Raw genomic sequence first — 137,358 nt, forward strand, 5'->3', positions numbered from 1 at the left:
GTTAATAGTAAATTAATTCTGGAGTATCTCATAGAATCATTGAGGACTAGGGAGAAAAGAGACTTCATTTAAGGCAATCATGCTTATTTGGGAGATATTTAAGTTATTGAAACTAACATTATTTTTTGACTTTATGAATTTTTTAAATTTATTTATTTATTTTTGAATTTTACAGATTCCCCCCAATCTCGCTTCCCTCCCCCACCCCCACAGAAGGCAGACTGATAATCTTTTCATTGTTTCCATGCTATACATTGATCAAAATTGAATGTGTTGAGAGAGAAAACATATCCTTAAGAAAAAGAATAAAGTATGAGATAGCAAAATCATATAAACTAACCTTAACGATGAAGCAGATATAAAAAAAAATCAGACATATATACTGAGCATCTACTGTGTGCTAAATCTTGAACTAGATACTGTATGATACAAAGAAATAAACAATTTCTGTCTTTTTTGGAGCTTATTGCTTAGTGAGGGAGATCCACAGAGTATAAACAAAATTCAAACTTTAATGTAAGTACACAAAAAAATACTGAAAAAACTTTTGTGAGACACCTCTGGAGAGAGACATTATTTTTGACTAAGAAAGGGGAAGAATCAAAGGAAAGTTTCATAGAGGAATTTTGCATTGAAGAATATCTGGACATTTTGTATCTATCTATCTGTATGTTGTTTTCCTTTCAGATCAGAGACCATTTATTTTTTCTTTATATTCCCACAGTTCCTGATTTATAGTAAGTACTGAATAAATACATATTAAATTGAATTGATTGGAGAAATGGCAATTAAAGGCACCTGAACTGTGCCCATAATGGTAATGGGGACCCTAATCCTTGGGCATTAGGTTGACTGTCATATTTATTCCCATATTTGGAGATGCTATATTTCAGGAAACATGCCTACATCCTATTGATACAAAATTTAGGTGGCAATGAACTGTGTTAGAATGAGGTTCTAGTGTAAGTCCTCAAAGACCTCAAAGTTCTCAAAACAGAATAGTATTCACAATTTTTACTGCTCAATTGACAAAAAGAGTTTTATTTGTTATTATTTAAAATATAATTATGTTAATTAATACCCTTACTATTGTTATTCAGTCTTTTTTCAGTCATGTCTGACTCTTTTTTGTCTTTATATGGAGTTTTCATGGCAAAGATACTGATACTGGAGTGATTTGCCATTTACTTCTTTAATTCATTTTACATATGAAGAAACTGAGGAAAATTAGGTAGATAGGGTCACATTGGGCAGTGTCTGAGACCAAATTTGAACTCAGGAAGATGAGTCTTTTTGACTCTAGACCCACTGCTCTTATTTGCTTCACCCCCTACCTTGCCTGACTACTATTAATATTAGAAATGAAGTCACTATTTTCAGAGTCCACTTATATAGAATTATATCATTTGATCTGGAATTCATGCATAATTTCTTGGGACTAAGCAAAGAATTTGACAGAGACAGAGGCAACAAATGCATTGAAAGTAGTGTGATGTCCTCAAAGGTAGCAGATCTTACTGTCAAACACCTAGATTCAAATTTTTGCCTTGAAAATTCATTGCTATATGATTATAGATGTCACTTCTTTTTCTACCTATAAAATGAGTATAATAATATTTATATTTATCTATTTCTTAGTATTGTTATGGGGAAAGCATATTAATCAACCTAAAACTTGAAAGAAACATAACAGTTAATGAGGCTGATAATTAAAAATGAATGATCAATGTTCTAATTCTTTGGATGAGCATTTATTCCAATTTACACTAGAACCATGCTTGTGTCATGATGATCAAAATCAAATTGGAGTGGGAAGGCTCATAACTACTTTCATGTTATGGACAGAGCAAGGATCTTAGTGTGGCTAGTGATGTACTAGTTAGAACGGGCCTAGGGTTAGGGAAATGAGTCCAAATTTGGCCTCTGAAACTTAGTAGCTATGTCACCTTTTAAATAATAATTTATTTCTGCCAGACTCAGTTTTCTTATTTGTCAAATGAGGATAATAACATCTATTCCCAGTGAGAATCTAATAAGATAATGTTTGGAAAGGGCTTAACACAGTGCCTTGTACATAATAGGCACTTAAATGCTTGCTTCTTTCCATTGTATTATTTAAATACAGACTCAGAGAGAGTGAAAAGACTTTCTGAAGGTGACATAAGACATAAGAAGCAGAGCTAGACTTGAATTTACTTTTTTTGACTCCAAGAGGATTGTTTCTTTCACTATGCATAATCTGATCTAGAAGGTTATTCTGTACTAATTTTTCCTTTTTTAAATTTAAATTTAATTTAATTTTTCCAATTACATGCAAAGATAGTTTTCAACATTCATACCTTTGAGGGACAGCTAGGTAGTACAATGTATAGAGCACTGGCCCTGGAGTTAGGAGGACTTGAGTTCAAATCAGACCTCAGACACTTAATAATTACCTAGCTGTGTGACCTTGGGCAAGCCACTTAACCCCATTCCTTTACCAAAAACTAACCCCCCACCCGAATTTATGTCTTTGCAAATTTATGAGTCCTACATCTTTTCCTGCCACTGACCCCTTCCCATGTGGGGTAAACAATGTGTTAAAAAGTGTACATGTTCAATTGAGTTTAACATATTTCCATATTTCATATGTTGTGAAAGCAGAATTAGAACTAAAGAGAAAAAGCTATGAGATAGAAAAAAATAAAAAGAAGTTTTAAAGCATGAACATAGCATCTTTATTCTGCATTCATTTTCCATAGTTTTTTCCTCTGGATCCGGATGGTATTATCTGTAACAGGTCTCTTGGGATTTTCCTTGATCAATGAATGACTGAGAACAGTTGTATCTATCCTAGTTGATCATCTCATGATGTTGTTGTTAATGTGTACAATGTTGTCTTGTTTCTGTTCATTTCACTCAGCACAGGTCATGCAAGACTTTCCAGGATTCTCTAAAGTCTGGATACTTATGATTTCTTTTCTTTTTTCTTTTTTTGGCCATATTTGGCAGTTTTGGTGTACCACTTTTCTGTCAGGAGAAGGGGAGAATAATTTAATCTCTTGACTTCTGGAATCAGAATTGGTTTTTGCATTAACCAGAGTTGTGATTGGTTTTCAGAGTTGTTTTCCTATATATAATTGGATCATTATGTAAATTGTTCTCTTTTTTTCCCTTAATTCACTTTGTATCATTTCATATAATACTTGTCAGGTTTTTCTGAATTATTTGCTATTTCTTACGGCTCAATATTTCATTACATTTATATGTCACAACTTGTACAACCAGTCTCCATTTTAGGGACACTCGTTTTATTTCTCGTTCTTGTTGTCATAAAAATCCTACTCTGAAGTTTTTTTTTTAATATGTGGGACCTTTTCTCTACCTTCAATTTTTCTGTGTGCCCAGTGGTGTTACTGGACCAAAACTAATTTGATGACTTGAAATAAAATTTTGAATCATTTTCTAGATGGTTAGCTCAATTCACAATTCATCAACAGTGCATCAATGCACCTATCTTTATTCTTTTCATAGCCCTTCAAGATATATTTTAATTGTTTGTCATCCTTATCGTATGTCAGATATGAAGTGAATTCTCAGTTTCTTTTAATTTTTATTCATCTTATTCATGATTTGTGTGGTGTAGTGGTCAGTGAGCTGACCTTGAAACCTGTAAGACCTGGATGTAAGTTCTAACTCTGACAGCCTCTGTAGCCATGGGCAAGTCATTGAACCTCTCAGTTCTCTAGACCAGAGGTATCAAACATGTAGCTCAGATGTCTCTATTTGATTTAATGTGTTGATGGATCAATTAAAAAAAACCCACACATATGTAAGTCAATATGTGACTCATGATGACCATTGGGTATTATTTGCTAGCCTCATTTTCCATTTGAGTTTAACATCACTACTCTAGGCAACTTCTGAAGACTCTTCAAGTTGTAGGCAACATCTTCATTGGTAGAGGATTTTCTCATTTGGGAATTTCCAGTACCAGTAAAATCACTGTTCCAATACTAATGATTTCTTACAGAATAATTTTCATATACAATAACTTTTTCAACCATTAACTAATTGATGGACATCCTCTTAATTTCCAATCCTTTATAACTATGTAGGGAGGTGTTATAAATATTTTTGAACATGTGGAACTTTTGCTGTTTTTATGTGCATAGTTCAATTGCTCTTTGGACATAATGTCAAATTGCTCACCAGATTGGATGGATCATTTCACAACTCCACCAACAGTGCTTAAAGGTACCGATTTTCCTACATCCTCTCTAACATTGATCATTTCCCTTTTTTGTCATTTTAGCCAATCTGATAAGTGTCAGGTGGTAGCATAATACTTGTTTTAGTTTTCATTTCTCAAATAATTAATGATTCAGAACATTTTCCCCTATGGCTGTAAATAGCTTTTATTCTTCATCTGATAACTGCCTGTTCATATCTTTTGACCTTATATCAATTGAAGAATGACTTGGAAATCTATAAATTTGATTCAATTCTCTATACATTTTAGAAACGAGTTCTTTATCAGAAACACTAGCTATGAAAATTGTCTCCCAGTTTTCTGCATTTCTTCTAATCTTGGCTCAATTTGTTTTTAAATTTAATATAGTCAGAATCATCCATTTTGCTCTTTAAAATGTTCTTTGTATCTTGTTTGATCATAAATGTTTTTCTTCTCCATAAATCTGACAGATTGAGTATTCCTTGTTCTCTTAATTGATCCTTGGTATTACCCTTTGTCTAAAATCCTGTACCCATTGACTTTATTTTGATATAGGATGTGAGATATGGGTCTATGTCTAGTTTTTGCCATATTATTTTCCAATTTTCCCAGCAGTTTTTGTCAAAGAGTGAGTTCTTATCCCAGAAGTTAGTGTAGCAGCTAGGCGGCAGTGGATAGAATACTGGTTCTGGAGTCAGGAGGACCTGAGTTCAAATCCTGTTTTAGACACCTAATAGTTACCTAACTGTGTGATCTTGGACAAGTCACTTAACCCCATTTCCATGCAAAACAAAACAAAAGAAACAAAAGGGAGAACTGGTCCTGGAGTCAGGAGGACTTGAGTTCAAATGTGACCTATTGCTTCTTTTGTGCTTACTCTAATCCACTGTACCATTGCTCTATTTCTTAGCCAGTACCAGAAAGTTTTGATGGCTGCCACTTTATAATATAGGTTTATATCTGATATAGCAAGACCACCTTTTTTGCATGTTTTTCATCAATTTACTTGATATTCTTGACTTTTTGTTATTCCAGATGAATTTTATTACTATATTTTATAACTCTCTCTAAAGTAATTTTTGGTAGTTTGACTATCATGGCACTGATTAAATAATTTAAGTAGAATTTTCATTTTACCTACATTAGTTTGGGCTACCCATGAGTAATTGTTATTTTTCCAATTATTTCGATAAGATTTTATTTGTGAGAAAAGTGTTTTTTAATTTTTTTATATAGTTTCTGGGTTTGTTTTGACAGGTTGACTCCAAAGTAGTTTATGTAGTCAAAAGTTACTTTAAATGAAATTTTTCTTTCTATTTCTTGTTGTGCTTGCTGTTGCTAATACATAGAAATACTGATGAGTTATGTGGGTTTATTTGTATCCTGCTACTTTGGTAAAGTTTTAATTGTCTCAAGTAGTTTTTATTCTTTTTTTTTTTGGTTTATTTATTTTATATTATTATAATAACCTTGCTGTGAGAGTAAACATAACCCTTCCTCCCCAAAAGAAGAGAAACTTCAAGCATATTGAGAGAAAAAAATGTACTTCAGTCTGTGTTCAGATTCCAATGGCTCTGTCTCTGGGATGAATTGCCTTTTTTATCATGAGTCCACCAAAGGGATTGCTTCAGTATTTGCCCCACAGTTGCTATTATCAGCTGTACTTCCCTCCACTCTATTCCTTCCCACTCTCATTTATTCTATTCTCTCTCCTTTCACCCTGTCCCTTTTCAAAAGTCTGTTTTGTCAGAATACCCTCTCCTATGATCTTCCCTCTTTTCTATCACCTATTCCCCCTTTCCCTCCCACCCATTCCCCCTTATCTCATCCCTTTCTTCTCATTTTTCTTTAGGGTACGATATATTTCACTACCCTATTGAGTGTGTATGTCATTTCCTCTCTGAGTCATTTCTGATGAGAATGAAAGCTCACTCATTCCCCCTTGTCTTCCCCCATTCCACTTCATTGACTCTTATATTTTAGCCCCTTCTTCCTCTCCTTTCTCTTCCTCTTAGTACTTTCCTTTATCACCCATTGACTCCATCTTTTTACTATATTATGCCATTATATTCAGCTCCTTCCTGTGCCTTGTCTTTATATTCTCCTTATAACAGCTCTTATAAATGAGAAGGTTCATATGGGTTATCAGTATCTCCTTCCCATAGAGGAATACAAATTGATCAACATCATTAAGTTCCTCATAGTTAGTCCTTCTTGTCCAGCCCCTTTATGGTTCACCCGAGTCCTGTACTTGAAGATACAAACTTTCTTTTCAGCTCTGATTGTTTAAATAGGGAAGTTTGAAAGTACCCTGTTTCATTGAAAGTTCATCTTTTCCGCTGGAAGAGGATGTTCAGTTTTGCTGGATAGTTGATTCTGTTATAAACCAACATCTTTTGCCTTCCAGAATATCATGTTCCAATCCTTACGAGCCCCTTAATGTAGATGTTGCCAGATCCTATGTAATCCTGACTATGCAGCCATGGTAGTTGAATTGTTTGTTTCTGGCAGTTTTTAGTATTTTGTCTTTGACTTGGGAGTTTTGGAATTTGGCTATAATATTCCTGGAAGTTTTTCTTTTGGGATCTCTTTTAGGAGGTGATTGGTGAATTCCCTCAATTTTTATTTTACCCTCTACTTCTAGGGTCTCAGGGCAATTTTGCTGTATTAGCTTTTGAAAAATGAAGTCTAGGCTCTTTACCTGGTCATGACTTTCAGGTAATCCAATAATTTTTGAATTATTTCTTCTGGATCTGTTTTCGAGGTCAATTACTTTTCCAATGAGATATTTCACATTTTCTACTAATTTTTGGCTTTTTGAGGGGAAGATTTTTATTTTTTCCTGATTTTTCTTGTAAAGTCATAAGCTTCCTTTAGTTCCATTCTGCATTTGAAGGAGTTATTTTCTTCAGAGAGCTTTTTTATCTCCTTTTCCAGCTGGCCAATTCTGTATTTTAAGGCATCCTTCTCCTCATTTGCCTTTTGTTTTACTTTTTCCATTTGGCCTAAACTTGTTTTTCTTTTTTAGGCTTTTTTTTGAAATGCAAATGAGGTTAAGTGGCTTGCCCAAAGCCACACAGCTAGATAATTATTAAGTGTCTGTGGCCGGATTTGAACTCAGGTACTCCTGACTCCAGGACTGGTGCTCTATCCACTGTGCCATCTAGCTGCCCCCTAAACTTGTTTTTAACATATTACTTTCTTCAGTATTTTTTGTATTCTTTTCACCAAGCTGCTGATTTAGTTTTCATGATTTATTTGCATTGCTCTCATTTCTCCTCCTTTTTCCCCCCTCTATCTTCTTTAATTACTTTTCAAAGTCTTTTTTGAGTTCATCCATGGCCTGAGCCCATTTTCTATTTCTCTTGGAAGTTTTGGGTACAGAAGCTTTGATTTTGTCAACTTGTGAATTTGGGACCATGGGACCAAAGTAATTTTCTATGGTCAGATTCTTCTTTTTCTTTTGTTTGCTCATTTCCTCAGTCTATGACTGATTTACTGCACTGCCAGGACTTTGAGGTTTCTTTTTTTGGGCAGGGGAAACTCACTTGGATCTTAATTCCTCCAAGATCTTATGAGAGGCTTTTTCTGCTTTCTTGCCTGTGCTTTGATATGTGGATGATCACAGCCCTCCCCTCTGCCCTGGAGCTGTGAGGAGGTTCTCTGCTTGGCTATGATAGTGAGGGAGCCCAAACTGCAACCTGGATTTGGGTATGGGGAAACAGCTGAAAGCAACCCCAAGGAGACCAGAGAGATCTCTGCAGTCTCCCCTTACTGTCTGTAGGCTGTGCTCTGGAGGTGCAGGCTGGCTTCTCTGATTCCCACTGCAGGTTCCCAGTGCAGGGATACTCTGAAGCCTGCACTTGTTCCTCACTCACTCTGGTGCAGCAGAGTTCTCTCACCACCCCTTCAAGCCATTCTTGGTGATCCCTCAACCAGGAGGTCTGAAAACTACCCACCTCTGCTCCAGACCCAGGCATCCTCATGGATCTAGATGTTAGGCTGGCTGTGTTGGGACTGTGACTGCAGCTGTGCTCTCAGTGACTTTTTCCAGCCCCTGGTCCTGGTGAAACAGATCTTTCCTGTTGAACTTCTAAGTTGTCTTGGACTGGAAAATTGTATCACTCAGTCTTTCTGAGGATTCTGCCCCTCTAGATTTTGGCTAGAGTCATAATTTGATGGCTTTTGAAATTTTGGGGGGAATGAGTTTCTGGAAATCTCTGCCTTCACGCCACCATCTTGATTCCCTGCTTCTTTTGTTAAAAGGAGTTTTCTTAACAGATAAAAAAATCATAAGTCTGATCACTATCCTTATTTGATGAATAGTAATTTGGTCACACAATTCACATTTTGATAGATATTTTTAACACCTCTGTGAAACAGGTCCATTTTATAAATGAAAAAATCAGAGAGACAAAGTGACATTATGGATAGAGTGCTAGAATTACCTGCATTAAAAGACCACTTCAACTATGTATGAACTAGGGACCAGAGACAAGACATTTGGCTCAGATCTATGAGTGTAATAATGATCATATAATCTAAAATAAGATAAGTTTAGAAGTGTTTTACAACTCTTCAAATGTTATATAGTTTGTAAGTTACTGTTCTTTATAAATAGCTAGTCTGCATCATTATGAGCATGCTCTTTATCATGCAGATTCCAACTCCTTCATTCTCTAGCCAATGATCTCCATGAGTCACTATGGCCATCAAAAAAAAGTTATCTATGGGATAATTTTCTGGTAATAAGCTTTTGCATACTCAGTTTTGTTAGTCCTCAGGTTAGTCCCCTTTCAAGTCACCCAGAGTTTCTTTCCAAACTATATTCAAAGATTTTTTGACTCTGTAGAACCTTCCAGAGATAGCTCTCCATTGGTATGATACAATAGAGGGAGATTTCATTGAAAGACTACTATTATGGCCAAAATATCAATATCAGTATCAATATACATATTGATTTCTGTATCTTTAAAGAGAGTCATACATAAGTCTATAAGCATCACTAAATAAATACAGAAGTAAAAACAAATTGATTTTAGGTACTCCTGTAGCCAAAATGGCTTCTATTAGTTTGAATATCTCATTAGGCATGGCATTTTTTTACCATGGGAAATTTCCAAGTAAAGTTTTTTGAGAATGTTTTGTAAAGCATTTTTTCTCCAGGTGAAGGATTTACTGGATGTCCCCTGAAGCAGCTTAGAATATTGACATTCTGTAAATCTATAATAACTCTCTTTCATTTAACATGTACTTTTAGTTGATGCTGGGTACATCTGTTCCTCATGTTGATAATTTCTCAAATATGCAGACAATAATCCTAAAAGCATTCTTGTTCTGAAGCCATAGCATAGACCTTCCTTCATGCAAAAACAGTGACAGCTGCCTTATGCTAAATCCTGGTACATCAGGAATTGGCTTTTTATTTTAAAAATTACCAATAATTCAAAAATGTTATTTGGAAGTCAAGTAGATGTTACATTTTTTCATCAGGATTGGAGGCTATAGTCAATGCTGATTGCTCTGATTCCTCTGAGTCACTACTTTGGATGCTTGAAGAAATCGACAATATTATCCTAATTAATCACTGTACAATAGTGCTGATTATACTACTTAGGGAAAGACAATATTTAATTATTCTTGCCAACCCAGATGAATGCTGAGTATTTGGTTTTCTGAACTCCTTTAGAAAAAAGTTGAAAGGATTCTGTGACCTCTTAGTTTCAATACTTCTGAGTTTTTACATAATTAGTACTATTGAATTAGATTTCAAGTCCACTATAAGATTTTTTTCAGACCAAGAACAACCTCCTTATTAAAGGCTCAAATCTTTTTTTAAGTGAAATTTACTGAGAGCAACTTGTAGACATCAGTAGAGAGTGAGAAAGTAGGGAACAAAGGTAGGGAAGAAGCAAACATCTCTGGATTTGAAATCTAATTTTGAGTCCAAATTAAGGATTTGGAATCAAAAGATCTAATTAGTCCAGGTTCTGATAGGTGAGTTTTCACCTTTACTTTTTTTTGTTTTTGTTTTTGTATTTGTGGGGGTAATGGGGCTAAATGACTTGCCCAGGGTCACACAGCTAGTCTAGATTAGAACTCAGGCCCTTCCCACTCTAGGACTGGTGTTCTATTCACTGCACCACTTAGCTGTCCCCTCATCTTTACTTTAGACTAGGCTTCCATTTCCCCCACCCCTTTTTCAGCTTCCCTTATGTGTTATCTTTCCTTATTAAAATGTTGACTCTTTCTCTCTCTCTCTCTCTCTCTCTCTCTCTCTCTCTCTCTCTCTCTCTCTCTCTCTCTCTTTCCCTCCCTCTCTCTTTCTCTCCTTCCCCCTCCCTTTCTCTTCCACTTTCTGTCTTTGACTTTTTCCTTCCTTTTCTCTAGTATAGACATAGTGTATGATTTTTATGATAATTGCTATAATCTTTTTTCTAGTATTTTTTTGCATCAATATTCATTAAGGACATTAGTTTATAGCTTTCTTTGACTCTCTCTAGTTCTGTTATCAAAACCATATTTATATCACAGGAGGAATTTGGTAGGTATTTTTTCCCACTTTTTCCTAAAATATTTATGTAGTATTGGAGTTGATTGCTTTATAAATGTTGTATAGAATTCATTTATAAATCCATCTGGTCACATTTTTTCTTTATTAAGAAGTTCATTTATGGCTTATTCATTTTTTTCCGGGATAGGATTTTTAAAGTTTTTTGTTAATAAAAAGTTATATTATATTTTTGTAAATATTCATCAGTTTCATTTAGATTTTCATTTGTATAGTTGGGCAAATTAGGTCCTAGCAATTGCTTTTTTTCTCTTCCTCTTTGTTTATGAATTCATATTTTGTACTTTTCTATATTCACAATTTAATTTTCTTTTCCTTTTAAATAAATTAATCAATAGTTTATATATTTTATTTTAAAAACAGTTCCCGTTTTCTCCTAGTTCAATTTTTTTACTTCAAATTTTTTAAAGTTGCCTTTGATTTTTAGTTGAGAGCATCTAATGACTTATTTTTTTTCAAATTTTTGTTTTGTTCTTGCTCTGTTTGTTGATCAACTTTTTTTCTCTTTTAATGATTAAGTGCCTAGATATATAAAAGTTTTCCTATTACTTTTGCTATGTACTAAAAATTTTGGTAAGTTGTCTCATTGTTGACATTATCTTTAATTAAATTATTATTTCTTTAGTTAATTTACTCACTCATTCTTTCAGATTGGGTTATTTCATTTTTGATATATTTTAATCTATGTTTCAAAGGCTCTTTATTGAATATAATTTTACTCCATTATGGTAAAAAAAGATTCATTTAGCAGTTTTGTCTTTCTGTATTCATTTGTGAAATTTCTGTGCTTTATGGTCAGGTTTTGTGAAGGTGAGAACCTGAGAAATCAGTATTCTCCCTTCTTTTCCCATTTAGTATTCTCTGGATATTTAGCATATATAACTTTTAAAAACATTTACTAATTTTCATAACTTTCTTCTTTCAATAGTTATATTTTTCTAGATTTTAGGTAGTAAATCGAAATCCCCCACTTTGTCCTGTATCTCATTTAACTTATCCTCTAATAAATTGGATAAGCCATTTAATGCATATATCCTCAGTAATGATATTAATTCATTTACTATGTTCTTTTAGGAAAATGGAATTTTTCTTCTTTTTTGTCTAAAAAAAGCAACAACTTATGCTTTACTTGAGATAGTTATTGTCTCTTCTGCTTTTTTTAACTTCAGCTGATGCAAATTAGATTCTGATCTAGTCTCTTATTTTAAGTCTGTGTATATTTCTTTGTCAAGTGTGTTTCTTGTAAACAACATATTGAATTTTGGTGTCTCATTTTGCTCTCTTTTTCCATTTTGTTGGCTATTTAATGCCATTTACATTCATAAATGTGAGTGCTGTGTATTTCCTACATTTATTCTCATATTTATCACTCTTTTTTATTCTGTCCCTCCTTAAGAATGATTTATTGTTGCTTTTTCTGACCACTGTCTAACTTAATCCACCCTCCCTCTTATCATCATTCCCCTCTTAAACTTTCTTTCATGCTTTAATGCTGGGTAAGATGAATTTTTATACTCAACTGTGTGCATATGTATTCATTCAAACTTTATCTAGTTAAGATGAAAGTGAACTTCAAGTGCTACCCACTCCCATTGTTTCATTCATGATAAAGTATTGAATGATTTCATGTGTCATCTCCCCATATAATGGTATAAAGGGTTAACCTTTTTTAGTTTGTGATGTTATGACTTCATGATTTTCCCTTCATGTCTCATTTTTTTTATGCTTCTTGGGTCATGAGTTTGCATGTCAAATTATTTTGCAGCCATGGCCTTTTTATCAAATATCCATCTTTTTTCCTTTAGGATTATTCTCAGTGTTTCTAGATAGGCTATTCTTTTCCATATTCCTTGATTCTTTGCCTTTTGGATTACCACATTCCAAGCTCTCTGCTTCTTTGTAATGGTGGCTGCTAAATCTTGTATGATTCTGTGGTTCTATAGTACTTGAATTCTTTCTTTCTTGCTACCTATAGTATTTTCTCATTGATCTTGGAATTTTGAGTTTCTATAATAGGGAGGAATCATTTTGAGGTTTCTTTCAGATGTGAATTGTATATTCATTCTATTGTTATTTTTCTTTATTCCAAAATTCTAGTCAGTTTAATTTTATATTATATTTTAAATATACTAGATTTCAAAATACTATATATATATATATATATATATATATATATTCTTTTTCCTTTGTTTATGGTTTTCAGGTAATAAAATGGTTCTTAAATTGTCTCTTGGTCAGTTTTTTCTTATGTGATATTTCTCATTTTCTTCTTTTTGCAGTATTTTGACTATTTTTTTTTAGTTTTTGCAAAGCAATAGGGTTAAGTGACTTACCTAAGGTCACACAGCCAGGTAATTATTAAGTGTCTGGGGCTGAATTTGAACTCAGGTCCTCCCTTCTCCAGGGCTGGTACTCTATCCTTTGCACCACCTAGCTGCTCATTATTCTTGATGTTTCAAGTGTCATAATTTCACTTGTGCTATTCTTGTTTTTAAAGAGCTATTTTCTTCAGTGTTGTTTTGTACTGTTTACAAAATTGCTAATTCTCCTTTCATTACTTTCTTAGCTCTTTTCTTTTTCTGTTTTTAAATCTTCTGCTTTTATTTGGCTTTTAAAATCTTTAAAAAATTTTTTAACCCCTTTCTTTAATTCTTCTAAGAACTATTGTTGTGTCCAAAGTGCACTTTTTTCTTTGAAGTTTTGCTTGTTGATGTTTTCACATCATCGTCTTCTTTGTTTGGATCTTGAATGTCCCTATCAGTATTTTATGGTAGAGTTCATTTTTGATTCCTCATTATTCCAACATACTTCTTGATTTGGAACTTTGCATATTGCTTGATTTGGGGGTAGATGTCTGATTTGAGCTTTTACCTTTTTTATGCCTTCTGCTGTTCTCATAGCTGTCTTGAGGTCTGCAAATTTTCAAAACTTTTAAGGTAATATTATCTGGGGAGAGGTTTTTTCACTGCTTATACAAATTCCAGATCAGGATGAGATCTGTTGGGTTGTGTATGATTGAGTTTCAATTGGTTGCTGATGGATACAGTTACTCTTGGCTTGATAGGATGTTCAAGTTCAGTGTAACTAACTCCATAGATCCCAATTTGGTTTTGGTTTTTTGACCCTGGTTATTCCACTGAAGGCATTGTGTCAGGTTAAATGTTAGAATTGAGTCTCTTTTAACTTCCTTCTATTTTTGGGCTCAGATTGATACAACTAAATTTTGGAAATTTATTCCTGCTTCCCACATAGCCAGAACCTCTCTCTAGCTTCACAATCTCTTCTTTTCCCATTTGAACATGAAATTGGGTAATGGGAGGGGTTTTCTGGGATCATTTTCTACTCTGGTTCTTCTAGCCCTAGTGTTCATTTTCAGTTTGTTTTATTATCCTTGGTCACTAGAACGCTTACCACTGTTTCTGCCCTGCGACTACATTGTATTCTGGGCTAGCTGCCTGTTTCCAGTGTTCACAGATTTCTCTATCTATATTTCTAAGTTACTCTGGATTGGAAAAGGACTCATTGTAACTTTTTCTTAGCTTCCTCTCAAAACTTTGTTGAGGAACATTTTCTAGATTTTTTGTGGAGATATATTAAATGAGGTAGCCTTCTACCACCTTGCCCCTGGCTCTATCTGTCCTACACCAAACCAGGTTGACTTCTTGCCAGGAGAATTAATGTATTTTATCAATGAAACTTCCAGTGAACTCTATCTTCTCTATTTCAGATTACGAATAATCTATGGGTTCTATAAAATATCAGTGTGCTAACATGGTTATAAATTATCTGCATTAAAGAAACAAGATCAAACTATTTCATTTCCTTCATATCTTATGGATTCTAGGCTTTATCCACATGTCCAGAGTTACATGTGCATCTCATCACTTAAACAAACTAAAATGTTATAACACTTGGGTTGAAATTCTTTAATGTGTCCAAAAACATCTATCTCTGCCTCAACAATTCTCTGATGGCAAGCTTATTCATTTAGATACACTTTTTTTAAGACAGTGGATACACATGGACACTGACTGAGCCCATCTTCAAAGACTTTCCTGCATTTCTTGAGCACTAACTTTGTGCTGGGACCTATACTATGTAATTTGTTCTTTATAACACACCTTGGTGATAGGTGCTATTATTATCCCCATCTTACAGTTGAGAAAACCACAACAAACAGAGGGCAAATGACTTGCCCATGGTCACACCATTATTTTGTGTCTGGGACCCAATTTGACTTTATCTCCTTGATAGTAAGCCTAGTGCTGTATTCACTGTATTACTATACTGTCTCTTTCCAGCTTGTAAGGAACTGAGGGAAGTTGTGCTTAGTTTGCATAGTAGAGTTATCTTCACATTGTAATGAGGCAACATGGGATGAGGTTTATTTTTTTCTCTCTTTCTTTCTTTCTTTTTTCATTTATTTATTCTTATTTTGTACAATTTTTTTCATTACTAAAATATTCTTGTTTAAGAGTAAACATAATACCCCCTCCCCCAAGAAAATATAGACATGCATAAGCGATAAAGTAAAGGGGAGAGAAAAAAATTAAAATAAAAAAAATAATAGTAGGTATGGCCAGGTTTCACAGTGGATGGAGCACTGGCACTGGAGCCAGGAGCACCCAAACCCAAATCCGGCCCCAGACACCCAACAATCACCCAGCCATGTGACCCCATGCAAGCCACCCCAAACCCATTGCCCTACAAAAACCAAAAAAAGAGACCTAAAATAAAATAAAACAGTAATAATAATGATAGGGGCAACTTGGGTCAGTGGACCTGGGTCCAAATCCGGCCCCAGGCACCCAATAATCACCCAGCTGTGCTTCCCCAGGCGGGCCACCCAGTCCCATTTGCCCTGCAACACACACTATAAAATAATAATAATAAAAAATACGCTTCAGTCTGTGTTCCAACACCACCAGCTCTATTGCAGGTGGATCACATTCTTTATGATAAGTCCATCACAAAAGTTACTTCCATATTTTTCCACCCTTGCCATTGCTGATCACAACTCCTTCCATTCATACTTCTCTACTATCATGAACTATATTTTCTCTCTCCTTTCACTCTGTCTCTGCTGTAGGGTAGTTGAGTGGTGCAGCAGGCAGATCCCCAGCCCTGGGGCCAAGAGGCCCCGAACACACATACCACCCCTTACTCAGTATCCACCCGGCCCTATGGTCCTGGACAGGCCATCCAATCCCAGCCCCTTACAAGAAGTTAAAAAGAAAATGTGTTATATCTGTTAAATTTCCCCCCATGATCCATCCTCTCCTCCATCACTCAAATACCCCCCTTTCCCCATCCCCCTTCTCTTCTTCTTACTACAGATGTCTATACCCCATTGAGTATATATGCTGTTTCCTCTCCTAGCCACCTCTGATGAAGGCAAAGATTCCCTCATTCCCCCTTGCCTTCCCCCCTTCCATATCATTGCAATAGCTCATTGTAATAAAGAAAAATCTTATTATATGAAATATCTTAGCCTATTCCTCCTCTCTGTTTTTCTTTCTCCCATTACATTTCCCTTTTATCTATTGACTCCATTTTTATACCACAATATATCTTCAAATTCAGTTTTCTCCTGTGCTTCATCTATAAAACCTTCTTCTACCTGCTCTCTTAAATGAGAAGGTTCATATGAGTATTATTAGTGTCATTTTTCTATGCAGGAATACATGTAGTTCATCATCATTAAGTCCCTCATATTTTCCTCCTCTCTTCTACTATCTATGCTTCACCTGAGTCCTGTATTTGAAGATCAAACCTTCTGTTCAGCTCTGGCCATTCCAACAGGAACATTTGAAATTCCCCTGGTTTATTAAAAGTCCATCTTTTTCCCTGGAAGAGGACGTTCAGTTTTGCTTGGTAGTTGATTCTCGGTTGCATTCTAAGCTCTTTTGCCTTCCAGAACATTATATTCCAAGCCCTATGAGCTTTTAATGTAGTTGCTGCTAAGTCCTGTTTGATCCTGACTACAGCATCACTATATTTGAATTGTATCCTTCCGGCTGCTTGTAATATTTTCTCTTTGACTTGGGAATTCTGGAATTTTGCTATAATATTCCTGGGGGTTGTTTTTTTGGTATCTCTTTCTCAGGGAGATGGGTGGATTCTCTCCATTTCTATTTTGCCCTCTGCTTCTAGGATATCAGGGCAATTTTCCTGTAATAATTCTTTGAAAATGATGTAAAGGCTCTTTTCCTGGTCATGACTTTCAAGTATTCCAATAATTTTTAAATTATCATTCCTAAATCTGTTTTCCATATCAGTTGTTTTTTTTCAATGAGATGTTTCACATTTTCTTTTAATTTTTCATTCTTTTGGTTTTGAAGTATTGAGTCCTGATTTCTAGTAAAATCAGCAATCTCCCTAAATGATTGTCTGAATGATTTGTTTTCCTCAGAGAGCTTTCTTATCTCCTTTTTCCAGCTGGCCAATTCTGCTTTTTAAAGCATTCTTCTCCCCAATAACTTTTTGAACTGTTTTATCCATTTGACCTATGCTGTTTTTTAACATGTTATTTTCTTCAGCATTTTTTTTGGATCTCCTTGACTTCATTTTTCCTGCATCTCTCTCATTTCTTTTCCCAATTTTTCCTCTGTCTCCCTCACTTGATTTTCAAAGTCTTTTTTGAGCTCGGTCATAGCCTGAGCCCAATTTCTGTTTCTCTTGGAGTCTTTAGATGCAGGAGCTTGTGCCTCCTCATCTTCAGATTGAGTGTTTTGATCCTTCTTGGGGTCACAAGCAAAGTATCTCTCAATCATGTTGCTCTTTTTTCTCTGCTTACTCATTTTCCCAGCCTGAGCCTGGTTTTGGGGTGCTTCCTGAGCTTTTGGGACAACCCTACAAGGATCTCAGTATGTGAGGATCTGTCCTCCCTCCTGGTCTGTGAATGGCCATATGTGCCCCCCCTCTGCCACGGGGCTGAGGTGGGTGGTGCTGCTGTTCTATGGAGGGCCTAGACTGTGATCAGGATCTGAATGTGGTCAGAACCCCAGAGTCCTGTTTCAGGGTCAGAGGACAGAGCTCAGCAGTCTCTCTTCACTCCCCTCCCCCGGCTTGATAGGCTCATGCCCTGGGAGCTCCTGCTTACTGGCTCTGCCAGTTTCTGTTTCCTGGATCTGAGCTGCCTTGGCCAAGCTGCTCACTGTGTGCCCTGAGGGTTGGGCTTCATGTGCTCTCTCTGGCAGAGGTCACCCCGTTGTTCCCCCAAGTTTTCCTGGTGCTCCCTGGGGTGTAGGTCAGAAAACTGCCCCCACTGCAGTGAGCTGTGGCTCCCAGCACCCTGGGGCTGCCTCTGGGAGGCTGATGTTCTTTCTCTCTGGCAGACCACCCCCTTGGACCCCATGGAGCCGAGCCTTTCCACCCTTTTCCAGGTTACCTTGGGTTGGAGAATTGCCTCACTGGATCCCTCTGTGGGTTCTGTCTCTCGAAAATGTAGTTAGAGTCCTTAGTTTATAAGTTTTGCTCCAGAGCAACTGAGAGAATGTCTTCTCCTGTCACTATCTTGGAGGTTTACTTTTTTCACCTGTAATATGAAAGTCCTTTTTGAGGCCAACAAATTCATTCATTTATTTATTTTTTGCATGGAGGAAAGAGAAAGAATAGTTGATTTTGAATCTTTTGATTGATAATGTGATGCCTTTGAAAGGGAATTGGACCTGGAGGTGGAAGACCTAGGTACAAATCTCATCTCTGTCACTTATTCTTTTTTAAGTGATCTTGGGAAACCTTTAGGGCTCTTAGCCCATCCTCTGTTAAATAAAGAAGTTCAACTATGTGAGTTATAAGACCCCTTCTAATTTTAAGTTTGTACTTCTCTGTTATTATTAATCCATTGTTGTGTCATATGTTTTTTGACTTTCATAAATGATTCATTTTTAAGTTGTAAGTAGATTCTTAATGTTGTGTGTTTTCCTTCCAAACATCAAAATATCATAGTCTCATTGGTATGACACTGCATCCATAGATTTTTAACATTTTTACACCCTAATAAATAGGTCTTTGTGAGGTGGTATGTGAAAAAATGAAAGAAAGAAAAAAATAGAAAGAAAGAAAGGGAGAAAGGTAAAAAGAAAAAAAAAGAACAGAAGGAAGGAATGAACATGAATGAATGAATGAATAAAAAGGTGAACACATTTCTAGGAACATGTTTAGTAGCCAAGATATCTAGATGACTATATTTTGGTCATTCATCTTATGTGGTTATATTCACATAATATATTTGCTTTATATGCACACATTTAATCTGAAAACAACCATCTGGCCATTTCAAGTCAATTTGTTTTTTATTAGAACATATCTAGAGCATTTGCCCAAAGTTTTGCCTGCCCATTGTAGATCTAAATCCCTTTAGATATTTTCATTTACTCCAGTGACAAAAATGTGTTCAAATCATTTGAAAGATAATATGTTGTTTTACTTTTTTAAATGTATTTATTCATTTTCACATTACTACTATAATCTTGTGGTGAAAGTAAACATAAACTTCCCTCTCCCCCAAAACACAAAGAATCCTCAAGAGAAATAGTGAGAGAAAAAAGAAAGTATACTTCAATCTGTGTTGTGATACCATCGGCTCTGTCTCTGAGTTGGGCTGCATTCTTTATCACAACAACCCTCCAGACTGTCCCTGGCAATCCCTGGGCCAAGAGGGCTAGAAACTCCTCCTGACGCCATGGACTCAGGCACCCCCCATGAACCTAGGTGCCCTGCAGGCTGTTCTTAGAAGGCTGGAGCTTCTTTGCTCCAGTGAAGCAAGACTGTGACCCAGGCTATGCTACAGCTCTTTCCAACAGTGGTTCTGGTGGAATAGCCCTTTCCAGTAAAGTTGTCTTGGACTGGAAAATTGTTTCACTCTGTCTTTCTGTGGGTTCAAAAACTATTATTATTATGGTTACTGTCAAATTTCAATACCAAAAAAACTTTTATTAAGAAGTACATGAAGTGAAAATAAGTAAAAATAAAATGATGGGGGTAATGAAAGACAAGTATATATAATCACAAAGTTTTTTTAATTGAAAATTCTAAAAGGCAAAAGAAACCACAAATAAAAAGATCTTTAAGCTAATTGCTGCAGGATAGCAACAAACTCAGCCTGATTGTTTCTGTAACTTTTTCTGAACCGTCTTTTTATGTATTTAACAGGGTTTTGTAGTTGTTGGTTTTTGTTGCTATTAGTGTTGGTAAAATGATTAATATATTTTTAAAAAATAGATTTTGAGGTGGCTAGGTGGCACAGTGGATAGAGCACTGGCCCTGGAGTTGGGAGTACCTGACTTCAAATTCGACCTCAGACACTTAATAATTACCTAGCTGTATGGCCTTGGGCAAGTCATTTAACCCTATTGCCTCGCAAAAACTAAGAAAAAAATAGATTTCATTTATGTTACTTTCAGTGACTATGGGAGTCATTACAAAATTCACTATATGAAAACCTGAGAAAAGTGTGGTTTTTGTGCTGGCCCCAATTCAGGTCTCCCATCTACTTCAGCTTGACTATATTTCAGAGTAATTTCATCCTAATTAATTATGCTGATCTCTGACTCTGAAGCTCATATTTCTTAATTAACAGACTGGAGTTGGTTTTTGGAAATAGCATCTGTTCACTTTTTTCAGTTCTATTTTAACTTATAGGTTGTACATTGTCAGAGCTAGAGGGGACATTAAAAATGATCTTGTCATTTCATTAATGAAGAAACTGAGAACCAAAGGGATCACTTGACTTGATTTACCTCTAAATTTTTTAAGTAAAGAACAATATATTTTGACCACGCTAATCTAGAGGAGAGGGGGAAATCCATTTGTATGAGTTGCTAGAAATAATAACAACTCATCTGTCTACATAATTAGGAGAGTACACTCATCTACGTGACTAAAATGATTTACTAGGATATGACTGTATTAAATGTTGCAGATTCTTGGAGTCATAGGTGAGAATTAGGTGGGATCAAGTGGACCCAAAGGTAAAAAGCAGCCCTGAAATGAGTTAGACAGTCTTCACACCAGAAGAACTAGACTTTCCTGAACATAGCCTACACACCTCCATTAGAGATATTATATGCAAATATCAAATGGAAGGAATACAAAGATAGCAATTTGACATTAATTATTTAAATAGGCAAATAGCTATCATAATAAAATCCCAAACCAATGTCTTAAACTAGGATTAGTGTGATTGGGATTATTATGATGCATGTTCAGATGATCACATTTTAATGCTCAAACATGTAGGAACAAACTGGCAATGCAACCAAATTGTGTCTGAGATTAGAGGCAGATAGATGGCACAATGGATAGAGTGATGGACCAATATCAAGTACTCTGGCATGCATCTAGGTCATCTGATAATTCTTCATCAAGTTTTTACTACTCTAATCTTTATGGGCATATTCATCATTTGTGGAAGGTAAGGACAAAGTTCTAATATCTTCCCTACATTCAGTATTCCTTTCAATAACCTTGAGATTAGGAGCTCAAATCTGTTTTCAATTCTTTAGAATATCCACATCAGTTGAGATAACCTTTCATGAAATATATCCTTCTGAAAATTGCTTATTTATTTCCTTTAACTTTATCAATTGGGACTATCTCTTATTTATATAACATTAAATTAGTTTCTATTTATATGGAAAATGAGAACTTTATCAGAGAACTTTAGTATAAATTTATTTTATATTATAATTTTAGCAAAATATAACTTCCTTGATTATATCTTTCATTATTTCTAATTTTTCTTTTGCTTTGTCTGAGCTCATAATTGCCACCCCTGCCTACTTCACTTAACTGAAGTCACAGACTTGCTCCAGCCCTTCATTTCAATTCTGTGCCAATTCTGATGAGAGTGAGGTTCATGTTTTGCCTACCACCTCTCATTTTTCCTTCTACTGTAAAAGTTCTTCCATGCATACCTCTTTTATGTGAGAATATTTCCCCATTCTACTTGTTTTTTCCCTTTCTCCCAATGCATCCCTCTTTCTCAACTCCACCTTTGTTTTGAAGATCATTCTAACATATTTGATGTATGTAAATTCCTTTAACTGTCCCAATAATGTTTTTTTTGTAAGGATTTTGCAAGGCAAATGCAGTTAAGTGGCTTGCTCAAGGCCACACAGATAGGTAATTATTAAGTGTCTGAGGCTGGATTTGAACTCAGGTCCTCCTGACTCCAGGGCTTGTGCTTTATCTACTGTGCCACCTAGCTGCCCCCCCCAATAATGTTCTTAAGAATCATGTATATCTAGGGGCAGCTAGGTGGCACAGTGGATAGAGCACCAACCCTGGAGTCAGAAGGACCTGAGTTCAAATGTGAACTTAACTGTGTGACCCTGGACAAGTTACTTATCCACATTGTCTTGTAAAAGAATAAAGAATCATGTGTATCATCTTCCCACATAGGAATATAAAAGGCTTAATCCTGTTGAATCCCTTATGATTTTCCTCTTATATTTATCTTTTATTTTTCTCTTGAGTCTTCTGTTTAAATAACAAATTTTCTCTTCAATTTTGTTTTTTTCAACATGAATGCTTGAAAGTCTTCTGTTTTATTAAAAGTCAGTTTTTCTTATGAAGGATTTGATTGTTTATACTAGATAATTAGGAGGGTTAAAGAAATTAGCATAGTAAAAATAAAAAGACAGATTATGCTAAGTAAGTTAGTCTTGGTTGGAATCCTAGTTTCTTTGCTTTCTGGAATGTCATAATCCTTGCTCTCTGTTTCTTTAACATGAGACTGCTAAATCTTGTATGATCCTAACTGTGGCTCAATGATATTTAAACTGTTTATTTCTGGCTGCTTGCAGTATTTTCTCCTGATTTGAGAACTCTGAAATTTGTTTATATAATTCCTAGGAGTTTTAATATTGTCATCTCTTTTAATGAGATTGATTGGTAGATGCTTGCAATTTTTTTTCTGGATATAATATAACAAAAAGTTTTTCTTAAAACCTTCTTGAGGGTTCCTAGGTGGTGTAGTAGATAAAGCACTGGCCCTGGAGTCAGGAGTACCTGAGTTCAAATCCAGCCTCATAATTACCTGGCTGTGTGACCTGGGGCAAGCCACTTAACCCCATAGCCTAGCAAAAAAAACCCTAAAAAAAAACCTTCTTGAAATTTGATGTCTATGCTCTTTTTTTTTTTTTCAATCATGACTTTCAAGTAATCCAGTAACTCTCAATATGATCTCTCCTCAATCTATTTCTCAGATCAGTTCTTTTCCATTGGAATATCTCACATTTTTTTCTATTTTTCTTTTTACATTTTTTATTTCTTTTCTTTTTTTTTTGGTTTTTGCAAAGCAATGGGGTAGGAGTGACTTGCCCAAGGGCACAGTTAGATAATTATTAAGTGTCTGAGGTCATATTTGTACTTAGGTCCTTCTGACTCCAGGACTTGTGCTCTATCCTACTTTGCAGATTTTATTTTTTTTACTAAATATTTTATTTATTTTGAGTTTCACAATTCTTCCCCCAATCCTACTTCCATCCCCCCACCCCCATAGAAGGCAATATGTCAGTACTTACATTATTCCCATGGTATACATTGATCCAAATTGAGTGTGATGAGAGAGAAATCAAATCCCCAAGGAAGAAATATAAAGTATAAGAGATAGCAAGATCAGACAATAAGATATCAGTTTTTTTTTCTAAATTTAAGGTAATAGTCCTTGGTCTTTGTTCAAACTCCACAGTTGTTTCTCTGGATACAGATGGTATTCTCCATTGCAGACAGCCCAAAATTGTCCCTGATTGCTGTACTGATGGAATGAGCAAGTCCTTCAGGGTTGATCATCACCCCTATGTTGCTGTTAGGGTGTACAGTGTTTTTCTGGTTCTTCTCATCTCACTCAGCATCAGTTTATGCGAATTCTTCCAGACTTCCCTGAATTCCCATCCCTCCTGGTTTCTAAAGAACAATAATGTTCCATGACATACATATACCACAGTTGGCTAAATAATTCCCCAATTGAAGGACATTTACTTGATTTCCAATTCTTTGCCACCACAAACAGGGATGCTATGAATATTTTTGTACAAGTGATGTTTTTACCCTTTTTCACCATATCTTCAGGGTGTAGGCCCAGTAATGGTATTGCTGGATCAAAGTTGTTGCTCTTTGGGCATAATTCCAAATTTCTCTCTTGTTGCAGTCCACCCTGGGCAGCCGGGTCTCAGTTTAATTCACACAACTCTTCGGGGAGCTCCGCCGGACATGTCCCGCATGTTCAATAATGAAAGTCAGCCAATGAGAGATAAGCAAGGAGTTTATTGCAGGTATATGCTACATCTCTGACTCACATAGTTGAAATAAGGGTAAATATATAAGCCTAGTCCCCTTTTATCAGCATCCCTCATCTCCAGGCCTGTGGAAGTATAATGGGTATGCCACAAAAGGTCTGTATCCTGGAAAAATGTGGAATCTTCAACAAGATAAAGATGAAAGGTAGAGAGATAAGGACCAGAACTCCTTCCTGGGACACTTGAACAAGATGAGGATGAAAGGCAGAGGGATAAGGACAAAAGGTCCTTCCTGAGAATATTCAACAAGATAAGGATGAAAGGCAGGAGAACAAAGAGAGAGAAGGGCCAGAGCTCCTTCCTGAGTTCAGAGCACTCTGGTATGGACATTCCTGTTGTTCCAGGTCTCAGTGACTCTCAGGATGAACTCCTCATGGCCACATACTCTGTCTATTATCCCCTTACAATTCCCCTTTCTTGTTTAAGTGCAAAGCGCCCTATAGATTCCCAGAAAAGGGTTGTCTTGTAGGATCAACAAAAACATCAATCAGAACCTTTCTTATTCATGAGATGAGGACTTGCATCACAAGGGGCACACACAAGCAAAATAATAAAAGTCCAATACCAAACAATATATAAGGTAAAAATATATGCAACAGACCACCAGATTGAGCATGAAAGAACTGATCAGAATCTGCTGCCTGGTCAATATAATCAGCTATTTGGGCTAATTATGACAATTCTAATGTAACATTTTCCATACTCAATTCATGCAACTGGGCTCTAATAACATTCCATTCTACTTGAGATTCATTATATTGCTCTTTGGTCAAACAATATTGATTATATCTATAATCACATTGTAACCTTTGTTGTAATTCCAAATATTGTACTTCTTCTCCTAAAAACATAGTGGCTTTATGCAATTGATATCATGCTTTATAAAATTGCTCATCTACCTGAAGCTGGTGTTTAAATCTCACCGAAACATTCTGCATTAATTCTTGTAATCCCTGTGCTTCAACTATTCAATTCTGAGTATTAGATATTGACATAGCAAGGGCTGTAGAAGCCACAATGGCTTCTACCAGTAATGTAATGCCCAAAATAACACAAAAAATATATCTTCTGTTTCTCTGTTGAAAGGATAATATTTTCTCATTAATTGTCTCAAAAATATGATCACTATGTGTTCTATAACAATTTTTTTTACAATAGTAAATGCATAATGTGGTCATGTTACTTTGAAAACTTTTCTACCTACAGCAAATTTAGGGCCTATGCAGGTTTTTACTAAACAATTCATACAGGTCAAATTGAACACCCCATCAGAATATTTAGTTAATATAATATTAGATCTTCCTTCTACTAAAAATGCATATTCCTTACCCAAGCATACCCTGACACTAATAGCGATATTACTAGTTATATTATTCCTTATATCAATATTAACCAATTCAGGCATTCCTTGCACAGTATGTCCCCCACCCAATGCAACAAATGTTTCCATCCCCTTAACCTCTATTCCAGATACAAATATATATATATATATATATATATATATATATATATATATATATATATATATATATATATTGCAGTTGAGGATCATTTACTGCTCCTCTATCTTGCATATCTCTTGTGGTATTATGACAAGATATTAAATATTCTGTATAATTCATAAAGTCTAAAGGTACTTTGATGCACTGATGAGTATGGCAATATTTAAAGGGCATGAAACCAGGATAATGATACATAAGTGAATAGAATTACAAGAACTTAACCTGTTTCCTTGATATTGCTTAGTTTCATTCAAGGGTATCTCAGTACCATTTAATCTCCATGTATATAAGTGATATTTCCTGGTGTCAATTTGTATAGAATTCTTATTTGTTTTTACAGCAATATCCCACAAATATATCCTTCCATCCACAATCTGAGTACACCATCTATCAGCAGGTACAATACTTTTAGTGTAATTCCATTCAGTACTCAACCAGATTCCTCCCATTTGTTTCTGCAAGTACACAGGAAATCCTATAATCAATCCCATGAAAGTCATTGTTTTGTTAAAGTTCTGTATGGATTCATTACTTGTTATTTCTTCAACACTCCCTTCATCGTACATTCAAGAAAGATTTCCATGTAAAATAAATTCTAGCATAGTATCTGTCCAGGATAGTGTTTTCAACCACAGTGGAGACGGAATGAGAGCCCATCAATGATCAGTCATATTAGCCTTTCCTACAGTTAACAAGTGCATCATCATAAATGTTCTTATGAGTATCTTTGTCTTTTATGAGCATGATTCTTTCTTCCTCTTTTGCCTTGCCTTCTCTTTTGTCGATTCTTCCTCAGTTTCCACATTTCTTATTCTTTTTGCAGAAACCCATTTGTCTCCATGATCTGTGGAAACACAAAGAAAACCTGGACCCCATATTAACATTCTGTAAGGTCCATACCATGAGCCATTGAACTCCTTTACCAATACCATAGATTTTACTTTCAGAATTATTTTTAAAGTATTTTCTTTCCAACTGTTTCTTAATTTGTATAAAATGTCTCATGGCTGGAGACAAGTTGTCCAATTTAGAAATTTGTAAAAAATTATACGTATATATTGCTTTGTCTAGAATTCCTTGTGATAGATGTCCTCTTCCCCTTTCTTGTTTAGTGAGGATCACCTTAATATTTCTGTTAGCATGTTCACTATGGCCTGACATGTAGGATTGTAAGGAATTCCAGTGACATGCTTTATTCCCTAAAACTTTTAAATTACAAAGATTTCTTAAGACCAATTGTTGCTAAAAAATCCCTTCTTATAACTATAAGATTTTCTTCATACTTCTCTTAAATTCCAAAAGTCATATTCAAATTAGTTTTAAATCATCTTCTTTTCAAAAGCCTAAAAACTTTGCAAATTCTTATCTTTATCAGTGCAATACTAACTTCTCAATGCTTTCATTTATAAAAACTTTCTATCCTTATTGACCAACATTTCTTAATATTAAATTCTTATTATTAAAATAAATTCTTAATATTAAAACATTCTATATTCTGGGAATGAGAGATTCCCCACAATTTGAGATAGCAAAGTGATATGTACTAATTCTTTACCTTTATTGTTTATCATTACTCACTCATTCCAGATTCTTCCCAGATACATGATCCACATTCCAATCAGTGTAAAATATTAACTTCCTCTTAGTCATTCTAAAGCTAACTCACAAGTCTGTCCTGACTCCCATAACTCTGGAGGAGCCATAAAACATCAGAATCCAAACTCAAACATATTCTTTACAATCCCCTTAATTCAATTTTCATGTATCTTTAGATAAGCATACTATAGGATCAATAATAACATAATTAACATTTACCTTACAATTGCTTTCATATCAAATGTTTTACTTTATGGGGTTTATTATTTTTCTAATCAATTCATTGCCAAACATTGCAAAAATTACCAATTTAATGCAATTTTAAATCAGCCCAACCTCATATAAACACATATGTCCCTATAGACTTACAGTTCTATACTTTTTTCTTTTCTTATAATGATTTGTACACCATTTTCCAAAGTTCCCAAAATCCATTTTTTGTATACAAAGTCAACCCTGCTCAAACCTTTCCATACTTAACAAATGTTTCAAAAGAAACCCCAATTGTCTCTAAGTCTGGATTTTCTTTCCAGTACTTTCAGAATCTCTTACTCAAAGTATACCACTCACATTTTCCCACCATTCCTTTTCATTAGCTCTTCTTGACTTTAATTCATACTATTCTGAACTAGAGTCACATAGCTTATACAGCTATATAACTACAGATATGATTCCACTTTTCACAATGCATTTTTCCTTCCAAGGTTTTAATATTTAACATTTCTTGATTACAACTGCTAAAATCCTGGAGAAGGCAGTCATTCAAAAATCCCTTAGCCTAATTAGAATATTCCCTGCCCCCCTTCTTCAAATAGAGTAAACTAAATAACTTTTATAGAGAGAGACCATCCTAGATTCTTTCTGGGGGTGGTGGTCTTCTATTCTTCAACCCTTACATGTCCCTTAATTTTCTGTAATAACTAACAATATCTGAATCTATATTGATAAACTCCTGAAGCTCTAATGATGCCATATCATTCTGGAAAAAAAATTAATTATTTAGTTTCCCCTATATGGGCATTTTGGTAACCACATTATACACTTTAGGATTAACCTGACTCTCTTGTCTTTCTGAAATTTATTTTCCCTATTTTCAAATTAAAATAGCATTTCTTTCTATGATTTCTTTGTTTAACATATTTGGCAATATTTGCTGTTTCTTTAACTTCAATGTCCTTTTTAACACTTACTTTTACTAATTCTTCCTGAAGTAGCTCTCCCTCCTGAAAGTGGGAGGGAGGGGGAAACACTCCGGCAGCACAGAATCAAGGAGAATGGGAAAGAGAAGGGAACATAAAAAGGAATGGGGGGGGGTCCTCATAATAGTAAAATAACAGAGTGAGTAGTTTGGCCTCAGTCAATTTAACACCAAAATCCATTCCTTTTTAACAATAAAAACAAAAAATCCTGGAAGAGGAGGGGGATCAGATTACTCACAGAAAGCAGGCTCAAGAGGAGAGCCAGTGAGGGCATTAGATGCCAAAATAATAAAGAGCAGCAATTTAAATGAGGCAACCCAAGGACAATTTCAGGGGAACTTTTCTCCCCATCTAGCAAATCAATAGAAGAACTCGAACACACAAGTAAACAGACAATCTAAACACATAAAGACAGACAAGGCACAAGCACAGTTTACACAAACACAATAGAATTTTCCAAACCTGACAATCTCAACACACATCCACAAACACAGACCAATGGCAAATTCCTGATGTCTCAGGAATGCCGTGAGGGGAGATTCTCTCTTAAACTAGTAAGAAGGAGCTGGTAGGGGAGGAGGGGGCCAAATTTCATCCTCTTGTACAACTTTATTTCTTTTCTTTCTTTTCTTTTCTTTTCTTTTTTTTATATAGTTTTACTGTCTGTTTGGCTTTCTATAGAGAAATATCGCTCCATTCCTTCAAAAGCATTTTTCACTATACTAATTATCAAGAAATCTAGTTCTTTAAGATAATCAGGGCATTCTTGTTCATAGCTAGTCATCTGTTCTCCTGTTACCTGCCATTTATCTTTTGTTATTTCTATATTCTGGGACCATGGTGATATAGTCTGTATTTTTTTTTCAATGGATGTCCATAAATCTTTTAGTTGTATAGTAATCCCTTGTTTCTTGATAACTTTGTATAACTGTCTGGCCCAAATTTCACTTTCCTCTGGCTTAACCATGGGAACCTATTCCCCATCTTCCCTGCCTACTCAAGTAGTGAAGGTACTTTCACTATCATCTTGTCCTACTGACAAGGTCCCGGTTCTCTTTCCTGCCCTTACCTTTAGTCCCTGTTCGGACGCCAATTCTGTTGAGGTCCACCCTGGGCAGCCGGGTCTCAGTTTAATTCACACACCTCTTCGGGGAGCTCCGCTGGACATGTCCCACATGTTCAATAATGAAAGTCAGCCAGTGAGAGATAAGCAAGGAGTTTATTGCAAGTATATGCTACATCTCTGACTCACATAGTTGAAATAAGGGTATATATATATATATATATATATATATATATATATATATATATATATATATATATAAGCCTAGTCCCCTTGTATCAGCATCCCTCATCTCCAGGCCTGTGGAAGTATGAGGGGTATGCCACAAAAGGTCTGTATCCTGGAAAAATGTGGAATCTTCAACAAGATAAAGATGAAAGGTAGAGAGATAAGGACCAGAACTCCTTCCTGGGACACTTGAACAAGATGAGGATGAAAGGCAGAGGGATAAGGACAAAAGGTCCTTCCTGAGAATATTCAACAAGATAAGGATGAAAGGCAGGAGAACAAAGAGAGAGAAGGGCCAGAGCTCCTTCCTGAGTTCAGAGCACTCTGGTATGGACATTCCTGTTGTCCCAGGTCTCAATGACTCTCAGGATGAACTCCTCATGGCCACATACTCTGTCTATTATCCCCTTACACTCTCTAGAAAGATTGGATGAGTTCACAGCTCCACCAACAATGTAATACTGTCCCATATTTCCCAAAACCCTTCCAACAATGATCATTATCCTTCCTGATCATATTGGCCAGTCTGAGAGGTGTGAGATGGTACCTCAGAGAAGCTTTAATTTGCATTTCTCATATAAGTAATGATTCAGAGCAATTTTTTATATGAGTATGGATTGCTTTGATCTCCTCATCTGTAAATTGACTTTGCATATCCTTTGATCATTTGTCAATTGGGGAATTTTTTTTTAAATATGACTCAGTTCTCTGTATAGCAAATTTAATTTTTAAGGAATTATTTTCTTCATTGAGATTTTGTATCTCTCTATTTAGTCAATTCTGATTTTAAAGAAATTATTTCCTTCAGTGAATTTTTTTTCCTTTTTATTATTAGACCAATTTTGTATTTAAGGCATTATATTTCTCAGTTTTTGGGGCCTCTATTGTAACAATTTTCTTTTATCATTTTCATTTCTTTCCCCAATTTTTCCTCTACTATTCTTATCTTTTTCTTTAACTCTTTTAGGGATTCTTGCCAGTCTTGGGAGCAATTATAATTTTTCTTTGAAACTTTTCCTGTAGCTGTTTTCACGTTTCACATCTTCTTCAAAATGTGTTTTGGTCTTTTCTGCATAGTAGTTTTTTTGGGCCAGCTTATTTTGGTTGTTTGCCTTTTTTCCAATCTCTGGTTTTTAACTTTGAAATTTATGTTAAATAAGCTTCAGGATTGTTTATGCTGCTGTTTTCAGAGCTCATTCTGGGATCTGCAATTTTTTGGTGCTACAAAGTATGTTATCCTTGACGAAGTGTGATCATTACTTTTTTGTATGTTTTTACTCAGGAAGCATCCCTATTCCCCTGCAACCAAAAGTTCTCTTAGAATTGCAGCTGTTACTAGGTCTCCTGCGATCCTGCCAGAAAAAGTTCTGGTCCTTTAGGGTACTATGACCAGTCCTGGAGTCAGGAGGACCTGAGTTCAAATCTGTTCTCAGAGACATAATATTTACCTAGTTGTGTGATCTTAGGCAAGTTACTTTTCCCCATTGTCTTGCAAAAAAGAAAAAAAAAGGACATGAAGTTTATTTTTTTTTTTGATATGTTAAAGGAGAGAGATTTTTATTTATTATCAATGGTCATAAGATAGTTCCACTGTTCTGGATGAATATTTAGAAGCTTAAATGAGTAGAAAATAATTTTTATTTCAAGAAATAGCTTTCAGATGGGATTTAGTAGCTTTTTATTTTTTAATTTTTTTACCCCAGCTACAAACAAAAGCAAGTTTCAATATTTATTTCCAAAATCTTGAGTTTCAAAATTTCTCACTCCCTCCAGCCCCACTCCCCCTTGATTTAGAATAAAAACCTGTAGCCATGAAACATTGCTACAACTGTCAGGCTGTAAAAGTAAATATAATTCTCCCACCCCCACAAAGGGAGAGAAACCTCAAGAAAAATAAAGTGAGGGGGAAAAAGTGTGTTTCAGTTTATATTCAGACAGTATCAGCTCTTTCTTTGAGATGGATAGCATTTTTTATCATGCCCAACAGAGAAATTACTTCAATATTTTCCCTCACAGTTGCTTTTGTTAGCTGTATTTTCCTCTATCCTATTCCCCCCACCCCCATTTACTCTATTCTATCTCTCCTCTCACCATGTCCCTTCTCAAAAGTGTATTGTATCTTACTACCCTCTCCCATGATCTTCCCTCTCTTCTACATCTATACCTACTCTTCCCGCCCCCTGTCCCCTTTCTCCCATATTTTTCTTCTCCTATTTTCCTCTAGGGTAAGACAGTTTTTTATACCCAATTGAATGTGTATGTCATTTCCTTTCTGAGTCACTTCTGATGAGAGTAAAGGTTCACTCACTCCCCCCTCACTTTCCCTTGTTCTACTCCATTGCAAAAGCTTTTCCTTGCCTCTTTTATATGAAATAACTTACCCCATTCTACCTCTCTTTCCCCTTTCTCCAAGTACATTCTTTTCTTGCTCATTAACTCCATCATTTTAATATATTATACCTTCACATTCAGCTCTCTCCTGCACCTTGTCTATATATGCTCCTAACTGCCCTAAAAATTGAGAAGGTTCACGTGAGTTTTCAGAATCATCTTCCCATGTAGGAATAAGAAGAGTTCAATATCATTAAACCTCTTATAATTTGCCCTTACTGACCACCCTCTCTATATTTCACCTGAGTCCTGTATTTGAAGAACAAACTTTCTTCAGTTCTGGTCATTTCATCAGGAAAGATTAGTTTCCTATTTCATTGAATGTACATCTTTTCCCCAAAAGAGATCATTTAGCTTCACTGGATAGTTGATTATTTGTTGTAATCCAAGCTCTTTTGTCTTCTAGATTATCATATTCAAAGTCCTGAGAGTTCTTAATGAGGAAGTTACTAAATCTTATGTTATCTTGACTGTTGCTCCATGATATTTGAATTGTTTCTTTCTGACTGCTTGTAATATTTTCTCTTTCACTTGAAAGTTCTTAAATTTGGTTGTATTATTCCTGGCAGTTGTCACCTTGGGATCTCTTTCAGGAGGTGATCAGCAGATTCTTTCAATTTCTATTTTACTCTCTGTTTCAAGGATATCGGGGAATTTTTCCTGGAGAATTTCTTGAAATGAAGTCTAGAGTCTTTTTTTGGTCATGACTTTCAGTTTGTCCAATAATTTTTAAAGTATTTCTACTGGATCTTTTCCAAGTAAATTGTTTTTCAAATGAGATATTTCACATTTTTGTCTAGTTTTTCATCTTTTGATTTAGTTTTATTGTTTCTTGATTTCTCACATCAGCTTCCCCTAGCTCTATTCTACATTTTAAAGAATTTTTTCCTTATCCATCTGCCTAATTCTGCTTTTTACAGCATTCTTTTCATTGACCTTTTAGACTGTTTTTTACATTTAACTCATACTGGTTTTTAAGATGCTATTTTCTTCACTATTTTTTGTAATTCCTTCACCAAGCTGCTGATTTTTTTTGGTAAGACAGTGGAGTTAAGAGCCTTGCCCAAAATCATACAGCTAGGTAATTATTATGTGTCTGAGACCAAATTTGAACTCAGGTCCTCCTGACTCCAGTGCTTTATCCACTGCACCATCTAGTTGCCCCCTGATTTTGTTTTCATGATTTTCTCATATCACTTTTATTTCTCTTACTAATTTTTCTTCTACCTCCTTTCCTTTATTTTCAAAATCTTTTTTTTGAGTTCTTCCATAGCCCAAGACAAATTCATCATTTTTTTGTAGGTTTTGGAAACAGGAGCTTTAACCTTTTTGTTTTTTGAATGTGTATTTTTATCTTTCATAGGACCAAAGTATTTGTCAATGGTTGGATTTTTTCTTCTGTTGTCTGCTCATTTCCCCAGTTTATGAGTTTGATTTTAACTCTTTGTTAATGTGAGGCTCTGCTTTCAGGGTGAAGGACAAGCTGTTCTAAGAGAGTTTTTGCAGCTTTTTTCAGGGATACCCTTCAGGGACCTCAATTCCTCCAAGATCTTATGACTGCTCTCTTGGCCTATGCTCTGGTCTGTGGATGACCAGAAGCACTCCCCTCTGCCCTGGAGCTGTGAGGATTCCTACTGTCCTATGGCATTAAAGCTCTATTTACTGAGACTGTACCTCAGACTGTGACCTGGATCTGAGTGTGGGAAAAGCAAAAGAATCCTGTCTCAGAGATAGCAAAGATACCTTTGAAGTTTCCCCTGACCCCCTTACTGTCTGTGGACTGAGCCCTCTGGAAGAGCTACTGAATGACTCCCCAGGACTCTCCTTGTCCCCTTGGCCCAGTCTTTGCTAAGGCCTGTCCTGGACTGGAGTGCCATCTCACTCTGATGTGGAAATTTTCCAGCTGAGCTTCTCAATTGTTCTTAGCAATCCTTGGACTGAGAGGTCTGGAAATTGCTATTGTGGCCATGGACCCAGGAATTCTCATGGACCCAGGCATATGTGGGCTGTTCCTGGATAATTGGAGCTGGTTCACTCTGGTGTGACCCAGTTAGTGCTGTGGGTCCTTTTTAACTCTTGTGCAACAGACCTTTCCAACAAATCTTCCTTTTGTGCTGAAAAATTGTTTCCTTCACCCTTTTTGTGGGTTCTGCCACACTCTACAATTTGGTTAGAGTTATTATTTAAAGGTATTTGGAGTCATCTGTGGGAGAGTTTGTGAGAATGCCTACCTTTATTCCATAATCTTGGCTCCACCCCTAGATTTTGATAGAAGTGAGGAGTTGGAATTTATGGTTGACAATGTAGAATTGTGCCTAGATTTATTAGAAATATTTTAATGTTATTAAAAAACCACATAAATATTTTATTAAAAACTAGAGAAAAATGATTGAAAAGAAACTTGTTACATCAGCACCAAAAAAAACCAACAATCCACAAACACACTGCCACCATATTGGAATCTTCAGAAAGCTACAGAGTACAACAAATATAAGCTAAGTTGTAAATGCAGGTGTTAAGGGTATAGTACTCCTACAATTAGCAAAATGTGAATAAATTATTTTGGTCTTCCCTTGATACCAGAAAAGAAGTCTGACTTATTATAGCATTACAAGATAAAATATGATGATATTATACAACATTTTTGTATATGATGCTTTTCTAGTTTCTAAACTTTTCCTATATCAACTTCTGGCCTTTAGGTGTCACCTGCAGCTTCTCTAAATTCTCACACAATATCTTTTGCTAAACTATGACATAATGAAACCATGATGGGAAAAGTTGCAATGTAGAAGAGATACCACTTTCATGATTAAAGGGAGTCAAACTAGACAAAATGAGAAATTACATAAATATTTATAGTTTTAGGCATGATTTTAAAAAGTCTGTTAATTTGATAGGAGAAATTGAGTAAATTAAGGCTTTTTAAGTTAAAAAAAGTGAATTAGGAAACTAATTTCAGCTACTGAACATGTTAGAAAGGGCAAGAGGACCATGCTGTTGTTTTTCATCCTTCCTTCTCAAAAAGTATCAATAACATCATAAGGGTGACCTTGACTTGCAGAATTGGATTTAAGTGAGACATAACTGCCAAAGTTATTAGTTCAATTCTATCTGCTAACTTCATCAAAATCTGTTGGTGAGACATATGTCTAGATGATTAGTGATGGTCCAGTATATACTAGGTGACTTTATCTATTCTAAATTTAAGTCTTTTCCAGGCTTTAGTTCATTTAAGAAATCCCTTTTCAATGACTGAGGACTAGATAAGAATTAAGACCAAATATTACCATCACAAAAATATCAGAGTTATGAGTTTTGTTATTTTTTCAATCTTTCAGTCATATCCAATTATTCTTAACCATGTGAGGATTAAAATTGTCCAACTTACAATATAAGAATCTGAGGCAGAGCTCTAAGCCATTGGGAGTTTATTAAAGAGTCCATGGTCCTCTCTAATGAAGTGGATCTTAGATCTTTCAGCATCTTGTTTTTGTAGGGTTTCTGAATATTCAAAAGAGGCATGGCTAAATACAGAATCTTACTGGTTTATAAACCTTGCTCTTGAGGGTCAAAAATGATATTTCAGCAAGAGTGCCACGTCGGGTGAAGCATGGGGCATCTTCACTGACTAAGGGTCATAAGATGTTTACTTACTCTTGTTGACAAGAAAGGCAAATGCAGAGATGCAAAAATAAATTGGGGGACTTTACAAAGCATCAAAGTATCTACATATGCTGAGTTTGGATGCAGAATCAGAGGGAAAGAGAATGGAGATAACTTTATCATTCTTGTGGTTGCATAAAAGAGCCTCATATGTTTATAAACATGACATTTTACATTAAAATTTGAGACTATTAGAAACTATCAAGATATGATTTATGTAGAAGATCAAACTAATTAATACTTTTTTGGAATAGAGTAGGACTCCATGAATTATTTCTCATAATGACAGTCTCTTCTATCTTCCAATACCTCCCCCCTCCCACCTCGCTTTTGTTTTTGTGAGGCAATGGGGTTAGTATCTTGTCCAAGGACACACAGCTAGTAAATATCAAGTGGTCAGATTTGAACTCAGGTCCTCCTGACTCCAAGGTTGGTGTTCTCTCTACTGTGCCACCTAACTGCCCCTTCTACTATCTCTTGAAATCTAAGTTCATAGTCCAAATTTCCATGATTATATTTATCCTTCTCATTCTTTGCCATCCTCTTCTCCCTTTTCCCTTTCTTTTTTTAAAAAAAAATTTAAAATGTATTTATTTTTTTCATTCATATGCACATGTGTATTTTTAAGTTATAAAATTTCCTTCCACCCTCCCTTCCCAACCCCCCCTCCCCTCAGTGACAATCAGTCAGGTAAGCATTGTACATACATATTTTTGATAAAACATGTTTACAGATTAATCATTTTTGGCATGGGGAATTAGGATTAAGGTAAAAAGATACATAAGAGATGATTTTTACAAAGTGCTCAGATTCTAAAGGATTGTATTTTGTTTTGTTTTGCTTTTTTCCCTCTGGATAGTTCCAAAGCTGAACTAATGCAGTTGTCCTTGCTCTCTGAACTGCTGAGAGGAGCTGCTTCCATCAAGGTTGATTATCTCACAATGCTGTTAATGTGTACATTGTTCTCTTGGTTCTGCTCCCTTTGTTTAGCATCAAGTCCTGTAAATCATTCCATGCTTCTCTAGAATCTGACCATTTATAGTTCCTCATAGAACAACACTATTCCATAGTATTCATGTACCATAACTTGTTTAACCATTCCCCAGTTGATGGGAATCCCCTTAATTTTCAATTTATTGCCACTACAAAAAAACACGATTATGAATATTTTGGAACATGTAGGACTTCTCCCATTTTTTGTGATTTATTCTAGAACTGTAATTGCTGGGTCAAAGGGTATGGAATATTTTATTGCTCTCCAGAATGGTTGAATCCATTCACAACTCCACCAGCAATGTATCATTGTCTAAGTTGTCCCACAACCTCTCCATCATTGATCATTTTCCCTTTTTCTAACATCAGGGTCTTTTCCAATGAATCAAATCTTATCAGAGTATTTTAACTTCAGCTTCAGTATTTGACTTTTCAGGAAATAGTCTTAATTTCTTTAAGTGTTAACTGATTTGACCTCCATAGATATCCAGGGGATTCTCAGAAGTTTTCTACAGAACCCCAATTCAAAAATATTGATACTGAAGTGTAAGCTTTCTTTATACTTCAACTCTCATTATATTGTTATTGGAAAGCCCTAACTTTGACTATGTGGACCTTTGCTGATGAGGTGATATATCTTTGCATTTTATTAGTTTGTCCAGATTTGCCATAACTTTCTTTCCAAGGAACTAGCATCTTTTAATTTCATGGCTGCAATTACTCTCTGCAATGATCTGTGAGTGCAAGAATATAAAATCTGCTTCCATTTCTTCTCCTCTATATACTAGAAAGTGATGAGATCAGTAACAAAGATATTATTTTTTAAAGTTAAGCTTCAAGTTAGGTTTTATATATATGCTCGTCTTTCTCCATCATTAAGAGACTTCTCAATTTCTTTTCATTTCTGCCATCAGAGTGGTATCATATGCAAAACTGAAATTATTGATATTTCTCCCAGAAGACTTAATTGCAGTTTTAAATTTGCCCAGTTTTTTTATTTCATATGATATACTCTGCATGTAAGTTAATGAATAAGATGACTATATGAAATATTGTTGTACTCTGTTTTTCAATCTTAAACCCAATGAATCAGTTGATTCATTTTTGCTTCTAACTGTTCCTTTTTGGCCTTCATATAGGTTTTTCAGGATACAAATAAGGAGCTCTCATGTGCTCATCTCTTTGAGGACTTGCCAATTTTATTATGATCCACAACGTCAAAGGTTTTAATGAAGCCAATCAAACAGAAATGGATACTTTTCTGGAACTCCTTTGCTTTCTCCATAATACAGTGAATTTGGTCTATAATTTCTCTGCCCTTTTGAAAACCAGACTGCTTTTCTGTTACTCCTCAAGCCACCTATTGCTGAAGCCTAACTTGCATAAGACTAAGCTTAACTTTGTTGCTATGTGAAATGAGCACAATTGTTTCATAATTTGGCACTGGGAATAAACTAATTTTTTTCAATGGAATGAACACTTGCATTTTACAAATTTGTTGGTCCTCAAAATTTCTGACCAGAACCAAAAACAATTGCTATTTGCACTCATTCTTATAAGATTCAGTAGAAGAGGAGACAAGATAACATAAAGATGAGATGTGGGGAAGAGGGTTAGAAGGAGGTACTGAAAAACTTTCTTCTTAGAGCTCTGGTTGCTTTTTGGTCACAGTCATATTTGAACAAAGGTAAAGCTTTTGATAAGAGCTTCTTGCTGTCTGCTGTCACCTCTGGTTTGAGTAAGAAAAGGACAAGAGCACTAATGACAGTGGTACCCCTGGTAAACTGACTTAAAGAAAGAACTTGAATTGTGTTGCTGTGCACTTCTTATTATTGAAGAGTAGAGCATCCAGGTGAATGAAAAACTGATTAGTTTGGTCTTCATGGACCGGTTTCATGAGTTTAGCACTTATTTAACTTAAAGAGAACTGTTATTCACTTTCAGGGAAATAGTTAATTGAAAGAGCTAAAAGAGCTGTGTTCAACTAGAAAAAAATAATTTACTCAGTCAAAGAGTAGTTAGAATGATCGCTAAGGAGAGAAACAGTTTATGTGAACAAACTAATAGTACTGAAGTCTATAATCTAAAGTTGTAAATTATGCTAAGCTCCATTAATTTTCTTCCCTCATGTGCTCCCAAGCCAGATTCCTCTAAATATGTACCTATTCTTCATAATAGATACTGAGTGAATTAGTTTGAACTGGATTCACATGTATATTGTGGTGTAATTTATTATTTGTGCTTTTGCATTAATATAGTAATATTTATACAATATTCATTTTAACTCATTGCTAAGTAAATGGTTATATTTAAGATCTAAAAGTTTCATTATTGGGAATGATTGGTTATATAAATATCATGGAAAATGAGGATATATTACTTTATGAATACTTGCTTGTATGGATAAAAATATATTGAATTGGAGATTAAGAACTAGAGTGGTAAATAGGCATATATATGCATACATATATATATATATATATATGCATCTATCTATCTATCTTTCTGTCTGTCTGTCTTACTAATCTATCTTCTACCCCTTGGACCCTAAGAGAGTTTAAATGTAACCTTTTGGTAGTACTCTGTTTCTGGTTTCTTAGACCTGTAATTAAGAGAATAGGCTGGAGTTAGCAAATCAATCCCAGAGTAAGGTGGATGTATTTCATATAGCTAAATTTGAGGGGGGCTTCAAATCCTATACTTTGTGGGTGTTCAATCTCTAGATTCCTCCTTTCACTAAAGTACCTCATAAAAAGCATTATAATTGATTATAGTTAGAGGGTAAAATGCATTAAATGCCAAAGAAAGGAATTCATATTTATTCTTAGAGGCATTAGGAGCCATTGGGACTTGTTGAACAAGGCAGTGACATCAAGCTATTTATGTAAGAATTCCACTTTAAGCAGTTGAAGAAAAACTGGAGACAGGAAGATTAATTAAGAGGTTTTTTTTAAAAATGGTCCAATTTAGAAGTGATGAGAGCTTAAACTAGGTGTGAGTAAAGAAAAAGGAAAAGGAAAAGAAAGACAAGAGATGATGTGGAGGTAAAATCTAAAATGTTTGATAATTGACTAGAAATGGAAAGTGAAAAAATAAGGTTGACCCTGAGATTGTGTATTATAGTTTTTGAATGAGTGGAAGAATTTTGTTAATCTCAGGAGTACATTTTAGAGTGTGTGTATATATATATATATATATGTTGAGATTGAGAAATTCTTGAAATATCCAGTTAGACATGTCTGATGGAAAGTTTGTGACTCAGGGCTAGAATCAGGAAAGAGACTAGGATGGTGTGTGTGGATGTGGAAGACATGCACGGAGAGGATAATTGAATGCATTTGAACTAGAGAAATCCCTAGAGACAAATAATAGGAAACTAAGTGAAGAGATCTTTAAACTCTAGTATTCTAAGTGAAAATGACTTGAACATAAATTTAAACTAATCAGTTTTGTTTAGGGTGAATGCTGACTGTGAATGACCCTTTAATTTGAAAGATCACTTGATAGCTTCAAAATGTGTTTGATGACTTATTATCACTGATCCCCAAAGAAATCAAACTGAAACTGTAATTTCTTAATGTTAGAATTTGATGGTTTGTTTTGACATTATCTTTGCTATGGTGTCCCCATGAGTTTGTTTTTCAATATAATTTATGTACTCATTATTCTCTAGAGTGAAGAAAATTCTCTATTTATATGGTATATCTAATTTTTATAAGTTTTATTTTTCTAATTTGTAAGTATATTTTAGTTTGCTGATAAATATATACCTACTGAAAAAATGACATATGCCTGCCCAGATTATATCTTTGAGAAAAAATTAAATATTGGATCAAATTTCCCATTATATCAAATCTAAATTCACTAGTGGACAGAGCTAAGAAAATAGTGACAGGAAGAAAATTTCCTTTGCCTAATCCCCTGCTGGATCTCTCTTCCCGCTCCCCCCCCATAACCAAACAACACAACTCTTCTAAACAGATCTAGAAAATGCACTTGATGGAATCCTGACTGGTAAATCTAAGAAAAACTCATAATGTATTGTTGTCAACCTAAATTGTCATCTGGAGAGAGGAATAGGATCTGGCCAGGAGCATACCTCATGGAGCATTCTGGCTCAGATAGAGGTTGTGCATCTGGGAAAGAAGAGGTTCCATGTCCAGCATGGAAAGGTCTAAACTTATGTAGGGTGCATGAACAGGTGCCAAGTGACCCTCACCACCCAGCTTCATGTCACAAATGCAGGTATAGAGAAGATTTCTATGCCTAAGAGTGGAAATGCAGGGTAAAGAGCCAAGATAGACTCTATCCCGAATACTGAATAAGAAGAATGTTCAGAAGCAAAAAGGCAAGTAAAGATCAGGATTCAGTCCCACCTTTTATCTCAGTCTGAAGCTTGAAGAGGAATAACCAAAGAAGGAAGCTGAAACCAAAGGGAAACTTACTAGTAGTTCTGTCACTGAACCATCAGAACTATCCAGTTGATTTAAAGGGGTTCATTCTGTTAGAAATGTAGGACAGGAACTTGCAGAGCTTAGACCAGTGGGGCAATAGATACCCCTTGATAAGACCACTTTGGGAGCATAGAGAGCTTGTAGATCCCTAGACTGAACTGTCCTTGAGAGCTTGGGGTTAGCACAGTATTCAGTAATTCCAAGAAAACAGCAGCAAAACCAGTCCAAAAGTGTACTGAACCTTGTGCTAAATCAAGTCTGAAATTAGAGTATGATGGAAAAGAGAGCAAACTAAAACTAAATTCACAATAAACAATCTATTATGGTGACAGAGATGCTCAAACTACCAAACAAGGAGAAGAGAATGACTTGAAAACATCTACAAGAAATACCACATCAACCCATCACAGAGACAATTAAGTTAGAATTACCAGAAAGAATAAATCAGAAGTGTTAATTTTTGCAAATAATTGAAATGAGAAAAAAATAACTAAAGAAATGAGAACTATGGAAGAATAGGATTGGAAAGGGAAGGGAAGAGGAATACACTGAGGTTGGGAAAAAGAGGAAGAGGACCATAAAAGAAAATTATATTACATAATTGAGCACATAAAAGTATAAATCTTGGCAAATAATTCTTTTTTTGGGTGGAGAGTGGTTGACATTTCAATCTCACTCTCTTCTGACCTTATCTAAGTAGGGAAAAGCATATACACAGAATTGTTTTTGTTGGTCCTAGAAGGCAGAACTAAAAATAATTTTATGGAAGTTGGTAGAAATGCAAGGGGGAACTTCCTAATAATCAGAATTATCCCATATTTAAGTAGTAATAGGTTCTTCTCACTAAAGGTCTTCAAGTAAAGGCTAGCTGAATGCTTGTTAATAATACTATAGAAGCATTTTTCTACCCAGATAGGTTTTGGGACACATAGCCATTGAGAACTGCCCAATTTTGAAATTTTATGACTCCAAAGCACAACTTAGATTCATATATTATGTATATATATATATATATGTGTGTGTGTGTGTGTGTGTGTGTGTGTGTGTGTGTGTGTGTGTATGTGTGTATGTATGTATGTGTATATATATGTATGTTTATGTGTATGTATATATGTGTGTTTATGGGTATGGATATGAAAATTATTTGTCTTTACCCTTGTTTACTCTATTCCTCATGTTGCTTCTCTGCAAATAAGTATCTATTTATCTTCTCTAAGGTTTTGTTCAAGAATTGTTGACTCCAAAGCATCTTTTCTGGTCAACATCATTTTAGCCTAAAGCAAACTTTGTTAATTTTTCTTGTTTAGTATTCACTTTGCATATAATATGTTTCATTGCTTTCATTTTGAAGTTATCTTCTGTGTTTGAGAATTTTGTAAACTCCTAGAGGTCAGGACATGTTACTTATTTCAATTCAACAAATGTTTCTTATGAATTCATTATGAACTATGTGTTAAGGGATGCAAAAACAATTAACAAAACCATTCTGGCTATCAAATATTTACTTCTTGTTAGAGTGTATACCAAGTACATGGAAAGAATATGATTATTGTGTAAAAGACAGACTGATGTATTAAAAAGAGCACTGGACTAGGAATCAGAAGTTTTGTGTTTGCCACATTTTGCAACTCATTAGTTTTGTGTTTTTATAACAGTTAGCCACTTCTCTTGTTCTCATCTTCATAGATAATAGGGTTGTAATGGAACTTAGAAATCATTTAAACCTCCATATTTGTTTTACACATGAGGAAACTAAGAACTAGAGGAAATGTGATCTCATTAATTCTCAATGTGTTTAAAATAAAGGGATTGAACTAGAGGATTTTAAAGATCACTCCCAATGCTAACATCTTATAGAGATGGAAAGATTGCTTCAATTTTTTTTGTCTACTTGTTTAGCACTCAGCACAGGACAGAACACACATTTCATGATTCATAAAAACTTATTGAATGAACTTGAATTCCCCACCCATGATTTGTCACAATAGTCCTCTTATTAATGAAACATGTATTTAGGAGTCCAGGTATCTTGCAGTCCTAGATTATAGTTCTTGTACAATCAGAATTGCATCTTTTATTCAGTTTTAGAACTTTGGCAGGTTTGTAGAAATGACTTCCATTTGATAATCCTGTATATTTCAAGGTTTGCAAAGCTTTTTACTCACAATAATCCTATGAAGTAGTTATTATAAGTATTATTATTTTCATTTCACAAATGAACAAGCTAAGATTCAGTATCTTGTGCAAGGTCACCTAGCTAGTAATGCATGTTTTGTGGCACTAAGTCCATTGCTTGTCCCATATCATCATCTTGTCTTACTTAGCTTTCAAATTAAAAAAGATTAAAAATCATTAAATATATGGATGCTAGAAATGTCACATGAGGAATACCTGCTTAGACTTTCAGAACTTGTATTGAAAAAGTAGAATCTTGTTCAGGAGAGAATTGGTGATCAAATGGGAAATAATCTCTCTAGGTTACTGGCTTGAATGAACACCTTAGGAAAGCCCAATTAAAAGTCATTCTTGTATATAAGCATATCTATTGAGGATCAAGATGAGAAATTTTGTTTCTACCATTTTTTAAAAAGAGTAGATGTATAATACTATATTTATATAACACATTAGTGGTTAGGAAACTGGGTTGTAGGAAGGTAAAGTGTGTCTGAAAGGGGCACATTTCATAAAGAGCATCTAGAAACAAGGGTATTCACAGAAAGGTAGCCAAGACAATGAGGAGATTGGCAACTATTCAGTACTATGAATTTGGTTCTTGAACACAGTCTTCAGGTAAAGGGAAGTTTATTTTTTTAAAATATTTTAATGATAATAACATTTATTATTATGTGTAAAACAAAATGTTTAATGCTTGCAATTTTTATCTAATTTAGTCCTCATGGCAATCCTGGGAGGTAGATGGTATTATTATTTCTCTTTTACAGATGAGGAAACTGAGGCAAATAGAAGTTAGGTGACTTTTCCAAGGTTTTAAGCTATTAAATGTTTGAGTCTGCATTTGAATGCAGATCTTCCTGACTTCAGATCCAGTACTCTGTCCATGTGCCTGGTAGTTGCCCTTAGAAGGAATGAAGTTGGCTTATTTCTACTAGGCTTTTTTATCATAGATTCTATCCTTACTGAAACACTTACTGAAACAGAGAAGGGACTAAGTATTGTCACAGTTTCTCAATAGTTAGTAGGAAGGAATCATGACCTTATTTGCTATCCTGCATTTACCTCCCAAAGCCCCTGCCTATTTAGGATCCAGTGGGAAGAGACATAGAGATATATAGAGATACATGTAAGAAAAATATCTCTTCAGAAAATAGACAATTCTACAATGCTATTCCCAAGACTGGAGAGTCATTTAAGTCTTATTTTCATTATGTATGGGAACAATCATGAATATGTAAAGCAGGAATTCTTAATATCTTTTGTGTCATGAACTCTAGTGGAAATCTGGCAAAGTCTGTGAATCCTTTCTTGAAATAATATTTTAAATGCATAAAACAAAAGGCACATAATTACAAAGGAAACTCATTGCTTTAACATTTTAAGTTGTTTTTCAATCAATAAAAAGTTCATTTCCCTCTTTGCTACTGTTTCCTAAATGAAAATTAAAGAAAACTGAAGGATTTTAAATGAATATGGACAGTCAAACAAAACAAGTTCAATATTGACCCTGTAAATATATGTGTTTATACACATATATGGATATATATATGCATGCATATATGTATACATACATACATATATATGTATAAAATTCCTCTCTCTGTCCATAATCACTTCATCAAGAGGTAGGCTACATATTTGCTTATGAGTCCTTTGGAATTAAAATTGATCTTTGTAATGATAGGCATTTTTTCAGTCTTTCAATCTTATTTGTTTTTACCATGGGAAACCAATCATATTAAATAATTCTATATACATATAAACAGATATAACTTTGTTATATATGCATAAAGCACATGTATATGCCCATATACACACATATTTGCATATATATGCATGCATGCATACCTGAAAATTCATCGACTCCCAGAGTAGAAACCTCTGTGTTAATAGTGTCAAATTTATTTTGACTAGTTCAATATATTGTCATCAGTATTGATCTTTCCTCTTTAAAAAACACCACTACTGGAGTGGTTAGGTGGTGCAGTGGATAGAGCATGGACCCTAGAGTCAGGAGTACCTGAGTTCAAATTTGCCCTCAGACACCTAATAATTACCTAGCTGTGTGGCCTTGGGCAAGTTGCTTAACCTCTTTGTGTTGCAAACAACAACAACAAAAACCTAAAAAAGAAATACCACTACTATACAGTTTTGTCAATCTCTAAAACATCTGCTGCTGTCTTTCACCTCAGTGCTGAATCAGATTTATGCTCCATGACTACTGACCATGGTGCTGACTGATTTTCTTATGTGTTAGCATATATTATCCATTGAAGAAACTAAGTAGGGAGAAGAAAAAACTTGAATGATGAGAGTGTATTGTGTTGTGGTGTGGTGTGTGGTGTGGTGGTGGTAGTGGTGGTGGTGGTGGTAGTGGTGTGTGTGTGTGTGTGTGTGTGTGTGTGTGTGTGTGTGTGTGTACAGGTAATTGATTAACCTATAATTTCTTTCAAGGACCTGAAAGACTTTCTTATGGAGGAAGGATAGACTTATTCTGCTTTCCCCAAAGGGAAGAGCAAGAGAAATAAAGATAAATTGAAGAAGGAAAGATTTGAGGTCCAAGTTAGGAATTCCCTCCCTAAAATTAAAGTTCTCTACTTTCCTTCTCTCAATGAAATTGATACAAATTGGGCAATTATTCTGTAGTAGTTATTGTTTCTCCCATTAGAATGTAAAGTTTTAGAGGGCAAAGACTGTTTTTGTTTTTCATTTGAACCCCCATTAGTACAGTGTCTGGAACTGTTAGCAGCACCAGAAGTAACACCAACAATAATAACTAATGTATGTAATGCTGTAAGATTTCAAAGCACAGATAAATAAATAGTCTCATAACAATTATATATATAACTATTATTATCCCCCTTTTACAGATTTTCAAATCATAATTTTCCTGGGGACACACAGCTAGTAAGTATCTGAAGTAGGATTCAAACTTAGTTCTTTCAGATTCCAAGGCCCACTTTCTATCCACTGTACTATTTAGTTACCTAGTCATTTCTACAGAAAGTTCTCTAGAAAGGAAAAAGAATACCTTAAGTAGTGCTTTAAGTTTGTGGCTATTCTAAGAGCTGTTCAGCAGATAAATGACTTCAGTGTTGTCAGGGGAACACTTTTCACTAATATTAAACTCAATTTTAAACATTTCAATTTTTCATGGCTTTGAAATTATATAATGTAGTAAACTACCAATAACTTGTATTTTAAGAGCCTACAAATCAGATACTAAGGTATATTGAAAGTTGCATACATCAGAAAAAAGAAAAGAAAAACAATGCTTCCTATTCTTGACTTAGTCATGATTTTAGAGACAGAATTTAATTTGTGTGTATGGACTGATTTTCTATGAATGCAGGGATATAAACAAAACTATGAAATTATTTTTAGTGATGGTCAATTTAAATAATAACAAATAATAACATTCTCATGTCACATTTTAAGATTACAGGTCAGAAAAAATTGACCTAGAGACATAAAATACCAACCTCAAGGTTGCTTGTAAAAGTCAGGATTCAAACAGGAGTTTCTTAAGTCTAAGAGAATGTACTATCATGAGTCCATCCGTCATCTATTCAGTTACCAAAATGATTTTCCTAAAGTACCAATCTGATTATTTTATCCCATATCAATAAACTCCAGTGAGTCCCTATTACTTCTAAGATAAAATATAAAAATAATTGTTAGGTTTTTAAAATATTTCTTAACCTAGTCCTCTTTTTACCTTTTTAAACTTCTTTTAGCTTTTCTCTTCTCCATATTATGAACCAGTGACATTGGCTTCCATCTTTTCTTTTGTCAAGATCCTCCATATCCCAACTCTATACTTTTTTTATTGATTATTTTCCATGTCTGGAATGATCTCCTTTCTTACCTTCACCCCTTAGTATCCCTCAATTCCTTCAAGACTTTGGTAAAAATTAAACCTTTTTCAAGACTTTCTCTGTTCCCCCTTAATGTTTGTGCTTTTTCTCTATAAATACCTCCATTTTGACTTCAATGCATCTTGAATGTATATAGTTATTTTTTGTTGTCTTGCCCATTAGAATATTAATGAACTCTGTGAAAGCTGAGACCATTTTGACCTTTATTTGTGTCCACATGTGTCATGGGAAAAGAACATAAAGGAGGCCCATGTTACTGGATGATAGAGATCATGGAGAAGAGAAATATATAAGAATGTCGACAAGGTAAAAGGGAGGTAGATGTTAAAGACTTTAGAACCCAAACAGTTGATTTTATGTTTTACATTTATATGGAGCACAGATTCTGGCACATAGTGTGCTTAATAAAATGCTTATTGATTAATTGATGAAGTAGTTGGTTGAATGAATAAATAAATGATAAACTAGGTAGCAAGTTCTTATGAAAATTCAACTTGAAGTTCATATTCCATCTTCCATGGTATTGCTTTCTTTTACCAGTATTCTTTCCTCTCTTTCATAAGTGATAATATCATATATAGTATGTATATGTGCATTTGTTTATAAATAAGAAACCCTTTATTAAGTATATCTGGGGTCAGCAAAATTCCTCTCCCTCAGTTCAAATCTGGCCTCAGACATTTTCTAGTTGTATGATCATGAGCACATCACTTAACTCTGCCTGTTTCCTCAACTATAAAATGAACTAGATATATAAATGGTAAAACATGCCAGTTATGGTGAATGTTTGTGCTGTTGTGTATGGTGTGTGTGGTATGTATGTGTGGTATGTGTATGGAATATGTATGGGATGTGATATACATGTGTATACATGTGATGGATGATATATGTGTAGTGTGTGTTTGGTTTGTGTGGTGTGCATAGCTTGTGTAATGTGTGTGTTGTGTATGTTGTGTGTGTTTTATTTGTGTGTGTGTATGTGTATGTGTGCATATGGTGTATTATTCAATAAATTTTTTATTAAGCACTTGTCACTGTTTCTGGAGGTACAAAGAAAGCCAAAATACAATGTTTGCTGTCCAGGTGCTTACAGTATAAGATGGGGTAGGGAGAAACACAACGATACAAATGATTATGTCAAAATAAATTATATGCAATATAAAACAGCAGAGGGAAGAATGCTTGAATGAAAAGGGATTGGACTGGCTTCTTGTAGTGGTGGGAAGGTACTTAGGACTTGAAGGAAAGTCAGGAAGACTGAGAACAAAGACGATTCTATACATTTGGGATACAGTGAAATTGACTGGAGTCAGGAGACAGTGTCTTGAATGAGCAATAGTAAGGGGGACAGTGTCATTGAAAGAGAGACGGGGAGAGAATGGGAGAGAAACAGAGACACACACACAGACAGACAGACAGATAGACACAGGGACAGAGAGATACAGACAGAAAGAGAAAAAGACAAAGAGACAGAAAGAGACAGACAGAAGACAGTGTGTGTGTGAGAGAGAGAGAGAGACAGAAAAAGAGACAGAGATAAAGAGATAGAGACAGAAAAAGAAATAAGAGTTACTGAGGCAGAGATATAGACAGATATTCAGACAGAGAGAAATAGACATACAGAGACACAAAGACAGACAGACACACAGAGAGACATAGAGAAAAAGACAGAGATACTGAGAGACAGAGAGACAGAAACAAAGAGACAGACAGAGATACAAAGAGAAAGAGATAAAGACATACACCTTCCTCCCCAGATTAAAAAGGTGTGTTTGTGTGTGTGTGTGTGTGTGTGTGTGTGTGTGTGTGTGTGTGTGTGTGTGTGTGTATGTGTGTTGGGGGGAGGAATGATGAAGGACTTTGACTGTCAAACAGAGGATTTTATATTTGGTCTTGAAGATGATTCTCAAGCTATTGGAGTTTATTAAGTACAGGAGTAGTGCTGGTGGTGATGGTGGTGATATGGTCAGGCCATATTATCATTCAGGAAGATCCCTCTGGCAGTTGAATGCAGGATGGATTAGGGGAAGGAGGACCTCCCTTGTGGCAAGGAGAGAGTAAAAGTCTTTTTAAAAAATTTATTTATTTATTTTTGAATTTTTCAAATTTCCCCCTAATTTCATTTTCCTCTCCCCAGCCCCCCCAGAAGGCAGTCTGTTAATCTTTATATTGGTATACATTGATATAAATTGAATGTGTTGAGAGAGAAATCATATCCTTAAGGAAAAAAATAAAAGAAAAAAATTACATTAAAAAGATTATGTTTTTTTTAAAATTAAAGGTAATAGTCTTTGGTCTTTGATCAAACTCCACGATTCTTTCTCTGGATACAAATGGTATTTGCCATTGCAGATACAGAGAGAGTATAAGTCTTAAGAGAATGTACTATTATGAGTCCATCCATCCTTTATTAAGGTATCAAAATGATCTTCCTAAAGTACCAGTCTGATTATTTATTATCTTTATTATTTATTATTATCATCCCATATTCAATAAACTCCAGTGAGTCCCTATTACTTCTAAGATCAAATGTAAAAATAATTGTTTGGTTTTTAAAGTCTATCAGTCAATTGCAATAATCCAGGTGTTAGGTGATAAGGACCTGTATTAGGATGATGGTAATATCAGAGAAGAGAAGGAAACATACATAAGAGATGTTACCATTGTAAAATGGACAGATCTTGGCAAAAGATTTTATAAGGATAACACCTAGGTTGTGAGTGGGGATAGTTGCACCCTTGACAATAGTAGTGAAGCCAGGAAGAGGAAAAACTTTAGTGGAAAAGATGAGTTCACTTTGGGGTATGCTGAGTTTGAGATATCTATAGGACATCCAGTTCATGATGTACAATAGTAAATATGAGTCTAAAGGTTAGAAAATAAATCTGAAAGTATTCTGCATAGAGATGATAATAAAAATCATGAGAATTGATAAGACTATTATATGAAATCCATTAGAGGAAGAAAGGTGAAAGGCCTAGGACAGAGTCCCATGGAATACTCATGGTTAGTGGACATGACCTGTATGAATATCCAGCAAAGGAGGTTGAGAAGGGGTTAGATAGATAGGCACAAAACTAAACATAACATAAAAAAAGCATAATATCAAAAACCTAGAGAAGAGAATGTCAAGGAGAAGAGGGCCATCAACCAGTGTCAAAGGCTGTATAAACAAAAAGAAAGGTAAAGTTTGAAAAAAGCCATTAGATACAACATTTAAGAGATTGTTAAATAACTTCAAGGAGTCTAGTTTTAAATAAATAATGAAATTAGAAGTGAAATTATAGAGAATTAAGGGGGGAAACGAGAAGAAAGGAAGTAGAGGGCTTTCAGTGATGCTTCTGCTCTATAAGAAATTATGAAGGGGAAAGCTTCCGAGTAAAAGAAACCCTGGAAATACTTAAATGGATTGATGCTATGTGAAGTAGGCAGAACTAGAAGAGCACATTAACAGCAATATGGTCAGGATGATCAACTCGTAATGACTTAGTTAACTCTGCTCAATACAATGAACCAAGGCAATTCCAAAGGACTCATGATGAAAAATGCTATCCATCTTCAGAGAGAAGGAACTAATGAACACTGAATGTAGATTAAAGGCTATTTTCATCATATGTTTTGTTTTTGCTTTTTATTTTTTTGTGCATCATGGCTAATATGGAAATATATTTTAAATGATTTCATTTGCATATTCAGTATCAAATTGTTTACCTTCTCAAGGTAGGGAGAAAGGATGAAGGAGGAAATTATTAGGAATTGAAATTTTTAACAGAAAATATTAAAAGTAAATGCATTAATTTTTTAAAAGTATGAATATATGGAATAAATTGAACCTTTATGCACAATTTTTTTCCTCATAACTCTGTGAAATGACAATTATTATGAAAGGCAGCCTGGAACAGTGGAAAGAGTGCTGGATTTAAAGTCAAAGGTAATAGACTCAGATTGTACATCAAAAACTTTAGTTCTTTGATCCTTGGAAAACTACCTACCTCTTGGGGTTATTGTTAGGCTAAAATGATACAATACATTATTCTATTTTGAAAACCTTAAACCTTAACGTAAGGTTATTAGTTTCTCAATTGTGACAATAGGAGACACTGAGTCCAAGAGTTAAATGACCTATTGAAGGTCATGAAGCTGCATGTCAGAGTAAGGGTGAAAATCCAAATTTCATGCATCCAAGTCTAACATTTTTCACAATAATAAAAAAATTAAAATAAGTAAAGTTTATTGAGAAGAGAGAGATAGGATAGGATAACTTGATTTGTAACTTGTCCAAATTCAAATGATAGTAAGTTATGCATTTATGAATTTCTATTGTAAATATAATGTAATTCTTATTAGGAATTAGAATTCATCATAGTATTTTTCAGTATTTTAAAGTAATTTACATATATCTATGAGAGATACACATGAATTTTTATAATTTGTCCAAATCAAGTCTCACCTGAAATATACTTAGACATATTTTTTTAGAAATAATAAATGGTAACCAATTGTTTTCATTGTAGATCTCATTCCTGTTCCCCCATATCATTTTAAAATACATATTCGACACTGTAGTTCAATATCAGTAGTTGTCTCTATGTAATTATGCACCCACTTGCAATCATTCTTGTCACAAAATGTCAAGAAGCAGAAACCTTTAATAACAGATTGAACCCAGTCTAATGAAATTTCTTATTTATAGTGATAGTCTGCTAGTGAAATAATGAGATACTCCTGTGAAGTCTGCTATTGCTCCCTCTTGGAGGTCTAAGTGTCTCCTAGCCTGTAACCATATCCATATTTTGTAGAGGGCAAAAGATTTCCAGAGCCCTTGAAATGAAAAGTTCCTTTTTTGATTTAGTCAATTTTTTTTCCCCTGAATTATTTTTCAATCAACCATAGTAGTCAAGTTAAGCACATTTAGGACATAGCCTATCACAGAAGACTGGGTTTTCTTGTATCCTAAAAAAAAAGTGACACTGCCCCCTGTAATGCTGGCTTGTGTTGATTTCAAAGATTCACAGAACATTTGAATTGTTAAGAATATTAGAGAAAATTTATTCCACTTTGAATAGGATTACTATCTATAACATTCTTCACAACTGGTAATCCAGCCTCTGCTTCATGTAAAAGGACTTTGGAATCAGAGAATTGGGGCTTCAAAAGCTTTGGCTCTAATATATACTACTTATGTGACCTCAGACTAGTTTCTTAACCTTGTGGAATTCAGTTTCCTCATATAAAAGGAAAAAAGAATTGGATTCAATGATTTTTAAAACTGTTTCAAGCTTTAAATCCCATGAAAACCATGATATCCTGTGATGAGAAATTCATCCATTCTACTCTTTTCCCATCAATAACCAACATAATTGTCACCATTAAAAATAAAAAAAAGTATATTCCATTTTCTAGACTGGATAGGTAAAGGAAAGAATAAAAATAAATCTAATGATAATTTATCTTTAGAGGTAAAAACCTGGCATTCAGTTTAACTATTCAAGGTCATCTACATTACAAATGAAATGATGAAAAACAAACAAGGTATTTGGATCAGAAAATAACTTTACTAATGCTGAACTACAGTAAATATGTCTAAATATGTCAGTTGTTATCCTTGACAGTTTAGTGTTTTTTTTTTCCTTTAAAGAATTCTACTTTTCATTCCTATTGAGATGCAATACCTGACACATTCACTGACTCCATTAATTTCGAGGATGTTATAAATAAAATTCCCAGGGTGGAAGTATTGTTGTCCTCACATCATATAAACCACAGGAAAACTGAAAAGATTGCCAGCGAAGGAAACAAAGGTGTGTTTGCTTAGCTGATGTTTATGGCATTTTCTAAATCTTTCCTGTTAATTCTTTGTCCTCATTTATATCTTTGTTTTTGCTGGTGAGATTTTTGAGTAAAATGGGTGTTTTTGTTTCACTTTATATTTTCAAAGAAAAAAATGAGCAAAAGGTAACAGACCTAGATTAATTTACTCTGAAATGAATACTGAGGGAAGAAGGGCTGATTGATCTATCACTATTTAATAGCTTCTTTTTAGTCTCTTTCTTATTTCTTCAACTTATTTTTTTAAAAACCACTGACCTATATTTATAAGAAAGGCTCTTTCAGAAGGTATTTAACAAGATATGGGAGTATGACATAAAAAAGAAGACGAAAAACAATTTAAAAAGGGGAAGGAAGAAAAATGAGAGACTTAGAAAATGTTATTTGTTAAACATTGAACTCCTGAAAAATTTCATGTGACCCTCACTGTGAAGTGTTTTGAAGTGATGCATAGTACTGCATATATTCAATTTATAGTCTATGTTTGAGTAATATCTCTCTCTTTCTCTCTCTCTCTCTCTCTCACACACACACACACACAAACCTGTTATATAATCTAGTTTTTAATAGTATGAACCACCCAGAAATATTTCTTCACAGAATTTTCATGTCAAAAACCCTGAAGCTAAGTCCTCTTGTTATATCTCTGAGAACACTTCCCAAACCTTTCTTTTGCTATTATTATGTCCATTGTGGACATAGGAATGAAAGGAAAGTCTTGGTGTATTTGGTGTTTTCATAATATGAATGTTAGGCAAAGAAAGTGAATGAGAAATTCCTAGGCTATGTGGAACACAACATTTGAGAAGGCAGAACAAATCCCTGCCACTCATCTTTGATGCACAATTTACAATTCTGTATCCAAGAACTAGTAGTTGTGGAAAATAAAGTGATTCTTCTTTTGTAATAATAATAATAGTAAAAGAAGGATCATACCATGTGAGGTAGCTAGCCAAGAATCTATTAGGAAATACGGTTTGGTGACAAATGAACTGAATTAAGCTTAAAGAGTCTGGAATCCAATCCCAAATACTGTTATTTACTTTCTTTGTGGTTTAGCATGAGATATTTTACCTTTGTGAGTCTTAGACTTTTAATATGTAAACCATAAAAGTTGGAAGAGATTATTTCTAAAGTCCCTTCCCCAACAAAATCCCCAGATGCTAAAATAGATTTGGTTGTGTCATGAAGTGATGAGTCCCCCATCAATGGACGTATTCAAGTAGAGGATGGAAGAATAAATATGTCGTAAGGTATAGGATGGGGATTCTGGTTTTTGGTAACAGTTGGACTAAATTATTTTTGAAATTCTTTCAAACTCTGACGTTCTGAGTTCTTGTGATTTTGTGACCTTACTTCCCCTCTCCCACGCGCCCGCAGCCAAGCTAGAGTGAAAGTCTCTTCTTACCCCCAAGCTTCCTCAGTCCCCTAACCTGTCAATAGCCTAGAAAACTGAACCACACCATTAGTCGCCAGAGGGCGCCACGTGCTTACGTACCAAGGCAGACACTTGGAAGTTAAGAAGCTAGATGGCAAAGGCAGTGCCCGCGTGTACTGCATCCTGGGCAAAGCGGATCACCAGGTGAAGATGAAACGAACAGCACTTGGTCAGGTCTCTCAGAGCGTGCAGTCTGCGCTTCCCAGAGTGTGAGCCCTACTTCGCAAAGGTTTGTGAACAACCACTCCGCAGGGACTCTCCAGTGGGCTGGTGCATCCCTCACCCCGCTTTGTTGGTCGTTGATAGGGTACTTTAGTAAGGTTATGTATGTTTGCTTGGCTTTGTGTCCTATTGCTGTTGGGGTTGTGCCGGCCAGGGGTAGGATATTTTCGGAGGACTCTGTGTGCGTGCATGCGTGTGTGTGTGTGTGTGTGTTTGTGTGTTTATGTGTGTTTGTGTGTGTGTTTGTGTGTGTGCGTGCGTGCTTGCGTGTTTGTGTGTGTGTGTGTGTGTGTGTGTGTGTGTGTGTGTGTGTGTGTGTGTGTTTCATCTAACGGCGAAGTCTGTAATCCTGGAATGGGTGGTTTTGTTTCTTTGTGTGTCCCGGAGAGTCCTGCCCGATGTAGCATCTAAAAGTCCAGTCCAGAGAGGCGTTCCCAGTCTCCAAGTTGACAATGTGGGGTAAATGCATCAGGGAGGGCGGGGGTGGGGTTCTCTCCACCTGGAGAGAGTGGGTTTGAAATTAAGTTGAGGGAAGAGTTTCCAAAATCCTCTTCTTTGTGCCCAAGGAAGCCAGTCCCGAGTCAGAGGGAAAGGAGTGGGTTGGAGAGCTGGAAGGGGAGGGGAGAAGGAGGGCCCGGGAGTCCGCCCTCCGTGGGATGCGGCCCTTGGGGAAGGTACCGGGGGTGGAGGGTGGGGGTATGGGCAGAACCCATCAGAAGACAGGTCCCATTCGTTAGCTCCTGGTCCTTTTCAGGAAGCCTATCGTGCTGCGGAAAGCTCCCTGGCCCCCCCAGATTGGAGAGGTGTTGCAGAGCCGAGGTGGAGGGTCCCGATTTCCTGGCTGTAGTGCGGTCCAGTACGAAGCACAACCCGAGGGGCCCAGCTGTGACCCGGCCGCAGGGCGAAGGCGGGAAGAGCTTCCCTAAGGCCACAGACTCCCCGCAGAGTTTTGACCAGTCTTGGAGGGCATCACCCACCCAGAAGCTGAGAGAGGTCAGGCTCGGACCTCAAAGCTACTTGACAACCGAGAGCAGCCAAGGTTTGAGTCGAGTCCTTCCCGACATCTCGTTTTTTATTATCAGGACTAAGGGCACTGGGGAGACGTAAGGAAAAACAGAATTGTGTGTGTGGGGGTGGGGGGCTTAATGCCTCATTTTCATAGTCTCTGGGGAACTTTCCCTTGGTTGTCTCTTGAGATGAAGAAATCCCAGGTCCCGGAATAATAGTTTTTCCTATTGGTGAAAGGTCTAGCTCCTTGGGCTCTATTTCTAGTGAAACATACAAAGTGCATCCTGGCACTCTCCTCCCTAAATCTAAGGGGTTCCAGACTGGGTGAAACTGGAAAGGGGAGCAAGGCTTCTTTACTGCCCATATTTCACCTGCTCCTTCTTCCTCCTGGCCACCCAATCTCAGACTAAGAAGTTTATTTAAGGAGCATCTGGGGATCAAAAGTCATTTCCACTCCTCTTAATTGAATCTGGAAATTGAAAATGGAGACCTGACTTATTTTTTGAACTTCTGATCCAGACCCAAGGCCTTTGATTAGCCTCTGTTTGAGTTTGGTATTAGATCTGAAGCTACTAGGCAGGAGACAGACTGCTTTTTCAAGCTGAGGAAATCTTAGATTTACAGGTAGTCATAACTAGAGCATTCAGCTCCTTCAGAGAAGGAGCTCTAGATTTAATTCAGTTTAATTGTTAGAAAGATTAAAAAACTTGACTTTTAAAAAAGTCCTTAACACAAAATACCTTTGTTTGATTTGTTTCTAGAGCTAAGACAACTGTGAAATTAGCCAGCAAAGAAGTCCAGGGCTCTCCCAGTCCAGTAACAACATCAAGCATCCATCAGGAGGTCATATGGAGGATGTTAAACAACAAATAAAGGAACACTTCTTGGTGTGGATGTTGGAAAATTTTATTAGAAATCAAGTGTCATTTAATGTGACTAGCTTCAGTGGGACTGATGGGCCAGAGGAATGGAAACTAGATTCCTAGATTTTTTCTTTTCGTAGGATATTCACCTGACAAGCTCTCCTGTGTGGTGGGTATCTCTTTGTGGAGGAGACACAGACAGTGACAAGAGATCAGCCAAATACTGGAAAAGCTCATATTGGAATTGGAAAATGGAAATCTTCAGCAAATTCTAAGATGTCAAGGTAACTTTACTAGCACTCTTGTGGGACCCGGGTTCAATTCCTAACTGTATAATTTATTACCTATAGATCTTGGGCAAGTCACATCTGGACCTCAGTTTCCTCATTTTTAAAATTAGGAGATTCAATAGGTGAACGTGAAGTTCCCTTACAGCTCTAGTTCTTTGATTTTGTGACTTGGATTGTAAATTATAAATACCTATCCAAGAATCTGTTGCCAGTTGTTATTGGAATATAGACATTCATGTAAGGGAAGAAATTGTAATACAAGCTCTGGATCAATTTGGTCAATGATTTACAAAGGACTGATGGATGAGTAACCCTTGCAAGGGGCAGGAACTGAGAACACACTGAAACACACAATAGATTTTTCCCTCAGGAGACATAATGCCCTTGAATGAAACAACTATGGACAGAGGAGGGCTGGTGGTGGAAAGGGACTTCTCCTTCCGAATCCTTACTGCCTGCTTCCTCTCACTGTTGATCTTGTCTACACTTTTGGGAAACACATTGGTGTGTGCAGCTGTCATCAGGTTCCGCCACCTAAGGTCCAAGGTGACCAATTTCTTTGTCATCTCCTTGGCTGTTTCTGACCTCTTAGTAGCTGTCTTGGTCATGCCCTGGAAAGCTGTTGCAGAGATTGCAGGTTTCTGGCCCTTTGGCTCCTTTTGCAATATCTGGGTGGCATTTGATATCATGTGTTCCACAGCCTCCATTCTAAACCTCTGTGTCATCAGTGTTGATAGATATTGGGCTATCTCTAGTCCCTTTCGATATGAGAGAAAGATGACCCCCAAGGCAGCCTTCATCTTGATCAGTGTTGCTTGGACTTTGTCTGTATTGATTTCCTTCATTCCAGTGCAGCTGAATTGGCACAAGGCCAGACCCCTGAGCTCACCAGATGGGAATGTTAGTTCCCAAGGTGAGACAATGGACAATTGTGACTCTAGCCTGAGCAGGACATATGCCATCTCTTCTTCTCTCATTAGCTTTTACATCCCGGTGGCCATCATGATAGTAACATACACAAGAATCTACAGGATTGCACAGAAGCAAATACGACGAATCTCAGCTTTAGAGAGAGCAGCCGTGCATGCCAAGAACTGCCAGAATACCACAGGAAATGGAACAAATGTGGAATGTTCCCAGCCTGAAAGTTCCTTCAAGATGTCCTTTAAGAGAGAAACCAAAGTTTTAAAGACTCTGTCAGTGATAATGGGAGTGTTTGTATGCTGCTGGCTACCTTTTTTCATATTGAACTGCATGGTCCCCTTCTGTGAGACTGATATGCCTTCTGGGGAAACAAAGCCCTTCTGTATTGATTCGATTACCTTTGATGTTTTTGTGTGGTTTGGATGGGCAAATTCCTCACTGAACCCTATCATTTATGCCTTCAATGCTGACTTCCGCAAGGCATTTTCGACTCTCTTAGGATGCTACAGGCTCTGCCCCACTACTAACAATGCAGTAGAGACAGTTAGCATCAACAATAATGGGGCTGTGTTTTCAAGCCATCATGAGCCCAGGGGGTCTATTTCTAAGGATTGTAATCCGGTTTACCTGATTCCACAATCTGTTACCTCTCCACGAGACTCAAAGAAGGAAGAAGGTGGAGGATCAAAACCATTAGAAAAAACCTCTCCAGCTTTATCTGTCATTTTGGATTATGAAGTTGATGTATCTTTGGAAAAGATTAACCCTATCACACAGAATGGACAGCACAAGACCTGAACCGTAAGACAAATCATGCAAAATATGCTAGTCAAAACAAAAACAAAAATCTTACAAGATTCCCTTTTGTTTATTCTTGTTGAGAAACTAAACTATGGTGAGGTTTCATGCTCACAAAAGATCTGACTGCTGCTTGTACTCATTTGCAACTTTGTTTTATAACCCAGCTCATAATATTTTTGATTTGCAGGTATTTCTGTATAATTCATACTGAATGAAACAGAGACCCAAGAACAGGTCAGACAAGGAACACCTCATCATTTCTATAATTATTTATAGAAACTACTTTCTATCTTAGTGACTGAAAATAGGACAAGAAATCAAGATTGAACAGTAACGCTTAAAAAAAAATCACCACTCCCAGAAAGAAACAAGAGTGTTGAGTTTATCATGTATAAATAGGTGCTAACATGTTTCAAATTGAGTGTTCATATTGTAAAGTTAGGTAAATGCCTTCGTAAATTATTTCTGAAAAAAATGAGCCTTATAGTAAGAATGAATATTTTTAAGTTTGGGAGATGCTTTGTTAATACTGGTTTTATTTATTTATTGTTTCAAATGGCTATTTTTAATATGTTACAACAAATTTATCTTTATCTTATTTAAAAGTATTACCTGATGGGAGATTTCTGAGACCTCATGATTACATTTTTTTTGATCACTGACAGGTCAACATTTTAGTGTCAGTTAGTAATGAAGCTGTTGAGAAAAACCACACGTAGTTGGAATAAACTTGCTTGTGTATACCTCAAAAATTACAACAAAAGCTAAGAGGGAATAATGCTGAGTTGTGTAATTTCTTCTGAATTCATCAGAGATCACTACAGGATCAAATCTGACAAGGAAAAAAATGACAGCTCCTTTTTTTTTCTTCTAATAAGGATTTAAAAACAGACTGAATTGCTGCTATTCTTTTCATTACTTCCCCATTACAAAGAAATCTTAAGAAAACCATCAGCAGCTCTGTAAATACCTTCCACAGGAAAACCAACTTAAGAGGAACCTTGCTTCCTAGTTGAGATCTTAGCCCCTGGCAACAAGAAAGAATCAGACACTTGTATTTATGTAAAATAATTGACTTCTCAGTCTTTTCTTATTTCAAGTTTTAGCTATCTTTTTTTTTTTCTGGAACAAAACCAATGACTGATGATAGAAATGCATAGTGACTCTAATAAGTCTTGTTACCTACCACCTGTGTATTTACAACACGTATAGGTACAGAGCATACTCTGTGTGTTTTGCTTCTTTACCAAGGCCATATTCCTTTAACATACAGACTACTTTCCTATTTTACTTTTGAACCAGGAATCAAATCATTTTTTCAGCTTTATCCATGTTAATAGTCCATTGAACAAACAGCAGTGCCTCATTACCATCTGGGATTGAGATGTTTCTGGAGGGGGTGGCCAGGGAGTCCCACTATTTTCAGATGTGTGGCCAGCAGCAAAAAGTAACCGGGATTTCTTTTGTGGCTACAGATGCTTCCATTGTACTTTCAGCAAAATTCCTGCTTCTTTTATTCCTTCTGTACTGTAAAAAGCAACCTTTTTTGCAGCAACTTCCAGGTGATGGAATATCCTGTGTTCTCTAAGCTGGAAACTTGGTTCATAAATGCTTGACTGCATCATCTTTGGGAGGAATTGCTTAATGGAATACTGAGGGAGGGGGAAGTAAACATTTACTGAGAGAATATATCCTGCATCAGGTCTGTGTTATATATGTATTGTGAATGTTTTCCTAAGATTTTTTTTTTTGCTTGTATGCTTTCATACATATAATAAAATTATTTTGTGGACACAAATGGAAACAGAAGTATTTACATTTCATTTCTTAAAAACCATTGCTTGGGGGGCTTTCAGATTCAGACATCAGGAGAGAAAAAAATATAGCGTTTGCATTCAAGTAGCAGTCTGATGTAAGGGAATGGGTACTGGATCGGGATTCAGAGTGGATTCGATTGCATCTCAGTATTGGCATTTACGTTTCACATGACTCTGGTAAAGGAAACTTCAACTTCTGTGAATTTTATTTTCCCTTTATTTAGAATGTGCACACACTGCCCCAAGTCCCTTCATCTTAGGGTTGTTATGAGAAAGTACTTCTTTGTAAACTCTATGGTGATAGAAAAATCAGAGTTATTATTTTGATAAGTACATGGGTTTTTTTAAAGTAGAAATGTCTTCTTTTGGATGCTGTGCTACTGTTCAACACATATATTCAGAAGCAAAAAATGTGTGATTTCAAAAATATCTCCATGCTTTCAACTTTAGACGTTTTAATCATGTCTTTATTTTGCATCTTTGAAAAGGAACATTCTTTTGGGTTCTGGATATGATATCATAGATTTGAAAAGTTATTAAGGACTGTTTTGTTTTCAACTCAATTCATTTCAGTAAAGAGTAGTTAAAGAAGAATATGTTACAATGGAGGGAATGTAGGGGAAAAAAGCACTGACCAGGGAGTCAGAGCACCTGGGTTCAAATCCAGTTTACTACTTTGGAAACCTTGGACAAGTCACTTAATCTTAGGTTCCTCTTCTGTAAAATGAAGGCCTGTTTTTGACATACCTTCCAGTATTAGATCTTTGATTTCTGTCAAAAACATGCAAAGATCTATGATTGGTTCTGGGGGTACAGAGATAAAACAGAATCTAGTCTCTGCTTTTTAGTAGTTTATTATATAATACTACTTACAGTGGCATAAGGTATGTTTCTTTTTAATTCAAATACTTAACATCTATTCAGTGTTGATATCTATTGTTCAAGGTGGAGTAGTATTGTGTAGTGTGTGAACTAATACTCAGGAAACCTGAGTATTAGTTGTAGTCCCCCCTTTTAACCCTCTGTCACTTACCCCCCTCTCAGTTCCTAGCACTGTTTTAAACACAACAAACAAAAACTCAACCACTACCCTCAAGGAATTAGAATTCTAATGAGGAGATATTATGTTAACATAATATCTTTGTATGTTCAAGATATATTTGGTGTAAATGGTGGGTAATTTCAGAAAGAAGGCACTCTAATTTCTTCTTTTAAAAAATGCTTGTGGTTTGAATTACCATACTGTTTTAAGGTTTAATGGATCTCACTGGAACTTCTTGGCTTATGCAGCACTGGTGCTATTCTCATTTTCAAGTGAGGAAAATGATCTTCAAAGAATGGAAATGATTTATGGAATTAAACTAAAACAGAGGTTTAAAAGTCAGTGTTCCATATTCTAAGCTTCCTTTTCAATCTAAATATGCATATATTTAGTTGGATGTTTTTATTCTTTCCAAGAATACATGGATCATTCTGCTGGATTTATCAAGAAAACATCCTGCTAGAAAACATCCTTTGATGCTGCTGAAAATGCCCAGTCTTGTTAAGAAATCCTCTCCTGGGGCGGCTAGGTGTTGCAGTGGATAAAGCACCAGCTCTGGAGTCAGGAGTACCTAGGTTCAAATCCGGTCTCAAACACTTAATAATTACCTAGCTGTGTGGCCTTGGGCAAGCCACTTAACCCCATTTGCCTTGCAAAAACCAAAAAAAAAAAAACCCCAAAACAACAACAACAAAAAGAAATCCTCTCTTCATTCCCCCTCCCCCCCCACCCCTACCCCCAGTAATGGTGATGATTGATCAGTAGGTGAAATGAATTGAATGCTGGGCTCGTAAGCAGAGGATTAAGACTACCATTCTGAACATCATACAGGTGGTGTATTTTCAAATTCCCCATTTGTCTTCCTGGGCACTAGAAGAGAATACATATATTTGTAGTTTAGCACCCAGACTGTTTCATGATTTTCCTTTTAGCTATATTTCTTTTCCTGAGAACTTTGATTACCAGAAGTCAAGTTTCTTTTCTCAGTGTGAAACTGCATATTGGGGCAACTAAAGATGCTCTATAAATGATGTCATTTTCCAAGTGAGTAAAGGAAGTTAAAAAAAACAACACCCATCCTTCTTTGTGTGGAAATTATAAACCCAATTGAATGAATTACTTTGGTGAAGGAGCACAAAGTAAATGACATACCTAGACATTATATCAAACAATTGTTGGATTCAACACAATATCAAAGACACTAATTTTCTCCCTTGGCATATCAGATTGATAGATAAAATGCATCTTAGTAAATGTTAATTTCACTGAAAGAAGCCTCTAAAGAACTTAATTTTCAGCCCTAAAAGCAAAATTATAGTGTGACTTTCGTTTAACCTTTAACTACTCATTGCTCTGTCTTATTAATGCTAAGTCTAAGTAAAACACTTTACTAATATAGACATTTAATTTGAGGGGGGTTCCCCCACCTTTCTGAGAAAGGTCTTTTTTCCCTAATAATGAAACAGAGGAAAACTAAACTGGTAACTAAAATAACAGGAGACTGGCTAGAATTGATGGAGGCAAGAAGTTTAAGATTCAGCCAATCTGAGTTTTAATTATGGACTTCTCACTGCCTTTTCTCTGGGATTTATGTAGGGCATTGTGAGGCTCAAATGAAAAAAAATGCATGTAAAATGCTCTGCAAACCTTAGAGTGCTATGTAAATGCTATTTTATTAGCACTGAGTTATTATGATATTATTATTATTATTATTAGTCTCCAATCTGATGATGACTTCATTCCCCAAGTCTTCTGCATTTCTTCTGAATTTAATAGACATGTATATATACATACATATATACTTACACACACAACACACATATGTGACTATCTGGAGGGAACAAAACAAGGACATGCTGGGAAATATTTAATAAAGTTCAAGAGAAAATAAGGCAGGCACACTGACTTTTAAATTTAATCTGGATTATTAATGCTTTCTTAAGTCTAGCAGTCAACAAAAGAATAAACCAAGCCCTGATTTGAAGTGACTGGCAATTTCTGAGGTGTAAATGCTTACAATGAAAATTTAACAATCAATTTGTAAAGTCAGATTACATCTAGCTCCATATACCCATGGATATGAAGCAAGTCATTTAATTGCTTCATTTTAATTTTTCTCAATTGTATCATGGAAATGTTATAATTCTCCTATATTTTTTCTAACCCAGATCTCTATCTTAGAGATCTTAGAGCTTAGCAAAACCAACAATTGCTATACACTTCAGATTTATATAGCACATAGTAGAGCTTAATAAATGATTGCTGATTATCTTTTAATCTTCACAGTGAACTTGTAGGTTTTATGCAAGATATCCAAAAAATCTTAATTCTTTTTAAGGTTTCAATAAACTTAAAATTGATTTAAACCTGGTTGTGATACCCTATTTATGGACTAATTACTATATTCATAATATAGGATCTCTAGTCATACTTTTTTAAGAGATAAGGAAATTAAGAAGAGACATTATTACCCAAATCCACAGCTAGTAAATGGAAATGCCAACTTTGATCTATTGGCATTCAAATAATTTCTTTTGAGGTTTTTAAAGTCTTTTTGAAATACCTTTTGTCTTTGATATTGAAGCAATTTCCAAACATAATCCTTTCACGCTTAACATAAACATATATTGAAACTTTTCCTGAAATGAAGAAAAATAGTACAATGGACCCATAAATCTCACCTCTATAGTTTCCTACCTCTCTAATGAGTTAGAGAAAGGGTATAGCATTGTTTGTTTTCTAGAACTAAGATTGGATGTTTTAATGAGATTTTTATCTTAGGTATACTTTCACCTGCCACTGTCCAGTAGTCAGTGTATACCTATATAATAATGTTTACAATAACACTCTAATTAAAAATAAAATTAGTAATAATTTGTTACAACCAAATGTATACATATATACACATATATACACACATATATGTATATATATATATATATATATATATATATATATTCCATTCTTCAAATAGTCCAAATTAGAGATGTTTTATGGCACACTCACATGCCTATGTATGTGTTACCATGGTTATTTCTGTATAACTTGTTTTTCTTTCTAGCACTGAATCTTCCCATGTAACAAAGAAAACCAGTTAAAGAAATCCAACCATTATGACTATTTTTGTCAATGTACAAAATATTCTACTTCCATAGTCCTTTACCTCTCTTCCTAGAGTCCAAAAATAAACATACATGTTGTATAAATTATACACTACTTAGGATTGTCTCCTCTGAATTAGTGGTTAATAGATAGTTGCCTTTAACTCTCTAGCTCAGAAGTGTCTAACATGCTGCCCACAACTTTCTGTGAACTGAATCAATTTCAACTGTAATTGAGAAATATTTTAAAAAATAAACCAAAAATAAAATAAAACATTGATAACATTGCACTTTATAGTGGAGTCAATATACTGTCCATAGGGAATCTTTAAGTACTGATTAATGGCTTCTGTTTCAATTTGAGTTTGACATTATTATTCTAGATAACTTGGGCAGAACTGCATATAATTTTGGATTACTTAACTACCTTAAAGATTCACTCATTTTTGATTCACCATGATTTTTACTAACATGATGATGTGAAATTTGCCATACATGGGTCTCCTTAGAATCCCTGTGAATCATACTGACATGATGGACACAGGGGTTAATGACAAATTGAGATGTCCATTATGTTGACCAAAATCCTGTGTCTAGCTGTCAGTCATTTCTGCATTGTTGATCCTTTCATATCACAGCAAAGGCAATTTATTTGGTAATCCTCATGACTGGATCCCTCAGCAGGATGTCTCGGTAGGATACCTTAGGATTCCTTGCAGTTCTAATATTCTGTGATTTCAATTCAGAGAATAATCTGCTTCAGGCCCAAATTGTCCATTTCTACCAGAATTCTCTTTATTGCTGCCTCAAATCTGGATATACTTTATTGTTAGGAAACTGTTGAGGGAACAGGAAAGTTTATTGGAAGGTGCCAAGTATATTTTGAGGTTTATGTTTCTAGGAACATCCAGGAGAGCCCCTGTAGTTCAGTATCCTCTTTGCCATGAAATCTTTGGGAAGTTAGAAGCATGTGAAACCATGGGGTTTTCCTTTTCTATGCAAATGCTATAATACATATATGTGGGAAATGACTAATTTTTAAGTAGACTCACTGTTTTGAAACTATGTGGTATCTGTACTTGTGAGAAGCAAAGCATTCAAAATTATTAACCAATTAGAAAAGACTCCTGAAACACTCAGGTCATGAGATCATGGCTTGGGCAAGTAAGAAATACCAGAAAGACAGTTCTAAGTTGCAGAATCTCCAAACTGGATTGGAAGTCAGTTGTCCCTGAAATCCCTGAAAAGAGGCTGTTCCATCTATAATGGAAGAATCTCCAGTGTTAGGGAACCAGTTACCTCCCAGGTAATGAACTTCAAGGGTAGCATATTCCATTCTGAAACAACTCTGACTGTATGGTAAACTTCCTAACATTGGACAGAAATCTGCCCTTGTTTTATCCTGTACCAAGCAAAACAAGTCTGCTCTTTCTCCTTTGCCAGCCCTTCAAGTACTTGAAATCACATATTACTGTATTATTGTTCTTTATTTGGGGGGGATTTGAGGGGGTTTTACAGGTTTGACTGGAGTTAGAGAAAAATGTATGTATCATTTTAAATTCTCCTAAATACCTTCCCATAATTGTCCACAGCATGTTTATCTTATGATATGAAAGTTATTATGTATCAGAAATACCATGTACCTTCAACTTATATATGGAAGGCAGCGTGGTCATGGATCTGAAAGGTAAAGGACAGGTTCAAATCTATGATTCTGTCACTTACTACCTTTATGACCTAGGGCAAATCACTGAACTTCTCTAAGCCTTGTTTTCATAATGCCTACAGTGAAGTTGTTGGATTAAATGACCTGTAAGTGGAAATTTTTTTGATAGATTATGAGAGGAAGCATTGTCTATGGGCAAAGAGCACTGGTTTAGAAATTGAAAGATATGATTTTTTTCATTTAAGCTTTCACATTCTGTATGACCATTGGCAAATAATTTCATCACTTCAAATCTTACTTTATTAATTTATAAAACAGACATAATAGTATTTGTACTTCTTAAATCACTATTTTAGAGTGAGAAACCCATTTTGCAAACCACAAAAATTATAGTAAATTTCAATGGTCATGGAGACAACATCCAATTGACTAATCTCATGTGTTCTTAATACTCTGGCCAAACCCTGTTTCAGTTCATATTGATAATGAGCTAGATAATCACTTGTACAGAGATGTGGATTCATTTGTTTTGTTTGCTGTAATCTCTCATGAATTTACCAGAATATAATGATTTATACAAGTGAATTATTAATTTTCCTTCAATGTATTACTTTAATATGTCATAAAACAATCTTCCTGTGTTAAAATAATTAAAATGGGCATTTTTTAACATCTTCACATTTTGAAAGTGCTTTACAGACTATCTTCTTTCCAGAAGTATTCACAAATTTCTCTATCATTAATCAAAGACAACTAACTGGCACAATAAATAGAGTGCTAGGCCTATAGTTAGGAAAACCTGAGTTCAAATCCATCCTTGAACAATTACTATTTATGTGATCTTAGACAAAGCACTTAACACTGATTGCCTCAATTTCCCCATTTGTAATAGGATCTAGAGAAAGGAGTGGCAAATCTCCCCAGTATTTTCCACGAAACCTTATTTCTTCTCTGATATAAATTTCCTTCTATATAAAATGTGGGATTGGAAAGAGAATATCTCTAAGATCCTTTTCAGCTGGAAATCCTATTAAATTTTTAAGTTCAGAGGAAAATGGCAGAGTGATTTTGAACAGTGAGCTGGATCTATCATTTTGTCCTAATGTTTAGAGATAGGTGTATTTTAAACAGTTTAGAGAATTAATGTAGTAAAATGTTGCTGCAGATGTATTCCTGAATCACCCCAATAGTCCCTGCAATTTTCTGAGATGGCATTTTTTTAGGTCAAATGAATTTGGCTTTGAGGACAAGTTGACTGTAATTATGATAATGACCAGCTCAGTCTGAAAGATACAAATTTAATGAACACACTGCTGTTTATTTTCTGCTAAGCTGCAAATGAACACCACAGGGGAAATTTCTATTAATCTGCCAGTATAAGTTTTTGACTCTTTACAGATACAGTCTTCATCTTTTGAAGACTTTTTCCCCTCCAGGTCCTGTCAGGCAAAGCTCTCGCACTATAGAATAAGGAATCCAGCTGGCAAATTCACTGGTAAAATAGCTGCAGACTTGCTTGTAACCTGCACTTAGGGTTATTAGTGCCAGATGATGGGTCTGCTGTGAGCATTCTATGTTGCTAATAACAGCAGAGTAAGAATATGGAAGGTCCTGCATCATCCTAAATGAGACTGGAGTCAGCAATGTGGTTGTTCTAGTTGGTTTGAAGGCTGTTCTTGTTCAGTTGTTTCAGTCATGACTGAGATTTCATGACTCCATTTGGAGTTTACTTGGTGAAGGTCCTGGAGTGCCTTGCTATTTCTTCTCTGGCTTTTTTTTATAGATGAGGAAATTGAGACAAACAGGGTTAAGTGACTTATTCATGGTCACAAGCTAAGAAGTGACTGAGGTTGGATTTGAATTCAGATCTTCCTTACTCCAGGTCTGGCATTATCTGTTGCACCAACTACCTGCCTTTTCATTTGAAAGAAATAACTCTAATAATCAGAAAAGGTAAAAATAAGTTATGCCACTTTTAGGCAGTGGTGAATCACTCAAATACAGAAAATCAGGGTATATTTGACGATTAGGCATAAGATGTGATTTACTAAATTATAGATCTATGAAGAAATCATTGTGTCATATTCTGGAAGGAAAACTGGAGTTTGAGTCAGCTAGGGTTCAAGACTACATGCTATCCATGTGCTAAGTTCTGGGGAGCAAGCAAATGAAAGTATATTTACTGCCCTCAAGGAACTTAAAATCTAATGAGGAATACAACATGTAGACAACTCTTTACAAATAAGGTGGATACATTTGAGACAATCACCAGAGGAAAGACTCTAGAATTTAGGAGGATTGGGAAGGTAAGATAAATCCTTTTTTTTTGCCTCTACTTTCTCATCTGTCAAATGAAGAAGTTGATTTAATGTGAGGCCATGAACAAGTCACTTACTCTTTGAGAGCAAAGCTAAGTGGATCACTATGAAAATTGTATGAATTATATCCATTCCAAGAATAACTTCCCCTCTCCCCCCTAAATTATTAAGGCTCCTTACAAACTGAAATTCTACAATCCTACAAAATGTGATATTTTTCAAAGGACTAATCAAATGAGTTATTATTATTATTGAAGACACAACACATGCCATATGAATTATAATGAAAATAATCTATAATTATTATGCTGATCCAATTATAAATTTCATTTCCTCTGCTTAATCTGGAATTTGAATAAAAGCCATGTTCATCCAATAGTATTGTACTTACTAAACCATGTCTTTTTAATATATATATACATATATATACATATATGTACACACATGCATATGTGATTATGCATATACATATTTATATACTTGTATTCACACTCAGAAACAGACAGAAATGGCCAAATCTGTGACTTCATTGATATAATGGATTTCTAGGTGAGAAAATATCATCTACCAATACAGGTTGACATCTTCTCTGAAACTCTTAGACTTATATAGAGTGGACTAGAACACTGAGAGATTAAGTAACTTGTCAATATGTGTCAGATGTAGAATTGAACTCAAGTTTTTCTGACTTAGGAATAAGTTCTTTATCTATTATGCCACACTACCTTATGATACACATATATGCATATTTATAAATGTATATATAAATATCTATTTATTAATATGCATATATGTATGTATCATAGAATCTCAGTGTAGTTTTAAGCTTAGTTAGAGTGTAAAACTAAAAAACAGTTTAAACTTTTTAATTTATACTAAGACTTTTGGAACATCTTTTGTATGTATATGATTGAATAAAGCATATAGAGATAGAAACACTATACATTTATCTATATGTGTGTGTGTGTGTGTGTGTGTGTGTGTGTATCTCTCTTAAATATAAAAATCCTTGCATTCAAGGATTGCATTCAAAAAAGCCTTGCATTCAAAATCTAAATAAATGTTTAGAGCATAAATACATCTTGGGTGGATATAACAAACAACTCTAGTATCTCAGCCAAGAAAACCCCAAATATAACTGAGTTTCAAATGATTGAAAAATAAAAAAATAACTTGGTAAAAACAAATATTTGTGTCCATATATATATATGTATATATAATAAAGATATAATTTGTGGTGAATCTTTCAGGAATAGCCTTTATTCAGATCTCTGCATATAGCTTCCTGTTTGTTAATGTTTATTGTCTTATGATCTAAAATATTTTTCTCTTTAAAAATGGAATTTTCAAATATATCATCATAAAGCATAACCCAGAGAGTCAATTTTTACTCTTCCTATTAAACATTTCTTAATATTTATTCTGATTATTTTTAAGGATTAAAAAAAGTATATACTCTTTTGGTACCTTACTTCTTTACCATTGTCCTCCAGCTTCTAGCGCATTGCTTGGCACACAATAGATGCTTAAGAAATGCTTATTATTAATTAGTTTATTGACATTCAAAGCACTATTTTTGTTAAAACAGTAGTTGGTAGCCCAGTATAAAGAGAGCTGAACCTGAGATCCAGGAGACCTGAGTTTAAATTCAACTTCAGACATTTATTTATTAATGTATCCTGGACAAATTACATAATCTCTGTTTGTCCCATTTGTAAAATGGGAATGCTAATAATAATAACATCTTCCTTTCAGGGTTGCTGTGAGAATCAAATGAAATAATATTTGGGAAAAAAGTATATAATATGGTACCTGGTCAGTAGTTGGTTGGTTGATTCTTGTCGTTCATTACTGAAGAAAACCAAAATGACATGACTATGTTTAAGACAAATTATAGTGTGTCCAACTTTGTCTGACCAGCCCAATCATTACAAGCTGGGAATGCTCTCCCACAGGTTGGGCACAAAGAGTATATGTGAATACTTGGGGTACTTGCTCTCAACTTACATGTTTTCTTTTTCCTCAGAGAGTGCAGTACCCTCACTGATAAGGGTATGTCATGCTGTGCCAGTATGTCCCATGCTGTACTTAAATTCTTAAGAGAGACCTTAATGGTATCCCTGTATCACTTCTTCTGACCCACTTGTGATTGCTTACCCTGTGTGAGTTCTCCATAAAATAGTCTTTTTAGTGAGTGTACCCATAATATGTAATAATTCTTTATCTATAATCAATATGTATGTATATATTTATTCTTTCCACCTTCCTTTAAAATATTCAGTAATATTATCAATAAGTCAACAATAGTTATTAGGCATCTGCTATGTTCCAGATTCTGTGCTAAGCACTGGAGATACACAAAGAGGCAAAGATAGTCCATAGCCTCAAGAGGCTTCCAATCTGATGAGGGAAACATGCAAAAAAATAAATTCAAAGCAAGCTATATGCAGGATAATTAGGAAAAAAGAAACAGAGGGAAGGCACTGGAAAATATTGATAAAATTATTTTTACTTGTTTAAAAGGTAGCTTATTTTCACTTCCACATTTAGCCATATTTTAATAGAAGATAGGACTTGTAGACATCATAGAAAAACAGTCTTTTAAATTACTTTTTCAGAAAAAAAGTGTGAAAATGCCAAGTTAGACATAAAAGGGTTGGAGAAAACAAGTTTAGATCAGCAATAGAGAGAGAAATTGAAATCAGATTCCATTTAAAACCCTATTTCTGAAGAGAGCTTTCAGAAGGAACCTTACACATCAAAGCCTTCCTTTTCACGGGCAAGGCAACTGAGCCTAGAAGAAAGCCACACTTCTAATGCCACATAACAAATTATATGGAATGTGATCCTTATATGAAGTTTGGTGACTCTGCATAACACCACTCTGGCTATAGCATCTATCTATCTATCTATCTATCTATCTATCTATCTATCTATCTATCTATCTATCTATCTATCTACATACACACACATCTGTTAAATAACAGGCACTGTACTAAGTCCTGGGAATACAAAGACAAAAGTAAAACCTTCACTTCCCATTGGATAGCTGTTATACTATCTTGTAATTTGTGTATTTATACCATGAAAATGGTTATTTATTAGGTTTAATAATCATAGCTACTATTCATATAGTACCTCAAGGTTCTAAAAGTGCTTTACAACTATTATCTCATTCGATGTTCACAACAATCTTGTAAAACAAGTTTTGTTATGACTCCATATTCTAGATGAGAAAACTGAAGCAGAGATTTTAGGTGATTTGTTTAGTGTTACATAGCCAGTAAATGTCTGAGTCAGTATTCAAACTCATTTCCTTATTCCAAGTTCAGAATCATACTACATGGATTTAGATGAATTCTTTGCTCTTAAACATGTGGCATATGACACAATTTCTCGGAAAGCAAGGGAAGGGAATAGGGAGGAAAATAACCAAAACCAAAAAGAAATTTTATCAAGGAATTAAAAAAGCTGCTTGTCTGCTAATTATATAATGTTTATGAGTTCTGGTTAATTGCTTGCCTATTTATCCTTTGTTCTTAAAAAGGCACAAAATGCCATCTCCATGTTGGAATCAAGGTGTAGTGTGACTGACTGTGAATGATCAGACCAATATGAGTACACATGCATAAATAATCCACTTCAACATTTGGAGTGGATTTATCTCTAAATTTGTGCATTTCATGGTTTTTTTTGAGGTACTGTAATTCTACTTTGCTCATAAAGTACAATGCCTTCTTTGATGTGTACATTCCATACTGGATTTTTTAAAATTTTTTTTAATTTTTATTTTTTTAAATTTATTATTTATTCTCATTTTGTACAAATGTTTTTCTTTACATTAATAAAATATACTTGTTTACAAGTAAACAAAATACCCCTCCCCCCATGAATATAGATAGACTTGCTTGGGCAAAAAAGTAAAGGGGGGAGAAAAAAATTAAAATTAAAAAAAAATAACAGTAATAATTGTAGGTATGGCCAAGTGGTGCAATGGACGAAGCACCAGCCCTGGAGCCAGGAGCACCCGAGTCCGTATCCAGCCTCCTAAACCCAATAATCACCCAGCCATGTGACATGCAAGCCCCCCCCATTCCCACTGCCCTGCAAAAACCAAAAAAATGAAAGAAAAAAAAGACCCAAAATAAAATAAAATAGTAATAATAGTAGGGGTGGCTGGGTGGCAGACAGAGCATTGACCCTTGAGCCAGGAGCACCTGGGTCCAAATCCGGCCCCAGACACACAAAGATCACCCCGCTATGTGGCCCCAGGCAGGCCATCCAGCCCCACTTGCCCTGCACCCTCCCCCAAATAATAATAACAAAAAATGTGCTTGAGTCTTTGTTCCAACACCAACAACTCTGTCATGGGTGGATCTTATTCTTTATGATAAGTCCATCACAAAAGTTATTCCCATATTTTTCCAACGTTGCCATTGCTGATCGCAACTCCGTCCTTTCTTATTTCTCCACTACCATGTACTATATTTTCTCTCTCCTTTCACTATGACTCTGCTGAAGGGTCACTGAGTGGCACAACAGACAGATCCCTGGCCCTGGGGCCAAGAAGCCCTGAGCCCCCATACCACCCCTTAGGCCCAGAATCCACCTGGCCCTGTGGTCCTGGGCAGGCCTTCCATTCCCAGCCCCTTGCAAGAAGTAAGAAAGAAAATGTGTTATATCTGGCCACTCTCCCACCATGGTCCATCCTCTCCTCCTTTATTCACACCCCCACCCCTTCCCCTTGCTCCCCCTTCCTTCTTACTCCAGATGTCTATACCCCATTGAGTATATTTGCTTTTTCCTCTCCTGGGCATCTCTGATGAGAGCAAAGTTTCCCTCATTCCCCCTTGCCTCCCCCCTTCCATATCATTGCAATAGCTCATTGTAATAAAAAAAAATCTTATGTGAAATATCTTGGACTATTCCCCCTCTCCTTTTTCTTTCTCCCATTCCATTTCCCTTTTTTTCTATTGACTCCATTTTTACACCATATTTTATCTTTGAATTCAGCTTTCTCCTGTGCTTCAACTATAAAAGCTCTCTCTACCTGCTCTATTAACTGAGATGGTTCATATGAATATTATCAGTATCATTTTTCTATACATGCAGTTCATCCTCATTAAGTCCCTCATATTTCCCCCCTCTCCTCCAATCTCCGTGCTTCACCTGAGTCCTGCATCTGAAGATCAAACCTTCTGTTCAGCTCTGGCCATTCCAAAAGGAACCTTTGAAATTCCCCTGGATCATTGAAAGTCCATCTTTTTTCCCTGGAAGAGGACATTCAGCCTTGCTGGGTAGTTCATTCTTGGCTGCATTCTAAGCTCTCTTGCCTTCCGGTATATTGTATTCCAAGCCCTATGAGCTTCCAATGTAGCTGCTGCTAAGTCCTGTGTGATCCTGACTGCAGCTCCACGATATTTGAACTGTGTCCTTCTGGCTGCTTGTAATATTTTCTCTTTGACTTGGGAGTTCTGGAACTTGGCTATAATATTCCTGGGGGTTGGTTTTTTGGGATCTCTTTCTTGGGGGGATCGGTGGATTCTCTTCATTTCTATTTTGCCCTCTGCTTCTAGAATATCAGGGCAATTTTCCTGTAGTAATTCTTTGAAAATGATGTCAAGGCTCTTTTCCTGATCATGACTTTCAGGTATTCCAATAATTTTCAAATTATCTTTCCTAAGTCTGTTTTCCATATCAGTTGTTTTTTCAATGAGATATTTCACATTTTCTTCTAATTTTTCATTTTTTTGGTTTTGAAGTATTGATTCCTGATTTCTGGTAAATCCATCAATCTTCCTGAATTCTATTCTTTGTCTGAAGGATTTGTTCTCCTCAGAGAGTTTTCTTATCTCTTTTTCCATCTGGCCAATTTTGCTTTTTAAAGCATTCTTCTCCTCAATATCTTTTTGAACTGTTTTATCCATTTGACCTAAGCTGTTTTTTAGCATGCTATTTTGTTCAACATTTTTTTGGATTTCCTTGACTAAGCTGCTGACTTCATTTTCATGTTTTTCCTGCATCTCTCTCCTTTCTTTTCCCAGTTTTTCTTCCAACTCACTCATTTGATATTCAAAGTCTTTTTTGAGCTCTATCATAGCCTGAGCCCAATTTCTGTTTTTCTTGGAGTCTTTAGATGCAGGAGCTTGTGCTTCCTCATCTTCAGACTGAGTATTTTGATCCTTCTTGGGCTCATTTGCAAAATATTTCTCAATTGTCTTCCTCTTGTTTCTTTGTTCATTTTCCCAGCCTAAGCCTGTTTTTTTGGGGTGCATCCCGAGCTTTTGGGACACTCCCACAAGGGTCTCAGTGTGTAAGGCTCTGTCCTCCCTCCTGGTCTGTGAATGACCATATGCGCCCCCCTCTGCCACTGGGCTGAGGTGGGGGGGGGCCCTGCTGTTCTATGGGGGGGCCTTGACTTCGATCAGGATCTGAATGTGGTCAGAGCCCCAGAGTGTTGTTATGCGGTCAGAGGACAGAGCTCTGCAAGTCTCTCTTCACTCCCCTCCTGCAGCTCAATGGGCTCATGCCCTGGGGGCTCCTGCTTACCGGCTCCACCTGCTTCTGTTTCAGGGTCTAGGCTGTGGAAAGACCAGGCTGCTGGCTGTGTGCCCTCAGGGCTGGGCTCCACGTGCTCACTCTGGCAGAGGTCCCCCGTGTTCCCCCACTTTGTGCTGGTGCTCCCCGGGGTGCAGCTCAGGCGACTCCCCCACTGCTGTGAGCTGAGGCTCCCAGCGCCCTGGGGCTGCCTCGTGTAGGCTGAAGTTCTTTGGCTCTGGCGGGCCACCTCTCTGGCGGGTCGCCCCTCTGGCCCCCGGGGAGCAGAGCCTTTCTGCTCTTTTCCAGGTTACCTTGAGTAGGAGAACCGCCTCACTGGTTCCCTTTGTGGGTTCTGTCTCTTGAAAGTTTAGTTAGAGTTCTTAGTTTATAAGTTTTTATCAGAGAGCTCCTAGGACTCGATCCCTTCATGTCGCCATCTTGGCTCCGCCCCCCTATACTGGGTTTTATGAATTTTACGTAATTGTGGTCAGGTTAAGTGTTATTATAATGTTAAGGCACTATGAAAAGATTTTTGCATTTGAAATTAGAAGACCTGAATTTCAATTTTGATTCTAGAATGGGAAAAAGTGTGATTTGATGGTAAGAGTTTAAGAGAAGAAAACCCTGGTTTTGGGTCCTGGTTCTAATCTTTTTAACCTGTGGCATCAAATCAGTTAACTTCTCTGAACCTCAATTTACTGATTTGTAAAATAAAGAAATTAGATGCCAATAAACTTAAAGGTCCCTTCTAATTCTAAATCTGTAATCAAAATTATACAAGATTCTGCATCTTCCATCTCTGGACATTTTTTTTCTGGCAGTCTTCAGTGCCTGGAATTCTCTCCCTCCTTGTCTTTGCTTATTGGCATCCTGATCTTCCTACAACTCCCTGAAAATATCCTGCCTTCTTCAAGATAAGATTTCCTTGACTTTTTTATTACTAGTGACCTATATGTTGATCATCTCCAATTTATCATATATTTATCTGGTTCAGTTTTTTAAAAAAATTATTATTATCTTGTTGCTTTCTGCTTAAAAAAGATTAGCTTTTGCTTTTCTTTGCGTTCCTAGAAGTAGAACAGTGCCTGGTATAATAATTGTTTAATAACTGCTTTTTGATTGCCTGATAATGACTAGGACTTTACTCAAATGACTGATTCTGGGTCTGTTTTCTTTTTTTCTAAAATAAGGAAGTTAGAGGCGGCTAGGTGGTACAGTGGATAGAGTACCAGGCCTGGAGTCAGGAGTACCTGAGTTCAAATCTGAGCTCAGACACTTAATTACCTAGCTGTGTGGCCTTGGGCAAGCCACTTAACCCCATTGCCTTGCAAAAAAAACCCAAACCTAAATTAAGGGAGTTGTACTATATAATTTCTAAAATGCTTTCTAGCTTTTTTTCCTTTTGATTATGATATTTCAGGTCATATAAGTCACAGTCCTTAAGTATACTTATCATACATACACTCACAGATAAACACACACACACACACACACACACACACACACACACACACACACACACACAAACAATGTCCCAAGAGTCTTAGAGCAATTTTAACCTTTAATGGTTAAATTCTCTCTCTCTCTCTCTCTCTCTGTCTGTTTCTCTCTGTACATGTATGTATTATATGGGGATAGCTGTTGGACCTGGGATTTCCTTTGAATAGGGAATTCAGAGATGAGGAAAATCCTACCAGTGCAGATACAGTACTTCTTTCAAACTTAAATTCTTAGATTTAGTTTAAACTAAATAATTAGACTAAATAATCTACTTTAGATTACTTTCCTTGATAATGGAGAGATTGTGAGGGGCTATGTATTAAAACCAAATTACTCTGATTTCAAAATTTGCCTGTCTCCTTTCTCTTTCTCTTTCTCCTTCCACTCTTTCTTTCTCCCTCTTTCTCCCTACCCATTTACCTATTTTTTCTTTCTTTCTTTCTTTCTTTCTTTCTTTCTTTCTTTCTTTCTTTCTTTCTTTCTTTCTTTCTTTCTTTCTCTCTTTCTTCTCACTATACACACATATACACTATATATACATACATAAAATATTCATGCATCCATTTGTGTATGCATGCATGTGTGTCTGAAAGAACTGTCTCCAAAGTTTATTCATGGTCTCTTTACTCATCAAATTTGTTGATTTTTTCTTAATTCTCTTCTTAGTCGAGCTCTCTGTTGCTGGGTATTTCCAAAATAGGTCATATAAAAAAGAGAAAGAGAAAGATCTTGGATATATAGGTTATTAATGGAAGTTCTTTTTATGGTAGCAAAGTGGGAACATAGTGGGTGCCCACTGATTGGGGAAAGACTGATCAAATTGTGATCATGAACATAATTGAATTAGAATAAGAAATAACAAATCTGAGGAATCCATGGATATATGGTCAACTTGATATCTAGAAAACAAAGCCAGAAGAGCCATATACACATAATGACTTTATAGCTAAAGATTTATTAGACTATAATAGATTGAATTGGAGTGCATATCAGGAATTGCACTGATTATGATCTGATGTTTGTTGCATTTTTCATATATATATATATATATCCATGCATATAGCTATTTATTTATCTATCTCTGTGTCGGTCTCTCTGTCTGCTGTCTATCTGTCTGTTTGTCTATCTATCTATAGCTTAGCAAATGATGTAGCTGGGCTCAGATTAGAATTAGGAAAAGGTGAAAAATTGTATCACATTTTAGAAGTTGTATAGTACTTTTAGTGACCCCTGGCTTTTACCTGAGACAAATAAAAAATATACCCTTTTAACCTTAATATTTTTCTTGTTATGGTACATGCTTGCATCTCATTAAATAAATAGATTTGGGGCAGCTAGGTGGTGCAGTGGATAGAGCCCTAGCCCTGGAGTCAAGAGGACCTGAGTTCAAGTCCAGCCTCAGACACTTAACAATTACCTAGTTGTTTGACCTTGGGCAAGTCACTGCCTTACAAAAAAATACAATAGATTCTAAGTTATTGAAATATCATATTACCAAAAAGGCAATAGTGGATACATCAATAAATGTGCACAATAAAATGTATAATAAAAATCATTAAAGAAATGTATTATAGGTAATAGGATTAGACTGTTTTTGTGTAAAAACAGGGATAACTAATAGATGGTCTATGTTCCACACTTATATCTGCAAAATAATGAGACCCAGAAGAAGATCCTTAAGATATTGAGTAGAACCTCCTAGGGAGAATGTGTATGAAAAGCATGGGCAGGAGTCACACACGACAGAATTTATGGATGAGTATTGATGAGAACACAGATACATTGAGGTTTAAAAGAGGTATCTTTTAAAAAACATTTAATTATTTTAAGCATTCTTTAAATTTTTTTTTTGTTTTAAAATATCTCTCTCTTTCTAGTCCCTTCCCCACTTATTGGGAAGGCAAATAATATTATATCAACTCTACATGCGATGCCATTCGAAACATATTTCCATATTAGCCAAGTTGTTAAAAGCAACCATGAAGAATGAAGAAGATCCTTCTTCAGTCTGTACTGAGTTCATCTGTTCTTTCTCTAGTTGTTGATAACATTTTTCATCATGGTCCTTTGGAATTATCTTTGATCACTATATTTAATCAGAATAGCCAAGTTTTTCACAGTTGATCATCAATTCAATATTGCCATTTCTGGGTATTACAGGCACATGGTTCTGCTCAATTCACTTTGCATTACTTCACATACACTTTTTCAGATTTTTCTGAAATCATCTAGTACCGATGTTTTCTGAAACCATCTAGTACAGATATCTAGTATAATTGTATATTTTTATTACTATTTAGCACATGATTTACTGTATTATTTACCATTATTGTTTAGCCAGTCCAAATTAATGAGCATTCTTTCAACTTCCAATTTTGCCACCATAAAAAGATGCTATGAATATTTTTGTATGTATAGGTGATTTCCCCCTTTTCTTGATTTTCTTGGGATATAGTCCCGTGGCATTTCTAGGTCAAAAGGTATGCATAGTTTTATAGTCTTTTGGGCATAGTTCTAAATTGCTATGCAGAATGGTTGAGCTAGTTCACAACTTCACCAACAGTACATTAAGGTACTTTTTTTCACTGCCTTGAAAAAGCATGAAGAGCAAGTTAAGTAAACATCCTAGCCTGTTCAGAGAAAATCCAAGAAATCATGTTCAGTTCCTGGTCCACATTTTAGCACAGAAATTCCTAAGCTGGAGTGTGCTTAGGAGAGGATGACTAGGAGAGGGGAGGTAACTCAAAGTTGTGCCATATTGTTATCATTTGAAGGCAATCTAACTGATTAAAAAATTTAAGTTGTCAAAGAAGACTTGATAGGGAGCAAGTGGTGGGTAAAGTGACAGGGTCTCTCCTTTTATGTTTTTGAAGTGCTGTTGTTTCATCCAGGAAATAAATTTACTTTGCTTTTTCTCAGAGGGCAGGATAAGGAGAATCAGGCAAGGCAGGTTTTTTTTTAATATAAGATAATTATTTTAATATTTAAAATTGTTGCCAACTGGAATAGACTATCTCCTTCTCACTAAAGATTTTTCACAAAGATGCTGGTTGACTTCCTGAGAGATATCAGAGAGATAAGACCTGTAGAAGGAGTTGTAATGGATTAGAATTATCAAATGTGGCCAATGCACCAACTGCTTATAGCCCACAACACTCCTTAATGCAGCTCATAACAGGTTAAAATGCAATTAGGAGACACTTGACAAATAAGGAATACAATAAAAGATGCATAATAGCAATTTGTGTTTTTTCAATTAACATGAGTTCCACAGTAATCTTTATGTATTGTTTAGTAGGCCCTGTTTCTATTTCAGTTTGAGATCTTTTGTGTAGTTGACTCCTGAGTTTCTATCCTTCCTTGAAAATCTGTGCTGTTATGACTTGAAAGATTCTGGTCAAGAAATCTAGAATTGGCAAAATAGGATCTTATTCATGGAAGACAAATTTCTAATAAAAAATTGAGGAAACAGGCTGACTTGGTAAATATCATGTATGATCATAGAATCTTAGAATTCTGGAACCTTGAGTTTAATTTTGAAAAAAAGTCTTGGAAAGAAACAGCTCCTTCAGTTTACAGATGATTTTTGAGACTTACAGTGATTGATAAAGTGAATTATGATGTGAACTTGAATGCATTATACCAATGAATACAATGAAAAACTTCAAATATTGTTCACTTTGTGAATGATGAAAACATGGTATAGGCGAAGACAGGTTGGCTTATTGCCAGAGGATTTGAGTTCCTTACTTATTCATGAATTTCTCTCACCTCTAAAAAAGGCTAGTGGTATAGAGTATAACAACTGTTTTTTAAGATTTGTCAAAGTCTGGAATTCTAGCCATTTTCATAGTTCCCTTCAGTATCTTTCTAGTTTTTGTAGTGTGAATTCTTTGAGAGCAGGGACTATTTTTTGTTTCCATTTTTGTTTAGCTTAGTTTAATTTTGTTTTGGTGCGTGTGCGTGCGTGTGTGTGTATGTGTGTGTGTGTGTGTGTTTGTGTGTGTGTGTGTGTGTGGTGTTCCTTTTGTCCCCAGTCCTTAGCACAATGCCTAACATTTAATAGGCAGCTAATAAATAGTTGTTGACATAGAGTTGAATATGATCGAGAGTCTCTTGCATCCCTAGTCTTTTAAGGTTCGAAAAATCTAGGTTCTTTAAGATCTTTTCTGACTCTGAAATTCTGCATTACAAGATCTATTGTAACTGAAAAAAAATGCTTTTTTCATAGTCTAAGTTTGCATTCAGCTTTGACCTTAAAACTAGCAATGAGAATGACAAGGATGATAGTTGTATATAATACTTTTCATATTATTTAATTTGATCATGGTAAATCTATATGTAAGTCACTTCAAAAAATATTTTTCTCATTTTACAAATGATGAAAATGAATCTCAAGCAGTTGGAGTGCCTGGTCCATGGTTAAATGACTGCTGAGTGTTAATACTAGGATTTGAGCCCAATCAATCAGCAGAAATTTATATTAAACACTTATTTTGTATGAAATCTCCCCTAACTGCCAGTCTCATACTGATTGTTTCATGGGATTTACTTTTATTTTGCAAATTAACTAGTCTCTTGCATGGCTTACATTCTGTAATGACTATGAATAAATAATTATTATTTGGCATTTATATATTTACTGGATCTGTGATTTTCATTGGTATAAAGAACTGCTAGTGATGAATGTCCTCTTTCAAATAAGATCAGACATCTCTTTTGCAATTTATAATCTGAGAGGATTCCTGGATTTAACCAACATCATTCACCTAATAAATGTCTGAAGCAGGACTAGAACCCAAGGTTAGTTCTCTAATGCCTACTATTCTATGTAGCCCTTCTGTTTTAATTATATTAGAATACAGAATCTAACCTCTTAATCAGGGATGGTCCTAAATTGCATGAATTTTAAGATCTAATTGGGGCAGAACCAAGATGGTGGCCTGAAGGCATTTCCCCAAAACTCCTTACCCCCAAATTGCAAATGTCATCAAATCATGACTCTAGACAAAATTTAGAGGGTCAGAACCCACAGAAAGACTAAGTGATACATTTTCCAGTCCAAGATAACTATGCAGTTTTGTGGGAAAGATGTGTTTCACTAGGACTGGGGGTTGGGAAAAAAGCCCTGGTGGCCCGCAGCACTGCCCAGTTCACCCCAGCCCAGGGATCACTGGGAACAGCTTGAAGGAACAGTGAGAAAACTCTGCAGCACCAGAATGAGTGTGGAGTGAGGAGTGCTGGCCTCAGAGAAACCCTATGTTGAGAACCTGCAGTGAGAATTGGGGGAAATCAGCCTGCACCTCCAGAGCACAGTCCACAGATGGTAAGGGAGTCAGAGGAGACTGCAAAAATCTCTCTGCTCTCTCTGGGACAGGACTCTGCTGTTTTCTCATACTCAGATCCAAGTTCCATACTAAGCCTTCCATACTAAGATAGCAGGGATCCTCCTCACAGCTCCAGGGCAGAGGGGAGCCTGTGGTCATCTACATATCAAAGCACAGGCAAGAGAGAATAAGTCCTTGGAAGAATAAAGTTCCGAGTGGGATGTCCCCCCCAAAACCCCAAAGCCTTGGAAGTACTGTAAATTAAATGTCTTGGGCTGAGGAAATGAGTAAACAACAGAAAAAGAAGAATCTGACCATAGAAAATTACTTTGGTCCCATGGTAGAACAAAGCACATACTCAGATGATGGCAAAATTGAAACTTCCATAATTAAAACCTCCAAGAGAAATAGAAAATGGGCTCATCAGGTTATGGATAAGCTCAAAAAAAGATGTTGAAAAGCAATTAAGGGAGGTGGAGGAAAAATTGGAAGGAGAAATGAGAGTGATGCAAATAAATTGTGAAAATCAAATTAACAGCTTGGTGAAAGAAATATAAGAAATTACTGAAGAAAATAGTATATTAAAAACCAGTTTAGATCAAATGGAAAAAACAAAAGAAAAGGAAAATGAGGAGAAAAATGCCTTAAAAAGCAGAACTGATCAGTTGGAAAAGGAGATGAAAAAGCTCTCTGAAGAAAATAACTCCTTCAAATGCAGAATGGAACTAAAGGAAGCTGATGACTTTGCAAGAAATCAGGAAAAAATAAAACTGCCAAAAAATCCAAAAATTAGAAGAAATTGTAAAATATCTCATTGGAAAAATAACTGACTTCAAAAACAGATTCAGAAGAAATAATTTAAAAATTATTGGACTACCTGAAAGTCTTGACCAGGGAAAGAGCCTAGACTTCATTTTTTAAGAAATAATATAGGGGTGGCTAGGTGTCACAGTAGATAGAGCACCGGCCCTGGAGTCAGGAGTACCTGAGTTCAAATCCGGTCTCAGACACTTAATAATTACCTATCTGAGTGGCCTTGGGAAAGCCGCTTAACCCCATTTGCCTTGGAAAAAAATCTAAAAAAAAAAGAAATAATACAACAAAATTGCCTTGAGATCCCAGAAGCAGAGGGTAAAATAGAAATTGAGGGAAGTCACTGATCATCTATTGAAAGAGATCCCAAAAGAAATACTTCCAGGAATATTATAGCCAAATTACAAAACTTCTAGGTCAAAGACAAAATATAAACAATTCAACTACCAAGACTCCATAGTCAGGATTACACAGGATTTGGCAGCATCTACATTAAGGGCTCATAGGGATTGGAATATGATTTTCTGGAAGGCAAAAGATCTTGGTTTTCAACCAAGAATCAACTATCCAGCAAAACTGAACATCCTCTTTCAGGGGGAAAAGAGGGACTTTCAAACTTCCCTATTGAAACAACCAGGGCTTAACAGAAAGTTTGATCTTCAAATACAGGACTCTGGTGAACCACAGAGGGTGGATGAGAAGGACCACCTATGAGGAACTTAATGATATTGAACTGCTTGTATTACTGCATGGGAAGAAGATACTGATACCTCCTATGAACCTTCTCACTTATAAGGGCTGTTAGAAGGAGTATATATAGATAGGGCACAGGAAAGAGCAGTATAATGGTATAATATAGCAAAAAGATGGAGTCAGTGGGTGATAAAGGGAAATACTGGGAGGAAGAAAAAGGAGAGGAAGAAAGGGCTAAAATATGAGTCAAGAAAAAGCTTTTTCAATGAAGTGGAATGGGGGAACTCAAGGGGGGATGAGTGAGCCTTCATTCTATTCTCATCAGAAATGGATCAGAGAGGAAATAACATACACACTTAATGGGGTATAGAAACCAAACTTACCTTAGAAATAAATGAGAGGAAAGGGATGGGATAGGGGGCAATTGGAGGAGGGAAGGGGGAATAGGTGATAGAAGAGAGGGAAGATAGTGGGAGAGGTTACTCAGATACAACACATTTTTGGACAGGGACAGGGTGAAAGGAAAGAAAGAGAGAGAGAATAGAATAAATGAGAGTGGGAGGAATAGAGTGGAGGGAAATACATCTAGTAATAGCAACTGTGGGAAAAATATTGAAGCAACTTCTCTGGTGGACTCATGATAAAGAAGGCAACTCACCCCAGAGACAGAGTCATTGGAATCTGAACATAGGTTGAAGTACATTTTTTTCTCTCTCTCACTATTCTTGAAGTTTCTCATATTCTTGGGGGGGATGGGGTTTATGTTAACTCTTATAACAAAATTGTTGTAATAATATAAAATAAACTAAAAAGAGCCTTGGACAATGGAGAAATTTAATAAATATTTTAATATAAAAATAAAAAATAACCCCCCAAAAGAAGATCTAATTGATTAGTAGAGTAAGAGCTCATTTTGAAAAAATAAATGAAGCTGAATTAGTCAGTGTAGGAGGCTGCAAAGCTTATACAGGTGAAAAGAGAAATCATCTTTAACATTAACAAAAAGGATGTAGGAGGAACTAGTCAGGAATGAATTAGTAATGGCGTATAGTCTACAGAATGTGACACTTGTAGTTGGGGGCAATTTGAACAAGAAGTTTGAGTTCTGAAGAAAATTAGACAGTTATATGAAGGGAAAGTCTAATAGCAAGTTATAGCATGATATTGCTAGGGAAAATAGATGTACCCACTTACCTCAGCTTTCCTTGCATTCTAGTCCAAAGTATCTCTCTATTGAGACATATACTATTGAATAAGATAGATGGATTATGGTAGATATCTTTCTGGATGGTAGTAATTTCTACTTTAAAACCAGGCATATCAATTCAGTCTTTCTATTAAAGGATAGTAGGAAAACAATGTTTACCAATTATGGTACCTAGAAAAACAACACAGAAAAAAACAAACTTTAAAGAATAAATTTGGTAAATAAATTTAGAGAGAATTGGATAGTGAATCCAAGAACTCATGGGGAGACAGGATAAACTGTACTTGAATGTCAGAGGGAGGAGGATAGGTGGGTCAAATACACTGAAACCCTGAAAGGTATTAATCTCCGACATTCCAGTATTCAGTTATGTAAGAACTCTTCTAGTCCTGATATTTCATGTTCCATGATTCAAAGCCCCCTTTAGCCCAAAGTTCATGTACCAATTCACATGGACAAAATCTCCAAGGGATGTCTCAAATTCATAAAGTCATAGAGATATATTTTAAGATTCCTTCCAGCTCAAAATCCTATAATCCACAAAGTATATAGTCATTGTGACACTAATTGTTTCCAGAATCAGTATCATTTTTTGAACAAATTACAATGGAATTGAACACTCCCTGTGGATCTAGAACCAAAGTTGCAGCTTAAGTTGGAGTGACAAGAGTTTTGCCTCCAAGTGTTGAATTTAGAAGGTGCTAACAGTACTCTGGCAAAAAGGAATAACTGAACTAAGTACCTGTTAGAAAAAAATATAATTAGAAGGTATAATGTAATTGCTTCCTCTTCTTCTGACACCTTTCCTCCTTTAGCTGAAATCAAAAATGAGCTCTTCCCTGGACTGGTTTTTCCTTTGTCCTTCCCCTTGCAGGGTCCCAGACTGCCCATCCTCTTCCCCAACTCTCTAAGTGTAGTTTATCATTGACAGGATAAGGAAAATGAAGGCTTAAAAGATTAAATCACTTGTTCAACATCATACAATTGTTAAGTAGCAGAATCATGACTCAAATTCAGTTCTTCATGTTGCATATCCAGTGTTCTTCAATATTTAATGCTATATTTTAGGGGATCAGGTTCATCATATAGGAGGTAGGATTTGAGAATTTGTATTTATGATTCTGGCTTGAATTAGATTGTGTTGGTTCCCCTCCCTTCAACACCACTTTTAAAATAAGAATTTATTTGACAATTATTAAGCCTTTTTAGCATTTGCAATATAATTTACAAAAAAGATTATTATTCACTTTATGAGAAAGATTAGAATTACCTATGTCCTAGTACCAAATGGGGAAACTAAAGACTGATAACAGTATCACACAGGAAGTTGCAGAATTGTATAAACAAATGAAAATTATATTATATTTTCATATAATCAAAAAATTAATTCACTGTAATATTCATATGCCTGCTTTCAAACTTTTAATTCCTTTGAAAGTGAGAATAATTAAGATAACATTTGACACTAGAACAAAAGTTAATTATCAATTATTTCTTCTCTTCTTTAAAAAAAGTTTGATAAAGCAGCATGGCATAGTCAGTGGGTAGAAGACAGGCCTTGGAGTTAGGAAGACCTGGTTTGAGTTCTGCCTCTGACACATACTGGTAATGAGACCCTGGACACATCACTTAGCCTCTCAGAGATTTAGGCTTCTTCTTAAGACTGTTTCTTCAGAACATGTGCTATTCTGCCCTGGGAACTCCTTCCACTCAAGAAATCAAATACAATTTAAAAATGATTTATTGTTGGCTTTATAAAGTAGTCATTTCCCCTTAACCATATCTATCAGCAACCTTTGCATTGAGGTCTTTTTGTTAATGAAGAAAATCATTTGGATAGGCTGTGTCTGATTGTAAATAATGTATACCACATCCAGGGTCACACCCATCTCTAATCAAAGCAACAGACCATAACTAATAAAGTATACAACACTGGTACACCCACTTTTCTATCGAGGGGAAAGAAGAGTATTTTATCATTAAATTCACCAGGAAGAGGATTATACCGAATAATTACTTTGTAGGGTTTTTTTGCTTATATTACAGTAGCTATATTCTATATTGTTTCCTTGATTCTCATTATTTTACTCAGCATCAGTTTATAAAATTCTTTCCAAATTTCTCTGAATTCCTCATATTTGGTTGCTATTTATATCATAATAAGGATTATAATTATTTAGCTATACCAATCAATGGTCACTCATTTTATTTCTTGTTTTATTTGTGCAAGAATTCTTATGTTGTAGTTATAGTCAGAACATCTGTGTTCTTAAATGCATATTGGCATTTAGATTTGGAAGGGACTTTAGTCAATAATTAGTCAATTCCTTCTCATTTTATGGATTAAAAAACCTTACACCATGAAAGTTGAATTACAATTCATATGTATGTATGTGTGTATATGTAAATATATTTACATATATATATATATATTAGTTTAAAATAAGTATATTTCAATCTGTATTCAGAATTTATTAGTTCTCTTTCTGAAGGTAGATTATATTTTTCATCATGGGTTCTTTAGATTGTCTTGGACCATTGTCTTAATCAGAGGAGCTAAATCTTTCACAGTTGATCATCCATATATTATTGTATACAATGTTCTCCTGATTATGCTCATTTCACTTTGCATCAATTCATATAAATCTTCCCAGATTTTTCTACTTATCATTTCTTAAAGCACAATAATGGGGTAGCTAGGTAGTACAGTGGGTAGAGCACTGGAGTTTGGAGGACCTGAGTTCAAATCTGGCCTCAGACATTTAATACTTACTTAGCTGTGTGATCTTGGGCAAGTCACTTAACCCCATTGCCTTCCAACAAAAAGTACAAGACTATTGTATTCTATATTACAACTTACTCAACAATTCCCCAATTAATGAACATACCCTTACTTGCCAATTTTATCTCTACAAAAGGTGCTGCCCATATATATATTTTTGTACAATTTTTGCACAATTTCTTGATCGCTTTGGGACACAGATATATTAATGGTATTGCTGGGTCAAAGGATATGCACAGTTTTATAGTTCTTAGGGTATAGCTCAAATTGTTTTCCAAAATAGTTGAACTAAATTACAACTGCATCAACAATGCATTCATGTACCTATTTTTCCAGCATTTACTATTTCCATTTTTGCCCTATTAGTCAATACGATAGTTATGAGATATTATCTCAGAACCCTTTAATTTTGCATTTCTCTAATAGAGCATTTTTTTCATATGGCTCTAGATAGCTTTGACTCCTGAAAATTTTCTGTTCATATCTCTGACCATTTATAAACTGGAAATTAACTCTAATTTTTTTATGAATTTGATTTATCTATATAAGTGAAAAATGAGGCCTTTATCAAATGAATAGACTGTAAAACTTTTTGTGCCGTTCCCATTGTTCTTTTAATATTGACTGAATTAGTTTTGCTTTTCTTATTCAAAATTATCAATTTTACTTCATGATCCTCTCTATCACTTGGTTATTAATAAACTATTTTCTTAGACATAGAACTAATAGGCAGATTTTTTCATGATTCCCTAATTTACTTATGATATCACGCTTTCTGTTGAATCATTTATTCATTTTGATCTTATTTTGTTATTCAGTGTAAAATATTGGTTTTATGTCTAATTTCTCCCAAACTGCTTTCCAATTTTCCCATCAATTTCTGAAAATTGTTGAGTTATTATGCCCTAAGTCATGGATCTTTGGGTTTATCAATCACTAGAATACTATGATCATTTACTATTGTATATTGTAAACCCAATCTATTCCACTGATTTACCATTATATTTCCTAGTGAATTCCAGATTCTTTTCATGATTAGATAGATACTACTTATCATTTTAAGAAAAGCTCTCTTTATTCCTATGCTATCTACAGTTTTTATTGTGAAAAAGAATTGTATTTTATCAAGACTTTTTCTGAATCTATTGAGATAATCTAAAATTATCTGTGCATGTACAGTATAACTATTATGCTAACTAAAATTAACTAACATATTTACAAAATTGTTTCAGGGAGGGAATTCTATTAATTGGGGAGGACCAGAAGTGACTTTTCTTAGGTGGTGGTATCTGAGCTGCATGGAGCTAGGAAATTCAAGAGGTAGAGAAAAGAAAGGAGTGAATCCTAGGTAATATGGAGGTGTCACATTCATATCTATGATTTCATGCTAGATATTACGACAAACCATAGAGTTAATAGAATTGACTAAATATCTATTATAAAAAGCCTGACCAATTCTGACAAGTTCCATTCCACCAGTTTATTATGTACCTAATTCTTAGTTCTCAGAATGTATAGCCTCAGAGAATATTTTGTTATGTTACATGTGATTTCATGGGATTTCTTCCATTGATAAATATCCAGGGACTTCCTCTTTCTAATAGATGAATCTCATTAGTTGTTAAGTCTAAAGTTGTCATTACCTAATGGTCAACATTGTAGTGCCAAACTTCCTTATATTTGCCCAGAATGATCCTTGACACATAATGTCATTAAACCTGTACTCAAAATCTGACCCAGTTTCCCAGTATATCTTCCCAGGCATCTACTCACCATGTTGTCTCTACTCAGATCATCACTTCTACTTTTGTTCCTACTGGGAACCTGAACTTTGCTGTATGCTGTAACAAGTAATCTTTTGCATCTTATATTCTGAGTCAAGAATCCATATTGCTTCCTAGACTGCTCCAAGGTTTGTTGGGTATGCCTTCTTCCTTTCCCTACTTTCCCTCACTCTTTAGAATGTAATCTCCTTGCAGTTTAGTACTGTCTTGCCTGCTTGAATTTGTATCCCTGGAGTTTATTACAGTATCTGATAAATACAAGTACTTAAGAAATATATAATAGATATTTAATAAATACTGATGCTCTATACTTTGGAAGCTTGGGGTCCCCAGTAAAGCAACTGATGAAGAAGACAGTTCCTTCTCTTTTCTCCATTCCAACCTTACTATTTCCTTATGAAGCCAATGAAATAGGTAGCCTATGAATAATAGAAATAATTAAAAACCACCAATATGTAAAAAAACCCCTAAAAACACTATCAATATATAGTGATTCAGGGATTAAAAAATGTCATTGAGTCCTCCCCAAAATTTGGTGCCATAAACATGTCAAGTACTCCTTTTGCCATGTCCCAAATATAATACAATTACATTTTCAAATTATGAATACAGAAATGACTTTTTGCCAAACTCATAGGGAGCCAGGAGCTCCCTCTCCTGTAGTCATTATGACTTACATACAACACAGCTCTAGTGAGATTCCTTTCCAAGGTAAGACTGGGATTCACTATCCCTATCATTCTCCACTCTCTCTTTTGAAGGCAAAAAGATTATTACCCATTTTTTTAGTTTTTGCAGGGCAATGGGGTTAAGTGCCTTGCCCAAGGCCACACAGCTAGGTCATTATTAAGTGTCTGAGGCCGCATTTGAACTCAGGTACTCCTGACCCCAGGGCCGGTGCTCTATCCAATGTGCCACCTACCCATTCCTACCCATTCTTTAGGTACATTTCACTCTGAGGCTCAGTTCCCAGAATAGTTATTAGAAGAAATCATTTAAAAGATGAGAAAACTGAAGCTTAAATAAATGAAAAACTTGCTCCTGATCACATGGAAAGTAAGGATTAGAGGTTAGATCCAAAATCACAGAGGTTTATCATTGAACATTTTGGAAGGAACCGAAGAGGTCATCTTGTTCAGGACCCTTATTTTACAGATGGCAGAAGCTAAGTGGTCGAAACTAAGTCACATAAGATGGCCATGGAAGAGGATGAATTTGAACTCACACCCTCTGACTTCAGAGCCAAGTATTCTTTACACTGAATCATGCAGTTACCAAGTCAAATAAGTGATCCACTGCCACTAGTTCCTGAAATATGGTATTGTTCTATTGCTCTTGTGAGCTAAGATGTTAGTTATGAATACAAAGATGAAATACTATGCCATAAATTTTTTCATCCTGGTCCAGATCATGAAGAGCTACCAGAATTTGAGGATAAAGGAATTAGTGCAGGCATTATTGACATATATAGTACAGAAGATGATAAATTTATAGCTTGACAGCTATGATAGGAAGAGTGCTGAAGCTAGAGCTCCTGTGCATGTGACTTTTTTCTTTTTCTTTTTTTTCTTTTTGTGTCTCAAATGAGCTGGCAGAGCTAAATGCTTCCTGTGAGCTAGTGCGGGGGAATCATTTTATTGACTTTCCTACCCAACAATCAAATGTTTTCTGTTGATCACCATCTCTTACTTCTCTCAAGCAATAAAAAGGATGATTTTTTTCTCTCATCCAACATGGTTTGGTTGGAGTAGAGGAAGAGTTTATTAATAACAACAAATACTTTAAAGACTCCGAAATTCATTGGACAGTAAGGATTCTAAAGGGTGACATAGGACTTACTATCAAAATTGTTGCAACCTTGCTTCTACCTCCATTCTATTCCAATCACATAGACATTATTTATTGCCTGCTATGTGGCAGGTACTGTGTATTGGAATTTTGTTTGTGAATGTATGACATGGCAGAGTTAGAATTTGTAATCTATGTGAAGTCTGATCAAATTAAGGCTCATCAGATGTGGATATACATGCTCACTAAGCTTGATTCTCTGACTCTGGAACATAGGCTTATTTGTAAACAAATCTAGAGAAGCTGGAATAGGAAAATTCTTTCCTTAACCATGACAGCCAGTAGAAATGTACACAGTCTCTACCTTTCCTCCCAGGTTTTTTCCCTCTCCTCTGACCCAGAGGATATTCATGGGTATCTCTCTTGAGTGTATTCTTATTTTCCTTTATAACAAAACTAGGGAATTATGACCTTCTTTAATAGATGATAAGTATTTTTTTTGTCTTAATGAAATGAAACTGTTTCAAGATTCATGCTCTGATTATAGTGGAAGATTCTTTCCTGCTTGACAAGCAACATGATACAATAGAGAGAAAAAGCTCTGCATTTTAAGTCAGGTGAATAAATGTTCTAAGATTCACCCTTATGTCCATAAAAGTGCAAATCTTGCTGTTCATCTAACTGGCCATGTGACATTGGACAAATGTTTTTTCCCTTTTTCAATTCTTAGTTCTTACATGTAAAATTTCCATGATGATTGTGCTGGCTTTGTGAAGAAAATTCTTTGAAAACTTTAAGGTGCTAAAGAAATATTACCTGCTATTCTTATTTCATTGTAATTTTATTTTTAATTAAATTTCATTTCGATTAAATTTTTTAAATTAGCATTTATTTTTTTCTCCTTCTACCTCCACCTCCATACTGTAAAAACAAAAAGGAAAACCTTTGTAACAAATATGTAAAGTCAAGCAAATCACATTTCCATGGCCAAAAAAAAGTATCTCTTATTTGGCAACTTGAGTTTGCCACCTCTCTGTCAGGAGGTCAGCAGCTTGCTTTACTGGTAGCTAGATGCACAGAGGATAGAGAACTGGCCTTGGAGTAAGATGGATGGGAGTTTGAATCTAGCCTCAGACACTTGCCACCTACTAGCTGTGTGACCCTGGGCAAGCCAGGACAACTCTAGTTGTCCTGCATTCAGGACCATCTCCAGGACAACTCTAGTTGTCCTGAAGTCAGGACCATCTCCAGTGGTCCTGATTCATATCTGCGCACTGTACCCAGATGGCTCTAGAGGAGAAAGTGAGACTGGGGACTTAGCACAGCTCCTCATTCAAATCCAATTCATGTGCTTGTCATGGCATCACCTTTCTGATGTCATGGTCTTCTTCAAGAATGAAGGACAAACATCAGCAGCATGCTTAATAAACAGGTCCTTTAGGATCAAGGTAGGTCATTCATTATGTTCTGAGATCCTGAGTCTTTCAAATTTGTACCTTTTTCTGAAGTTGTGATTGTATTACATTCTGCCCACTTCATTTAGATAGCTCTTCCAATGTTTCTCTGAAACAAACCTTTTTGTCATGTCCCAAATATATCCATATTTTATAACTTTTCAGCCAATCATATCCATATACTATAATTTTTCATCCAATTATATCCATATACTATAATTTTTCAGCCATTCACCAATTGATGAACACCCCCCCCCTTAGTGTCCAGTTCTTAGTTACTATGAAAAAGAGCTGCTATAAATTTTTTTTATTCATTCTTTTTTATGATTTTATTTGTCTCCCCCATTCAGGCTCCTGGAGTAGGGAGGGAAGTACTTCCTCTTGTTGCCCACTACAGAGTCAACAAATCTTTAAATCACCCTCAAGAAAAAAAAATATAACACCTTAACACCACTGTCTAATGGCAAATGAACATGAAGATATTTATAGTGCTTCTGTGTTACCAACAAATAACAATTTCCCTGCCCACTCTCTGAGCTGCCAGACTGAAAGCATTGGTTTTATTAATCATTTGCTTCAGCAGATTGAGTGAAAGATGGAATCTTTTAAAACATAATCATAGCTTATTCAAATACATCATAGTGTCTTTTAATGTAGAGTGACACTAAAAGGGAGAGGCAGGAGGAAATTTTGCTTTTTTGTCCCAGTTCATTTAAGTCCCAGATAATTTCCCATTATGTCCTGGGCTTTATTTCTGGAGTTAAAGTGCATTCAGAAATTTCAGATCTAATTTATACGACTCTAAGGAAGAGGAAGTCATCAGATCATAGTATTTGGAGATGATAAAAGTCATATGAGGAATAGGATTCCTTACGAAAGTAAAGAGACTTGTTCCTGGTCCACACTTTACAAAGAGGAATCTTCTTGCCATAAACATACCCCTCCTAAGAATCATCCTTGAGAAGACTAAAACCATCTACTATTGTTTTTTAAAGTCACCTAAATACAAACCCAAAAGACAATGTAAGACAGGGTAGTTTTCTGACTCAGGAAGACCTAGATTTAAGGTCTCCTTTTGAGTCTCCAAGTTGTACCTTTTTCTAATATTGCTAATTGCACAAATTGTTCTCCTGGTTCTTCCTACTTCCCTATGCCTTTTAATTTATATGGTCTTCCAATGAAAAAGTCACTAGACCAAGGTCACACAAGATCTATTTATCAATAAGCATACATTGCAATTAGTATTTGTCTTGGGACAATCCACCAATTTGCTTAACTGTGGATTCTATCTGCAATGTCTCTTATACTGACAGAATTCCTGTGGATTCTGTTTGGTTCTTATAGAAGAGCAAATGGAATTCAGCAACCTTATTTCTATTCTTATTTCCTACTTCTCTCTGATATATATATATATATATATATATATATATATATATATATATATATATATATATAAGAGCATTTGGGAGAGGAAAGCCCCCCAGCAGAGACTTAGCTACACATGGTTCAGTGATGTGGCTAGGAGATCAAAGAATCACTCCTACTTCCCTAAGGACTAGCAAATATTCATGATCAAAGCTTAAGGTTGAATATCAAGCTTCAGACTCTTTTCCTCAGTACCCATCTAAGGTATTTATGTCATACTTTATTTTGATAAGACTGAAGATTTCTCCAGTATGGCTTTGTATTTTTCCCTTTTCTTTTTGTTTAGATCTATGATCTCAACAGTAAAGGGCACTTCCACTGAGGAAACTCCTTCTTCCAATGGTGAGACTCATTTTTTTTAAACCACCTTAGAACATTGCCTAGAAAAAACTAAGAGTGAAGGGACTTGTGGGATAAGAGTAGGAAGATGGTCACAAAGCCAGTATGTCATAGAATATAGATTTTCCTGACTCGGAAATCTACCCTAAATTTGTTGTATCACATTGTCATTGGGTTTTGCATTCAGATGATTTAGGAAAGTGTTATATTTGCTTTAGTTTTCTCAGTGAAAATTCTCAAATGGGGCATAATGATAGCAAGGAGACTTCTCTTTATAAGTAATTTAGGGAAATGAGTACTGTGGATTTAATTGGAATAAAGACCTATAATATAAGGATATAGATTAAAAGAGTCATTGTAGACCCCATAGAGGAGTTCACCCTCCTTGAAGATATTCCTGCAGAGGCTAGTTGATAACTTGTTAAATACATACATACATATATATTTATATGCATATATCTATACATATCTATACATATATATGTATGTATATATGTATATGCATATATTATACATATATATATATGTATATATATAGTGGGGCTGCTAGGTGGTGCAGTGGATAGAGCATCGGTCCTGTAGTCAAGGGTACCGGGGTTCAAATCTGGCCCTGAATCACTTAATAATTACCTAGCTGTGTGACCTTGGGCAACTCACTTAACCCCATTGCCTTGCAAAAACCTAGTGTGTGTGTGTGTGTGTGTGTGTTCATATTCAGCTGTAGATTGGACTTGGTTACTTCTAGGATCCCTTCTAACTTATAGGTTCAGGGAACTTAGTGAAAGACCAGAAGGAGGTAGTATAGCAAAATGAATAGAATACTGGGATTAGAATCAGGAAGAAAAAATCCAAGTTCTTATCCAACCTTAGACATTTATTTGGCTAGCTAATTGAGCATGGGCAAGTCACACAATCTGAGTTTTCTCATTTGTAAAATGATAATGATAATAGTATCTACTTCAAAGTATTATTGTAAAGTTTATATGAGAATACATATATGTGGATATACATAAACACAGATATATATTCTGATTTTCATCTTTGCAATCCTAGTACCTGGCTTAGTGTCTAGCACTTAATAGATCGTTGTTGAATTGAACTAAATTACCATGGACAAAAATGATAGAGCATAAGAATGTATTACAATAAGCACCAATAGAAGCTATACCCATACCAGTTTGATAATGCATTTGAAAAGGCCCAGACATCAATCATGCCTATTGAAAGCTGAAGGTCAAAGAAAAAAATGACATTGGCATTGTAGTTATTACTCTGAGCCACTCAAAAAATATGGATTGATCATTCTAAGGGCCCCTAGAGCAAGAAATTCTGAAAGCACTGCAGGTTAGTTTATGGTTGGAATGAATTTTAGCAATTATTGTCATCTATATAATTGCCACTAAAGTACCTACCCTTTGGGATCCTTTTGTTGATAATTTAGCTCTTGTGTTTATTGTTATATAGCATCAGTTGGCTATACAACTATTTAAGATCTAAAATTTCAATGAATTTAGAGGCAGAAGAAATCTCAAGGATAATCTAGTTCAGTCTCCTCATTTTAGAAAGAGATAAATTGAATCCCAGAGATGTTAAGTGCCTTGCCCAAGGTCACATAGTGAACTAATAGTAGAATTGAATTAGAGGTTCTTTGACAAAAATATATCAACTTGTCACCATTCTGAGCTCATTTCTTTGGGAATCTCCTTAACCCCTTATAATTTTCATATAATTTCTAAAAATTTCTGTTGTTTCTATTGTTATCTGGTTCTTTGAGTTATGAGGAAAGTAGAACTGACAGAGGGTAGTCAAAAAAAATCTCAGAATCTCAGAGCTAGAAGGAATCTTTTAGACTAATTAATATTCTTCTTTACTATTGTTAGTCAGTCATGTCCAACTCTTTGTGACTCCATTTGGGGTTTTCTTAGTAAAGATACTGGAGTGGTTGGCCATTTCCTTTTCTAATTCATTTTACAGATAAGAAAACTGAAATAAACTGTTTTAAACAGTATTAAACTATATTAAACAGTATTAAACTGAAGCAAACAGTATTAAATGACTTGTCCAGAGTCATATAGCTAATAAGTGTCTGAGGTTGAATTTGAACTCAGGAAGTTGAATCTTACAGGCCTGATAATGCTATCCACTTTTCTACCTACCTGCCCAATCCTATTTTTATCTGAACAGGAATTCCCTCTGCAATAGTTTTTACAAGTGGGTTATACCATTTTATTACTATATAGCAAAACTAACTGGGTTGTGGAAAAATAACAACCCCTGTTACTCAGTCCCTTTCTTTTTGTTGCTTTCTAGGTATAAGGACAACTCTTTGAGTTTTCATGTTAACTCCTGAGTCCACGAGTACTTGACTGCCATATGAAGTCTTTGCATGGATTGGGACTGCCTCACATTTTCTTTCCTTTGATATGGGGGGTTTTGTAAGATCTCAAAAGCAACTGGCACTGTCACCTTCATGAGTAAAATTCAGCAGAATTACTGGAGTAGTTGAGGCAAGGGAAGAGAAAATAGCTAAGATTGAGAGGGTAAGAATCACTAAAAGAGAGGTTACACTCAAAAAGAAAGGACCCCAACTTGACATTGATTGGGTTAGACTCAGTAGAACTGAAATGTGAAATAACTCATGAGTAGCTCTTCTGTGAATATGTCAATCTTCAAATGCTTGTAATCGTTTTATTATTGCTTAACATTTCCTTTTTTTGCGTTGGAATAAAACTTCTTACTCCTCTGTTTTAAATGTGTAGTTTGGACACTTTTTTTACTCCTTTACTCTCAATCATCCCAACTTCTCTCTGTCCTTTCCCCTTCTACTCCACCCCAAGTCATTCCTTAAAATAGAGCTCAAAATAGAATTGTTGCTCAAAAATTAGAGATGGGGGAGAGAACTGAAGCACAGGAAGTCTAATTCTTCTATTGAGAAGAAAGGCAATCTCAGAATAATGAGTAAACTAAGAGAACAGAAAAAAAGTCTTGGTATTAGTGAAAGTCCCTTGTCCCTATAATCTCTGCCTACTGATGCCTTGAAAACTGTGCTAAACCAGAAGTGGAAATATTCCAGGAAGAGTCAGCTGACAACAACTCCTGAGTTTGCCTTGAAAAAGATTAAAATGTAACTAAAATATTTAAGAAAATTAATTCAAATGCAGTAAACTATAAAAATTATCTTTAAAAACTAAGTCATTTTGTGGCCCCCAAGGATCCTTATGAACAGATTAGTGGCCTCATTTCTATTTGTTTGGCATCACAGTACTAGGCCCCCATCACACATCACCATGGCCATTGAAATGAGCTCCAGTTTGTTTTTGGCCTCTATTCATTACCCTCTCCAATCCTTCCTCCAAAGAGCTGGCAAAACAATTTTCAAAAAAGCATAAGCTTTCCTTCTTGACAACCTTTAGTGGCTCGTTTGCCTTTAGAATAAAATACCAATCCCTTAGTGTGACATTTAGAATTCTTCACATTCTGGAAGAGATAGAAAAAAGACATTCCATTCAAAATAACTAGAGAATGCATAAAATAGCTGAGAGTCACCTTCCAAAACACCTTTAGAAATTTTATCACTATAACTCCAAAATAGATATATAGAGTGATGGGGCAGCTAGGAAGCACAGTGAATAATTTGCTGGGCTTGAAATCAGAGTCATTGACCTGAGTTAAAATCTAACCTCGATCCTGGGCAGTCACTGTTTCCCAATTTCCTCATCTGCAAAATGAAATGGAAAAAGAAATAACAAAATACTCCAGTATCTTTGCCAAGAAAACTCCAAATGTGGCCCTGATAACTTGAACATAACTGAAATGACTCAGCAAAAAATCAAAGATATTGATTACTCACATTTTGAATGGTACTAATGAGTATTAATTTACAGATTCAGTACCATGTCACTCAAACTACCAAAGTCATACTTTTATAGAACAAAATAACAAAATTAGTTTGGAAGGAAGAAAGATAAAAAAAATCTCAGGGAATTAATGAATAAATTTAAAAAGAAAGATTGCCTAATGGTAGCAGGTCTGAAACTTAAAAAAAGGTATAACCATAAAATAATCTGCTGTTAGTTAAAAATGGACAGACCACCAGTGAAACAGATTAGGTACACAAGAACCAGAAGCAATCAAACATAGTAGCATAACATGCAATAAACTTGTGGACAACAATTGTTGGTTCAAGAGATTTTTATTTGACTAAAAGTACTTAATCAACTAGAAAGCACTTTGACAAGAATTAGACATGCCGACATCTCATTCCATATGCAACAACAATCTTTAAATGGATATAGGACCTGAAAGTAAAATGTTATAGGAACAAATTAAGTAAGCATTTTACATGCTTTTCATAACTATGAATAAGAAGATAGCTTTTGACCAAATGAGGTACTAAATGCATTTTTATGATATAAAAATGAAAAGATTTTGTAATTACACACCTGTATTGTCAAGATAATGTCAAGGTATAAATTTTTTTCTCAATATATTTTGAAAGGGTTTTTGGAATTTGGGTGAGGAGATTTGTATTTGGTGATAATATATTAACAACATGCAAAAAGAAAAGAAGAAAAGCAGTTTCAATGAAACATCAAAAATATTCATAGGAGAACAGAAGAAAGTTCAGAAAGAGAAATAGGCAAATAAATCTGGAAGGTACTTTAAAAGCTGTTTAGTCCACTACTCTTCTGGCTGAGGAAACAGTCCAAGAGAGGTTAAATTATTTGGCTAAAATCACACTAGGTAGTGACTTAGTTTGTACCTGAATCCAGTCTCCTGACTCCCAGTGCTCCTGCTACTATACTTCGAAATTATTCATAGTAGACTAAGTTTATATAACTCAATGTCTCATATGCTATTTTTATAGGGGAAAGTAGAAATAGAATTTCATTATAGTTTAGAAAACATATTCTTGAGAAATTTTTGTACCCTTTTGGCAAATCCCATTAGCCCACCTCACCTCTCTCATTCTCTGACTCAATTCTAATTAGCACCCACTCTATCATTCATCTGACCAGCTATTTGAGGCTTCCTTATGACATCAGCAGGAAAGCTCAAAGACTTAATTGAAGTGACCTCAACTATCAAGTTTCTTAGTCACCTCTAACTGGACTTGGACAAGAAAGATATTTTAGTATTAGACATAATCAGAGAATAGTGTGCCTTGAATCAGAGTAGTTCAGAATCAGAATACTAGTTAATTTATAATTTCAGACATGAATGAAATAATATACTGTCACAAGGTATTACATTAAAAAAACTTTAGTTTTCCAGGATATAATTTTGAAAATATTTAACAGAATTTTAATATTAATATACTTTCATTGTTTGTTTCTATCCATATGAAAACCTTTAACGTTCAGGGACCAAGGATAAGGACTGGACCTATAATTTCATACATGTGTGGAATTTTTCCATGAGGAAATTCCCTCTACAAAGCAGGTCACCAATTTCTATAGTACTTATATTCTTGGAGAAAGTTTGGAACACCGAGAAGTTAAGTAATTTAGGGGCGGCTAGGTGGCACAGTGGATAAAGTACTGGCCCTGGAGTCAGGAGTACCTGTATTCAAATCTGGCCTCAGACACTTAATAATTACCTAGCTGTGTGGCCTTGGGCAAGCCACTTGACTCCATTTGCCTTGCAAAAAACCCTAAATAAAAAAAAGTGATTTAGAAGTTAAGTAACTTGTCTGGTGTTACAGAGCCAATATGTATCAGAAGTGTAACTTGAATCCAAGTTTTCTTAGCTTCAAGGCCACATTTCAAGGCTATCAAGTCAGGGATAGATCTTAAAATTACAGAATATATGTGCATTAAGAAACCTTAGTGCATAGAATATCTATATTTGAAAGAACACAAGGTATTTGCATTGGAAAGGATCTTAGAACATAGAATGTCAGAAAGAGAAGAAACTTTAAAACAAAGAAGAAAGTTCTTCAAAGAGTTTTAAATCACAGAAAATGAATGGGTAGAGATTATAGAACATAAATATATAATATAGGGAATTTTAAAATTTAGAATATCAGAACTAGAAAAGACCTAGAGATAATTAGTCCAGTCACCTCATTTTACAGAGAAGAAACCAATCCCCACTCCTCCAAGGGAGGATTTGCTTAAAGTCATGTAGTTCATTAAGTGACACAGCTGAGTTTGAAAGTTTCATTCTGCTGGGATTCTTTCCATTAGTCTCCACAAAGAAAGGTTTTGGGACTATCAGTACTAGGCTCTATGCTCCTTCATTTCTTTGATTTTGAATCCAACAGAAAGCAGAATCTTTCTCAGTCTCAGTTTACTCAAGAATGTAATGTCATTGAAAAGTATCTAGATTTTAGGCAAGCTACATATAGAGTCAGAGGGTTTAGAGCAATAAGAAATATAAATGATACAGTTTAGATATAGAGGTAATCCAATTTGAATTAATCTGTTTTTCATGTAAATAGCATTTTATTTTTTCTATTAACATGTAAAGATAGTTTTCAAGATTCATTTTTATAAAATTTTGACTTCCAAATTTCTCTCTCTCCTTTCCTTTCCTCCCCATTCCCCAGACAGCAATCTGATATAGGTTGATGATACATGGGGACTTTATTTATATGAAAAGTTTTTTTGTAATTGTGATCACATAGTTCCTAGGCTGTCAATTAATATTTCCATATTAATCATTTTGTGATGCAAAAATAGACCAAAAGAAAAAAACACAAAAAAATAAAGGTGAAAATAGTATGCTTCAATCTGAATTAAGAATCGTTTAGCATTCTGTGGATGTGGATTGCATTTCCTATCTTGAATCTCTTGCAATTGCATGGCCCTTTGTATTGTTGAGAAGAGCTAAGTCTATCCTAGTTGATCATCACACACTGAAGCTGTTACTGTGTACAATGTTCTCCCAGTTCTGCTCACTTCACTCAACATCAGTTCATTTAAGTCTTTCCTGGCTTTTCTTAAATCCACCTGCTCATCATTTCTTATAGCATGATAACATTCTATTATATTCATATACTACAACTTGTTCAGCCTGCCCCCAGGTGAAGGACATTCCCTGAGTTTCCAATTCTTTGTCAGCACAAAAAAAGAGCTGTTATAATTTTTTTTTACATGTTGGCCCTTTTCCCTTTTTTATGATATCTTTGGTGTTGTTGAATCACATGTGCATGTCTATAAGCATATATGCATGATTTTATTGTCTTTTGGGCATAGCTCCAAATTGTTCTCCAGAATGGTTGGATCATTTCATAGCTCCACCATCAGTGCATTAGTGTCCTAATTTTCCCATATATGATAGGTGTGAGATAATACCTCAGAATTGCTTTATTTTATTTTTCTCTACTCAATAGTGATTTAGAGTATTTTTATATAACAATAGCTATCTTTGATTTCTTTCATCTGAAACCTTCCTGTTTATGTTTTTTGACCCTTTATCAATTGGAAAATGATTTAGATTCTTATAAATTTGTATCATTTTTTATATATTTGAGAAATGAAACCTTTATCAGAAATACTTACTATGAAAATTGTTTCCCAGCATCCTGCTTTCTGTCTACTCATGGTTGCATTGATTTTATTTGTGAAAAAACCTTTTTATTTTGCTTTAATGAAATTTTCCATTTTGCATTTCATTGTGATGTCTTTCTCTTATTTGGTCATAAGCTCTTCCCTTCTCCTAAGATGTGCCTGATAAACTATTCTTTGTTTTCCTAACTTGACTATGGTATCATCTTTTATGTCTAAATTGTGAACCTGTTTTGGCCTTATCTTGGTAAACTCTGAATTGTTGTCCTATGCTTAGTTTTTGTCATACTATTTGCCCAGTAGTATTTGTCAAATAGTGAGTTCTTATCCCAGAAGTTGCATTCAGGTTTATAAAAGAGTAGATTACAAAGTCATTTTCCCCTATGTCTTGTATACTACCACTCAATTTGTTACCTAGCAGCAAATAGTTTTGATGTTTCCTCTTTATAATACAATTTGAGATCTAGTATGACTAGGCCACCCAATTTGCCTTTTTTTCATTAATTCTCTAGTTATTTTTAAATTTTTGATCTTCCACGCTAATTTTGTTATACTTTTTTTGTAACTTTATAAAATAGGTTTCTGATAGATTGACTAGTAAGTAAATTAATTTAGACAGGAGTTTCATTTTTTATTATATTAGCTTGGCTTACCCATGAGTAACAATACAGTTGTTTGGATTTGACTTTATTTATGTGAAAAGTTTTTTTTTTTTGTAATTGCGGTCACATAGTTCCTATACTGTCAAATATTTTATATTGCCTACAATTATTTTAAATGAAATTTCTCTTTTTATCTTTTGCTGATGGATTTTGTTAGTACCATATAGAAATGCTGATGATTTATGCAGGTTTATTTTATACCCTGTGACTTTGTTAGAGTTGTTAATTATTTCAAGTGTTTTTAAATTCTTAGGATTCTCTAAGTATACTATCATGCGATCTACAAAGAATTATAGTTTTGTTTCTTCATTGCCTGTTCTAATTCCTTCAATTTCTTTTTCTTCTCTTATTGCTAAAGAGAACATTTCTTATACAATACTGAATGATAGTCATAATAATGGACAACTTTGCTTCAACCCTATTTTAGCTTATTCCTTTACAAATAATGCTCTCATATGATTTTAGAATTTTTAGAATTTTATAATTTTTGAATTATATCTATAATTCTAATTTTTAATAATAATAATAGTTAACATTTATATAGTGATTATCATATGCTCAGCAAAATGCTAGGTGCTTTATAATTATTGTCTCATTTGATCCTCACACTGATTCTAAAAGAGAGGTACTATTCATATTTCCAATTTATAGATGATGAAACCAAGGCAAAAAAGGAATTAAATAACCTGCTCAGAATTTCTTAGTGAATGCCTAAGGCTGAATTAGAACTCAGGTTTTCCTGACTGTAAACTCATCACTCTATCTACTGCCCTATCTAACAGCCCTTAGTTGAAGAACCTTATATAGAAAAATGGGAAATGATTTCTTCAAGAAACCCATAGTCAGTATCAGAATCAGGATTTAATACCAGATCCTTTCATTCTAAACCCATTGCTCATATCACTTCTCCTCTAAACACCTCCTTAAGAGTAATTGTCTCAAGATTTTTTAGGACAGAAAAAACCAGAGTCACTTGCTGAATTTAAAAGACATCAGCATATTTGCCAAAGGCTCACACTGACACAAGCAGACATTCTGAAAATACTTAAATTTGCAAGAGTTGGCTTACTATCCCACACACTTTGTGTGTGTGAGAAACTACAATATCTTGGGTTGTCAGAATCACTGATTTGGGAGAAGAGCAGAGAAATTTGCTTTTTGTGGGATACAGTGGAACTAAATGTATTGTTGTTAGTTGAATATTACTAAGACATAAGAAATTAAATAAAATTCTCATGGTGATCATGAATCTCAAAGTTGGATAGACTCTTTAGGCCAGTCAGTATCTGAAGAGTAATTCTCTGTTTTCATCTGTTTTTTTCTTTTTCTTTTTATCTTTCTTCTTCATTTCCTTCTTCTCTCTCTCTCTCCATCTACATACCCACACTTTTTGGTCCATATTTTATTTATTTCTTTGAGTAAGCAAGTAAGCAAAAGTAAGCAAACTCCTTCTACCAATCCCACTAGCAACTGTTCTGCAGTGTATAGATTTGAATTGCCTTAAACACTAAGTAAATTAAGTGATTTGCCCAAAGTTCCATTTAGTTCAGGTCAGAAATGGTACTTGAAACTCCCAACCAAGATGGTGGAGAGAAGCCATTGTTTTAAATTTTCTTGGCTTTCCCTCAGAAATAACATGAACCAAGCCTCTTAACAGATTTTTGGAACCACAGAACCCAGAAAAGAACTGAACAGAATATCTACCAAGGTCTGTTACAAGGGAAACATGGGTGAGCCAGGGGCAGAGAGTAAAGACCTGAGTCCCAGCATAGAGGCAGTGTAGTGAGGCTGGGAGACTGACCTGAGAACAGTGATTAAAGTGTTTTCTGTGTGTGTGTGGTGGCAGGAAGTGCTCCTGAACAGTGGCCCAGACATCAGCTTAGCTGGTCTAGAAGACCCAGATCAAGAGCAACCTTGTTTTCAGCTGTCCTGAACCCCTCCCCACCCTTCCCTGTGGGAAAACTAGATTTTCTCCAGAACAAACAGTCTCCCTCAAGTGTTTGCACCTTGCCTCAGGCTCAGGTGTGGGTGGCAGATCTCCCCCAGATCACATTGTTCCAGGACAGCCTAGATCCTGCCTTTCCCTAACACCACCCTAGGTGGTGAATAACCCCTGTAGTGGGAAAAGCTTCTAAGGATCTCAACACTGAAGATCTGTGAACCAAACCCCTCCCCTAGCACAAGTCCCAAGGGAAAGGACCCCAAATCAAGAAAGGCCAGTGTTAAAAGGGGCTCATTGAATGGTACCTTAAAAACAAGTATCCTAACTCAGAGAGAAATAGTACTTCAGAGGAGAATATGAATTAGTCTCTAGCCCAGAAAGTCTTGTTAGAAGAGATCAGAAAGAAGTTGAAAAATCAAACAGAAAAATTGAAAAAAAAAATGCAAGAGAAAATTAACACCTTACAACAAGAAAACAAATTCTTTGAAAATACATTTGGTCAAGTGTAAAAAGAAAATAATTCTCTCAAAAACACAGTTGGGTAAATGAAAAACTCCTTCAAAAATAGAATTGACCAATTGTAAAAGGAGATGCAAAAGGTAAGTGAAGAAAGCTTTTCTCTAAAAAAAATTGTAATCTGTGGAAACTCCATGACTTCACGAGACACCAAGAATCTGTTAAGAAAAACCAAAAAAAACCCCTGACAAAATAGAAAAAAATGTAAAATACCTCCTCAGCAAAACCTGGAAAAACAGATCCAGAAGAGACAATTTAAGAATTAATAGAACTTCCTGAACATGTTGAAAAGGAAAAAAAAAGCCTGTACACAGGATATAGTAAAGAAAAACTGCCATATCCTGATACCAAAGGACAAAAATAATCATCGAAAGAATACATTGATCCTCTCCTGAAAGGAATCCCAAAATGAAAGCACCAAAGTATATTGTGGCCAATCAGCACTATCAGATCAAGGAGAAAAATCCTACAAGCAGCCAGAAAGAAACAATTTAAATACCAAGGAGCTGGGTGGCTAGGTGGTGTAGTGGATAAAGTACTGGCCTTGGAGTCAGGAGTACCTGGGTTCAAATCCGGTCTCAGACACTTAATAATTACCTAGCTATGTGGCCTTGGGCAAGCCACTTAACCCCATTTGTCTTGCAAAAACCTGAAAAAAATACCAAGGAGCCACAGTCAGGATTACACTGGACCTGGTTGTATCAACATTAAGGGATCAAAGGGAGAGCAAGGGAATTTGGAATGCAACCAAGAATTCACTATGCAGAAAAACTGAGCCTTCTATTCCAGGGGAAAAGATGGGCATTTAATGAAATAGGAGATTTTCAACTTTTCCTAATGAAAAAATCAAACGGAAAATTTCATCTTCAAACAGGAGACTCAAGAGATACATGAAAAGGGAAAGAGGGGAAAAGAAAAAAAATCTGTTATTTAATAAGATGAAACTGTCTAAATTCCCACCTGGGGGAAAGATTCTCATAACTCATGAGAATTATAACTCTATTATACTTAGCCAGAAGAAATGGACACTAATGATTTATTTGTGACTGATGGAATGAATTAAAAATATCTCCTTAAAAAGGGGGTATAGGGGATGGCTAGGTGGCACAGTGGACAGAACACCGGCCCTGGAGTCAGGAGTACCTGAGTTCAAATCTGGCCTCAGACACTTAAAAATTACCTAGCTGTGTGGCCTTGGGCAAGCCACTTAACCCCATTGCCTTGCAAAAACCTAAAAAAATGGGGGGGATAGTAAAGAAACAGGTGGAAGGAGGAGATTGGATGGGGGTAAATTGCATCACATAAAGAGGTTCAAAGGACCTATTGCAATAGAGGGGAAGAATGGAAGAACTGAGAATCACCTGAATCTTGCTCACATCAGATTTGGCTCAAAGAGAGATTAACACACTCACTCAATTAAGTTTAGAAACTTGTATTACCTTTTAAGTATTAAAGAGGGGAAGGGAGAGATGATAGGAAAGGAGGTAATGACAGAAAGAAGGGAAGAAAGAAGGTGCAAAGGGAAAGGGGAAAGAAAAGGGGAGAGGTTGGATAGAAGGGGTAAATTCATAGAAGGAGTTGATATTCAGAAGCAAAATACTGGGGAATAGGGAAAAGGGGGAAATATAAATTGAGGGAAGATAGCATGGAAGGAAATAAAGAGTTATAATTATAACTATGAATGTGAATGGGATGACCTCTCCCATAAAATGGAAGTGGAGATCAGAGTGGATTAAAAGCAAGAATCCTACAATAGCCTGCTTACAAGAAATGCATTTGAAACAGAGAGATACATACAGAGTAAAGGTAAAAGGCTGGAGCAGAGTATATTATGCTTTGGCTGAAGTGAAAAAGGCAGGGATAGAAATCCTTATCCCAGACAAAGCAACTGCAAAAACAGATCTCATTAAAAGAGAAAAGAGGGAAACTATATCTTCCTAAAAGGTACCATAGACAATGAAGCAATTCCAATACTGAATATGTATGCACCTAGTGGAAAAGCATTCAGATTCTTAGAGGAGAAGCTGAACAAGTTACAGGAAGACATAGACACAAAACTCTGATGGTGAGAGACCTCAATCTCCCTCTTTCAGAATTAGATAAAATAAATAATAAGAAAGTTAAGGTAAATAGAATGTTAGAAAGCAGACATGATAGAGGTATGGAGAAAATTGAATGGGGAAAGGAAAGAATATACCTTATTTCTGCAGTACATGGCACCTATATAATAATTGACCATGTACTAGTGCATAAAATCATCATGATCAAATGCAGAAAGACAGACATATTGAATGCATCCTTTTCTGACCATGATACATTAAAAACCAAAATCACTTGCAATAATGGACCATGGAGAGATAAACCTAAAACTAACTAGAAACTAAATGAGCTAATTTGAAAGAATCAGTGGATCAAATAACAAATTATAGAAAGAATTATTAATTTCATCCAAGACAATGACAATGACAAGACACCATATCAAAACTTATGAGATACAGTCAAAGTCATTATTAGGGGGTATATTATATCTCTAAATGCTTACATGAATTAAATAGAGAAAGAATAAATCAATGATCTGAGAATGCAAATAACAATGTTTGAGAAAGAACAAATTAAAACCCCACAATTAAATATCAAATTATAAATACACAAAGGAGAAATTTAAAAAATTGAAAGCAAGAAAACTAATGAATTAAATAAAACCAAGAGTTGTTTATTGAAAAAACAATAAAACAGATAAATCTTTGGTTAATTTGATTAAAAAACAGAATGACCAAAATGACATTACTAGTATCAAAACTGGAAAAAAAGGTGAACTCGCCACCACTGAGCAGGAAATTAAAGTAATAATTCAGAACTATTTTACCCACTGTATGCCATTAAATTTGATAATCTAGGTGAAGTAGGTGAATAGTTACAAAAATTTAAATTGCCTCAGTTAAATGAAGAGGAATTTAAATACCTAAATAAACTTATTTAAGAAAAAGAAATTCAGCAAGCTGCCAATGAACTCCCTAAGAAAAATCTCCAGGGCCAGATGGATTCATTAGTGATTTCTGTCAAACTTTCAAGGAACAATTGGTTCCAATTCTATATAAACGATTTGGAAAAATAGGTGAAGGTAGAAATCTGCATAATTCCTTATATGTCAACAATTTGGTGCTGATACCTAAACCAGGAACAGAGAAACAGAGAAAGAAATTTATAGACCAATTTGCCTAATGAATGTGGATGCAAAAATCTTAAATAAAAGATAAGCAAAGCAACTGCAGCAAGTTATCACTAGGATAACACACTAAGATTAAATAGGATTTATTCCAGGGATGCAGGATTGGCTCAATATTAGTAAAACTGTTAGCATAATTGACTATATCAACCTAACAGAAATTATATCAATAGATACTGAAAAGGCCTTCGACAAAATACAGCACCCATTCCTACTAAAAACACTGGAGAGAGTAGGAATACAAGGATTGTTCCTTAAAATGATAAACAGTACTATCTGAAACCACTGGCAAGCATTATATGCATTGGGGATGAGCAAGAAGCATTCCCAATAAGATGAGGGGCAAAGGATGCTTGTTATCACTACTCCTGTTCAAAATTGTATTAGAAATGTTGGCTTCAGCAATAAGAGAAGAAAAAGAAATTGAAGGAATTATAATTGGCATAGAAAAACAAAACTCTTACTCTTTGCAGATGATACCATTGTATACTTAGGGAACCCTAAAAAATCACCTAAAACTGCTAGAAACAGTTAGCAACTTTAGCAAAGTTGCAGGATATAAAGTAAACCCACATAAATCATTAGCATTTCCATATGTCACTAACAAGATATAGCAGTAAACATTATAAAGAGAAATCTCATTTAAAATAACTTCAGACAACAAAAAGTACTTGGGAGTCTAGCTACCAAGGTACACTCAGAAACTATGAAAACAACTATAAAACAATATTTGCACAAATAAATCAGTTGTAAATCATTGTGCAAATATCAATTGCTCATGGATAGGCCAAGCTAATAGAATAAAAATAACAATTCTATATAAACTAAATGACTTATTTAGTGCCATACCAATTAAACTTCTAAAAAATTACTTTGGTGAGCTAGAAAAAATTGTAACTAAATTAATATGAAATACAAAAAGTCAAGAATATCAAGGGATCTGATGAAAAAAATGGAAAAGAAGACCGCTTAGCCTTACTAGACCTAAAATTATATTATAAAGCATTAGTCATCAAAACTGTCTGGTACTGGCTAAGAAATGGATTAGGTTCAAAAGAGACAGCAGGAAATGATTATAGTAATCTGTTATTTGATAAACCCAAAGAATCCAGTTTCTGCATAAGAACCCACTCTTCGAGAAAAACTGCTGGGAAAAATAGAAGATAGTATGGCAGAAACTAGTATTCAGTCAACAGCTCACACACTTGACCAAGATAAGATCAAAATAGATGCAGGAATTAGATATAAAAGACAATATTATCAGCAAATTGGGAGAACAAGAAATAGTTTAAATGTCAGATCTATGGAAAGGGGAGCAGTTTATGACCAAGGAAGAGATAGAGGACAATATAAAAAACAAATTGGATAATTTTGAATCCATTAAATTAAAAAGTGTTTGCACAGACAAAATCACTCTAATCAAGATCAAAAGAAATATAGCAAATTGGGAAATGATTTTTACAACTTTGTTTCTGACAAAGGACTTATTTCTAATATATAGAGAATTGAGTCAAATTTATAAAAAAATAAGTCATTTCCCAATTGACAAATGCTCAAAGAATATGCAAAGGCAATTTGCAGATGAGGAAGTCAAAGCTATCTATAATCAAGAAAAATTGGTCTAAATCATTGCTGATTAGAGAAATGCAAATTTCTCATGTCTTTCAGATTGTCCAATAAGACCACAAAGTATAATGATCAATGTTGGAAGGGATGTGGGAAATTTGGGACATTAATGCATTGTTGGTGGAGCTGTGAACTTATCCAGCCTTTCTGGAGAACATTATGGAATTATGCCCAAAGGGCAATAAAATTGTGCATATCCTTTGATCCAGCAATACAATTTCTGCATCTGTATCCTGAAGTGATAATGAAAAAGGGTAAAAACCATAAAATATTCATAACAACTCTGTTTGTAGAGACAAAGAATTGGAAACTGAGTGAATGTCCATCAATTAGGCAATGGCTCAACAAATTGTGGTATATGTATGTTATGGAACACTACTGTTCTATTAGAAAATAGGAGGGGTGGGAATTCATAGAAGCCTGAAAATACTTGCATGAACTGATGCTGAGTGAGGTGAGCAGAACCAGAAGAACATTGTACATATTAACAGCAACATGGGATTGTTGATCAACCTTGATGGACTTGCTCACTCCATCATTGTAATAATCAGGGATAATTTTAGGGGATCTGTGTAGGAGAACACCATCTATATCCAGAGAAAGAACTGTGGAGTTTAAACAAAGACCAAAGATAATTATCTCCAACTCTTTTTTTAAAATTTTTATTAAAGATATTATTTGAGTTTTACAATATTCCCCCAATCTTGCTTCCCTCCCCCACCCCACCCCACAGATAGCACTCCTTCAGTCTTTACTTTGTTTCCATGTTGTACCTTGATCCAAATTGGGTGTGATGAGAGAGAAATCATATCCTTAAAGAGAACAGAATTCTCAGAGGTAACCAGATCAAACAATAAGACATCTGGGTTTTTTTTCTGAATTAAAGGGAATAGTTCTTGTACTTGTTCAAACTCCACAGCTCCTTATCTGGATACAGATGGTACTCTCCTTTGCAGACAGCCAAAAATTGTTCCCAATTGTTGCACTGATGGAATGAGCAAGTCCTTCAAGGTTGAACATCACTCCCATGTTGCTGTTAGGGTGTACAGTGTTTTTCTGGTTCTGCTCATCTCACTCAGCATCAGTTCATGCAAATCCCTCCAGGTTTCCCTGAAATCCCGTCCCTCCTGGTTTCTAATAGAACAATAGTGTTCCATGGCATACATATACCACACTTAGCTAAACCATTCCCCAACTGAAGGACATTTACTTGATTTCCAATTCTTTGCCACCACAAACAGGGCTGCTAAAAATATTTTTGTACAAGTAATGTTTTTACCCTTTTTCCTCATTTCTTCAGGGTATAGACCCAGTAGTGGTATTGCTGGGTGAAAGGGTATGCACATTTTTGTTGCCCTTTGGGCATAGTTCCAAATAGCTCTCCAGAAGGGTTGGATGAGTTCACAGCTCCACCAACAGTGTAATAGTGTCCCAGATTTCCCACATCCCTTCCAACAATGATCATTATCCTTCCTAGTCATACTGGCCAATCTGAGAGGTCTGAGGTGGTACCTCAGCAAAGCTTTAATTTACATTTCTCTAATAATTAATGATTTAGAGCATTTTTTCATATGGCTATGGATTGCTTTGATCTCCTCATCTGTAAATTGCCTTTGCATATACATTGACCATTTGTCAATTGGGGAATGGCTTTTTGTTTTAAAAATATGACTCAGTTCGCTGTGTATTTTAGAAATGAGTCCTTTGTCAGAATCATTAGTTGTAAAGATTGTTTCCCAATTTACTACTTTTCTTTTGATCTTGATTACATTGGTTTTATCTATGCAAAAGCTTTTTAATTTAATGTAATCGAAATCATCTAATTGGTTTTTAGTGATGTTCTCCAACTCTTCCTTAGTCATAAACTGCTCCCCTTTCCATAGATCTGACAGGTAGACTAGTCCTTGATCTTCTAATTTGCTTATAGTATTGTTTTTTATCTCCAACTCTTAAAGAAAGTTTTTTTTTATGTACTATATTATTTTGCTATCTCTACTATTTTCTTTCTTCCATGAGGAAGAATTTTTCTCTCAACACATCAATTTTGATCAGTGCTATCATGGAAACAAATGTAAAGACTATCAGACTGCCTTCTGCTGGGGAGAGGGGGAGGAGAGAGAGAGGGAAGAAAAACTTTAAATTTCAAAACCTTGCAAAAAAAAAGGATTGGTAGAAGATACTATTGTATTTAATTGAAAAACAAATAAAATATTTATATAAAAAAAGAAATCAGACTTGAGCCTAGGTTTTCTTGACTGTAATACTAGCTTTTTCCATTTGCCAAGATCCCTTATTCCTTTAGATATGGGCAAGAAAATAGCTCATGAACACTTTTTTCCCCTGCAAGTAACTTCAGTGATCTTCTGGACTGCATTGTATAGAAAGAATACTAGATTAAAAAATAAGAAGGTAGTGTTTTTTAAAATTTCCAATTCATGCTTCCCCTGGATGCCAAAGTGCTTCTCTTAAAGCACAGGTCTGACCCCATCACTCCTTTGCACCAGAAATTCCTAGATTGCTTTGTTTCTAAGATTGACATTTTCAGCTTTAAGGATTTTTCATAGTCTAGTTGTAGTCTGTTTCTCTAGGTTGATTGCATACCATTTCCCTTCAGAGTTACTATATATTCTTATCAAACTGGCCTATTTACTCATTACCTTACTCATTCTTTTTTTATTTTTTTAAAGGAAAGGGGGTTAAGTGACTTGCCCAAGGTCACACAGCTAAGCAATCATTAAGTGTCTGAGGCCGGATTTGAACTCAGGTCATCCTGACTCCAGGGCCGGTGCTCTATCCACTGCGCCACCTAGCTTCCCTTCTCTTCATTCTTTAAATGGTGCCTCTTATATGCCAGCTAAGAGTTTTACAACTATTATCCCTCTTTATCTTTATAACAACTCTGGGAGTAGTTGCTACTATCATCTTCATTTTACAGATGAGGAAACTGAGGTAAACAGGGTTAAGTGACTTGTTCATAGTTATACTTCTGGTAAGTGTTTGAAACTGGATTTGAATTTAGGTCTTCCTGACTCCACACCCAGTGCTCTATGGACTATGGTACCATTTAGGTACCAATATTGCATAACTATCTTCCATTTCTTTGTACAGGCTCTATTTCCCTCACCTTGAATTCATGCTTCCCTATCTGCTCTCTTTTAGAATCTGATGTATGAGAGGAAGAGAGAGAAAGACAGACCCACAGAAGGAGAGAGAGAGAGAGAGAGAGAGAGAGAGAATTTACTTTTGTACACAAAAATGTTATCACAGTAGAATGCAAGCTCCCTGAATCCAGGAAATGACACATTTATTTTTGCCTTTGTATTCCTCTTATTGTTTTTTCCCAGTTGTTTATGTCTGTCATGTCTATCACCTGCCATATCCCCGGTGTGCACCTGAACATTGACAAGACCTAGGTTGAAGAGAGGTGACACAAACTAAATGTCGTGAAAACCATCTCTTGACTTTATTGTCAAATATCTAAACTCTTATAACAAAACATCTCAGACATGATGATTCAGATGAAACCCAGCTGCATGGCTTCCCTGATTAATTTTATGATGTTTATCCTTTGAAGTCTGTAGACTTCCTTATCAGAAAGTTTCCCATACACTTCTAGCTCCACAGATGTTTTGGTCAGGGCTCATTGGTATGCCAATCAATCATTTAATGAACAAGAAAGCATGCTTATCTGGGGCAGCTAGGTGGTGCACTGACTAGAGTACTAGCCCTGGAGTTAGGCAGACTAGAGTTCAAATCAGGCCTCAGGCACTTAATGATTGCTTAGCTGTGTGTCCTTGGGCAAGTCACTTAACCCTATTGCCTTAAATAAAAAAATTTAAAAAACTTAAAAAAGAATACAAACTTATTTCTGCTAACCTTCGTCCCTAGAAACATCTGTGTTCCATTTGCGGGGGCTGGCCCTCTACATATGTCCATCTCTTCATGACCCTATTTGGAGTTTCCTTGGCAAAGCTACTGGAGCAATTTGCTGTTTCCTTCTCCTGCTTATTTTACAGAAGAGAAAACTGAGACAAACAGTATGAATTTTCCTCACTCCAGACTGAGCACTCTATATACTGGGTCATAACTAGAAAAATCTCTAGCAAACAGTAAACAGTTAATGTTTTTTGAAAGAATAAGGCATATATTTTGCTCAAGCTCAGTAATTCTTAGAAATTTTACAAGATTTTTTTTTTATTAGACATAGGTTTAAGTCATGTTTCTGTCTTTGATTTAAGGTGAAATGTTGGGTAACTTACCTCTCTTGGGGGCTTCAATTTCCTCTCTTATGATAGGTAGAAGCCTGAAGATTTCTTCTAATGTTAAATTTTTGCTGTTTTATGATTTACAACTAGGTTTGCAAAATAAGTTTAATCTATTGAAATTCTTACCAAAGACATCAGTGTCTGAAATTGCCACTCATTCTGTAGACTATGGAGTTAGAATACTTGGTATTGCATTTTTACTATGGCACTTGGGGATTATCAGTTTATATTTCAAACACTTGCAATTTTATTAGTAAGGACACTGCCCTCCCTCCCATCCCCACCCCGTACACTCCATCTTCCCTAATATCAATGAAGGCTACAAATGTTGATATTAATGGATGGTACTCATGAGTTATTATTACTGGGAAAATTGCTTATCTTTTGTAAAGACAAAGTAGTTATATTTAAAATTGAGAAGGCATTAGTAGTTGAGGGGAATGAGGTTGAATAAAGAAGATGGCTCATAAATTGCATCTCTAAAAAGAGAGGAACTCTATGAGATAGAAAGAACATTCCAGGTATTTTTAATGGCTAATGAAGATACATGCAGATCAAAGAGAGAGAGAGAGAGAGAGAGAGAGAGAGAGAGAGTGCCTTTATTTGGAAAGTTAACATAGAACTGTTCAGAGAAACTTAGTGAAGGATTGGTATAGACACAGACATATATTTATGTGTTAAGGGGCATGTGAATGTGTATGGGTGGGGCTTTTTAAAAATGTGATTAATATCTTTTCCAGTTAATGATCTATTTTTGCTGTTGGAAATTTGTTCAAATTTCTGCTTTCATTTGAGCAAAGACTTAGAAAATCATATAAAAATATGAAAATAATAGACACACATTTGAGAAGTTTTCACATCATAAATTCCTAACAATTTTGAGAGATAGATGATTCAATGATTATCATCATATCATGATGGGGCTTCATTATGGTAGTACTGGTATAATCTTCATTGAAGTCTTTTTTTGATTTCTCATCTTGATGAGAGGAGCCTGTGTTCTCAAATACCATACAAACACAACTTCTAAGAGGCCCCATCAATCTGGGAAATGTTTTAAGTATGAACTGATGAACAGACTCTTTCTAGCCCAGTTAAAAAAGACTACTGACTAGAGACAAAGTAGTGCAGCATAAGGATCACTGTCAGAGATCATAGAGAAAGAGAGTTCAAATTCTGTTTCTGATACTTATTGCTCCTATGACCTTGGCAAGTCAATTAATTGCCCTCGGACTCATTTTCTTCATTTATATATGAATTGCATTAGCTATCCTTAGAGATTCCTTTGACCTTGAGGTTTATGATCCTATAATCACTGTTGATTTATTCATATTTTATGGAATATGAACTAGGATCAGACTACTGTAATGAAGTTCACATGAAGTGTGTCAAGTTACAGAAGAAACAGTATGATTTAGGATGTAAAAGATATACAGTTCTGTATCTCCATAGATTTACTTACACAAAGTAATCACTTTTGGCTGAGGCATTTAAACTTCTTAACTAGAAATCCTGCCTAATGGATTCTCTGCCATATATTACTATCCAATCTTCTCAGGAAAGATTAATAATCTCTTCTTATCCCTTTTTATTTTGCTTAACTTCATCTTTGTTATTTAAAAATCAAGTCAACATAGACTTTCTCTCTTGGGGCCATGTTCCCAGAGTGGCAAGGAGCATCTAATTTCAGTTAGTTAATATCTGACAGCAAAACACATAATGAAGAAAAGCATCTGGATAGTTTCAGGCTTTTCTTCTTTTATGTGTTTTAGCTTAGTAATGAAGACTATTCAGTTTTTAAGTCCTCATTCCATCTATTTGAAGATGAGAAATAATTGATATTTAATACTTTGATAGATAAAACTTGTGAGCTTGTGGATGTGGGAACTTTTGTTGGTTCAATTTAGAACTTTTACACATTTCTCTCTCTCTCTCTCTCTCTCTCTCTCTCTCTCTCTCTCTCTCTCTCTCCTTTTCTTACTCTCTGTCTTGGTTTTTTGTTTTTTCCTTTTTCCCTTCTTCCCATAGTCTTTCTTTTCTCCCTTCTCCCCTTTCTCATTTCCTTCTCCCTTTCCTTTCCTTTATTTCCTTTATTTTCCCCTTCCCTTCCCTTCCCTTCCCTTCCCTTCCCTTCCCTTCCCTTCCCTTCCCTTCCCTTCCCTTCCCTTCCCTTCCCTTCCCTTTCTCTTTCCCTTCTCTTTCTCCTCCTCTTCCTTCCCTCCTTTCTTTCACAATATATAAGCCCACCCTTACCCCATTATATCCCCATTATAATCTTTGCCTCTAGGAATTATTTTGTCAAAGAGAAATCATTGAGCAAAAATAACAAATGCACAATATCTATCAAGTACAATATTTGTCTATGAGGTTGAAAACTCTCTTCTCTATTGAGACCAAGATTGGTAATCACACAGAAGTCAGTTTTCTTCTTGCAAGATTATATATCTTTTGATGTTGTTTTCTTTTACTTTATTGTAATTATTGTATATATTCCCATTATGATTATTTCACTCATTCTAGTTATTTTACTCTGAATCATTTGATACAAAACTTCCCATATTTTTCTTTATCTTGTCATTTTTATTATATGTTAATATTAAATTATACATTTTTAAATTTATCTTTTTCAGTTCCGAATTACCTCCCTTTACCCCACTTTCCATCCATTCAAAGGCAAGAATTGATTGCTCATTATGCATAGCAAGTCATGCAAACCATATTTCCACATTAGTTATGTTGTGAAAAAAAGGCAAGAGAAATAAAGACAGAAAATAAAGTTCAATCTGCACTCAGAGTTCATTAGTTTTCTTTCTGAAGGGGGATAACATTTTTTTCCATCATAAATCCTTTGGTTACCATGGATAATTGTACTGAGAAGAGCTGCTAAGTCTTTCACAGTTACTTTTCATTTCAATATTGCTATTACTTTTTAACTGCTCTAATACTGATTATTTTAGTTTGCATCAGTCCATATATGTCTTCTCATCATTTTTATAGCATTTATATTATTCCATCACATCCATTTACCATACCTTGTCCAACCATTCTCTAATTGATGGGAATCCTTTCAGTTTCCATTTCTTCACCACAACAAAAAGAGCTGCTTTAAATATTTTTTGTACATTTAGACCTTTTTCTTTTTCCTTTGATCTCTTTGGGGATATCGATCTAGTAACAGTTTTGCTAGTCAAGGGGATGCATAATTTTATAGCTCTTTGAATGGAGTTCCAATTGTTGAGCCAAATAGGGAATGGTTCTCATTTTTATGTGTGTGACTAAGTTTTTTTTATGGAATGAAGCAATTATCATATAAATTTGCTATAATCCTCCCTGCAAATTTCATTTATTTCTTCTCATTTGGCTTTATTTGTTTAAAACCATTTAATTTTATGTGATCAAAATTATCCATTTTACCTTCTCTGATCCTCTATTTTATTTTTACACCAACTCTTCCCTTATCCATAGATCTGACAGGTAATTTTTCTTCATTCTCCTCTAATTTGTTTATGATATCACCCTTTATGCCTAAACCATGGACCCATTTGGAACTTATTTTATTATATATTTGGTACATGCCTTCAAATATATTCATTTGCTAAGTTTGCTAAGACAAGTTTGCTAAGACAAGGGGAATTTCTTAGTTTTCAGGGTTTATTCTATGTTAATAAGTATTGCTATTCATGGTGATACATGTATAGCCTTTACGAGACTGTTTTCTGTCGAGGGTGTGGGGAGGGAAGGGAGGGAGGGAGAAAAATGATATAGTATACTTAGGGAGAAACACAAATGGTGTATTTGGGGAGAAATGCAAAAAAGGTTGTAAATTACCATTGCACATAATTGAAAAAATAAATAAAATATCTTGTAATGAAAAATAAAGTCACCCAGAATTTTTTAAAAAATATTGCTGTTAGTGTTTTGTTATGTATTGGATTGTTTTCTCATAGAGCTCTTTGGAGATATATTTGACTGCATTGTGTAAATCCTAGATGATAGTAGCTAAGTCATAAATTTTATACATTCTTTGAGATCATTTAAAAGCTATTGCAACATAAATACTCCAGGTTTTGTTATACACTTTTTACAGATGGGGAAATGAGTGTTCACAGATGTAAAGTGAATTATCTATTTTTCAAGCAGTTAGTTGGAAACAGAGTTCAATCACAGATCTTCTTGGTTCCAAGTTTAGTACATTTACCAAAGATACTAACATTTCTCTAGGTTAATGCTACATCATTAATACCACCACCATCACCACCATTAGCAACAGTAGCAGCAACAAAAGCAACAACCACCACTACCTTCTTCATAGATATCCATGAAGCATTTGAGTTTTCCCTTTATTATACTCTTTGTCTAACTCTTATAACATACTTTTTTTCAGTCCATCAGTTCCTTTCCCAGGCAGATGAATGAATGAATGAACAAAATACTTATTAAGCATTTATTATGTGCTAAGCACTAGGGATTCAAATAGGAAAGTAAGGCAGTCCCTGCTTTCAAAAGTTCACATTCTAATGGGGAAGACAACATCTTTTTAAATTTTAGGTTTTAGGAGGATTTTTTAAATTGCTGGACAAACTATTCTTTAGATTATATCAAATAACTAATTTGCAGTTCTTTTTATGTAATTCCTTTGTATCTTTCATCACTGTCAAACACCTCCTCCTCTTAGATATTCTCTTTACCTATAGTTTCTGTGACAATGCTCTACCCTGATTTACCTCTTACTTTTTTCACTGTTCCTCAGATTCCTTTAATGAATCATTAATTGGAGTTAACAACAACTTTAAAGTTTTCAAAGCATTTAAAAAAAATTGTCTCATTCTATCCTCAACAATCCTATGAGATAGATACAATTATTATAATACCCATTTTGCAGATGCAAATTGCAGAGGTCAGGTCTTTCTGATTCCAGATCCAGAACCTTATTCTCTATATTCTTTATACCACCTAGCTAATCCCCTGAAATTCTGTTCTAGACCATCTTCTCTCTCTACATTTTCTCTCTTGATCTGTATGTGCAGATAGCTTTTAAATCTATTTAAACAATTTATCTCTCCTGAACTCTTCTGTCACATGAAGTACTTGATGAATATCTTCATTTGGATTCTACCTCAACACCTAAAGCTCAATGTTTTGAAAATGGAACTTATTATATTTTCCCCAAAATTTATATTTTCTTTAAACTTCTCTATATACTTAGGTTGGCAGTATCTTAGTTACCATTGGTTCTTGCCTCCCTTTTCTCCTATATTCAGCCAGTGGGTAAGTATTATTATTAATTCCATCTCCAAATCTTTTTAATCAGTCTCTTTATTTTCCCCTGTAAAGAGCCACTAACCACCCTACCCTGGTTCATACCCTTATCACCTTTTATCTGGATAATTTGAATAGTTTTTTTAGGTTCCCCCCGTTTCCAATTTCTCTTTAATCAGTTCTCCTTATAGCTGTCAAATTAATATTTCCTAAATTTAAAATATGACCAAAAACCTGCTCAAAATTCAGAAAGAGCTCGCTCCATATTCTTTCTTTGGGAAAATAGTCCAAGAATTAAATATCTTTATAATCTCATTCTTGCCTATTTTCTAGACTTATTTTTGCATTATTCTCTTTCTTGTACTCTAAATTTAGCTAAACCTATCTACTAATTTTCCCTCAAATTTGACATATGATATCCAATATCTCTGCAGTCTGCCTCTGGAGGCTAGCTCCTTTACCTGGAATACATTTCCTCCTCACTTTATTGCAAAACTTTTGGCTTCCTTCAAGTTTCATTTCAGATATGATCCTCTCAATAAAATGTTTTCCTGGTATCTATTGTTATCAGTACTATCTTCCTCCTCAAATTATGTTAAATTTACTTCTCCATTTACATGTCATATTCCTCAGAAGAATGTAAACTTCTCTAGGCCAGGGAATGTTTCATTTTTTTCTCCTTAGATTCCCAGCATCTAATCTAGTTCATTTAATGAGATATAGTAGGAAAGTGCTACACTCAAAGTCATGCAAATCTAAGTTCAAATCTCACTCTGATCCTTACAATATCAAGGAGTATGGACAAATCACTAAATTCTACTGACCCTCAGTTTCCTCATCTATTGAATTAATAATACTTATACTGCCTACTTAACAGGGTAATTGTGTGATTCCAATGTGATAAAGAAGCTAAACTTTAAAACATTATATAAATGCATGTGTTATTATTGTTATTGTCATTGTTATTGTCTTTACAATAGGGGACAAATAAATGTATGTTGAATTGACTTGAGGCGGAGCATTCTGGTTTGGGAGAGTTCTAGCTGTTGAGGCCCAAAATCCCCCCCCCCCATCTCTGCTTCTCTGCAACTTGTTCCCTTTCATGCTGGTTTTGTGATTGAGTCCCTACTGAGACTTTTTAAAATTTTTCTAGGCTAAGCGTTCCTTCTACTTCAACGAACTTGGTTCAAGAAAGTTAGGGATAAAAGAATGGATAGCAATGCTATAAAGGAGCTTTTTCATAGATTTAGATCTTAGATCTGAGAGAAAGCTTAGTGATCACCCAGTTCAACCTCCTTTCCCCTCTCAAAGAACAGTCTTTTATACTGAGCAGGTGTTCAGTAAATGCTGGTTTAAGATCATAATAGAAATGGAACACTGGATTTTTCCCCTATAGGAGGCTTTTTAAAAGACTCCCATGGGGCTTGAAAAAACTCACTTGTCACTGACAAGTAAATTCTCTAACTTGATAGGCAGAGCAAAGTGTGTTTTCCCTAGGCTACAGTTTTTGCATCTAGAGAAAGACAGAAAAAAACTCTTGTGGGTTTCATGCTCCATGGATGCCTATGAGAACTACAAATCCAATAATTAAGCAAGAAGGAAGGAAAAAAAAAACTGCCCAATCATTACAAATGCCCTGTAGAATAGACTGAAGGTAGTGAGTTCCTTGTTACTGAAGGTCTTAGGGAACAAGTAAGTAAAGCAGTTCACAAAATTCAAAAATGATGTGTTTCCTTCTAACTCAAAGTGTTCCTATTCTTCTACAAGCTATATCTTAACAAATCTGTCACTAGTCATCATTACATAAACCCATGAAGGATCTGCAATTGCATCAGCTTAATGGGTTCCCACTGTGGGAACCCCCTTCACCATCACAGATCACAACCTTTCTATGAGACTTAGTGGATAAATGGTAGTGAATTGCCCTAACCATAATAAGTAACTTGTTCCGAGTCACAAAGAAAGTAATTGTCAGAGTTAGGATTTGATCCTGGGTCTTTCTCAACCCAAACTCAGCACTCTATTCACTATGCTACCACTCCATACTTGCACTTTGTTCGATTTTATATAGGCAAATGAGATGGAGATATAACCCTCTAGTCACTTTCCATCTAGATACAGGATCCTGGAAATTTTAAAATAGAATAAAGCAATTGAGTCAAGACTGTGATTTCAAAGAAGATTGCAACTAGCTTATGACTAAATTAATCAGTCAGCAATCATTTATTAAAAGTGCGATATGTATTAGGCACTGTTCTAAGGCAAAGAGACGCAAAAACACAGATTCTACCCTTTTGTGAAAGAACTCAAATTCTAAGAGGGGGAGACAACATGAAAGGAAAGACACTAAATGGGGTGTATGTGGTAAGGGAGAGTCTGAATAGGAATAGGAAAATCCTCTAGTAAAATGTAGGATTTGTACTCAGTTCTAAAGGAAGCTAGGGAAAGCTAGGACACAACTTGGGAGACAGATGAAAGGCATAGGTCTGGGAAATCTAGTGCTGTTTGTAAGGAACATCAAGGTTGGTGGCATTGGATCACAAAGTATATGGAAGAGAGTATAGTGTAAGAAGTCTAAAAACATGGGAAAGGATGAGGTTGTAAAGGACTTTAAAAGTCATCTGAAGGGGCAGCTAGGTGACATAGTGGAAAGAGCACTGGCCCTGGAGTAAGGAGCATCTGAGTTCAAAGCTGACTTCAGACACTTAATAATTGCCTAGCTGTGTGACCTTAGGCAAATTACTTAACCCCATTGTCTTGCCAAAAAAATCAATTGAAGATTTTATACATGATTTAGAGGCATTGAAGTTTATTGATTAGGAGAGTAACATGATCAGACCTACACTTTAGGAAAATTACTTAGGTAGGTGATGGATTGAAGTGAGGAGAGACTGGAGGTGGGGAACTCAACAAGAAGGCTATTGCTAAGTCAATAATAAGAGGGAGTGGTGATGAGATATTGGGTCAGAGTTGCCTGAGACCCCAGGAGTGAAAGTGACTCAACCATGGTACTATAGCTAGTGTAAGAAATAGGATTAGAGCTCAGGTTTTTCTTATCCTAACTTTATCAATCCATACACAAACCATGTTATATCACTGACTGAGTACAGTCCTTTGATTAAAAGAAAAATCTTTAGTTTTTGCCTTCTCCTAAGGGCTCAATAAAACATTAATTTGAACTTTCTTTAAGGTGAGAAAAGAACTTGTTAGTAATCAGAGTGGAATGAGCTCCTTTTGGAGGTAGCAAATCCTTTCTCACTGGAGTTCTTGGAATAGAGTTCTTGGAATGAAGGCTTATTGATTACCTATAGGAAAAAGACCTTATAAATAGAATTCTTACTCAAATTTTAGTTGCACTAGGTAACTTCTAGGCCCCTTTCTATCTCTGAGCCTTTGTGATTCAAATAAAAGAAGTAAAGAATAATATGATATTAGGTGGTATTAGGAGAGTTTTGGCTTCCAAAATAAGATGACATGTGAAGTAATTGATTAGAAAGAAATGACTTTAAAGGAATTATGACAACTTATGCATGGACAGTGGGCACCAAGATTTAGTATAAAGAAGAAAAGTCTTAGAAATGGGTTGTCATCACTAGTCTGAGTAAGAGATAATCACTGTCTTATTTTAAACCACCAGGGAAATGAGGCTTTCAGATGGAGATGAGGCTAGGTTGCTTGTGCACTTATTGATGGTGAAGAGTTCTGTAGCTTTTAGCACAAGCCATTTTTATGGATATAGTTCAATGGCTGCTATCAAAGGTGAAAAATGTTGTGAGGTTTACTTAAGATGTGTGGTGGTTTGAAAACCTCACTGGATTTAGAGTCTGGAGACCTGGATTTGAATATAGACTCTAACACTTAATTATCTGGGTGTCAATGGACAAATCACTTAACCTTTTCAGTGCCTTGGTTCTTAATTTTCTTATCTTTGAAATGAGAATAGTAATAATGCCTGACTCAAAGGGAGGCTGTGAGGATCAAATGACATTATAAATATATATATACATAAAATTTATATTTAAATATATATATACATATAAACATATATAAACTTGTCTATGTGTATATATATGCTTATGTATATATATATGCATACCTCAAAGTCCCATATAAATGTGTTATTATTGCTATTTTTTGTAAAATAGAAATGAATGTAGAAAATAAGAGCATTTACCTCACAGGGTTGTTGTGAAGATCAAATGAGATAATATATAAAACATCAGGTAAACTTGAAACATATAAATGTTAGCTATTATAATTTTCAATGTGATTTATTGCCTTGTTTGGAACATTTTATTTTCCCAAACATATATATATATATATATATATATATATATATATATATATATATAAACATTTATTTTAAAAAATTTTGAATTCCAAATTTGCTGCTTCCTTCTCCTCCCTCTCCACTTTGAGATGGCAAGCAATTTGACATAGGTTAGACATGGACAATTGTGCAAAGCATATTTTCATATTAATCATGTTGTGAAAGAAAAAAGGCCAAAAAAAAAGAAACATCACATCTAAAGGAAGTGAAAAAATAGCATGCTTTAATTTACATTTAGATTCCTAAGTTCTTTTTCTGGAGATAGCATTTTTCATCATGGATGCTTTGGAATTAATTGTCTTGGAATGCTGCAGTGATTATAATAGTTAAGTCTTTCACAATTGATCATCATGCAATATTGCTATTACTGTCCACAAGGCTCTTCTGCTTTAACTCACTTCACTGCATCATTATTTGTTATTGTTATTGTTAAACAATTTACCTCATAAATCAGTTATAAAGAAAGCAGTTTGTAAGGTTTACTATAATATATAATTAATTTCTTACTAGTAGGACATGCCAAGTCAATCAAGCTTACCATTTTCCAAGAAAATTTATCTTCAATCCACATCTCCCTACCCCTTCTAATCTCCTCCCTACCCCTTTCAAACACAAATATACTTAAATTTGCATAATGATACAATGATCTTCAATGCCTCCTTTTCATGTTACAATCTTTCTTTTATTTCCTATGCCCCCTTCCCACTGCTTTTTACCTAGTTTTGTGACTTTGTTGTTGCAGTTTTGTTTTGTCTTCATTAGTTGACTGAACTGAATTATTCTTCCTTAGGAATTATCTTTACTTCTATTCTTCCCCCACAACATCTAATCAGTTACCATTTTGTTGATTCTGGTTCTAAAACACCTGTGGCATCCATCCTCCTTCCCATTCACCTACTGATTTAGATTAAAAACTCATCATCTTCAGCCTGGACAACTATAGTTTCCCTACTATTATCTGCTGCTTGTCCATCCCTAATCCAATTCAACCACCCCACAACTGGCAAACTAATTTTAATGAACTAATCTGATCCTATTATTCTCCTGATATAGAATAAAATACAAATTCCTTAGCCTAACATTTAAATACTTCTACAGTGTGTTTGGCAACAAATATATGCTGATTTGAATGGAAATTCAATTCGTTTTTCTGATCTTCCATTCTGAGCATAACTGTGATTAAAACATCAGATTGTCTCTAGATCCAAACAATCCCTGAGCAAAGTATTCTTGTTAAAAGGGCATCATGCCCAGAATCTACTCACCTGGAAGCACACTTCGAATGGTCAATACTATCTGTTCAATGATAAGCGGATAAGAGATACAGAGTTTCTTTGCCATCTCCATTATAACAGAAAGAGTTAATTCAATGCAATCTACATTTTTTTTGAAATATGGAAGAAGAGCTTCCTAAATAAGAATATCGATATCAATTTAATTTAATAAACATTTAATAACTCATTATGTACAGAGCACTGCTGAGTACTGGTGTGTGTGTGTGTGTGTGTGTGTGTGTGTCTGTGTGTGTGTGCATGTGTGTTTGTGTGTTTGCATGCACACATGCACGCATCTGTTATTTAGCTTAAAGTCCTAGCCATCATGGAATACCTAGATTATTAACTGGATATAACATAGACAATGATTACTATAAAGCTCAATATTACATTATGAGTACTTAGAGTTCTAGGCAAGATATGAGAGGGAAGACAATACTGAGAGGTAGGCTGAGGTAAAACTTCCTAGAGAAGGTGGAATGATAGCTAATATTTTTATAGTTCTCACACATATTATCTCAATTATTTCTCATACCAATTTTATTTCAGAGGGGCTAATATCTCCATTTCACAGAGCAGAAGACTCAGGCTGAAAGATGAAAAGGTTCTTCCCTAGGAATATACAGGGGCTAAATATAAGAGGCAAGATTTAAATCTAGGTCTTTCTGAAGTCATGCACAGTGCTCTATCCATGATACACTCAGCTATTTTAAAAGGATGGGTAGAAATTCTTTAGGCAAAGATGGATCAAGAAGGATAATTCAGGATAAGAGCAAAGACAGGGAGGTAGTGAGGGGTTCATTATATTTTGCAGATCAGAAAGTAGTGAATTTTGACTGGATTATAGAGTAGGTAGAAGGAAATAATGTGAAATAAGGCAGGGAAAGTAAAGTGCTGGAAAACTAAGTAAGACCATAATGTTAAGTTAAGCATTTTAAACATTATTTGGTAGCCATTAAGGAGCAACTGAAAGTAGTGGTTTTGTTTTAATTTTCTTTTTCTTTCTTTCTTTCTTTCTTTCTTTCTTTCTTTCTTTCTTTCTTTCTTTCTTTCTCTCTCTCTCTCTTTTTTCTCTTTTTCTTTCTTTTCTCTTTTTTTGTAAAATAGTGACAGATTCAGAAAGGATGGAAGGAATGAAGGAAATATGGGAGAGAGGAAGAGAAAGAAGCAGAAGGGAGATAAGTTTGTGAATATAAAGAACAGCCATAGGGAAAAGAGAGTGAAATGTATAAACTGCAATTTTGCTACTAATGTAATTTCTCTTTCAGTAAAACTCTGGGACAACAAAACCAAGATTTTTATTTCCTTCAGAAAGTTCAAGCTAACAACTGAGTTCCTTTAATACAAAGTATTTTGAATCCAAATCTCACTCTGTACCAAAAAATCTTCATAAATCCCAAACAACATTGTGTTGAACATATTCAAAATAGCCACAGAAGTGTTTTTCGTGAATTAGAATAATTGTGTATCTTACTTTCCTTTGTGTAATTCTCAGAAAACTGAATCTCTAGAGGAGCATTTAATTTTCAAATTTTCAAAACACTTTCTTTACAATAATCCTATAAAGTTTTGTCAGTATCATTGCCCTCATTCTTCAGATGAGGGAAACTAAATCTCAGAGAGGGCCACATAAGTAAAAACATGAAGGAAGGAGGTGGAATATTGCATTCAGGAAATAGCCATCAACCCAGTTTGATTGGGATATGGAAAGTGTATTTGTATGAAATAAGTAGATTAGTATAAAATAAGAAATAAAAAATAAAGGGATGGGAACCAGATTGTGAAGGGCTTTAAATACTAGAGTGAGAAATTTGTATCTTAGAGGTGATAGGAAACAAGTTAAAATTTTTTAAGAAGTGACACATTCAGATTTATGTTGTAGGAATTTGTAGCTTTAGGAGTGAGAATGAAGTCATGGAAACCAGTCTCTTCCTTCTTCCGTACTTTGCAGTACCCTTCAACATATTCTCTTCCTACATCAGAATGTAAGCTGCTTGAGGAAAGGACTATCTTGCTTATTTGTATTTGAGTCTTTCTTATGTAGACAGTGCCTGGCATCATGATGTTGTTGTTGCTGTTCATGAGAGTGATGTCTTGATTATGCAGATGATTTGGGTCTGGCCTGGAGTAAATGCTGAACAAATGTTTATTCTTTTTCCATCTCTTTGTTTCTGGCTCCCCATCCTTGTTTCCTTTTTTTGTCTTTTTGTCTCTGCCTCCTCTTTCTCTCTGGCTATTGAAATAATCTAGGTAAGAGATAATGAGGGATTGAATGAATGAAGAAAAGAGAAATAATATCAAAGAAATGGCCATAGGATAACTAAGATAGGTCAGTTGATTGGATATGGGAGTTGAAAGAGGAGGAATAGTCAATGTTAACTTCAAGGTTATGAAACTAGGCGACTGCCTAGGGCCATCTAGGGAGTGCAGTAGACAAAGTACTGGGCCTGGAACTAGAAAGACATAAACTCAAATTCAGCCTTGGACATGTACTAGCTGTATGATCCTAGATGAGTCACTGAACCTCTGCCTGCCACAGTTTCCTGAACTGTAAAATGGGAATAATAGCAGCACCTGCCTCCCAGGATTGTTGTGAGGATCACCTGAGACGATATTTGTAAAGTATTTAGCATTTGTAAAGTATTTAGTATTTAGTAGGCAATTAATAAATGTTTGTTTCCTTTCTTCCCAGGAAGATAGTGGGGGGAAGTAGCTTGTCATTATAGGCACTTGACTGTAGTCCTTGGCAAGCTGTTTTAATGGCTAGTGCTATATTTGTAACAAGAGGATCTTGCTTTCCTCCCTGTGTGAGCTTAGGCAAGTCATTGAACCTCTTTAGATTTGAGTTTTCTACTCTACAGAGGAAGGGGATTAGACTAACTGTTCTCCAGTGCCACTACCAGATATCAATCCTTTGAATCTAAGTATTTTTAAATGGGATTAATATACTGAATTCTTTCATAATATCATCCAACACTGCTTGAAAGTGACATTTTATTTTGAGAAAGGGCGAGTGGGCATCCTTTTTGATGGGGGCTTGTCAATTGACCGTTCTACTGAGTGTTTTTTAAAGATAGACAACTATTGGCAGCTGAAAGATCAAGAGGTGGGTCCGTAGTTTATGGAGGATAGTAATACAAATGGAAGTGAATGAAAAGCTATTATTGAAGGAAGAAGTGGCAGATTGGATTAGAATAGACTAGCAGTGGGTAATTGGGGAACACACTTTTTATAGGGAGTGTGCTATAGAAAAGCAGGGTGTCATGATTTCCATAGAAATTGAGAGTCATTTGGGTGTCTTCATGGAGGATGTGTTTTGTTTGGGGTTGCCAAGGTGAGTTTGGGAGATGTTTGGAGTTCCTATGGAAAGTAGGATTTGTTTTCTTGGGAAAGGATACCCAATAGGGCTCTATTGAGCAAGAGTGAAACTCAGGTCTGGATCCAACATTCCAAACTTTTTGTTTTAATTTTACTAAGAGGGATTGGGATTGCAGGTTGGTTGTTTTGGAGCTGCTTCTACCTGAATGATGTTATCAGGTATAGCAAAGGGCAAAGGATGGAACTGTTGGTATCTTTAGGCCTTGAAGTAGCATAATGGATTTGGCCATCTGAGATGTTGTAGTGTTTGCTGTTTTGTGGATGAAGGTTGCCAGAATTCAAAACAAAGGAGGTTTTAAGAGGAGTATCAAAAAGACCTTGATTAGTGGGGTTAATATGAGGAGGAGCTGAGGGAGTATGAGGGAAAATGGGAATCAACTGGATCAGGTGTCAGTTGATTTTTACCTAATACTTGAGGCTCTGTCAGCTAGTTATTAAACAGTATCCCAGACCAATCAAGACTAGTTAAGATAAAAATAGCATTCCTTGTCCAGGAATAGAGTCCTCCCTTCTTAGTAGGTCCAGGCCCTGCTTGTTGTAAGGTTACTGTGACTAGGAAATCCAGTTGCTCTTGAATGTGTAAAAGGCTTTTGACTACATTGTTCAGACTTTCCTGGAAGTCTTGTGATAACTGCTAGAAGTAATACAGAGAAGTTGAGATGCCTTCTGCCTCTGTATCCAGTCCAGAAATGATGCCTATAGCCACTAGGAAAGGAATTAGAGAGGGGGCCCATTGGCATCTTCTGTGTGTCTTCAGGGTGACAGGAAGGGACTACCTCAATGTGGGATGAGAGGTAGACCAGGGAACAAATACCTGTCCAGTTAGTGGGAAGACCTAGGTTTTCATTGCTCCCACAAAGAAAGAAGATCCCATCCCCTCTCAAGCATACCCCAAGGCAGAGAGAGAAGGGGTGGGCAAAATTCATTCCCCTCCCTATGCCAAAGTGAGAGAGCACCTGCAAGGGCTATGTCTATCATGGGTTGTAAAGGGGACCATCCTACTTCAGCCAAAAGAAGATTAATTCTGGTGTCCGCCAGTATGGTGTGGTTGTTGGAAGTTCTAAGGCAATCAAGATTCAGTTCCCTTGGCAGACAGGAACTATGAGTAGAGACCCATTGGGAGCCACACATTGTTTGACCACTGCAATATTGAGTAGCAAGATCAGAATTAGGAGCTGTCAGGGACAGGGGTGAAGGTTTCCTTCTTGCACTTGTGAGCCTGGTTGAGTATCATTTCCTGAGAAAATGAATCCTAACCTTCAAAGAAACGTTATATGACTCTTAGCTCCCATGGAAGCACTAAGTAATCTGTAACCTTTATGGAGATCCCAAATGACTCTCAAACTCTATGGAAACTACAGTACCCTACTTTCCTATAGCACATACGCTATAAAAAGTTTGCTTCCCCAATTACCCACTGCTGGAGTTTGCTTGGGTCCATCCCACCATTCCTTCTTTCAATAAACAGCTTTATATCCCATTCTCCTATCCACCTTTTACTGTAGTTCCATCTTTCAGGATCCCTCTAGCTTTGGTCTCTTTTTTTCCCACTCTTTCTGATAAATGCCAGTTAGGCTACCAATTAAAGTGTGATTAGTTCTAGTTGAGGTGGTAACTAGGCTAGAGCATTTCATTCAGTCCAGCTAGTACATCTTGTCAACAGATAATGAAGTGAGCTTTAGGGTGTTTAAACTACAGGCTAAAAGATCAAAATACACTAACTAAAAATTCACCTTGTTATATTCCCTAAAGAGCTCCTACATTGGAGGAATCTATTGTACCTTCATGAATCTGCTAGTTTGAAAAATATTTTTGGGGACATTTGGAGAGAAGTACATCTTGTGAATGGCTTATGATCAGAAGATCTGCATTCAAATGATGATTCATTCATTTACTGTGTGACTTTCAGAAATTAATTTAAATTCTCCCTATCTCTGTTTTCTTGAATGTATGTGCATATGCACATCTTCATGGCCACTGCACATATATGTATGTGTGTACAAACATACACACTCACACACAAACTTACAAGAAAACAAAGCATTTAAGTGCCTTTCTAAGGACCACATAGCAAGTATCTAAAGTTGGATTTGAGCCCAAATCTTTTGACTCCATGTCCAGTCTTTTTTCTACCATATCATACCACTTTAGACAAGTGAAATCCTTCTACGACTGCCCTTAGAAATAAGTCACAAACTAGAAGCAGGTCCATAAACTCATAGTAAGTTTCTCCAGTTTATTTTGTTTATTTTTGATATTTTATTTTTATTTTTCCAAGTACATGTCATGAAAGCCTCTCAACATTCATCCACCTTCAAATTCATAAGTTACACTTTTTTTTTCACCAACCTCCCTTTCCACTCCATCCCCCTCAGTGGCAAATGATCTGGTAAAAGTTGTACATATTCACCCATGTTCAACATGTCCACATGGTTCCTTCAATTTAGAACCTGTTTAGTAATTATACATAGGTGATATTTTAGTCTGTTCTCATCTTTGAGCCTGGGGAGAGATAAATACACACACACACACACACACACACACACACACACACACACACACATACACACCCCACAGGTACCCACACACTCATATACATACTGCTTGGTTTCCTCATTTAAAAAAAATTAGAGAGATGGAATGGAAGTGACATGGTTGAGTGGAAAGAGAACTGAATTTGGCATCAAAAGATCTCAGTTCAAATCCTGGCTTTCCTCTTTAATACCTGTGTGATCCTGGGTCCAGTTATTTAAATCACTTTAGGCCTCAGTCCCTTCATTTGCAAAATGGCTAGGATGTACTAGATGATGTCTAAGAGTCTTTCAGACTCTTCAGTTATGATCCTGGGATCCTTCCAGTTTTAATTATACCTGAATCTAGCAGATTTTTTAGTATAAATCCATTTTATCATATTTATTGGGTATCCACAGAAGGGAACACTGTGGTCCACTAAGGTTATTCTAAAAAAATCCATTGTGTAAGGGGCAACTAGGTGGCTCATTGACTACAGAATGAGTCCTGGCATCAGGAGGACCTGAGTTCAAATATGGTTTCAGACATTTGTTACCTGATGTAACAAATAGTCACATTCAGCTGTGTGACCCTGGGCAAGTCACTTAACCCCATTGCTCTACAAAAAAAAGAAATTCATTGTCTAGTCATAAATTTGAGTAGTAAAATTTGAGCAAGCTAAAGGAGAGAACTAGTGTTCTTTTGAGGATCAAATGAAGTAATAATTGTAAAGTGCTGACACATAGTCATATCTCAATATTTCCTTCCTTCCTTCTTTTGTTTCTTCCACTGTAAAAAAAAACATAATTTTGTAGTCTTGGCAATAAGTATAAGAACAAATATTAGTTCCTTGGTCTTCCTAGATTTATCTAGGCCATGTCCTTTTTTTATAAAATCACCAAAGTCCTCTGATATCTCATGGTGACATGAAAAATATCCTGGCAGCATTTAAATATGAACCTGGTGATAAACCAGGTGTGCTTATCATCCAAGAAAGTGGCCACATAAACCAGGTGTGTTTATCATTTAAGGAGTGGCCACATTCAATGTGAGAGACTCATCCATGACTTATTAGTTAGAGCAGTGGAGTATATTTAAATTTCAACTCAATGAAGATTTGTTTAATGTCTACTATTTACCAGTCATAGTGCTGGGGCGCTGGGGAAACAATGATAATAATGAAATAATCCCTATTTGCCCTCAAAGAGCTAGCATTCTAATGATATTCATTGACAGAGGAAGTAATAATAATAACATATTCATGGATCATAAAAATAATTTCTGTCAGCTTCTTGAAGATAGGGATTATATATTTTTTCTTTTAATCTCCAATATCTAGAATAATTTCTGACACATAATAAATACTTAATAATTGCTTGTTAATTGATTAACAGGGCAGCTTGGTGGTTCAGTAGATAAAGGTGCTTAGAATCAGGAAGACTCATTTTCCTGAGTTCAAATCTGACCTCACATTCTTACTAGCTGTCACTTAACCAGGTTTGCATTAGTTTCTTCTCTGTAAAATGAACTAGAAAAGGAAATGGCAAACCATTCTAGTATTTTTGCTAAGAAAACTCTAAAAAGGGTCACAGAGAGTCAGACATGACTGAAAATGACTGAAATAACAAACTTGCTTCAAAGGAAATGAAATACATTATTAATTTACCAACCTGAATTAAAACCTTAAAAAACTAAAATAACTTAGTGTGACTGATTCATGAAACAGTTGTTCTGTAACCTATTTCTGTTCTCTAACCTATTTGTCCTATGAATTTCTATAAGCATAATACGTTAACTGTATAGTTAAATATCCATTAACTGATAAACCATATTATAATACTGGGATAAGAAGTCATTTAAAGTGAATTTTAAGATTCTGATGAAGCTAATGTATTCATTGGTATCAACTGTGATAGAAGAATTAAGGATTTATTTACCTTATATGTAGGTGGGCAATCTACTCCTAAAGAATCATTTGCAAACTCTCAGACCAACAGAGGATTTGATTACATCTGTAAACATTCATTGTCAGAACCTTAATTTCAAAGCATCTTAGGATAGAAAGGATCATTTGATCCAGTTTACTCATTTTAAAGGTGAAGGAAACTATGGTCTAGAGAAGGAAACAAAACTTACTTAGAACAATGATAATGAAAGAAATTGAAGCCATTGATGACATTTTCCATTAGAATATGCTGCTTCTCACTGCTTTTTTCATGTTCATTCTCTTCTTTTTCATCCATATGACTACCATGAAATGTAGAATTTCATCACCTCTTGATGGCTCCCAGATGTCTCTTTGCCTTAAGATTCTCCATTCTGCATTCCACCTCCCATATAGCTGACAAATTGATATTTCCCAAAGCATGATTCTGTTCATATTTCCATTTATAAAGCTATAATGGATTTCTATTGCCTCTAAAATCCAAGACAAACTCTATTGTTTGATATGGAAAGCCTTCCACAATCTAGATCCAGTCTATATTTCCAAATTTATTATACCTTGCCACCTATCATAAACTCATTGAAACCTTCTTACTGTCCCTCATGCATGATATTTCATCTCCGTTTACAGAGTCTGTTTTACAGTCCAGTATGCATTCCCTTTTCATCTTTGCTGCTTAGAAACCTTAGCTTCTTTCAAAATCAGTTGAACTGTTACTTCCTAAGTCTATTATGAACCCCTCTATCCACCAACTCCCAAGGAAAAGGAAAACAATGTGAGAGAGAGAGAGAGGAGAGAGAGGAGAGACAGAGAGACAGAGAGACAGAGAGACAGAAATAGAAAGAGACAAAGAGAAAGTCAGAGAGAGACAGAGAGGGTAAAGTCTGAAGTTGTATTAGCATAGGGGCAAGACAGGGAATTCATATGGAGGTGTGGTTCCTGGCAAAATAAGTCTTAGTGCCTCTCCCTTGCCAAATAACCTTGAATATATTTTGAAACTACTTATATGCATATTGTTCTTGTTGTTGATGCTCATCCATTGAGTAGTATTTTGACTTGCCTGTGTATTGGATTTAAATGAGGTAGAGTTTACTAAAGGTGTCACCCTCACTCTCTCTTCCAGAATCATTGAAGTCCAAAGGCAAGATAAAAGTCAAGACAACTGGCATTGCCCTTGGATACAGTCGGTGACCTTGTTATTTTCTATGTTTGACCCAGCTCTAGGACCTCCACAACATTCAGCTACCTTCATGACCATCAGGACAAATTGTTCTCATTAACCCATTCTGCTTAGGGACCATTCTTGCCAAGTTGAGAATTTTTGGTAACTGACTGCTGAGCCAATTCTCTCTGGGTATACTAAAGGGCCTCCCTCCAGGCTTTGAAGTTTAGTGATGATACTAAGCTCTAGTAGTGAGATGACCTTCTTAAGATCAGATTGGATGATGATTATATGCCCTTTGTTGTATACCTGTCCTGGGATAGGGCCTCCTCTGTGTCATCTTTTCTTTGATTTGGGGTCTTCTGAGGCCTCAAAAGTCAGTTAGCTAGTGTTGTATCCCTCCCCATATACCTGTGTCCAATTGTTGATTTCTGGAAAAGTTGTAGGGGTGACAGCAGCAAACCAATGAAAAGGGACAGTCACCTATAGAGACAGAAAACAAGAAGAAAATAGACTTCTTGGTAATGTCGGAGATCTACTCAAATGGATGCTAAATGTAAAATAGTTAATAAGTAACCTTGTTGCAAAGTTCTCAATTAGGTTTATGTGCTAGTCCCTCAAATGATTGTAATCATTTTATGATTCTCAAAAAAATCATTTTATGATTCTTCATTGCTTATCAATTCTCTTCCTGAGAAGAAAACAAATTGATATTTCCATAGCTGATTCATTTTTGCACTTAGATATATTTATTAATCCTTCCACTTTTCCTGTTCCTCTCCCCATCCCCATTGGAAAAGATCCATTAAATTAGAGCCAAAAATTAGAATGGGAAGCCTAATTTTCCTATTAAAAAACAGACAACTCTAAAGCAATGAATCCAGTGTTATGAGAGCAGATGAGAACAAGGACTGGCAGAGGTCTTCAGTCCTTGTGATCTCAGCTAAATGGTGTTTGCCTAGCCCATGATAAATGTGTCTAAGCTCCTCAAGGGTATGAACTATTTCATTTTTCATAATTTGGAAATTTGGGAAAGAAGGAATGTAATGACTGACAACTTTTTCTTTCAATTGAGCTAAAATAGGTCATGAAGGTGATGATTGAAGATGTCCCTAATTATCACTTCTCCAAAAGGGGCAACTGTGCATTCCATACAATTTAAACATATCTGTTTAGTATGGGCTTTAAAATTCCAACACTGAAGCACAGGACCCTGAGATTAATATCACAGAGACCATCCACTACAATTTTATGAATAAGAAAATCAAGGACCAGAAAGATAGCATGCATTCAACTAAAATTAGTAAGCAATTATTAAAGCATTTTATTAGTATGCAATTTTACCGGTCACTAATGAAGATAGGAATAAAATAGAAGACTTTTTCCCACAATGACTTAATTTTCAGGAAGAAAACGCTCACCAGTTGCATCAAAAGGACTGAGTTCTTATGAAAAGTATTCTGGAACTTCAGGGATTCTTAGGATAAATGTTCTGTGATTTCAATTTGAGTTGGAAGCAAAAGTTCTAGATTGTATCAGTTGACAAAGTTTATGCTATTTTAGAGGCTTAATTTTTGGAATCAGGAGGTGACAATTTCATAGTCTTCTGTCCTGGTCCAATAGAATTTCAAAAAATATGTTCAGTTATTGGTACTAAGTTTTTAAAAGAATGGAGACAAATGAGTTCATTCAGAGAAAAGTCACTAATATGGGGAGGAGGGAAACAGGGAGGGTTCCAAATGGTATAGATGAAAAGAGACGAACTAAATATTACATGTCAAAAAGGTACAAAAAGTTAGAACCTTTGTAATGTGTACTCAGATCCTGTCAGGATAAACTTAATGATTAAGCTGAAAAATTTTGCTTAGAGATGAGAGTTTAGACTAAGAAAGAGAAGATCAGGGAACTCCTCTCCCCTGTCAATAGAATATAAATTTCTTGAGATTAGAAACTGAACTGTTTCATTTTTTTTGCCTCAGTGCTTAGCAGATTTCTTGGCACTTAGTGACTATTTAGTAAATTATTTTTGATCAATTTATTTGAAGAAATTTCACAAGGAAGAGAGATGAAACTCATTTTTCTCAGTTCCAGAAGCCACAGATAGGTTCAAAGGGCAGACATTATAAGAAAGCAGATTTTGATCTGATCTACTGAAAAAAATTTCTAATTGTTAAAGATATTCAAGAGTGAAATGGATTGTTTTGACAGATACTAAATTCCCCATTGCTAAGTGCTATTCCAACAAAACCTGTATTATAGCTTGTCAGGGACATAACAGAGGGAATTCCTCCTCAGGAAATGTAGAAAATGACCTGAAAATCTCCTCATTTATATTTTGATGAAAACATACACTTATAAGATAATAACATTTCTATGGTAAGAAGTTCAAAGTTCTTATAGAACATACCATGGTATTGAGAGTATTCAGAGTGAGGGAAGTGCCATTGTGGAGCAGATTGAACAAAGATTTCATTGGAAGTGATTCTGACGTATCATAGATAAGACATTTTCTTGGAGGTGTCTAATATTAAGTTATGGACAGGCTTAACATTGTATAGTTATTAAAATGAAATAAGAAGGCAATCAATGATGACAGTTTTGATGTTATGTATGTTTTTATTAAAAAAAGCAACTTTGAATTATTAAATGCTTAGAGAGGCAGCATGGTGTAGGAATGAGAGAAAAAAATGATATTAGAGTGAGGAAGATATATGTCTCTAACATATACCACCTATGGAACCTTGGGCAAGATACTTCTTTTCTCCGGACTTCAGTTTCCTTATCTGCTAAATTAAAGGCTTCTTCCCTCCCACCCCAGATTACCATTACATTTTCTTCTGGCTTTAAATTCTGTGATACTAACATCCTATGTGAGTTCTATTAAAACCTTCTGCATATGCTGTTTTGTGACCCTGGGCAGCTCACGACCTCTCAGTGGTCCAGGTACTTCTTTAGTCAGCCAACAAACTAGACATTTACTATGTTTAGTTAAGTGCTAGGCATCCAATGAAAGTCAGAGGACAGTTGCCATTTTCAAAGAGCTTTTGATGCAATGGGGAGATAAAATGCAAACAACTAAGTACAAAAAAAGCTTTTATACAGGATAAATTTGAGTTAATCAGAAGAGGGAAACAACTAGCATTGAGGGAGACTAGGAAAGAATTCTAGCAGAAAGTGGGAATTTAGAAGGAAGCCAGGGAAATTATGAGAGGAAGACAAGAATGGAAAGATATCCAGGTGAAGTGAAATGAAATCAGAACTACCCACATCATTTCTCTTACCCTTGGAAAAATAAACACATAAACTGGTACTCGCACTAGCATTGTTGAATATCTACAGAAACATTTCCGAATATATGTTACTTTGGATACAAACAGACTGATTTTGTGGAAATGGATGGACATATGGTGAGCTTCCATTGGAGGAACATTATGGTCTAGTATATTTATTTTGTAAACCTGCATTACATGAGATGATAGATTTAGAGTAAGAAGGCACTTTGGAGATTGAGATTTCTAATTTTAAAGATGAGGACATTGAAGCACAA

General features: G+C 35.4%; 1 protein-coding gene and 1 long non-coding RNA gene across 3 annotated transcripts; both read left to right on the plus strand.

Moving 5' to 3' along the window:
• Window positions 1-23,892: 23,892 nt before the first annotated feature.
• On the plus strand, window positions 23,893-38,694 carry LOC141506001 (uncharacterized). Its single transcript, XR_012473748.1, has 3 exons — window positions 23,893-24,064; window positions 36,593-36,659; window positions 37,866-38,694. It is a non-coding gene; the product is annotated as an uncharacterized LOC141506001 (long non-coding RNA).
• A 12,972-nt stretch (window positions 38,695-51,666) lies between these two features.
• DRD1 (dopamine receptor D1) lies at window positions 51,667-60,404 on the plus strand. 2 transcript variants are annotated; one of them, XM_074212381.1, is made up of 5 exons: window positions 51,667-53,034; window positions 53,623-54,729; window positions 55,477-55,761; window positions 56,492-56,617; window positions 56,734-60,404. In XM_074212381.1, the coding sequence occupies exon 5, from the start codon at window positions 57,262-57,264 to the stop codon at window positions 58,603-58,605; it is 1,344 nt and encodes a 447-aa protein (XP_074068482.1). In that variant the 5' UTR covers window positions 51,667-53,034; window positions 53,623-54,729; window positions 55,477-55,761; window positions 56,492-56,617; window positions 56,734-57,261; the 3' UTR covers window positions 58,606-60,404. The 2 variants fall into 2 exon arrangements, with proteins under 2 accessions (XP_074068482.1, XP_074068481.1); XM_074212380.1 differs by having other exon boundaries at window positions 56,492-60,404.
• Window positions 60,405-137,358: the final 76,954 nt, after the last annotated feature.

This window comes from Macrotis lagotis, chromosome 1, assembly GCF_037893015.1.
Source record: "Macrotis lagotis isolate mMagLag1 chromosome 1, bilby.v1.9.chrom.fasta, whole genome shotgun sequence".
Classification (NCBI taxonomy): domain Eukaryota; kingdom Metazoa; phylum Chordata; class Mammalia; order Peramelemorphia; family Peramelidae; genus Macrotis; species Macrotis lagotis.

What these genes read in the sequence shown, in the direction of transcription:
- DRD1 (XM_074212380.1), top strand. Translation starts at nt 57,262, where the DNA reads ATGCCCTTGAATGAAACAACTATGGACAGAGGAGGGCTGGTGGTGGAA.